The sequence below is a fragment of the Indicator indicator genome, chromosome 7, assembly GCF_027791375.1.
Source record: "Indicator indicator isolate 239-I01 chromosome 7, UM_Iind_1.1, whole genome shotgun sequence".
Lineage (NCBI taxonomy): Eukaryota > Metazoa > Chordata > Aves > Piciformes > Indicatoridae > Indicator > Indicator indicator.
Window position 1 is genome coordinate 39,643,736 of NC_072016.1, and position 117,949 is coordinate 39,761,684.

At 51.7% G+C, this 117,949-nt stretch overlaps 4 protein-coding genes across 4 annotated transcripts; 2 read left to right on the top strand and 2 right to left on the bottom strand.

Annotated features, from left to right (window-relative positions):
• Nucleotides 1–1,286: 1,286 nt before the first annotated feature.
• ASCC1 (activating signal cointegrator 1 complex subunit 1) lies at nucleotides 1,287–67,243 on the bottom strand. Its single transcript, XM_054382759.1, has 10 exons — nucleotides 67,217–67,243; nucleotides 63,660–63,775; nucleotides 60,950–61,052; nucleotides 58,848–58,945; nucleotides 54,973–55,151; nucleotides 42,983–43,119; nucleotides 41,089–41,208; nucleotides 35,962–36,086; nucleotides 30,923–31,002; nucleotides 1,287–1,860 (listed from the first exon to the last, which is right to left on the bottom strand). The coding sequence occupies exons 2-10, from the start codon at nucleotides 63,763–63,765 to the stop codon at nucleotides 1,744–1,746; spliced, it is 1,065 nt and encodes a 354-aa protein (XP_054238734.1). The 5' UTR covers nucleotides 63,766–63,775; nucleotides 67,217–67,243; the 3' UTR covers nucleotides 1,287–1,743.
• On the top strand, nucleotides 67,039–74,260 carry ANAPC16 (anaphase promoting complex subunit 16). The gene is made up of 4 exons (XM_054382760.1): nucleotides 67,039–67,094; nucleotides 68,916–69,073; nucleotides 71,676–71,750; nucleotides 73,559–74,260. The coding sequence occupies exons 1-4, from the start codon at nucleotides 67,039–67,041 to the stop codon at nucleotides 73,672–73,674; spliced, it is 405 nt and encodes a 134-aa protein (XP_054238735.1). The 3' UTR covers nucleotides 73,675–74,260.
• Nucleotides 74,261–80,443: 6,183 nt separating this feature from the next.
• Nucleotides 80,444–82,035, top strand: DDIT4 (DNA damage inducible transcript 4). Its single transcript, XM_054382288.1, has 2 exons — nucleotides 80,444–80,550; nucleotides 80,902–82,035. The coding sequence occupies exons 1-2, from the start codon at nucleotides 80,454–80,456 to the stop codon at nucleotides 81,375–81,377; spliced, it is 573 nt and encodes a 190-aa protein (XP_054238263.1). The 5' UTR covers nucleotides 80,444–80,453; the 3' UTR covers nucleotides 81,378–82,035.
• A 6,790-nt stretch (nucleotides 82,036–88,825) lies between these two features.
• On the bottom strand, nucleotides 88,826–114,888 carry DNAJB12 (DnaJ heat shock protein family (Hsp40) member B12). Its single transcript, XM_054382229.1, has 8 exons — nucleotides 114,756–114,888; nucleotides 108,119–108,293; nucleotides 106,361–106,506; nucleotides 101,034–101,219; nucleotides 97,144–97,223; nucleotides 95,055–95,164; nucleotides 90,710–90,882; nucleotides 88,826–88,965 (listed from the first exon to the last, which is right to left on the bottom strand). The coding sequence occupies exons 1-8, from the start codon at nucleotides 114,886–114,888 to the stop codon at nucleotides 88,844–88,846; spliced, it is 1,125 nt and encodes a 374-aa protein (XP_054238204.1). The 3' UTR covers nucleotides 88,826–88,843.
• Between the last annotated feature and the right edge of the window lie 3,061 nt (nucleotides 114,889–117,949).

Below are 117,949 nucleotides of genomic sequence, written 5' to 3' on the forward strand. Positions count from 1 at the left end.
CCCCTGTCTTCCAACCCTTCATCTCAGGACATCTCCACTGCTTAGGCTTGGTGATGTGACAACTCATCCTGGCTGCAGCTGTGAAGGAGTTTGCAGTCCAACCCTCCTGAAGTCAGCAGGGACATCTCTAACTGGAGCAGGTTGCTCACAGCCCCAACCTGACCTGGAATGGTCCCAGGGACCACCTCTCTGGGCAGCCTGGGCTAGGGTCTCACTACCTCTCTAGTCTCAACCTCCCTCTTTTAGTTTAAACCATCACTCCTTGTCCTGTCACAACAGGCCCTGATCAAAGTCTGTCTCCAGCTTTCTGACTGTCCCCTTTGAGCACTGGAAGGCCACAAGAGCCATGCGAGCAGCTCCCGGGGCGGTTCTTCAGGAGGCTGAGATTTGCCAAGTACCTCTTCATGTGGTAGAAAGATGACAGCAACCGGTGTGAAGTGCTCTCAGCACCTCCCTGCACTGGGCTGCCCTACTCACCCAGCAAACCCTCCTCCTCCTCTTCCACTTGGAGAGCACATAGACATGTGGCTGCGAGGAAAGGCAGACAGAAAGCCCAGTGGCTGGAACTGGGTGCAAGTGTGGGCTCCAGGGGAAAGGGCAACTGGGAAAAGCACCAGTGGATTTGATTTCCTGGCAGGCTTGAAAGCAGAGATGGTCTTGGAAATATGACTGGCAATGGATTGTTGGGGGGAAAAAAGGGAAGGCACCCTGAATCCTGCCCACCTCCCACCGCTGTGCACGCAGCCGACATGCAGCCACGCAGACAGCTCACTCTGGGAGGAGGGACCGGGATGAAAACCTCTGAAGAACGGCTGCTGGCAGAAGTGGGTGCTGCTGAGGCAGCCCCATCCCTAGCTAAGAGGCTCTGCACCTCGATGGCAGCACCATTCCACCTTCCTGAGAGCAGCCAGCATCACCTCCATTCCACGTTGCTGTTTCAAGCCAGCTGAGTGCCGTCCCCGTCCCCGTTTCAAAGCGTTGATCCCAGGGTGAGCTGAGAGCCCGCGTGGTGGCTCCTACCAAACGTGGAGATCTCCAAGATAAACCAGTTGTTTTCAGATCTCTGAAGGATTCACAATGGTATCAAAGAGTTCTGTGCTTCCTCTAATGGAGAAACCACCCACCAGGCACATGGGTTTTTTTGACACGCTCCAAAAGTGGTCACTGGAATGAGACCTCTTCCCACAACAAATATTTCCTTCTGAAGATGGCTGCGTGCTGGAGGGTTTAATTACAGGAACTATCAATGCAGCAGGAGATAAAGGCTTTGCTTTTGAAGGGAATTCATTTATTTGCAGATCTACATCACAGAGGAATGCTGCTGGAGATCCAAGCAGTGCCTGACCTCGCTATCGTTAAATCACCCTCTGGGAAGCTCTCGTGGATCTTTGCTTTTAAGAACTTCCTCCTCCTGAAATAAAGCCAAGCTTCAACACTGGTGATGCCCTCCCCCCCCCAAAAAAAAAGCCACCTGCACCAGTTCTTCTGGTTGTTTTCTTGGAAAACAAACAGGCAACAGGCAATTTGGTGACATTTTGGTTACCACCAGTGAAAGGAGGCAGAAGGGATGTGTAGGAAGAGCTGCAGGGGAATGCCACCACTCCTGGCTGCAATGTGCTGTCGAGGAGTCACAAAGCATCCCTGCTTGGGAGTTCCCAGGTTCCCATCCAAAAATCCTGTCCTGTAAACACATCTCACTGACAAGTTAAGTGCTTCTGCTTGCAGAATGGACCTGCTGTATCCTCAGGAGAAGGTCAGCTGCCCAGACGTCGCATAGTAGCCAGAGGCATCTGAGGAGAACCTCTGGGAAAGACGCACCGAGTCCAGCTGCACCTCTCCGAAGTAAAAGTTCTCAAAGAGCTGAAAAGAGAAGAGAGATCATTTTGAGTGGCACCTAGAAAAATGTAGCAGCTGCTCCACCAGTTGGCCCTGCAAAAAGCCTATCATAAAACTGCTCTTTATGTGATTTTTGCCCCTGGGAGACTGCACTTAGCCTTTAGAGTAAGCAGGGTCTGAAATCAGCACCTCACTTTATCTACAGCAGTAGCTGCTCAAACCATCCCTGCCTTGCTTTTTGACTGTGCCTCATTTGGGGGAGCACTGGAACAGGTTGCCCAGGGAAGTGGTTGAGGCCCCTTCCCTGGAGATATTCAAGGTGAGGCTCAATGAGGCCCTGGGCAGCCTGATCTAGCAGAGGATGTCTCTGCTGACTGCAGGGAGGTCCGACTGGATGACCTTTGGAAGTCACTTCCAGCCTGGACCATTCTATGATTCCATGATTCTATGAGTCCATGATTCTATGATTCTCTGATTCAGGGAGCTCGGGGAGGCTTTTCACCACCCTGGGGTGGCTCTTGAGGTGGCAAGGAGCAAGGTCTGAGGCCAGGTTGTTTCTCACTGATCCAGGCTACAGGATGTATGACTTAACAGTGGGGGCTCAGTCCTAATCCCAACAAGCAGGCTGGAGGCTCGAGGTTCTTCATCCCAGCACTGACCCTGCTTTGTTCAACAAACCTTTCTTTGTTCTGCAAAGACTTGAGTGCAAATTAATGACAGCAAGCCACCTCTGGGTCCCCCAGGGCCTGGCTCTGCTGATTAATCCAATCCATGAAGCAGACCCAAATAAAATGATGTCAGAATTTCTTCCAGAGAGGTTAGGCAGTAACGCTGGACATGTCCGAGAGCATAAAGTGCTCCTCACGTTCCATTAAGAGGCAGGAAATTGCTCCACCTGGAAGCATCAATTGTGCCTTAGGAAAAGCTTTTTGATGCTAATTTCGAAACTCTGCTTAATGAGAGCGCTGTGAGACACTGAGGGCCTGAGCGGTGACATCTCTCCACCACGGAGATCTCCAAAATGTCCACTCCATCTGTCTCCTATTGAATTCTCTATCTATCCCTGCAGGCACCGGCTCAAGACAGTCTTACACACCCCTTTCCCGCTGCCGATGGATGGATTAATGACAACACCTCCGCCTAGAGCCAATGGTGCAGCAGTTCCTCCATCCAAACCCCAAAGACCTACTTAGCATCTGAAAGGCTGCCCTTCACCTCCTCCAAAAGGCACTTGGCTCTGCCGGGCGCTGGTTTGGGCAGGGCTGCTCTTTTGTTGGTTCTCCCAAGGGTATTCTACTTTGCAAACAGCCCTTTCCCCCAGGTTTCTTTCAGGACAATTGCTGAACTCCCAAAGGTCAGGACTGGGTCCGACTTTGTTCATCATCTTCATCGCTGACCCGGATGAAGTGGAGTCCCTTCAGCCAGTTTGCTGATGATACCAAACCGGGAGGGGTGGCTGAAACACCACCAGGCTGTGCTGCCGTTCTGCAGCACCTGGCCAGGCTGGGGAATTCGGCAGAGGAGAACCTCCTGAAGTTCAACAAGGCCCAAGTGCCTGCACCTGGGGAGGAACAACCCCCAGCACCTGTACGGGTGAGGGGTGACCTGCTGGAAAGCAGCTCTGCAGAGAAGGGATCAGGGAATGCCGGTGGACAAGTTCACCATGAGCCAGCAACGTGCCCTCAGGGCCAAAGCAGCCAATGGTCTCCTTGGGTGCATTCAGAACAGTGTGGCCAGCAGGTCAAGGGAGGATCTCCTCCCACTCTATTCTGCCCTAGGAAGGCCACTTCTGGAGTACTGGGTCCAGTTCTGGGCTCCCCAGAGAGACAGGGAACTACTGGAGAGAGTCCAGCAGAGGCTGCAAGGATGCTGGAGCATCTCTGTGAGGAGGAAAGGCTGAGAGCCCTGGGGCTGTTGAGCCTGGAGAAGAGCAGCCTGAGAGGGCATCTGATCAATGCTGATCAGTACCTAAAGAGCGAGGGGCAAGAGGCTGGAGCCACACTCTTCAGTGGTGCCCAGTGACAGGACAAGGGGCAAGAGGAAACTGGAACCCAGGAGGTTCCATCAGAACAGGAGGAGAAACTTTTCTGTGAAGGTGCTGGAGCCCTGGAGCAGGCTGCCCAAAGAGGCTGTGGAGTCTCCTTCTGAGGAGAGATTCCAAACCCATCTGGCCATTGTGATCCTGGGCAAGCTGCTGTGGGTGACCTTGCTTTAGCAGGGGGTTGGATGCAGAGGTCCCTTCCACCCCCCAGGAATTTGAGATTCTCTGATTCAGGTTTCATTGTCACTCCTCCAACAAAGGAGAAATTCCTCAGGGAGTGCAATTCTCTCCCTATCTTCAGAGCAGAGCAAGTAGGGCTTCACCCAGCGAGTACCACCGAGTCATGCAGGCCACACACCAGCCACCAGGATGAATCCAGGCCCAGCTCCAGGCTGCCAGCTCACCCGGACAACTCTCCACTCAGGATTTGGCTGAGGCCAGCAATTCCTCATCAACAGATGACAGCCAGGACAGCATCTCGGAAGAGAAGGGTTATTTGTGTGTGCAGAGCCAGCTCTCAGCCACGGCTCTTTTGGTTTGAAAAGGCTGCAGCTGCACTTGGATGTGCTGCCAGCAGCCCACCTGCCAGGGACTACCTCCTCCTCTTCCCCTGACCTGACCACATGGCAGCAGGGGAGCTGACCCCCCCAAGCTGCTTCTGCCAAAAAGCATCTGGGGTAGCCCAAACGCCACCAAGACCTGCATTTCTCTGCACCAGAACATTTAAGTCACAGAGTGCCTGCCTTGGAGAGATGATAGGCAGCTCATCTGCACCTCCCTGCAGCTCACCCTGCCTTTGGGGTACCTTTAGTCCCTCAAGACCTCAGCACAAGGACTTCTTGTGCACTGGGCCTGAAATAATTAACTGCTAGAATCACAGAATCAAAGAATTGTCAGGGTTGGAAGGGACCTCAAGGATCATCCAGTTCCAATCTCCCTGCCATGGGCAGGGACACCTCACACTAGAGCAGGCTGCCCAGAGCCACGTCCAGGGATGAGGCTTCTACCAGCTCCCTGGGCAACCTGTTCCAATGTCAATCACTCAGTGCTAATCACTCAGCCTCATACTAAGCCACCACAGGAGTCAGGCAGGTCCCCATCCCAGCAAGGAGGCCCCTCCACAGCAGCCTGTGGGTGACTCCCTGCAGCCACTACACAGAGCTGTTGTAAGGGAGCATCTCAAAGCTGGAGAGGAGGAAAAGAGAGTGGAGAAATTACTAGGGCCATCCAAAGTCCATTTTATACAATTAAAGATTTATACAATTAAAGATTAATTACATTCCTGAAAGCCTGCATAGCTCATGTTAGAGGACTTAGGATAAAACGTCTCATTAATAAGAGATGGTAGTAAAAAGGGCTTGGTCTCCTCTCTTCTTTCTTCTGGCTGATCTGAGAAGGAAGGGAGATTTCCAGCTCTGCAGGGCTTGCTGCAGTGCCTGCCATCAGCATGGCCACTCACTCCAAGCCCTAATAACCCATCTGGGTCACTCATATCCACACTCCTGTCCTCCACAGAGCACTCTCCACCCAGGAAAAATGGAAATCCTCTCCATTTCTAACAGGGGAGTAGGAGGTACACCAGTAAGCAAGAGGATACTGGGATTTGAAAAGGATTTTTTCGAGGAGAAGGGAGATGAGATGAATTTATTTCTGTAGAATGAATCATAGAATCCCAGAATCAGAGAATCCCAGGTTGGAAGAGCCCTCAAGGATCATCTGGTCCAACTTTCTTTGGCAAAAGCATGGTCTGGAGGAAACATGGAGGAAAACAGAACACTGGAACGTACCAGTCCCATCAGAAGCCCTGGAAGTCAAACCCTTCCACAAAGCAGCCAAAGGAAAAGTCCTTCAAATGTTAAGGAACTGGCTGGATGGTTGCATCCAGAAGGTTAGTGCTCAATGGCTTGAAGCCCAGATGGAGAGCATTGACAGTGGTGTCCCTCAGGGGTCTGTACTGGGACCTGTGCTGTTTAATATTTGTATCAATGACACAGACAGTGGGATAGAGGCATCATCAGCAAGTGTGCAGTGGTGGCAGCACCAAGCTGAGTGGTGCTGTTGATACACCAGAGGGACAGGATGGCATCCAGAGGGACCTGGACAAGCTGGAGAGGTGGCCCAGGTGAACCTCATGAGGTTCAACAAGAACAAATGCAGAGTTCTGCACCTGGGCTGGAACAATCCTTACTATCAATACAGACTGGGGGAGGAGGTGACAGAAAGCAGCCCTGAGGAAATGGACTTAGGGGTGCTGATGGATGAGAAGCTGGACAGGAGCAGGCAGTGTGAGCTTGCAGCCCAGAAGGCAAATCACAGCCTGGGCTGCATCAAAAGCAGCACTGCCAGCAGAGCCAGAGAGGTGATTCTGCCACTTTGCTCTGCTCTGCTGAGACCTCACCTGGAGTACTGTGTGCAGGTCTGGAGCCCTCAATACAGGAAGGACATGGAGCTGATGGAGAGGGTCCAGAGGAGGGCCATGAGAATGACCAGGGAGTTGGAACACCTCTGCTACAAGGACAGGCTAAGGGAGCTGGGGGTGTTCAGCCTGGAGAAGAGGAGGCTCCAGGGATACCTAATAGCAGCCTGACAGCACCTGAAGGGGCTACAGGAAGGCTGGAGAGAGACTGTTTGCAAAGGCCTGCAGGGACAGGACAAGGGACAATGGCTTCAAACTAGAGAAGAGCAGATTTAGATTGGATGTTAGGAACAGGTTCTTCACATGAGGGTGGTGGAACACTGCAACAGGTTGCCCAGGGAGCTGTTTGGGGCCCCATCCCTGGAGATATTCAAGGTGAGGCTCGACAAGGCTGTGAGCAACCTGATCTAGTGGAGGATGTTCCTGCTGACTGGAGAAGGGGGTTGGACTTAGAAGACCTTCAGAGGTCCCTTCCAACTCAGCCTGTTCTTTGCTTTTGTGATTTCCCTACACACCACAACCTGCCTGCCACACAAAACACACTTCAAAGCAAAAATCAGTGCATGAGACCAACCCTGCCCACCAGCCCCTCTCACCTCACACAGCTTCAGGCACATTGGACCAGAAGGACCCAACAGACACTACCCAGGTCAAGGACCCTCCATGTGCGGGCTGCTAGAAGCCAAGCAAAAGCCTTGTACCAAAGCTCTTTGTATTCCCTTGGCTTTTTTAAGCCCTGCCACCTCTTGTGTGTTTCCCAGGGAGAATGCTGCTAGAACTATTGATTTCTGGTAATGTAGCTGTACTTTCTGAGAGTAAACATGCTACAAGATTTAGAGGACAACCACTGACTTTTTTTTTTTTTCCCCTTTTCCTGCTCTTGTTTCAAGCCAGCTTCTTGTCAATGCTTCTTTGCTCCCTCAGGCTTTCCATGACAGAAGCCACCCGACGCCAGGCGTGGAGATCACAGCTCAGCCACCGTACAGCTGAGATCTCCCTTGGGCAGTGGGCAAGGAGACCCCCTCACAAACATCCTCCTGCCAGACCCCCGCAACACTCAGGTCCCTGAGGACTCAGGAAGAGATTTCAGCAGGCCAAGCTTCTACTTTTGACTTTCACTTCTATTTGTCTTGGGGAGAAGCCAAGCAGAGCCAAGGAAGATATTTATATCTCCCCCCTCTCCCCAGCCACCACAGAAACGCTCTGGTTTTGGAGCAGGCCTGCAGCACAGCTGATGAAGTGATGAAGCTGCTTTTCAGCAGGTTTTTTTATTCTGGGCCAGGAAAAAAGGTAGCTGGAGGTTGTTCTGCTTCACACACAAATGCTGGTAACTCTAAGACCCACCCAGGTTGGGTTGGAAGGGACCTTAAAGATCAGCCATGAAGAAAGACTGAGGGACCTGGGGCTGATTTAGCCTTGAGAGGAGAAGGCTGAGAGAAGATCAGATCAATGTCTATCAATATCTGAGGGGTGGGTGTCAAGTGGAGGGGGCCAAACTCTTTTGGGTGGTGCACAGTAATAAGTCAAGGAACAATAGATACAAACTTGAACATAGAAGATTTCACCTCAGCATGAGGAGAAACTTCCTTTACAGTGAGGGTGATGGAGCCCTGGAACAGGCTGCCCAGAGAGGTTGTGGAGTCTCCTTCTGTGGAGACTTTTCAAGCCCCACCTGGATGCATTCCTGCATGGCCTGCCCTGGGTGATCCTGCTTTGGCAGGGGGCTTGGACTGGATGATCTCTAGAGGTCCCTTCCAACCCCTAACATTCTATGATTCTATGACTCTAATTCGAACCCCACTGCCACGGGCAGGGACATCTTCCACTAGACCAGGCTGCTCCAGACCTCATCCAACCTGGCCTTGAACACCTCCAGGGACAAGGCATCCACGACAACCTGTTCTGGTGTCCCACCACTCCTGCTCCTTCCCACGGGTGCCAAGGTCCTACCTTTGCCCACAATGTGTGCAGGGAGCATGAGGAGGCAGGGCTCAGAGATCAGGAGCAGTGAGGGGGAGGTGGCAGGAGGAGGAAGGCAATCAGTGGCCGCACAGTTACCGAAAGCTGTGTCATTTGCTTGAAGCGGGACGTGAGGCTGAGCCACAGCCCAGTCATTCTATAAATCCAAACATGCCAAAGGATTTACATCCTCACTGCCTACAGAATAAATAAAAAGGCTGGGGGGGGATTTGTGGTAGTGTTTTTGTTTGGTTTGGTTTTGGTTTTTTCCCTTTTTAAGTGTTATAAATGAAAGCGACCCTGACGGAGGTAAAGGTCAGCTTAGGAAGCCACGCTGTGCAAGAGACTAACTCCCACCAGGGGAATAGCACTTTCCAGACTAAGTGCCCTCTCTCTTCCCTGCTGCCTTCCCAAATTAAATTAGAACTGAATGAGGAAAGAGCATTGTTAACTTTTAACCCCAGAGCCAGCTACTCTAATCAAACCTGCCAGAGATGTGCCCTGCCTTTCAAACCACTGCCGCCAAAGGGGCAGGAGCTGCTCAGGGAAGACTCACACCTCCCGTGCCAAGTGGGTGCCTACAGAGCAGAGCAGCATCCTCCTGGGAATCACAGGTTCTTTTTGGTTGGAAGACACCTTTAAGATCACCAAGTACAATCAGGCAGCACTGCCAAGTCCACCACTAAACCATGTCCCTCAGCACCACATCTACACACAGCATTGAAATCCCTCCAGGGATGGGGACTCCACCGCTGCCCTGGGCAGGCTGGTCCAGGGCTTGACAACCTTTTAGGGAAGAACTTGTTCCTAATGTCCAAACTAAACCTGCCCTGGCACAACTTGAAGATGTTTCCTTTTGTCCCATCACTCATTACTGGGGAGAAGAGACCAACCCCCACCTCACTACAACATCCTTTCAGGGAGTCATAGGTCTCCCTCCTGTCTCCTCTTCTCCAAGCCAAACACCCCCAGTTCGCTCAGCTGCTCCTCACCAGACTTATTCTCCAGACCCTTCACCAACGTCGTTGTCCTTCTCTGGACATGCTCCAGCACTTCAACATCCTTCTTGTAGTGAGAGGTTCAGAACTGAGCACAGTATCACAGATTCACAGAATCCACCAGGTTGGAAGAGACCTCCAAGCTCATCCAGTCCAACATTGCGATGGCCTCATCAGCGCCCAGTCCAGGGGGACGATCCCTGCCCTAGCCCTGCTGACCACACTATTGCTGATACAAGCCAGGGAGCAGCATCCCAGCACCTGCAGAGGATATGGCAGGGACTGGAGCCTTCTCCAAAAGCCATGAATGGGATATGGATATGGAAACAAGGATAAGCCATATTTCATACATCAGCCTGCAAAGTGCTGTATGTTCATGTGTGTAACTGCTCCTCCTTCTCCCTCTCCTTTCTGAGGGGCTGGGCCCAACAACATGACAGTGCAGGCAGCCCTGTGGTAGCTTGCACAGTTTTTTCTCCAGGTGGCCAAGAAAGCCAAAGGCATCCTGGCTTGGATCAGAAAACCTGTGTCCACAGGAGCAGGGAGGGGATTGTCCCCTTGTACTCAGCTCTGGTGAGGCCACACCTTGAGTGTTGTGTCCAGTTTTGGGCATCTCAATACAAGAGAGATATGGAGGTGCTGGAACCAGTGCAGAGGAGGGCAAGGAAGCTGGGGAAGGGCCTGGAGAATAAATCTGATGAGGAATGACTGAGGGAGCTGGGGCTGGTTAATTTGGAGGCGGCTGAGGGAGACCTCATTGCTCTCTACAACTACCTGAAAGGAGGTTGTACAGAGGTTGGTGCTGGTCTCTTCTCACAGGTAATTAGTGATAGAGCAAGAGGGAATGGCCTCAAGCTATGACTGGGTAGGTTTAGACTGGACATTGGGAATGAGTTTTTCCCAGCAAGAGTGGTCAGGGACTGGAATGTGCTGCCCAGGAGGTGGTGGAGTCACCAGCCCTGGGTGTGTTTCAAGGTGGTTTGGATGTGGTGAAGAGGAGAAGGAGGAGGAAGAGGAGAAGGAGGAGGAAGAGGAGAAGGAGGAGGAAGAGGAGAAGGAGGAGGAAGAGGAGAAGGAGGAGGAAGAGGAGAAGGAGGAGGAAGAGGAGAAGGAGGAGGAAGAGGAGAAGGAGGAGGAAGAGGAGAAGGAGGAGGAAGAGGAGAAGGAGGAGGAGAGGAGGAGGAAGAGGAGAAGGAGGAGGAAGAGGAGAAGGAGGAGGAAGAGGAGAAGGAGGAGGAAGAGGAGAAGGAGGAGGAAGAGGAGAAGGAGGAGGAGAAGGAGAAGGAGGAGGAGAAGGAGAAGGAGAAGGAGAAGGAGAAGGAGAAGGAGAAGGAGAAGGAGAAGGAGAAGGAGAAGGAGAAGGAGAAGGAGAAGGAGAAGGAGAAGGAGAAGGAGAAGGAGAAGGAGAAGGAGAAGGAGAAGGAGAAGGAGAAGGAGAAGGAGAAGGAGGAAGGAGAAGGAGAAGGAGGAGGAGGAGGAGGAAGAGTAAGAGGAGGAGGGAAGGAGAAAGAAGGAGAAGGAGGAGAAGAGGGAGAAGGAGGAGAAGAGGGAGAAAAAGAGGGAGAAGGAAGAAGAGGAAGATGCAGTGTAGAAAGCAATGCAGAGGACAGTCCCTGGATGAAGCAGTTAAACATGTGTCTAAGGGATGCTGTGCTCCTGAGCGAGGGCATTTGTCAAGCAGCCATCCTCGGGGGGGAGCTCACTTCCCACAGCCAAGGACCCCCCTAGAATGAGACAGCACCTCTGTGTTCAGAGCTGGAGAGAAGAGCAATAAATCAGTGCTGCTGGCCCAGGCTAAGGCCCAGCAGCCCTGGCTGCGAAGAGCAGAAGTGCCAAAGCAAACTGCAGCTTTTAAATCACCCGTCACGGGCTCAGCAAGCATGGAGAAACATTAATGGATTTGCCTGGAGATGCTCTGGGCAGCAGGAGGACAGAATAAGTCCAGACAAGGGAAGGGAGTCAGAGGTGTTTAAAACTTCCTTCACGTAACTGTTGGCTTGTGCTCCACGCCGTCTTGGCCTGGATTTTGCTGCTACCATCAGGATTATTGATCAGTTTTTTAAAGCCTTACACCGTCTAGGGGAGCCAGCCAAAAAAAAAGGACCCATCCTGAATGCATAACCACTTCAAGCAGCACTCAGAAAGGCTGAGGGAACCACCAATGCCTCATGGTTAGAGAGCACCACCAAAGAGCAGCGTTATGGCAGGATGAAATGCACAGACACACACCCAGGGGCTGTGGGGAGCTTGCTTGGTGTCAGTTCCCACCACAGAGAGCAGTGCCTTAGGGTAGGGATCAACAGGACTCAACTGTCCCTGGCAAGCAAAGGCACAGCCTGGCAGCAGCCTGTGACCAATCAGCCTGAGAAGCCCAATGAAGACTCCTGTTTTCTGTATCTGGAATGAGCCTGGCAGTTAGTAACTTAGGAGTTCTGGAGATGAGCTTGCTGCCACTCCTGCTGTGCAGTCCATGCTGAGGATGGGCCACCAGCAATCCCCTCTCCTCTGTTTTGGTTGAAGGTGTTTATCCACCAGAAGAGCACAGGATCATAGGATGTTAGGGGTTGGAAGGGACCTCCAAAGATCATCAAGTCCAACCCCCTGCCAGAGCAGGACCACAGAATCCAGCACAGGTCACACAGGAACACATCCAGATGGGTCTGGAAAGTCTCCAGAGAAGGAGACTCCACAACTACACTGGGCAGCCTGTTCCAGTGCTCTGTGAGCCTCACAGTGAAGAAGTTCCTCCTCATGTTGAGGTGGAACCTCCTGTGCTGGAGTTTCTATCCATTGCCCCTTGTCCTATCACAGAGTGCAACTGAGCAGAGCCTGTCCTCTCCCTCTTGACACCCAGCCCTCAATTATTTATAAACATTTATTAAATCCCCTCTCAGTCTTCTCTTCTCCAGACTAAAAAGCCCCCAGATCTCTCAGCCTCTACCCACGGATCCCTTCCAGGAAGCACATGAATGGGATGAGCACCACTCTCCCTGCCTCCATGGGAGCACATGGGCAGGAAGGTCAATTCTAACTGTGACCTGTCCTGTGACAGGACAAGGGGCAAAGGATACAAATGGGAACCCAGGAAGCTCCACCTCAGCGTGAGAAAAAACTTCTTCACTGGGAGGGGTCAGGAGCACTAGAGCAGGCTGCCCAGAGAGGTGGTGGAGTCTCTTCCTCTGGAGACATTCAAGACTCATCTGGATGCATTCCTGTGTAACCTGCCCTGGGTGGTCCTGCTCTGGCAAGGGGGTTGGACTGGATGATCTCCAGAGGTCCCTTCCAGCCCGTACCATTTTGTGATTCTACAACAGGTGACCCAGTGCTGCGGCCATGCAAGACCACACCAGGAATCGGTGTGCAGCAGCAGCCAGCAGCGTGGAGAGAGCTGAGAGCAGGAGATTAAACTGAAGCTTCAGAGGAGCCTCAGGCTTTACAGCTTCATCTGCTCAGTGACAACAGTCACAGCTCACCCGGTGGCAGCTGCTACCTCTGGCGCGTCCTGACGGGGAGCAGCCCTGACTGAAGGAATGAACTGGGAGAGCCGGGAGGGACGGGAGGTTGTTCTCCGTGGGAAATCAGCATGCTATGGTGCTGTGATCCCCTGCAGGGAAGGGAAGAAGCAAACAAAATCCTTGGCACCTGCTGACAAGAAAAATTAAGCGGTGTTCCTGGAGAGATGCCTCAACACGGAGCGGTGAAACCTGTTTGTTTGCAGACTCTCTGCACCTTCCCCTGGATACTCACAGGATCACAGGGGTTGGAAGGGACCTCCAAAAATCAAGTCCAACCCCCCTTGCCAGAGCAGGACCACAGAATCCAGCACAGGTCACACAGGAACACATCCAGATGGGTCTGGAAAGGCTGCAGAGAAGGAGACTCCACAACCTCTCTGGGCAGCCTGTTCCAGTGCTCTGTGAGCCTCACAGTGAAGAAGTTCCTTCTCATGTTGAGGTGGAACCTCCTGTGCTGGAGTTCTATCCATTGCCCCTTGTCCTATCCCAGGGTGCAACTGAACAGAGCCTGGCCCCTCCCTCTTGCCACTCAGCCCTCAGATATTTGTAGACATTGATTAAATCCCCTCTCAGGCTTCTCTTCTCCAGACTGAACAGCCCCAGGGCTCTCAGCCTCTCCTCACAGGACAGTGCTTCAGTCCCTTCATCATCCTTGTAGCCCCCCGTTGGACTCTCTCCAGCAGATCCCTGTCCCTCTTGAACTAGGGAGCCCAAAACTGGACATAATACTCCAGGTGAGGTCTCACCAGGGCAGAGTAGAGGGGGAGGAGAACCTCTCTTGATCTGCTGGACTCCCTCGACCCTGGTGGGACTCGCAGCAGAGCACGACCCCAACAGCCCCAAACCCTACCTGCACTCCACAGGACAGGAGGCATCCAGACAGGACCAGATCATGCTCCAGTAAGCACCAGGCTCTTTTTCCATCTCAAAAAGGATGATACATTTGAATTAAGGCTTGTATAATGTGTCCACAGCTTGGGGTGGAAAATGCCATGGAAGAGCACAGAACAATTGCTCTTCCAAATCATCTGGCCAAGGCACAACTGTGGTACCCATGCCAGCTACAGCAGGGAAGGGACCAGCCCTACAGCAAGCTGCTCTGTTACAGAGCAGATACCAGCCATAAACAAAAGGGATGAAGAGGGGGAAAGTTACTGATGGCAGAAAACATGGATGGATCTGTAAAATAGGCTAAGAAAAGAAGTAGAAACATTGATGGAGTCTTCTTGGAGTCCAGTGAACTTCAGCAAACTCTCTCCATCAGACCTCTTCTGATTAACCTCCTTTGCTGCATGAACCACAGCCTTCAACCCTGCTTTTGGAACTCCACCTATCTGCTTACCTTACATCACTCCTGTGACTTCCCACAGAGACCTGCTGGAGCCTCTCAGGTCTGAGGAGCATCTCTGTTGTTCCTCAGCAGGCTGGATTGTGAATGCAGGTCAGCAATGGAAAACTGCTGGTAAGAGAGCAGCCAGCAGGCTGAGGGAGTATTGATTCTCCCCCTCTACTCCACTCTGCTGAGACCCCACCTGGAGTAATGTGTTCAGTTCCGGAGTCACTATTACTACAAGGATGTGGATGTGCTGGAACATGTCCAGAGAAGGGCCATGAGGATGAGCAGAGGGCTGGAGCTCCTCTCCTATGAGGACAGACTGAGAGAGTTGGGTTTGTTCAGTCTGGAGAAGAGAAGGCTCCAAGGAGACCTTCTTGTGAGCTTCCAGTATCTGAAGGGGGCTACAAGAAAGCTGGGGAGGGACTTTTGAGGGTGTCAGGGAGTGATAGGACTGGGGGGAATGGAGCAAAACTAGAAATAGGTAGATTCAGATTGGATGTGAGGAAGAAATTCTTCCCCATGATGATGGTGAGACACTGGAAGAGGTTGCCCATGGAGGTGGTGGAAGCCTCATCCCTGGAGGTTTTCGCTCAGGCTGGATGTGGCTGTGAGCAACCTGCTGTAGTGTGAGGTGTCCCTGCCCATGGCAGGGGGGTTGGGACTGGATGATCCTTGAGGTCCCTTCCAACCCTGACAATTCTATGATTCTATGATACTATGAAAAGAAGGACCTCCAGAGCCAGCCTGCCTGTGCCCCATTTCAGCAGTGCAGATTCCTGCTACGAACACCTCCCTGCTGACCACCCCAATGGCCTGCAGAGGGCTGTTACCTCCACAGAAGCTGCCCCAGCTCCCATGCTGCAGTATGTGTTGGCAGAGCTCCTTCTTCCTCATGCTGAGAAATGCATCAAAACCTTTTACATTTATGACCTAAACTCCCCCAAAACTACAACAGACAAACCCTAAACCAAATCCCCTGGTGGCTCCCAGAAGATGAGATACAACTGGGCAACATGTCAAGAGCTGTGGAGTTTGTTCAATTAATAGATTTTTTTCCCCTCTTTTTTTTTTTTTTTTTCCCTCTTCATTCTATTTTCAACATTCAAAATATGTTTTCTGGAACAGCTTGGTGCCAAAAAAGAAATATCTGATTCCTGTATTATTCACTCTGGACACCACTCTGCCAATGATTATCTGTCAGAGGTTTAATTGTGCTTGAAAGCTTGCCAGCAATAAAGCAGGAGAAGTGGAGGGAAAGCAGGTAGGCAGGCACTCATCCAGGGAGGAGGCTCTTTCCTGGCATTCCCCACCTCCTCTCCAAACCAGCCACTGCTTTTTAAAGGACCACTGGCCAGGCATCCAACACCCTCCCTCACTGCACAGGTGGTCCTCCTCATGCACCACAGTATTTGGTTTTACTAAAGGGATGATATCAAATACATTTGATCCTAAGTGGGACTTAAATGGAGCAGTGAACTCCACTGAGGACTTCTTCTCTTTCCTGTATCTTTCAGGTTGGTTGCACAAGCAGCTGAATATGAGCAAGCAGTGTGCCCAGGTGGCCAAGAAAGCCAATGGCATCCTGGCTTGGATCAGAAATGCTGTGTCCAGCAGGAGTAGGGAGGGGATTGTCCCCTTGTACTCATCTCTGGTGAGGCCACACCTCCAGTACTGTGTTCAGTTTTGGGCACCTCAATACAGGAGAGATCCTGAGGTGCTGGAACCAGTGCAGAGGAGGGCAAGGAAGCTGGGGAAAGGCCTGGAGAATAAATCTGATAAGGAATGACTGAAGGAGCTGGGGATGGTTAGCTTGAAAAAGAGCAGGCTGAGGGGAGACCTCATGGCTGTCTACAACTACCTGAAAGGAGGTGGTACAGAGGTTGATGCTGGTCTCTTCTCACAGTTGATAGAACAAGAGGGAATGGCCTCAGGCTGCAACTGGGTAGGTTTAGACTGGACATTAGGAAGAATTTTTCCACAGCAAGAGTGGTCAGGGATTGGAATGTGCTGCCCAGGGAGGTGGTGGAGTCACCAACCCTGGATGTGGATGGTTTGGATGTGGTGCCTGGGGATATGGTTTAGGGGTGACCCTTGCAGAGTAGTGTTCTGGGTTGGACTTGGTGATCCTGAGGCTCTTTTCCAACCTGCATGTTTCTGTGATTCTGTGATTTCTGTGATGTTGTGCATAGTCACTAGGCAAGGGTGAGGAAGGGCAGAGAGAGGGTGGCTGTCATCTGGGCTTTCACCCTGAGCACGTTGCCTGCACCAAGGCCTCCCAACATCGGCCACAGAGCTCACTGGGTGTATGTGGATCATCTGTTTTGTTCTGCAAGTGTGCAGCTGGCCCTGGAGTGTCTCTCCATCCCCAATATAGCATCAAGTCCTTCCACTCAGCATGAGGAACAGCTCTTCCCTTTTCCTTCGACCTCTGGCAGGTTTGAACTGGTGACAGCAGAGGCTCTTTCACCTCATCTCCCATAGGAAGAATAATGCATGCAGCCTTCAAGAGAGACATAAGCTGGCCAGAAAAGCCCCAGTGGCCTACCTTATGGAAGCACAGCTGATCTGTATCTGGAACATCTCTATGAGGAGGACAGGCTGAGTGCCCTGGGGCTGTTTAGCCTGGAGAACAGCAGCCTGAGAGGGGATCTGATCAATGCTGATCAATAGCTAAAGGATGGGGGGCAAGAGGATGGAGCTAGACTCTTTACAGTGGTGCCAAAAGACAGGACAATGGGCAGTGGGCAAAAACTGGATCCCAGGAGGTTCCATCTGAGCATCAGGAAAGAACTCTCTGCTGTGAGGGTGCTGGAGCCCTGGAGCAGGCTGCCCAGAGAGGTTGTGGAGTCTCCTTCTCTGGAGAGATCCTGCCTGGACACTGTGATCCTGGGCAAGCTGCTGTGGGTGCCCCTGCTTTAGCAGGGGGGTTGGAGTGGATGATCTCCAGAGATTCCTTGTAACCCTTAACCATGCTGGGATTCTGTGATAAACAAAACACAGCTCCTTTATCATTTGCATTCCTCTCACTACTTCTGAAGCCATTGATACCCACACACTTTGCCATGAATCACCAAGATCTGAAATTACAAATGAGCAGGCACCTTGGTTTAGCACAAGCTGAAGACAGGATGCAAGTCTGGGGTAACTCCTCTACAGCACAGGAAAAGCCCTTCCAATTAAATCACTGGTGCCATCCCTCAGAAAACAATATCATCATCATCATCATCATCTCTAGCTGGAAAAGTACCACCAGTGTAAGAGGAAGAGGCATGTAAGGGTTCAGAGAGAGAGGTCCCAGGTGGATACCTCAGGAGGGTTCTTCTCTATATTTGTGTTTTATGAAGCCACAGTAAATGCCAGGTAAATGCCAAGAAGCTTTTGGTACGTTCACAAATGCCATCTCCTGGGTACTTTGTATCCATTTCACACAGTAATCATAAAAGCAGCAAGCTGAGGAAAGGAACAAAAGAGATCATCATCATCTCCACCACCCTCTGCTTCCCCAAGGCAGGAGGGGCTCGCTGGTGGCAGATCCTGGATTACCTTCTCTGCTCACTCAAAGCAAGCAGGACCCTCATTTCCCCAGCTCCTCTGGAGCAGTGCTCCATTATCCTCCCCATTACAAGGATTTTCCTAACACCTAATCTCTTGCTGCAGTTTAAGCTCCTTGTTTATTACCCTGCATCAGAACATGGAGGGCAGAGCCTCCACTCCTGGCAAAAGCTTTTACATGCTTAAAGACTTTTTCCTTTGTGCTTGTCCTCCTCCTTTGCTTTAATAACCTCCAAACAACTCCTTCAGCCTCAGCTTGTGGACATTTTCTAACTCTCTGATTATCTTCTTGTTGCTCTCTGGCTTCTTTGCACCCATCCACAGTGCACCAAACTGGAAAAAATACTTCAGCTGGGGGTGGAGAGCCTAAGCATAACCCTCAGAGGTTTACTTTACATTTACAGAGACATTTGCCTCTTTATTTTACTTCCACAGACCACCTCTCAGCCAGCTTGTTCTCTGAAGCAATCCTCCAAAAGACAAACCCTGGTCCATGGGGCTGCTATCAGGGCAGTTCACAGGATGTTAAGGGGTTGGAAGGGATCTCAGGAGATCATCAAGTCCAATCCCCCTGCCAGAGCAGTTTCCAACCTGCACCAATCCCCATCAGTCCCTCATGGACCAGCCCTGGTTCACAGCTACCCATTTGTTTGTGCCTGGTTTCTCAAGTTCATTTGGAACTCTCTTCTCTCCCGCCTCTTCCCAGATGGCTTTCACCTGCAGACCTGAGAGGAGCATGTTTCATGCTGCCCATAACACCCTTCTGACCTGCATGGGTGGGCAAGGGTACAACCTTTCCAGCTGAGCTCTGTCAAGAGGGAAGCAGATGATCCTTCTCCAACTGCTGCCATGCAAAACCTCAGCTCTATGCAAAACCTCAGCTCTTTGCAAAACAGGAGCAAAGCCAGGGGCTGCCAGGGGGTGATGCAGCAGTGGGGAGGGTGACATTCAGCAATAGTCTAAATTAATCTGTCAGGCCTGCTTTCTTGCAAATACAACTAGTTGGGGCCAGGTGAAGGCCTTTGTTCAGATGAGATCCTCTCCCTCCAAGGGCTCTCCTCCTCCATGAGCCAATTCTAGCAGTGCTCCTGCCACTGCCAGGCTGCAAAACCTTAGCTCAGGGGTTTGGGTCCGTTCCCCCCCTGCCACAAATCCATGGAAATTCATGAGCTTCAGGGAATCAAACCCTAGTTGCTATGGTGAAAGGCAATCTGCAAACTAAGAAACAAATACAAGTGGGACATGTGGAGGTTACCAGATTTTCTTCTGCACATCTTTCAGACAGGAATGATAAAAACCCCACCCCACCCTCCAGCGTGTTCCAGGCTCTGCTAACTTCCCAGAGCCTGCTAAGTCTCAAACAGGAGGGATTTACAGTACCACTTGGTTAAGGAAATTAATAATCAGGCACTCACTGCATTTCTCCACAGAAGCCTCATCCCTGTGGCTCCCAGCACTGTCAGAGCAAAAAAGGCAGCAACAGTTTTTGAGAGCTTCAGCTTGAGACACATCTGGGAATACTATGACATGGAGCTCCCTTCATCCATGTGACCCTACTCACTGTGCTCACCAAACCAAGAGGAGGAGCCCAGCTACAGAGCCAGCAAATTAATTAGGCCAGACCCAGGAAATTATCCTGCAGAAGGGTCATGGCACCTTGGGGATGAACTGCCTGTTTTTGCTAATCAATGTGCTGGGCTGGGGAGGGGGCAAAGGGGGGTCTGCACTTCATGTGCTGGGTCTCTGTCTTCTATTAAGGCACTGCTGTAATTCAGCCCCTGCCAGCTCCACTGAGAAAGATTGTCCTCTTAACATCAAAGAGGTGATGAGGTTGTGGTGGGTCAGTGGCAGAACAGCCATCTCAGGGACATGAGGAGGTGGGATGCTCACTGGGTGGGAGGCAGAGGTATTCAACAGCATGGCCTCCAAAGGCAGAGGCAGCCCAGCACCTCCAAAATGTCAGCAATGTGCACTTACAGTCCAGAAGGCCAAGGGCATCCTGGGCTGCACCAAAAGCAGCATGACCAGCAGGTTCAGAGAGGTGATTCTGCCATTCTGCTGAGACCTCACCTGGAGTACTGCATCCAGCAGTACAAAGGAAGGACATGAACCTGATGCAGTGGGTCCAGAGGAGGGCCACAAAAATGATCAAGGAGCTTGAACACCTCTGCTGTGAGGACAGGCTGAGGAGCTGGGGTTGTGCAGCCTGGAGAAGAGAAGGCTCCAGGGAGACCTAATAGCAGCCTGCCAGTACCTGAAGGGGGTCTACAAGAGGGCTGCAGAGGGACTGTTTCCCAAGGCCTGCAGTGATAGGATGAGAGGCAATGGTTTGAAATGAGAGAAGAGCAGATTTAGATCGGATGTTAGGAACAAGTTCTGCACCATGAGGGTGCTGGAATGCTGGAACAGGTTGCCAAGGGAGGTAGTTGAGACCCCAGCCCTGGAGATATTTGAGGTCAGGCTCAACAAAGCCCTGAGCAACCTGATCTAGTGGAGGATGCATCTACTTACTGCAGGGGGGTTGGACTACATGACCTTCAGAGGTCCCTTCCAACCCAAACCATTCTATGCTTCTATGAAAATGGTTTAGCTGCTGGGCTGGAGGAGAGACTACAGTGGTACAAGCAGCCCTGCCTGGAAGGGGCAAGAGGATCCAGAAACTTTATTATCCTCTCATCAAATCCTTCCTCTTCCAGCACTTGCACTTCCTGCTAAAATTATTCAGAGGTGCTGAGCACCTCTGCAAAAACCCAGAGGCTGCTCCCCTTAATGGCAGGATCACCAAACAGATCTCTGTCACACACAGAGGGAAATTAGCACAAACCTGCTGCTCTTCCTGCACTGCCCTCTCCTCAGGGCTGCTGCATCTCAATCTCCCTCCAGACCTCCACCACTGCCTCACTGCTCTGCTTCACAGCCCAGACACTCCAACAAAGACATTTTTCCTCCGTTGTCTAGTCTGATTTTTTCAAATGCCACTTCAGATTCCTGCTTCACTGAATGCAAATAATCTGAAGATGCCTTTTTTTTTTCTTTTTTTTTTTCCTTTTCCTTCCTGCAGAATTCCATTCCTAGGGAAGCCTTTTCACAGCAGCCTCGATTTAATCTCCTCCTTTTTTTTATTTTCTCCTCCCCCCTAACCCCACCCCAAGATCATACAAACGCTGATCTCCAATCTCATCTGCTCAGCTGTCACATCTTGCCATCCCACTGCTGCTCTAATTGCACACTGCTGAGCCCCCTCGATGGATTTCAGCATCCCTCAATGATGGCAAGACCAGAACCGAAGGCAAAAATCCTCTCCTCCGCTAAGCAGTGCTTCCAGCCTTTTCCTTTCTGCTTTGGATTCTTCTGCAGAAGCCAGGCAAGGAGAGCACTGCCTGAGTTCTGACACAGGGCTGCTGCACCACAAGCTCTTCTTTGGTCTGTTCTCACCCCAGTGGATTTTTGTGGGGCATTTTTAACTGTAAACTTCCCAAGCAGCCACCTCCTGTTTAGGTCCTTGTTCCAGTTGCCAGTCCTGCTTTGGATATCACAGAACCACAGAATCATCAACCAGGTTGGAAGAGACCTCCAAGATCACCAAGTCCAACCAAACTAATCAACCAGACCATGGCACTAAGTGCCTCATCCAGACTCTTTTTAAACACCTCTAGGGCTGCTAAACCCACCCCCACCCTGGGCAGCACATTCCAATAAGCAATCTCTCTTTCTGGGAAGAACTTCTTTCTAAGATCAAGCCTAAACTTCCCCCTGGGCAGCTTGAGACTGTGTCCTCTTGTTCTGTTTCTGGTTGACTGGGAGAAGAGACCAACCCCCACCTGGCTACAACCTTGGCTGAGGGTAACAAGATGTTCTTATCCTTTCCTGAACACCAGGCAGTCTTGGTCTTATCTAATGCTGCTTCTTTGGCCTTTTGATTTCAACTCAGCTGAAAAAATGAACCTGGAAAAGACTCTGTCCCCTGAAATTCACTAACTGAAGTTGCACAGAAAAGTCCTGGCTACCAACAGCTGCAGAGCATGAGAAGCATTCCTCATACATTCATAGAAAGGCTTCAGTTGAAAGGGATCTTAAAGATAATCTAGTTCCAAGCCCCCTGCCACAGGAAGGGACACCTTCCACCAGCCCAGGTTGCTCAAGGCCTCATCCAACCTGGCTTTGAACACCTCCAGTGAGGGAGCATCCACAACCCTGGGCAACCTGTTCCAGTGTCTCACCACCCTCACTGTAAGGAATTTCTTCCTAATCTCCAGTCTAAATCTCTCCTCCTCAAGCTTCAATCCATTGCCCTTCATCCTAGCACTACAAGCCCTTGTAAAAAGTCCCTCCCCAGCTTGCTTGTAGGCTCCCTTCAGGTCCTGGAAGGCCACTATAAAGTCTCTGGAGCCTTCCCTTCCCCAGCATGAACAGTCCCAACTCTCTCAGCCTGTCCTCGTAGGGGAGGTATTCCTGCCCCCTGATCATCTTTGCAGCCTTCCTCTGGACCAGCTCCTGCAGGTCCATGTCTCTGTTGTGTTGGAGGGGCCAGAGCTGGACACAGCACTCCAAGTGAGGTCTCACCAGAGCAGAGTAGAGGGGCAGAATCACCTTCCCTTGACCTTCTGGCTGTGCTCTTTTGATGCAGCCTAGAATACCATTGGCCTTCTGGGCTGCAAGTGTGCATTGGGGTTGTTCAGCCTGGAGAAGAGGAGGCTCTGGGGAGACCTCATAGCATCCAGTACCTGAAGGGGGCCTACAAGAAGGATGGAGAGAGACTGTTCACAAAGGTCTGGGATGGCAGGACAAGGGGCAGTGGCTTCAAACTAGAGCAGATTTCAATCAGATGTTAGGAACAGGTTCTTTACCATGAGGTTAGTGGAACACTGGAACAGGTTGCCCAGGGAGGTGGTTGGGCCCCATCCCTGGAGATATTCAAAGTGAGGCTCAATAGGGCTCTGGGCAACCTGATCTAGTGGAGGATGTCCCTGCTGACTGCAGAGGGGGTGGACTGGATGACCTTTGGAGGTCATTTCCAACCCAGACCATTCTATGATTTTATGATTTTTGGCTCATATCCAGCTTCTCATCCAGCAGCACCCCCAAGTTCTTTTCTGCAGGGCTGCTCTCAATCTCATCATCCCCCAGCTTAGGAGGAGGACCTAGGTGCAGGACTTTGCACCTGGACTTGTTGAACCTCATGAGATTCTCTTCAGCCCACCTCTCCAGCTTGTCCAGGTCCCTCTGTCAACTGAAGCACTGCACTGTCCTCACACAGATGTTTGCTATGATCAGCTCTCTGCTAGCCTCAGTCTGTCAGTCAGCAAATGCACCTTCCCCCTGCTCCATGTGAAAGCAGACATGGTCCCTTCAAAAGAGAAGGAGCCTCACTGAATTACACCTTGTCCAATCTAGGAGCCCTTCCCAAGCAGTCCTGCAGCCCAGCCTTTCTGCTCCTGCTGCTGCACCGGGGCAGGGCAGCATGTGTCACGCAGCCTGGACTGATCCAGGTCCCAGCCTTCCATCCCAGCTTAAAGTCTCCCCTAATGCCCTAAGACATAAGATGTACAGCTTCCCACTGGCATCCCTCAGTAGCTGCTCCCTCAGTCTTTAATCTTGTAAGCTGTTAATGCACAGGATCTCTGCTAAGCAGCAGGGTTTGTCTTTTTCTGCACTCAAAATTTGCTTTTCCCTTCTCTGAACATGGCAGAGGCCACTCCTCAAGTCAAAAACGATTCTGCTTTTAACCCAGCCAAGGCCCAGGTGGGTCTCCTCCAGCTGCAAACCTTCCTGTCCTTCAAAAGCATCAGAGAGGAACTTTTGGCAGGCGGTCCCTTCGCTTTCCTCTGTGTTTTTGTTTATTCCCCACAGCCTTAGTTTTTAAGGGGAGATAAATAAAAGCCTGGAGGCAGCCAAGCCTCATCTCCGGAGATGCAGGCAGCTGCCTCAGCCGCCTCTGTGCCAGCGCCGTGCCGCTTGGCCAGCTGCGATGCAGGGCATGGAGCCACCACCCGGGACACAGGAGGAGGCAAGGCAGAGGGGCTGCCAAAATAAGCATCTCCCCAAGGGCCAGCTGCCTGCCCAGCCTGACCCTGAACTCACCAGGGAAGGAGTTACTGCTGTCTTTCAGCTCTGCTCTCCAGCCATGGAAGCATTAAGGTTGGAAAAGACTTCTAAGATCATTGAGTTCAACCTTCGACCCAGCACCTCCATGACCATGTCCTGAGGTGCCACATCTGGGCCCCTCAATTCAAGAGAGATGTTGAGGTACTGGAACATGTCCAGAGAAGGGTGATGAAGCTGGTGTGGGGCCTGGAGCACAGCCCTGTGAGGAGAGGCTGAGGGAGCTGGGGATGTTTAGCCTGGAGGAGAGGAGGCTCAGGGGAGACCTCATTGCTGTCTATGACTACCTGAAGGGAGGTTGTAGCCAGGTGGGGGTTGGTTTCTTGTCCCAGACAACCAGCAACAGAATGAGAGGACGCAGTCTCAAGCTCAAGAAAAGACTAGATGTGGCACTTAGTGCCATGGTCTAGCTGATTGGATAGGGCTGGGTGATAGGTTGGACTTGATGATCTTGGAGGTCTCTTCCAAGCTGGTTGATTCTATGATCTACTTGTGTTTTGAATACCTCCAGGGATGGTGACTCCACCACTCCCCTGGGCAGCTTGTTCCAACGCCTGACCACTCTTGCAGGACAGAAATTTTTCCTCATATCCCATCTAATACCCTCCTTGGTGCAGCCTGAGGCCATTTCCTCTTGTCCTTGGCAGGGGAGGTGGACTGGATGATCTCTTGAAGTCCCTTCCAGCCCCTAACATTCTGTGATTCTGTGATTCCTGTCGATAGTTACTTGGGAGAAGAGGCCAACACCAGCCTCACTCCAACCTCCTTTCAGGTAGCTTTAGAAAGCAAACATCCAAAAGATGAGACACTTTGCTCCTCACTGGAGTGAGATTTCAGTGCATGACTTGGATGTTCAAAGGAGTCCATCAGCCAGGACAAGAGCTACAAGCATGGTTAAGGGACTGGAGCAAGTTTTTAACAAGGAGAGGCTGAGACCTGGAGCTGTTTAGTCTGGAGAAGAGAAAGCTGAGAGGGGACCTTATCAATGTCTACAAGTATTTGAAGGGTGGCTGTCAGGATGGAGCCAGTCTCTTTTCAGTGATACCCAGTGACAGGATGAGGGCAATGGACAAACTCAATCACAGGAAAATCCACCTCAACATGAGAAAAAGCTTTTTTTACTGTGAGGGTGACAGAGCCCTGGAGCAGGCTGTCCAGAGAGGTCATGGAGTCTCCTTTAGCTCTAGAGATCTTCAAAACCCACCTGGATGATGCATTCCTGTGTGACCTGCCCTAAGCGCTCCTGCTTTGCAGCGGGGCTGGACTCAGTGATTCTCTGCTGCAGGCTGCTTGTTTGTATCAGACCGCAGGGAGGTCATTTCACCTTCTGGCTTGTCCCTCCATGTGTCACTTCCTCACAAGACCACACTGGCCTTGGCAGTGTAAGTCTTACAGATGAGACTTTGGCAGTGGGGTTGGGTTTGATCTGTAGAGGTCACTTGCAGCCCCTAACATCCTGTGGTCCTGTGATCTCTGGAGGTCCTTGCCAACCCCTAGCTTTCTGTGATTCTGTGACATGAAGTGGTCCATAAAGCCTGCCTGGGTCTAGACAAGCTCACAGTGCTTTTGTGGGAGACACAAACCGCTCAGCTGTGGGGTCATGAGCTCCCTTGGGCTCCAAGCACCAGCTAGGCCAGGAAGCCTTTCTCATGAATGTTCTCCAAGCCAGAAGTAACTTAAACCTCCCGAAGACAACTCATCCTACAGGATCTATTTTCTGAGGCGTGTGGGAAGGCAACCATGCCTGCACAGCCATTTATTAGTACAAACAGGAGTGGCTGTTTAACTGTGTGGAAGAGGGAGAACAAAGGATTATTAAATAAAATGGCGATTAGCTGGGCTGAGAGCAAAATACCAGCTGGAGCCTGGGCTGAGGCGGGCAGGCCGTCAGCAAAGCGTGCTGCCAGCGCAGCTGCACGCGGCACGCACCGGCTCCCACCATGGGGAGCTGCAGATTGGAGCAGCGGAGCCACAGCCATCTCCTCCTGCTCCTCATGAGGGCTCAGCTCCTGGCCCCTGCTAGGCAAAGCCTGGCAGAATCACAGAATCAACCAGGTTGGAAAAGACCTCAGAGATCATCGAGTCCAACCCATCACCTAACACCTCCTGACAACTAAACCATGGCTCCAAGTGCCACATCCAAACTTTTTTTGAACACCTCTAGGGATGGTGACTCCACCACCTCCCTGGGCAGCACACTCCACCAGCCAAGTGCTCTTTCTGGGAAGAACTTTCTCCTCACCTCAAGCCTAAACTTCCCCTGGCACAGCTTGAGACTGTGTCCTCTTGTTCTGGGACTGGTTGCCTGGGAGAAGAGACCAACCCCCACCTGGCTACAACCTCCCTTCAGGTAGTTGTAGACAGCAATGAGGTCTCCCCTGAGCCTCCTCTTCTCCAGGCTAAACACCCCCAGCTCCCTCAGCCTCTCCTCACAGGGTTGTGCTCCAGACCTCTCCCCAGCCTCATTGCCCTTCTCTGGACACATTCAAGTCTCTCAATGTCCTTCTTAAATTGAGGACCTGGACACGGGACTCAAGGTGTGGCCTAACCAGTGCTGAGCACAGGGCAGAATGACTTCCCTGCTCCTGCTGGCCACACTATTCCTGATGCAGGCCAGGATGCCATTGGCCTTCTTGGCCACCTGGGCACACTGCTGGCTCATGTTCAGCTGCTGTCAACCAGCACCCCCAGGTCCCTTTCTGCCTGGCTGCTCTCCAGCCACTCCCACCCCAGCCTGTATTGCAGCATGAGGTTGTTGTGGCCAAAGTGCAGAACCTGGCACAACGTTGCTGGGCATAGCTGCACGATGGAAACAGAAATTATGAGACTCAAGATATTTGTAGACATGTCAGTGATGCCCAATGACAGCACAAGGAGCAATAGGTGGAAGTTGAGGCATAGGAAGTTCCACGGAAACATGAGGGAAAAGTTTTTCCCTGTGAGGGTGACAGAACACTGGAACAGGCTGCCCAGGGGGGAGATATTCAAAACCTGCCTGGATGTGTTCCTGTGTGACCTGGTATAGGTGACCCTGCTCTGGCAGGGGGATTGGATTGGATGATCTCCTAACTCCTAACATTTTTGGTTGGAAAAGACCTTTGAGATGAAGCCCATGTTGCCCAGGGAGGTGGCTGGGACCCCATCCCTGGAGATATTCAAAGTGAGGTTCAACAAGGCTCTGGGCAACCTGATCTAACAGTGAGGATGCCCCTGCTGACTGCAGAGGGGGTTGGACTAGATGACCTTCAGAGGTCCCTTCCAACCCAGACCATTCTATGATTCTAAGACTGGGGAAGTGACTCCCAAATGTTAAACATGATTTAGAGATATCAGGAACAAGTTCTGCACCATGAGGTTAGTGGAACACTGGAACAGGTTGCCCAGGGAGGTAGTTGAGACCCCATCCCTAGAGATACTCAAGGTGAGGCTTAACAGGGCTCTGGACAGCCTGATCTAGTTGAGGACATCCCTGCTTACTCCAGAGGGAGTTGGACTAGATAACCTTTGGAGGTCCCTTCCAACCCAGACCATTCTGTGATTTTAGGATTGTTGGCTCGTGTGCAGCTTCCTCCAAGCACCCCCAAGTCCAGAACCATAGCCATCCCTTCCTGCTCTGATGGCTCAGGTCCTGGCCTCTGCCAGCCAAAGCCTTTGCCCTGGCAGTGCTGGGTGTAGCTGCACAATGGAAACAAAATGAATGAGACTCAATTTTCCCAACTTGATGCCCTCCTAGCAGTGGCTGTGCCTTGTTGGCTTTCCAGGTGGGAACACTGCCACCCAACACAGCTATAGGATCGTAGAATCACAGAACTGTTTTGGTTGCAAAAGACCTTTGAGAGGAAGCCCAAACACTCTCTAAGCCTGGTGCTACACCATGTCCCTCAGCACCACATCTCTGTGGCTTTTAAACACCTCCAAAGATGTGGATTCAACCACTTCCCTGGGCAGCCTGTTCCAAGGTCCAAGAACCCTTTCAGGGAAGAAGTTTCTTCTAATGTCCAACCTAAACCTCTGCTGGAGCAGCCTGAGGCCATCTCCTCTCATCCTATTGCTTGGTACTTGGAAGAAGAGACCAACATCCCCCTGGCTCCAACCTCCTTTCAGGGAGTTATGGAGAGCCAGAAGGTCTCCCCTGAACACCCCTCTTCTCCAGGCTGAACAGCCCCAGTTCCCTCAGCCACTCCTCACCAGACCTGGTCTCCAGACCCTTCCCCAGCTTCACTGCCCTTCTCTGGCCACACTCCAGCACCTCAACATCCCAAAACCCAACACAAGACATAAGGTGTGGCCTCCTGAGCTCTGAGTTTGGGGGAAAAATCCCTGCCTTGGTGCTGCTTGACACAAAATTCCTGACACAGGATGGGGTGCTGTTGACATCCCAGAGCCCCACCACTTGGAAACACGTCAAGGGGACAGCCCCCAGAAGCCAGCTGCCTAAGTGCAGCCACATTCATTAGGAGCACATCGCTTAGATCCTGTCGCAGAAGTTAATGCAGCCACTCTGCCAGAGGGCAGCCTCCCCGAGCAGCAGATAAATAATGTATCTCAGAAGGGGGCTGGGAGGGAAGTGCTGCATCCTTGCAAGGTCGTGCTAGAATGCATCAGTGGCTGGCTGAGGCTGGGCTCCTCTGGTAAGAAGCCTGGAGCTATTTATGACTCATGTAATTAATTAATGCCAATGGGCGTTCGTTCTGCTGCAGGCACGTGGGAGACCAAAGGGAAATAGGAAGGGAGCAGGTAAGGAGATGTAGTGGAGGTGGGGGGGAGGAGGATGACATTTCTTGCAGCAAGACATGCTTTGAAGTAATTACCAACAGTCCCAACAGCCAGCAGCTCTGTTGGCTACATCAGTACAGAATCACAGAACCACAGGGGCTGGAAGGGACCTCCAGAGATCATCAAATCCAACACCCCTGCCAGAGCAGGGTCAACTAGGGCAGGTCACACAGGAATGCATCCAGATGGGTCTTGAAAGTCTTCAAAGAAGGAGACTCCACAACATCTCTGGGCTGTCTGCTCCAGGGCTACATCCCCCTCACAGTAAAGAAGTTTCTCCTCATGTTGAGGTGGAACTTCCTGGGTTCCAGTTAGTGCTCATTGCCCCTCAACCTATCACAGGACACCACTGAAAAGAGCCTGGCCCCTTCTTCACACCCACCCTTCAGATGTTTACAAACATTAACAAGGGGGATTTAATAAATGTTTGTAAATATCTGAGGGCTGGGTGTCAAGAAGGAGGGGACAGGCTCTTCTCCATTGCACCCTGTGATAGGACAAGGGGTAATGGATATAAACTACAGCACAGGAGGTTCCACCTCGACATGAGGAACTTCTTCACTGTGAGGGTCAAAGAGCACTGGAACAGGGTCCCCTGAGAGGTTGTGGGGTCTCCTTCTCTGGAGACTTTCCAGACCCATCTGGATGTGTTCCTGTGTGACCTGTGCTAGATTCCACGGTCCTCCTCTGGCAGGGATGTTGGACTCGATCATCTCCGGAGGTCCCTTCCAACCCCTAACATCCTATGGTCCTGTGGAGATCTCCTCTCAGCCTGCTCTTGAAAACACACCACCTCGTCTTGCATAGAGCAGCAAGAAGAGGGAGCAGCCACCCGAGGCGCTTTGAAGCACCACCAGACCCACAGCCCCTGACCCAGCAGCGCGGTCCAGTCACCGTGTGGCCAGTAGAGGGAGCACTGCTAATGCCTTCCCAATCCAACGCGGGTTTGGATGGGGAGCATCAAGGCAGAGGGAATGTTTAATTTCACGTCTCTCAAGTCCCAGGACAAGCTCAACAGATTGAAAAGACAGGAGCGAAGGGCGAGGCGCAGCGTGGGTGTACGCCCTGACAGCTGAGGCGCTGCGGGCGCTCAGGGCTCCCACCGCACCTTCCCCGTTCCGCAGCCAGCTCTCGGGCACCGGGGAGCTAACCGAGGCTCTCCGATGACATTAAGGAGGGGACCGGCCTGTGGCTTCCCTGCTCCAGTTTGCAATGCTGCAGTCTCACACCGACCGCTCAACATGTGGCGACGCTGAGTCATGACACTGCGCTTGCACAGACCGTTTGAGGACAATGAGAGCTTAACCTAATTTTGTCCCTTTGTTTGTCCTCTGCGCAGAGAGGAGATCAATCAGTTCCACTCCCTGCCTTCACATCCCCCTGCATCCAGCGCCTCACCCAGCGCACGGCAAAACTGTAAACACAAACAGAGCTCAATCCTTCCCCTCCTCTGCTGCCCTAAAGTCCTTCTGGGCTGTCCCAGCTCCCACCCAGCCTGCGTCCTCTCTTGCATATTTTTTTTTTTTGTTGTTGCCAGAATATCTTCTGGCGGTTCCCAAACGTATTCAGGCACCATTGTCCCATCTCCCTCTTATCAGAGAGCTGCCTGCAACAAATCCCCTCACACAATGAGGATTGCAGATTTGCTAACAAGGCAGGGTTGTTTTCCATTTTTGCTTCTCTGTGCTTGTCTTTTCTCCCTGGATACTTGCAGGGGCCAAGTGCCACAGCATCAGTCTGACACTGCCATCTGGACAAGCAGCAGAGGCTGCCTGCAAGTCTCAACCCTGGAAGGCTGCAGGATGCTTCCCTTTAAGCCTTACCTACCTCTACAGCCCTGGGAATCTTTCTTTCTACTTTTTGAGCACTGCCAAAGCCCCTCAGAGCCTGGCTGGTGGGACTATCTGCTCTTTTTTAATGGAGCAAAACTACACAAATCAATAACAGAGTTTAAAAAACAAACAAACAAAAAAAGTTAAGTGAAAAGGCAGTTGGTTGGAATTTCACAAATATATGTAGAGTGAGTAGAACAAGAGCAACAAAATGCTGCTTTCTGGTGGGCTGAGAATCCGCACAAGCCTGAGTCTCCAGGGTAAAAACAGAAGCGAAGTAAACGACAACACCAACACCCACTTAGCATTTGTGCTACATGTTCCTGCTCCCAGCCTCAGCAGCTTTAGGAACGCTCCTGTTCCATGCTGTAATTCTCCCAATTATGAGAGATCTGCATTGTTTATCTTCTAAACAGCTCTCCTCCCCACCACCTCGCCACCCCTACCCCAAGAGATCTCATAAGCCTGAGACAAAAGCAGTCTTGCAGAGGTGTTTCAAGCTCTTCTGGCTCTCCAATAGGCAGAGCTGGCTGGGTTGCCCTAACTGTTTCATACTGACCTTGAGAATATTTTGGCCGTTGAATGACTCCCGTTCCTTCAAAGACGATTTCCCAGGCATTGAGTTGTTTCGTTCTTCAGCTGTCAAGAGAAAAGCCACCACCAGAATGAGCTTCAGATGGGAGAACTGTGTGTGCTGTAATTCAACCCCCCCACACTCTCTCCCTCCCCAAAGTCAGCTGCCAGCTAATAAACCATCTTTGCCCAGCTCTTGGTGCAAGAAAAATCACTTCCAACTTTGATTTTAAAGAGAACGGCGCTGAACGCGCAGGAGTTGGTGCCACTGCTGGGACCACCTGCGTCACCTGGAGGAAAGACCTACACCATAGCTACTGCTAGGGACATTCTGTACAGCTGATGGCTCACTGCCACCACATCTTGAATCATCAAATCCTGGGTTCAGTTTTGGGCCCCACAGTACAAGAAGGTCTGGAGGCCCTCAATACAGGAAGGACATGGACCTGATGGAGTGGGTCCCAGAGGAGAGCCATGAAAATGATCAGGGGGTTGCAGCAGCTCTGCTATGAGGATAGGCTGAGGGAGCTCAGGGTGCTCAGCCTGGAGAAGAGAAGGCTCCAGGGACACCTAATAGCAGCCTTCCAGTACCTGAAGGGAGCTACAAGAAGGATGGAAAGAGACTGTTTACAAAGGCCTGCAGCGATAGGAGGAGGGGCAATGGCTTCAAACTAGAGAAGAGCAGAGAAGAGCAGATTTAGATTGATGTTAGGAACAGGTTCTTTACTATGAGGGTGGTGGAACACTGCAACAGGTTGCCCAGGGAGGTGGTTGAGGCCCCATCCCTGGAGGTGATGGAGGTGGAGGATATTCAAGGTGAGGCTCGACAAGGCTCTGGGCGACGTGATCTAGTTGAGGATGTCCCTGCTGACTGTAGAAAATGACTTTTGGAGGTCCCTTCCAAACCAAACCATTCTATGATTTTGTGATTCTATGACATTTAGCTGTTGGAATGTGTCCAAAGAAGGGCAAGAGAGCTGGTGAAGGGTCTGGAGAACAGATCTGGTGAGGAGCAGCCAAGGGATCTGGGGTTGTTTAGCCTGGAAAAAAGGAAGCTGAGAGGAGACCTCGTTGCTCTCTACAACTACCCGAAAGCAGGCTGGAGCCAGGTGGGGGACAGTCTCTTCCCCCCAGTAGCAAGTGACAGGAAAAGAGGAAATGGCTTCAAGCTGTGCCAGGGGAGGTTTAGGGTGGACATTAGGAACAATTTCTTTGCTGCAAGAGTGGTCAGGGACAGGCTGCCCAGGGAGGTGGTGGAGTCACCATCCCTGGAGGTGCTCGAGTAACATGTAGCCATGGCACTGTGAGACGTGGTTTAATGGCCATGGTGGTGTTGGGTTGATGGTTGGACTTGGTGATCGTAGAGGTCTTTTCTAACCTTAATGATTCTATGATCTGCTTCTGCTTGACTGATTTGAATCCCACGTCCTGCCAGGGTGGGAGTCAGCAGTGTGAGCGCTTGCACAGCCTGGAAGAGCACCAAATAGCAGACGGAGCAGAGGAGCCCGGTGCCGGGAGTGATCCAGACAGCACCTATCCCATATCCCAACCTCTGCTGCCTGCTCAGGGAAGCACAGGCATGTGGTGTGTCTGCTTCTGCAGGGTGGGCAGGCAGCCACACACAGACATTAAGAATAGCAGCCCAGGCCTGCAGCCAAATGCCTACATCTCAGATCCGTTTCCCTGGAGCATGCCTGGATTTTTACATAATCCTCTTCTTTCCACAGGACCTCTGCCTCATTCAGTGAACATATTCAATATTCCTTTTTCATCCCCAGCATGGACTATGAAGTTTCACTCACACCTAGCAAGCTATTCAAATCCTGTCCTGAATACAAAGTGATTTCTATGGCTACCTGGGTAATGCTCTCACCATTGTGTCTGCATGGCTCACATGCCTCATGGGGCTGGTCAGAATAGAGACTCATCACGCCAGGGGCAGCTGCCTCTGTGCCTCCCCAAACAGAGACACAGCAGCACTTTGGCCTCAATTTTGTAACAGAATTGTAGAATTGTTGTGGTAGGAAGAGGCCTTTAAGATCATCCAGTCCAACCACGAACCCAGCACTGCCAGCTCACCACTAAACCATCTACAAGGTTCTGAAATCCCTCCAGGGATGGGGACTCCAACCTAAACCTCCCCTGGTGCAACTTGAGGCTCCTTTCCCTTGTCCTATCACTTGATACTACGGAGAAGAGACTGATCCCCACATCACTCCAAACTCCTTTCAGGTAGTTGTAGAGAACCAGGTCTCCCCTCAGCCTTATTTTTTCCAAACTAAACAATCCCAGGTCCCTCAGCCACTCCTCACAAGACTTGTGTTCTAGAACCTTCACCAGCTTCACTGCCCTTCTCTGGACATGCTCCAGCACGTCAATGTTCTTCTTGTAGTGAGGAGCTCAAAACTGAACCCAGGATTCAGGTCCTGGCCTCACCAGTGCTAAGTACAGGGCAACAATCACTGCCCTACTCCTGCTGGCCACGCCATTGCTGATCCAGGCCAGGGTGCTGTTGGCCTTCTGGGCTACCTGGGCACACTGCTGGCTCATGTTCAGCCAGCTGTTGACCAACACCCCCAGGTCCTTTTCCACCAGGCAGCTTTCCAGCCACTTTCCCCTGAGCCTGAAGCACTGCAGGTGGTCATTTTCACCAATCTTCACGGCTGAGGTCCATCTTTTCATGGTTTCTACTACCTTAGCATGATTATCTGACTTGAGCAGCAGTCATCCCCAAAGCTTGCTGCTGGGTGCACAGAAAACCACAGCATAAACTATCTGCTGTCACCACTGTCTGCACAGAGACTTGGAGAGACCACAACCAGCAACCACAGAATCACAGAAACATTCAGGTTGGAAAAGAGCCTCAGGATCACCAAATCCAACCGAGAACCCTACTCTACGAGACAAGGCTCACCCCTAAACCACAGCCCCAAGCACCACATCCAAACCACCTTGAAACACATCCAGGCTTGGGGACTCCACCACCTCCCTGGGCAGCACATTCCAATGCCTGACCCATCTTGCTGGGAAAAAAATTGTTCCTAATGTCCAGTCTAAATCTACCCAGTCACAGCTTGAGGCCATTCCCTCTTGTTCTGTCACCTGTGAGAAGAGACCAGCACCAACCTTTCTATGAGGTCCTTTCAGGTAGTTGTAGAGAGCAATGAAATCTCCCCTCAGCCTCCTCTGTTTCATACTGTAGAGCTTCCCTACCCTGGTGGAGATCAACACTCCCACCCAACTTGGTGTCACCTGCAAACTTACTGCTGACACACTCTATGTCTTCATCAAGGTCATCAATAAAGATGTTAAACAGAAGTGGTCCCAACACTGAGCCCTGAGGAACACTCCACACAACCTATCAGCACTGAGCAGAGGTCACCAGGCTGGAGTCAGCTGTGAGAAGCTTTAGTGCAGGGCTGCTCAGGCTTGCAAACTACAACGTGCCAGAGCCCTTGCGTGTGTGCACATGGAGAACCACAAAGAATAACAGAATCAACCAGGTTGGAAGAGACCTCCAAGATCATCAAATCCAACCAATCACCAAACCCTAACTGATGGACCAGACCATGGCACTAAGTGCCTCATCCAGGCTCTTAAACACCTCCAGGGATGCTGGCCCCACCTCCTCTCTGAGCAATCTCTCTTTCTGGGAAGAACTTCTTTCTAAGATCAAGCCTGAACTTCCCCCTGCACAACTTGAGACTGTGTCCTCTTGTTCTGTTGCTGGTTGCCTGGGAGAAGAGACCAACTCCCAGGCTCTAATGTCCTGCTCCTGCCTCAGTGCAAGGCTGCTTAATAAAGACATGCAATAAGAACAACGCAGAGATCTTCTGGCAGAGACAGCAGGCACTGTGCACTCAGTAAGAGCTCAGCCTCATGACTGTCTGAATCTGCTCTCATAGAACTGCAGAATGCTCTGGGTTGGAAGGAACCCCTAAAGGTTACCCCCCCCATCCCCTGCAGTAAGCAGGGACATCCCCAAATAGATCAGGTTGCTCAGAGCCCCATCAAGTATGACCTTCAATCTCTCAAGGGCTTTCTTCACCTCCCTGGGCAACCTGTTCCAGTACTTCACCACCTTCATAGCAAAGAACTTCTTCCTAATGTCCAGTCTAAATCTGTCCTTCTCTAGTTTAAATCCACTGCCCCTTATCTGACTGCTACATGCCCTCGTGAAATAATTTAACAAGGAAGGGCTGGAATCCTGTTCCTAAACCAAGGGGCAATCTTGTCCAAAGAGAACCAAGTTTTCATCTTGTTTCAAGGGCAGCACAGCACATTGAGCTGTGAATGAGTTTCAGTTCAACATTGTAGGCTCCCATCAGGTAATCCCTGGAGCTTTCTATTCTCAGGGCTATTCAGCATGGAGAAGAGAAGGCTCTAGGGAGACCTTAGAGCAGCCTTTCAGGACCTAAAGGGAGCCTACAAGAAAGCTGGGGAGGAACTTTTTACAAGGGCTTGTAGTGATAGGATGAGGGGGAATGGCTTTGAGTTGGAAGAGGGCAAATTCAGACTGGATATTAGGGAAAAAAATCTTTATAGTGAGGGTGGTGAAACACAGGAACAAGTTGCCCTGGATGCTCCCTTCCTGGAGGTATTTCAGACCGGGTTGGATGAGGCCTTCAGTATCTGGTCTAATGGAAGGTGTTCCTGCCCACGGCAGGGGGGTTGGAACTGGATGGTCTCTAAGGTCCCTTCCAACCCAAACCATTCTGTGATTCTGTGATTTGGTTTCATGTTGGACGCCACGTGGCACCTGAACACATTTCTCTCCGGCCCAGATCACAACTAGGCAAGAATGTTTCTGAAGCTATGAAAAAGAACCTCAGAAAAGATCCAAACAGTGCTCAAAGCACATCTCCAGCTCTGCTGACTGCTTTGTCTTTTTCTTCTGGGCTTTATTTAGTGACAGACACACTCCCCCTCCCAGCCTTGCAAGGCCAATGTAAAAGCCACAAAAGCATTTCCTGATCAGCAGGACTACTTGGAATGCATTCATCAGTAAGGCTGAGGGATACACACCATTTGGATCCTTCCTGAAGAGAGTGTTCATGACTGTAGCATGCAGTTTCACCCTGTCCCACTCTTTAAGCATCAGGCCAGAGGCTATGAATCTTTCCACCAGCTGGTCAGCGATCAACTGCAACCTGGGAAGGCAAAAAAAAGGAAAGAAGAGAGCAGTGCAAACCAAGGAGAAACCTCTGCAGCGTCAGCATTTTCAGCCAGGGAGGGCAGCATGTGTGAAATGAAGTCTCTGCACACACACACAGAGGGAAAGGGAGCTGGTGATGGAAAGCAAACAGAGCCATCAGGATTCGCCTCTAAGGCGGAAAAGTTCTGCCTGCTTCGCAAAGCTTCCTCGGTGATCACTTCCTGCTGCAAATGCTCCATGGAGAGGGGCAAATATAGCACTGCAGAGAGCTTGTTCACACTGACAGATGTTATTGAGGCTCACAGGATTCATCTTTCCACTGCCAGCAAGCACAATGTGACTCTCCTTACAAATGCTGAAACCTGCTCTGCTCAGGGACTGCGCTGGGCTGGAGCTCAGACCCTCTCTGTCCCGAACAAGCAACCCAGTCGCTGGGCTTAGTTACTGGGAGAGCCCAGAACGTGGTGGTAGAGGACATAAACCCAGACAGCACATCCTGGGGAATGCTCCAGCTCTGCAGCTCCTGAGAAGCAGGCTCAAAGGAGTTACTGCCACCTTCCTGTCTGGCCTCAGTCAGGGATGAAAGCAGCCATGACTGCCAGGGTCTGTGGGCAGACCTGTCCTAGGATCAGCAGGAGGAGGAGGAAGCAGGTGATCAGAGCAATGCACTGACATCCCCTGTGTCTAAAGAGCTGAAGCAACTTCCAGGCTGCTGCTCTCCCCTACAACATTTCTGCAGTGCCCCAGCCTTACCAAGGCTGTGCTAGAACCAGAGATTCCCACCCCAAAAACATGGCAAGAGAGTCTACACAGAAGAATTTGGGGCTCCTCTCACTGCATCCAAGGGATCAGACAGCTTTCTGCTCCACCAGGTCCCACCTCTTTGGCTTCTCAGCTGCAGCTGGAGAGGCAGAGCATGCATGTCCCCTCTGAGGCTGGCCCCCCAGACACCAGCTCCTACCCCACTGCCACTTCTGTGCTGCCCCTCAAGGGCTGCTGGCCCTGCTGTGAGGGGTTCAGGCCTCTCAAAGCACCAATCCTCACAGATTTCTACCCCTTCCTGGCCATACCTCAGCGACTGTTAACATTGGCAATGACAAAGATTAAACGCAGATCATTAAGGACAACGCTAAAACAAATTAAGGGAGAAGAGCTGCAGTGAAAATGGTGCTTTATTACCTTATAAAGTTAATCAAGGAACTAAAACAAATTAGAAGGAATTATAATCGAAATGATTTGCCACGTGGGAGGCATCAGAGCATGATCCCTCTCTCAGGCTGAGCCACTCGGTGTGCAGCAGGGCTTGCCAACCCCCAGCTCTGTCTGCAGTTATGCAAGCTAGGTCAGGGTAAATCAAATCTCCTGCATTACAGCTTTAAGCTGATCAAGATCAGCCAAAGATCAGGAAGGAACTCCACCCCTCAGCCATGCCAGGAACTACAGAGAGCGAGCAAGAGGTCTTGCATGAGACAGGAAGGCACACACCTCACTCCACCACCAGCTGCAGCAGTCTGATCCAGCACAGCAACCCACGTGGCTCCGGCTCTCAGCCTTGCAGCTGAGAAACTCTGCTTTCTACCTGCCTTCCCCATCTCCCCAAGCAAAGCACAGCAGGTTTTAGCAGGCAAGAGGTGCATGGAGCTGCTCAGCATCAGCCCATCCAGCAGATCAGAAAACAGAGCACAGTTTTCTGGAGGGATCACCATCTGTTCCCTCTTTATAATCACCTGGAATCGCCAAGGAAGCAAAAGCTTTCACTGCTCTCCAGCAACACAAACCCACCTTCTTTCCCCTCTGCAAAGCTCAATGGTTTCTGGATGCTTGCTAACAGTTAAGGAGCTATAATAGAGGAGAAGTGAGCCCATGCCAACCTCATGAGGTTCAACAAGACCAAGTGCAAGGTCGTGCAGCTGGGTCGGGGCACTGATATAGGCTGGGCAGGGACTGGCTTGAAAGCAGCCCTGAAGAAAAGGACTTGGGGGTGCTGATGGATGAGAAGCTCAACAAGAGCCGGCAGTGAGCACTTGCAGCGCAGAAAGCCAACCAGAGCCTGGGCTGCAGCAAGAGAAGTGTGGCCAGCAGGGTGAGGGAGGTGATTCTGCCCCTCTACACTGCTCTGGTGAGACCCCACCTGGAGTACTGTGTCCAGTTCTAGGAGCCCCTAGTACAGGAAGGATCTGGAGGTGCTGGAAGGTGTCCAGAGAAGGGCCACGAGGGTGACCAGAGGGCTGGAGATCCTCTACTATGGAGACAGACTGAGAGAGTTGGGGCTGTTCAGTCCTGGAGAAGAGAAGGCTCTGAGGAGACCTTCTTGTGGCCTTCCAGTATCTAAAGAGGGCTACAAGAAGGCTGGGGAGGGACGTTTTAGGGTGTCAGGGAGTGATAGGCTGGGGGGAATGGATGCAAGCTAGAGGAGGGGAGATTTAGATTAGATGCTAGGAAGAAATTCTTCCCCATGAGGGTGGTGAGACACTGGAAGAGGTTGCCCAGGGAGGTGGTGGAAGCCTCATCCCTGGAGGTTTTTGCAGCCAGGCTGGATGTGGCTGTGAGCAACCTGCTGTAGTGTGAGGTGTCCCTGCCCGTGGCAGGGGGGTTGGAACTGGATGATCCTTGAGGTCCCTTCCAACCCTGACAATTCTGTGATTCTGTGAAGTGCCAGATGAATTCATTTGCAGGTGAGGGCAGGACCAGCCTAGGCCAAGAATAAAAGCTTGCAATCATTTGGCCCTCTCTGAGCACACCACTAAGCAAAAAAGGTGTTGAGAAAGAGCAGTCTGGCAACCTCCAGGTGCCATGAAAAGCACCAGATCTGGGTTTGGTCACAACCTCAACTGGCAGAGGAGATATCAGCCCTTTCTCAGGGGGGTGAGTGGGAGTTGTTTTTTCTAGGCAAGGTGGATTTGAAGACCTCCTTTCTCTCTCCTGCCAAAACCAGCTCTGCCACCCCTAAAGCACATCAGCACTATGGCTAAGCAGGCTCTCAGCAGAAGGGATAGAGCTGGCATCTGAAGCAGCTTGCAATGCTAGTACCAACAATTCAAGCTGTCTCCAGGCACAGGCAGACATCCCTGGCTTGCTTTAGGCCCTGCTTATGCTCTGCAGAATTCCTCCCCCAGCTTCTCAGGTCTCAGACTTATTTTCAGGTGCCAGCAAACTCTCAAGCACTTCACCTCAGAGATGATCAGAGCTCAGTGACTCAAGAGAAGAGAGGTCCACACCTCCGCTCTCAGAGGTGACACTTTGGGGGTGCTTTCCAGAACAAATCCAGTTCAGGGCATGTGGGTCATCCAGTGTCTGCCTGTCTCACCTTCCTGAGCATTCCTGCCTTGTTTCTCCCTGCACTTCTCTTCTGTCTCCTGGCTGATCTCTGGCTTGGCCTGGTTCTCCACTCACCCTGTTTGTTCTGCCTTACCTCTTTCAGACTTCAAAGTGGAAGAGCCAAGAAGAGGAAAATATTTCAATTCCTACTGCCTCCCAGCAACTCTTACATTTCCATTTCCCCACCCATTTCCTTATCCCACTTCCGATCTCTCGCTTCAACAGAGCCTCCAAAGTGTGGTTCCAAGCAGGAGCTTCCCCCTTGGCTCCCCAGCCCTTGGGGGAAGGAGATGCCAGAGCACGTCCTCTCCTCCCTGAGCCAGTCCCTGCTTGCAGCCTCCCTCCCCCAGCTGCACAGCTCCATGCTCCCCTGCTAGCTCCTGCTGTCCTCTAGGAACAGACACAAAAGGGCAGCCCTGCCAGGAAAAGCTGAGACTAAGGCTCAGGGAGGGAAGGCTCAAGCTGCTTTTGGCTACTCCCCTACCACTTCTGCACCCATCTCACAACCAGCAGCACACAGTACAACAGCTCTCACGTTCCCCCAGTCTTCCCAGTAAGGCACTATGAGAAAGGATGGCGCTCACTGGTGACTTGTCCAAAGCAGGATGGAAGGAGGTTGTCCAGAGGCTGTTTGTAGAGCTCAAGCCCCCAGCCAGAGTGCAGAACAGCACAAACACACAAACACAGGCACTGACACCAGCCAGGCTTGGAGAACTCACACCAGCAGCTCAGAAGACAGACATCTATTTCACACCCAGCCTGCTCCAGGCTGCTGACAGACACAAACCCCAACTCTATAACCAAGTCATGCTTTTCTAAGGACCTTCTGGTCTTAACTGGGTTTTAAGAATAATTACGTGCTGCAGAATATGCCAGGCTGTCCAGATTAATCTGGGCTGCAGGTTGGGAACTAGACAGCAGAGGCCAAGCTGTTCTGCCTTCTCAGTCATCTCAGGAGCATCTCCTTGGCCATCTTATCACCTCGTCAGCCACGACACCATTATTCAATCTGACAAACTGCTACAGAGACAAATGACATCTTTCAGCTGCACCACCAGTGACTGATTTAAAGAGCAAACACATCACTGCCTTAACCGGTTTAGGAAGCAGGAATGACTTCATCTTCCCCTGACTGCTGGCCCAAGGACTGCTGAGCAGTACCCACCAGCTTCAGAGGGCTTCTTGGGCACACTGATGTGGCACATCAAGGAGGAATGAAAGAAAGGAGCATGAGCAATGAAGCTGGGGAGGGGTCTGGAGCACAAGACCTATGAGACAAGGCTGAGGGAGCTGGGGTTGGTTAGCCTGGAGAAGAGAAGGCTCAGGGGAGACCTTATTGCTGCCTACAACTACCTGAAGGGTAGCCAGGTGGGGGTTGGTCTCTTCTGCCAGGCAACCAGCACCAGAACAAGAGGACACAGTCTCAAGTTGTGCAGGGGGAAGTAGGCTTGATCTTAGAAAGAAGTTCTTCCCAGAAAGAGAGATTGCCCATGGGAATGGGCTGCCCAGGGAGGGGGAAGGGTCAATGTCCCTGGAGGTGTTTAAGAGCAGCCTGGATGAGGCACTTAGTGCCATGGTCTGGTTGATTAGTTAGGGTTGGGTGATAGGTTGGACTTGATGATCTTGGAGGTGTCTTCCAACCTGGTTGATTCTGTGATTCTATGATATGGGGAACTCACCTGTCTGAGCCATCCTTCATGCGGACTTTGGCATACAGGACATCAATCATGGCAGGGTCATCGTTCATGTACTCCACTCCTGCTACCTCCACAGTCAGGGGCTTGCCTCCAGCAATTTGGCTAAAATGCAAAACAGGGAATCATACATCAGTGTGGGTTGGGAGGGACCTTTAAAGGGCATCTTGTCCAACCCCCCTGCAGTCAGCAGGGACTTCTGCAACCAGAGAAGGTTGCTCTGAGCCCCAGACAAGCTGAGGAGTGCCACAGAACATCACACCTGCTTTTGACAGGCATGATACCCCCAATGCACCAGAGTATTTGGTTTTACTAAAGGAATGATATACAATACTTTTTTTTTTTTTTGCTATAGTTAAACTCAAATTTGATCTTCAGTGGGACTTAAATGGAGCAGTGATCTTTAAGGCCCCTTCCAACCCTGATAATTCTGTGATTGCTGAGTCCAACCACTCTCTAAGTCTGGTGCTAAACCATGTCCCTCAGCACCACATCTCTGTGGCTTTTAAACACTTTCAGGGATGGAGATTCAATCACCTCCCTGGGCAGCCTGTGGCAGCGTTTTGAGAATTCTTTCAGAGAAGATGTTTCTCCTAACGTTCAGTCTAAACCTCCCCTGGTGCAACTTGAGGCCATGTTCTCTTGCCCTCTCTCTCGTTATTCCAGTGCTTGAGAACCCTTTCAGTGAAGAATTTTCTTCTAATATCCAATCTAAACCTCCCCCGGTGCAACTTGAGGCCATTTCTCTTGCCCTATTTTTTCTTACTTGGGAGAACAGACTGACCCCCACCTGACTCCAACTTCCTTTCAGGGGGTTGTAGAGGCCAGAAGGTCTCCCCTCAGCCTCCTTTTCTCCAGGCTGAACAAGCCCAGGTCCCTCAGCCGCTCCTCACCAGACCTGTTCTCCAGACCTAAAGGTTACATCCAGGTGTTGGTTTCCCTTCCACTAAAGGAAACGGACAGTAAAGGTTTTCTCCACCTCAGTTCAACCAGCTTTGGAGGCAGCTGGCACCTACCAAACACTGCTGGCAGAGCCTTCAAGTCCTGGAAACACACTTGCAGTGAACAGCTGAACAAGTGGAACCATTACTTTAAAGGCAGAGGTAGGGATTTGGGCTGTGCATCAATTCCCACAGATATCAGCTGGTGCAGCGTGGCTAATTTGTCATGCACCAAGGCAACAAATAAATAAATAAGGCTGGAGGATCCCTGTGCAACAGGCTTTGCAGAAATAAATAAACCAATCCCTCAGGCCATCTCCAATTTCTAAGCTGAGCAGACATAAGCTAATTACAGTGTCATTCACCCACAGTGATGGTGAAAGCCCTAACATCTGCAGCTCGGTGTTAACAGGCAGCCAGAAAGCCCTGCTCCTGGAGCAGCACTGAAGGTTTCAGAGTGATTACTTGCACAGCCCCTGCTGGCTTCCCTGCACACAGCTCCCCACGTCAAGAAATGCATGTCAAGGACACCTCAGCAGCTGCTGTGAGGTGGGAGGGAAGCAGCATGCCAGAGCCCACTGCAGGCAACGCAATGCCTGAAGGTAACAGGAGCTCATCCCTCCCTCTGCAGCGGGCAAGGGACAGAGGCAAACATTGCCCACCCAAAACCAACAGGGAGGCAGGTGAGGAAAAGAAACGAGCAGAGCAGGTTTGCAGGAAGCGCTGAGGGCTGGAGCTGAGCTGCAAGATGCTGCTAGACTCTTGGGGACCGCTCACTGATTCCTGCTGCTGCCACTTGAAAGGTTTCAGCCTTTTTCTAGCACTGAGACAGACTGCTGAGCTGCTTTTCTCTCTGCTGTCCCTCGTCAAAGACTGCTTGCTGCTTTCCCTCCACACAAGTCCTTGGTGATGACATCCCCTCTTTTCCCCTCACTTACTCCACAAAGTCCTCTTTGCATTGCTGCAGGAGGTCACAGGCTTTCTGGATCTCTCGTTCGTTCAGCAGTACCAGCGTCCCGAGGGTCAGGTGAAGCTTCACAGGGTTCTGGAACAGGCTGCTGCTGACCCCAGGATCCTGCAAACAAGTCAATCGGTCACCTGTGGGTGCCTTATCTCACAAACACACACAACCCTCCCTCCATCAGAGGGCTAAATGCAACAGAGGACAGGTACCAAGCCACTGATATCAAAGCTGGTCAATAGAGCCAAGTCCAGCTGGAGAGCTGTAACTAGTGGAGACCCCCAGGGACCAGTGCTAGGTCCAGTCCTGTTCAACATCTTCATCAATGACATTGATGAGGGGACAGACAGACACAGTCTGCTCAGCAAGTTTGCTGATGATTCCAAACTGGGAGGCTTGGCTGAGACACCTGAAGGCTGTGAGGCCATTCAGTGAGACTTGGACAGACTGAGAGCTGGGCAGAGAGGAACCAAATGAGGTTCAACAAGGAGAAGTGCAGAGTCCTGCATCTGGGGAGGGAAAATAAACTGCACCAGCACAGCTTGGGAGGTGACCTGCTGGGGAGCAGCCTCATGGATACAGACCTGGGAGTGCTGGTGGATAACAAGTTCTGCATGGAAAGCAATGTGCCCTGGTGGCCAAGAAGGCCAATGGGAGCCTGGGGTGCATTCAGAGGAGTGTGTCCAGCAGATCCAGGGAGGTTCTCCTCCCCCTCTACTCTGCCCTGGTGAGGCCCCACCTGGAATATTGCATCCAGTTTTGGGCTCCCCAGTTCAAGAGGGATAGGGATCTACTCAAGAGAATCCAAAGGAGGGCTACCAGGATGATTAAGGGACTGAAGCACTGTCCTGTGAGGAGAGGCTGAGAGACCTGGGGCTGTTTAGTCTGGAGAAGACAGAGAAGAGGTCTAATAAATGTCTATAAGTATCTGAGGGCTGGGGGTCAAGAAGGAGGGGACAGCCTCTGCTCAGTTGCACCCTGTGACAGGACAAGGGGCAATGAATATCAACATGAGGAGGAACTTCTGCGCTGTGAGGCTCACAGAGCACTGGAACAGGCTGCCCAGAGAGATTGTGGAGTCTTCATCTCTGCAGACTTTCCAGACCCATCTGGATGTGTTCCTGTGTGACCTGCACTAGATTCTATGGTCCTGCTCTGGCAGGGGGGTTGGACTCGATGATCTCCAGGGGTCCCTTCCAACCCCTAACATCCTGTGATCCTGTGAAGGCTTTTATCTCTGCATCACTGGTGGGGTTGGTGGTGACTCCAAGTTGAAAGCAGGAACAAGGTTTCCCAGGCTGTGAGTAAGCATGGTGCAGCCCCACCACCACCACACACACATTCCCCACCTATCTGTTCATCCAAGCTACTGAGCAGCAGCCTGGAAGCTCATTAAGACAGGCTCTAGCTCAGGACCCAGGAACAGCAGCTCTCCCTTGCACAGGATTTGGAGAGGAGACTTCCAGAGCTGTCAAAGTGACAGCTGCCATCAGCAGTGAACTCAGCACCAGGCAGCAGAGATTTAAAACTTGACTTAAGTCCATTTTTTTTTTTTTTTTGCTCAATAAAGCTGGAACCAGCTGTAGTGACAAGCTCTAAATGGTCTCTAAATCCTGTCTAAATACAGGCTGCACCTCACAACACAAGCACAGCTAATACCAGCCCTGATAATTACATTTCTCTTCTTCCCATGTGCCCTATAGTTTGCCAAGATGAATTAAGTTTAAATTCCCTTTATAAGAAGGCCAACGTGATGTTGCTGGGGAAGAACCGTTCCCAGGTGGAGCAGTGGTTACATTCAGCTTTAAAGACAAGTAAAAAAAAGGCTCTTTTGTTCTAGGCCATTTATAAAAATACCTTGAGGATGGTTAACACACCCATAATAAAACAATTATTTCCATTTAGTGGCCATTTCCCATCAGGGCATTAAATAACCTCCACTTTTAACTGCAGAAGAAGCCAACGCCGCCAAAGCCTTTCTCAGGCTGCAAACTGAGAACAACAGCTTTGAAGTTCAGAGCTGTGCTTCAGAGTTTGAAACCAACCCTGTCAGATGTCTAAATGCTGCAGGACCCCAGCCTGTCAGAGTTGAATGCCCCACATCCCAGCATTTTTCATCCATACTCTTCTCTACAGCAGTGATTATGGGCTGGACTGAAGACGAGCAAGTCAGCAACACAGAGGTTGAAGGTTTCCTGCAGCAGCTTCAGGCTGGCAAAGCACTGTGGTCCTCAGAAGAAAGAGAGCAGGTACATACCTTCCACTGCTGCTAATTACTTTATTGCTGACTGAATCAGAAAATGGTTTGGGTTGGAAGGGACCTCCAAAGGTTATCTAGTCCAACACCTCTGCAGTCAGCAGGGACATCCTCCTCTAGATCAGGTTGCTCACAGCCTTGTCGAGCCTCACCTTGAGTAGCTCCAGCACCATCATGGTAATGAACTTGTTCCTAGCATCCAATCTAAATCTTCTCTTCTCTAATTTCATACCACTGCCCCTCATCATGTCACTGCAGGCCTTTGTAAACGGTCCCTCTGCAGCCTTCTTGTAGCCCCCCTCAGGTACTGGAAGGCTGCTACTAGTTCTCCCTGAAGCCTTCTCTTCTCCAGCTGAGCAACCCCAGCTCCCTCAGCCTGTCCTCGCAGGAGAGGTGCTCTAGGCTCCTGATCATTCTCATGGCCCTCCTTTGGATCTGATCCATCAGGTCCCCAAGTTGTACCATGCTGGTAGTGGCAAAGCAGGCTGCAAACCTCAGCAGCATGCAGCAGCCTGAAACAAGCAGAGACTAAGTGCATCAGGCACATCAAGCAGGAGCAGCGCAAAGAGGGATGGCTCCAGCTCACCTCTCCCCACCTTCCCCTCTCTGTGGTGATAATCTTGTGGCTTTGTTTCATTCACCCTGCTGTTAGCATGCATGACAGGACATGCCTTCTCTCTGTCAGCCTTTTTCCTCCCAACACTATCTGTAGCCAGAGAATACTTGGCCCACCACAAAACAACAGCTTGGGTAACAGGAACTGGGAGAAAGTTCGACTTGTCCTTGCCGCGGACAACCAGCTGATGTTACTCCCACAGATGATGTACAGTGAGGAGACAGTAGTTCACAGGTCAGAAAGCAAAACCCTCCCCTTGTTTTCTGCCTCAGTACAACTCGTACTGTAAGCACCAACCTGCCCCAAAAGCAGCATTTTCCCCTGAGCTTCCCAGCACCTGAGCATGTGCTGACAGCTGACAAAGTGATGGCACACCCCCTCCGCCAGCCACGCTGCCGCTCCTGGGGAGATTAGCAGGGAAGAGCAGCACACAGTGAGCAGGCCAAGACCTAGATAATCCTCCTAGTTTGCTACCTACTAATTCAGACAGCTCCTAAAAAGCCTTGCTTATACCTCTATGCTTCAACAGGCCAGCAGACCCCACTTCTCCCAGGCATAAAGCAGATGCTCTATCAGAGGTAAGGCAATGCTTCGGTGGGCATCTTAGCAGCCCATCGCGGCTGGATGCTGCTTGTTGAGATGCCAAAAAGCCTTGAACCTACTTGTTCTAATCCAAGATTATGATATGAGATCAGTCACCCCTGAGTCACCTCATGAGAAGTCACCCTGTCCAGTGCCATCAGTCATCTGCCACCTGACCAGCAGGGCCACACGACACCAATGCACAGCCAAGGGAAAAATCACATCCTCCTCCAGGGAGCAAGAGCCCAAGAGACATGATCATAGAATCACAGAATTGTTGGGTTCAGACTTTCTCACCCAGAGATCATCACCTCAAAGATCATCTTGTTCTGACTCCCTTGCCATGGGCATGGACACCTTCCACTAGCCCAGGCTGCTCAAGGCCTCATCCAACCTGGCCTTAACACCTTCAGGGAGGAGGCATCCACAACCTCCCTGGGCAACCTGTTCCAGTGTCCTGCCAACACTGTGATTTTGGGGCTTTATGGCTGCCTTCCAAATCCCTAAGCAATCCTCTCAAGGTAAGCTATAACCATAAAGGCAGGAATGAAGAGTGAGATTCACCATCAGAGCTGGGCATTCAGCATAAGAGATGCTCTTCAAGGGCCCTTCAGCAACAAGCTCCTCTTCCACTGGTTTCCTCCCTCATGCAGTGGGAAATGGGCACTCCTCAGAGCAGCACACATCACAGGGGTTTGTGGCAAGCAGGGGCTTCCAGCCCTAAGGAAAGCAGAGCACCAGATGAGGGGATAGGTGAGGTGTCACAACAGGGAATCCTAGGACTCCACAGGGGAACTCTGGGAGCAGCACATTTGCAGGAATGCACTGGGAGATACAAACACATAAAACCAGACCCTGTCATCTCTCTGAAGATTCAACCTTGGCTTCTTAAGGCTGTCCTGAGAGGCAGAAAGAATATCCCCTTTACACACCATCCACATGTGACCACTGCCCATCTCAGTTTGTGTCTCTCCCTGACATGGTCAAAAAAAATCCAACTCATTTCCACTCAGCCTTGAAAAAAAAATTTTTTTTTTCTTCCCTCCTGCTACTTCAACTTCTACCTTTGCTCTTCTCCTTTAGAAGGAGCAAAGAAAAGAGTCTTCACCTCTCTTTGCATAGCCCAAGCACATTGTTCCTTCAAATCTAAGGCCGTGCAGTAGGGCAACCAGAGACCACAAAATACTTCAGGCCTTCTACATGATCAGTCTCCTCAGATCTTCCTTGCTGGCTGCATCTTCTCTATTAATAGCTTCACAGAGTGGTTTGGGTTGAAAGAGACCTCCAAAGCTCATCTAGTCCAACACCACTGCAGTGAGCTGGGACATCCTCTGCTAGATCAGGCTGCTCAGAGTCTTCTTGAGCCTGACCTTGAGTACCTCCAGGGATGGGGCCTCAACTACAACCCTGGGCAACCTGTTGCAGTGTTCCACCACCCTCATGGTGCAGAACTTCTTCCTAACATCCAATCTAAATCTCCTCTTCTCTAATTTCAAGCCATTCAACCTATCACTGCAGGTCTTTGTAAACAGTCCCTCTGCAGCCTTCTTGTAGCCCCCTTCAGGTACTGGAAGGCTGCTATTAGGTCTCCCTGGAGCCTTCTCTTCTCCAGCTGAACAACTCCACCCTGTCCTCATAGCAGAGCTGCCTGCTGTTTGCTCTTTAGCTTTATGGTTTGGGTTTTTTTTTCTTACTAACAGGATACTGTGTCCCAGCAATATGCCCTCTCCCACCCTGATCCACAGACAAAGGAGCAAGGCAGAAAAGCAGCAGCTCCTCAGAAGTGACTGAAGAGCTGCAGGCTGGGAGAACCCCTCCCACTTTCTGTCCCTTCCATTCTGAGACAGAATGCCTTATTAGCAATGTCTGATATTTACAGGTCACCACATATTCCAGCAATCACATTTCTTTTCCCTGCTACATCTTCAGCCTGTTAAGTGTTTGCACAGCTCTGAGAGCCCCAACTGTGTTTTTTTCATGGCAGTGTTCCTGCAAAGTCTCTTCCACCTGCACACTCCTCAGACAGATGCTTTCAGTCCTCCTCACTCTGACACATGACAGTGAGAGGAGACTTGCAAGGTCATCCAGACCCTCCCACTGCACCACATCAGTAATGAGCCTGTCCAGGTGAGTCACCTCCCCATATTTATCTTAAATTAGCCTCAAAATAGCCTCCCCCTCAGCCCTGCTTCACTGTCTGGCAGCCCTGACCATACCCCAGCATGAACGACACCTGAAGCGTTCCACATTTCACCACAAGGTTCACCTTAGAGAAGGTCTTAAAGACACAGACAGAAAAGAAAAAAAAGATAAAGTTAAAAAGCATTCACCACACATAACTCTCTGCTATAAAATATAAATGAATGGTTGTCATGGTAACTGCTTCAGAGAGAAACAGAGTCCCTCACAAATGCTCAATGGCCAGAAGAAATCCTCTCTCACACACAGACACCCAGTCCTTTCACTTCCTCACTGTTATTATCAAGCAAAACTTGGCTTTTCACCTAATTCTGCCACATTTTGCACCAGCAAATCCCACCAGGAAGAGAAGCCTGGCTGCTCCTGGCACTGAAACCTGCTCAGGTTTCTCCTGGCATCCTGAGAATCCCCCTGGCTTTGGACAAACCTGTGAGATCCCTTATTGCTCCATGAGGCACAGTTTGCCCTGACTGTTTTTCATCACTGATGAGCTTTCCAGCAGACCCTGCTGCGAGATGAAGTGGGATCAGAGTGGCATTAGTGGCTGGGGGAGTGACTGAGAGACACACGGAGCTGCACTGGGCTCCTGCAGCTGACAGGCTGAGATGTGCCCAGACATCCTTTGCTTCAGCCCTGAAGAAAAGGCCTTAGGGGTGCTGGGGGATGAGAAGCTCAACATGAGCCAGCAGTGAGCACTTGCAGCCCACAAAGCCAACCAGAGCCTGGGCTGCAGCAAGAGAAGTGTGGCCAGCAGGGCCAGGGAGGTGATTCTCCCCCTATGCTACACTCTGGTGAGACCCCACCTGGAGTACAGTGTCCAGTTCTGGAGCCCCTATTACAAGAAGGATCTGGAGGTGCTGGAAGGTGTCCAGAGAAGGGCCATGAGGATGAGCAGAGGGCTGGAGCTGCTCTGCTATGGAGACAGACTGAGAGTTGGGGCTGTTCAGTCTGGAGAAGAGAAGGCTCCCAGGAGACCTTCTTGTGGCCTTCCAGTATCTGAAGGGGGTTACAAGAAATCTGGTCAGGGACTTTTGAGGGTGTCAGGGAGTGATAGGACTGGGGGGAATGGAGCAACACTAGAAGTGGGGAGGTTCAGATTAGATGTTAGGAAGAAGTTCTTCACCACGAGGGTGGTGAGACACTGAAGAGGTTGCCCAGGGAGGTGGTGGAAGCCTCATCCCTGGAAGTGTTTAAGGCCAGGCTGGATGTGGCTCTGAGCAACCTGCTGTGGTGTGAGGTGTCCCTGCCCATGGCAGGGGAGTTGGAACTAAATGATCCTTGGGGTCCCTTCCAACCCTAACAATTCTATGATTCTATGATCCTTCTGCTAGTAACAGGAGAAGGAAGGTAAGAAAAATAAAGCACCAGAAATGCAGAGAAGGATAGGGTCATTTAGGCTGGAAAAGACCTTTAAGATCATTGAGTCCAATCATCAACCCAGCACTACCAGGCCACCAGCAAACCATGTCCCTTAGAACCAGGTTTTCAGCCCCTCTAGGGATGATGAGTCAACCATCTCCCCAAACAGATTGTTACAGGGCTTGAGAATCCTCCCTTTCAGGGCAGAAATTATTCCTAATATCCAACCTAAACTTCCCCTGGTGCACCTTGAAGCGCTTTCCTCTCACTCTGACACTTGCTACTTGGGAGACCAACCCCTACCTCACTACAACTCCCTTTCAGAGAGTTGTAGAGGGCCAGAAGGTCTTGCCTCAGCCTCTTTTTCTCCAGGCCAAACACCCCCAGTTCCCTCAGCTGCTCCTCACCAGCCCTGTTCTCCAGACCCTTCACCAGCTCTGTTGCTGTTCTCTGGACCTGCTTCAGCACCTCAATGTCCTTCTTGTAGTGAGGGGCCCAAAACTGAACCTACTATCCAAGGTGCAGTCAAAGGTCATATTCCTAGGTCATATGGAGAACAGGAGGTTGAGGGAAGACCTCATTGCTGTCTACACCTCCCTGAAAGGAGGTTGGTGTGAGGTGGGGGTCAGTCTCTTCTCCCTAGTATCAGGGGATAGAACGAGGGGAAATGGCCTGAAATTGTGCCAGGGATGGTTTAGGTTGGGGATTAGGAAAATTTTATTTCCTGCAAGAGTGGCCAGGGATTAGGACAGGCTGCCCAGGGAGGTGGTGGAGTCACCATCCTTGGAGGTGTTCAAGGAATGTGTGGACATGACACCGTGGGCCATAGTTTAATGGCCATGGTGGTGTTGGGTTGATGGTTAGACTCAATGATCTTGTAGCTCTTTTCCAACCCAAACAATTCCATGATTCTCTGTTCCTAGGCTATACATCTGCAACCCCCCAGATACCTGCTACTGACCGAATTCCACATTTCAAACTAAGAATGGAAGCTCTAGAGCTGAGGTAAGCAGCAGCAAGAACACTTCAGGTCCTCTCGAGAGGCATGAGGCACCAAGCAGCTCAAACATGATCCTGCAGCTTCCAGGCCAGGGCACCCTGCATCCACACATCATGGACAGCAGGACCTGCAGCCTTCTGCTTGCACCCATATTCACAGAATCACAGAATCACAGAATGGTCTGGGTTGGAAGGGACCTCCAGAGATCACCCGGTCCAACCCCCTCTGCAGTCATCAGGAGCATCCTCAACTAGATCAGGTTGCCCCTAGCCTTGTTGAGCCTTACTTTGAATATCTCCAGGATATTGATGTGTCCTGCTGTAGGGCAGCTTCAGCTGCCACCATTTTGGGGGTTTCCTGAAAGCACCTTGATGACTGGGCAGCAGCAAAAGGCACATCTTAAGTGCCACACTCTCTCAGAGACATTGCTGGTTATCAGGAGGATCCACACCTGGGTGTTTGTTCTGAGCACAGCTCAAACCTGAGGTTACTGCAAGCCAGAAATAGCTTTTAGGCTGAAATGTGTCCCCACCTGCACACCCATGCTGCAGGATCCCTGAGCATGAAGCAGAGCCTTACAGGACTTAGTGCTGCCCAGACACAGAACAAAAACTGCAGGAGAGACAAAGGCAGGCAAGAGGAGGAAATAGTAATGTGAAGAGCCTGGTCAGCACTGGGTCTCAGCACTCCTCTGACTGAGCTCAAGTTTCTGCAGCTTTCTAGGACAAGGAGCATGTGAAGGGTTGCAGAAGTCTCCAGGCAGCTCCTTCTGAATGTGACTGACAACACTGGGGAAGGCACCAAAATAAAGCTATGAACATCCCACTCAGGGATGCAGACTGATACTCAAGAGTGAGCAAGAGACAAACAATGTGACAGAGACAGATCAGGAGGGGTCTGAAGAGCAAGCAAGATCACCAGCTGAGGCCAGTGGAGGGCTGCAGAGATGCCACCAAACCAGCAGGCAGGAAAGATGAGTGCTCTGCAAGGGGAACAGTTAGTCCTGCATGATGCCAGTGTGTGGAAGGATTAAGGACACTGGATGAGAACACAAATGACAGCACTAGCTGCAGAGGTGAATAAAAGAGGCCACATCTTAGAGATGTGACACTGAAAAGCTTTGCCTGACACCAAGGCAGCCTGGAAGCCAGATGTACAGCATGACACTGAGGTTCCTGCCCTGTGCAGGCAAGGTCTGGGTTTGCTGTCCACAGGGAGGGACAAGATAGATCCACAGGACCTGCTGGAAGACAGGTAGAGGGAGGAGGAGGATCAAGCAGAGTCCAGGATGCCAAGGACTCAAGCAGAGCAGGGCCAGATCTTAAGGGAGATCAAGTGAAAGGTCTGTAACAGCCATAAGCCCAGGTGGAAGGGGATAAAGGGCATGAGAAACAGCAGACCAAAAGCAGTGGTCAGTCCAGGGCCAGCAGGATGAACAGCCACTGACAGAGCTCTGTGCTGAGGTCAGCAGCCCCTTGAGGAGCTATTTCTCTCCCTGTGACTTTGGTGTGTCCCCACACAAGGACTGGAACAGGAAACCAACAGAGGGAGCCAGGCTACCACTGATGCCAGCCTGAGGTCCAGCACTCTGTCCAACCAAGCTTTCTCAGGCTGTTTCCATCTCCCTGCCTTCAAGGCTTCCCTTTAATAAAGGCAGAGGCTGCTGGCTAATGGGGATAAGTGACAGAGCCAGTGACGTCCTCCTAGCCTGAGGAGAGGGTACTGCACTGATTGCTGATCCCTGGCCCTGTTGGCCACTCTCAGTTGTATTTAACACCTTTAACACCAGGTGGAAACCTGAGTGATAAAAGGCTCCTTAGATGGGCAGAGAAGAGGGATTCCAATTAGAACTGCCAGGAAAGACAAGACTGCAAAGCCAGCTCCCTTCTGCTCTTGGAGATGAGACAACTGACATGCAAGTGACCAGGAGAACTCCAGCAAGAACTCAGTGTCTTCACAGATAGCAAATAATTCACACCCACAGCGTGAAGACACAGGGAAGGAAACTACTTCAGCTCTGCTCTTGGCAGGAGTCTATTTTCCCCCTCAAAAGGCACAAGCATAAGTGATGGACATGAAGGTAAGAGTGTCAGCCTACAAAGCCCTGCTGTGTGTGTGCAATCTGACCTGCAGCAGCCACAAAAAAGGAACTCTTCTCTCTTGCCTAGGGATGTCCTGCCAGCAGACTGAGGGGATGTGGTAAGTTAACAACACCGTTCCCTCTCCTCAGCCTGGCCCTGTGCATTGCCACACCGCTTCTGGCAAAGCAGAAGCACTCCAAACTAAAGCAGGCAATACACAGCTTCCTCTTCAGGCTGCTCCTCACTTCCCTCTCACTTCCCTGTGCCTGCTCCCTGCTGCTCTCAAGGCAAGATCTGAAGGCAGGTAGAAGGCAGTGTCAGCACAAAGTCTCATGAGGAAGGAGGGATGAGATTCGATCTGCAGGCTGGTATGTGCTGCCAAGTCATCCCTCACTTAGCTGCAGTAATGACATCCCATCTTCCTTCCCTGTCAGCAACCAAAAGGAAAGTGACATAGAAGCAGCAGCAAACTTATGAAGTCCTATCTGGCTTCACTGCTGGGTAGAAATCATCTAAAACATAGCAAAAGCATTGCATTATTTAGTGGCTTTCCTATTAAAACCAAAAAATCCCCATCTCTCTTTTGAATCTTAGATTTCTTCCTACCTAGGAAAGCCTCTAAGGAGAAAAACAAAAATGCTTTACTAACAACTTCTAAGCCATTCCACTTTACAGAAGATTTCACAACAGAACTCCACAAATTGACAATGGATCCACCAACTTCAAGAAAAGGGCTGTTAAAAATGCACTCCTAGGGAAGAGAGTTAAATCACAGAATCATAGAACTGTCAGGGTTGGAAGGGACCTCAAGGATCATCCAGTTCCAACCCCCCTGCCACGGGCAGGGACACCTCACACTACAGCAGGTTGCTCACAGCCACATTCAGCCTGGCTGCAAACACCTCCAGGGATGAGGCTTCCACCACCTCCGTAGGCAACCTGTGCCAGTGTCTCACCACCCTCATGGGGAAGAACTTCTTCCTAACATTTGATCTAAATCTCCCCTCCTCTAGCTTGCACCCATTCCCCCCAGTCCTATCACTCCCTGACACCCTCAAAAGTCCCTCCCCAGTTTTCCTGTAGCCCACTTCAGATACTGGAAGGCCACAAGAAGGTCTCCTCAGAGCCTTCTCTTCTCCAGACTGAACAGCCCCAACTCTTTCAGTCTGTCCTCATAGGAGAGGTGCTCCAGCCCTCTGATCATCCTCATGGCCCTTCTCTGGACACCTTCCAGCACCTCCAGATCCTTCTTGTAATAGGGGTTCCAGAAATGGACACAGTTCTGGACACCTCTTTCAAGGTCCCTTTCAGTACCTAACATTCTGTGAGTCTGCTCACCAGGTAGGGTCTGGTGAGCAGTGAACACCAAAAAGCTACCTCGAAGTCCTTCAGAGATGAACACCAAAAAGCTACCTCGAAGTCCTTCAAGGTGAACACCACGAAAATCACAGAATCAACCAGGTTGGAGAAGACCTCAGAGATCATCAAGTCCAAGCTACTACCTAATACCTAACACCTCCTGACAACTAAACCATGGCTCCAAGTGACACAGCCAAGCTTTTTTTGGGATGGTGACTCCACCACCCCCCTGGGCAGCACATTCCAGTGGCCAGTTACTCTTTCTGGGAAGAACTTTCTCCTCACCTCAAGCCTAAACTTCCCCCTGCACAGCTTGAGACTGTGTCCTCTTGTTCTGCTGCTGGTTGCCTGGGAGAAGAGACCAACCCCCACCTGGCTACAGCTTCCTTTCAGGTAGTTGTAGACAGCAATAAGGTCTCCCAAAAAGCTACCTCAAAGCCCTTGACAGTGAACACCAAAAAGCTACCTCAACGGCACTCCACTGAAGGGTTTTGATTCTCCTGTGGATCCTTACCTGCGAGCATTTCCCCAGCACCTCCTCCTTGAACTGCAGGAACCTCTCCTGGATGTGGGGCTGGTTGAGAGCAAAGGACAGGAAGTGTGTGAAGGGCTGTTTCTTACGGAAGCTGTCCAGGAGGACATCAATCCTTGTCCGGGCGGAGACCACACCGCTGCGCTGCTGCCCTGTGATCACTGCAAGGCAAACAGAGCAATGCCTCCCTGCTCTGCATGGAGCTCCAGAGAGACTGCTGACACCCAGGGCTCATCCTCAGTGAACAGGCCTTGTCTCTGTTACATCTGCTGGCTTAATAGACCAGGTGGTGATTTGACATCCTGTGCACTTTAAATACTGGAGGGGACTGTGAGGGTGAGAACGTTTCACCCGGGAGATGGCAGGAGGGAATTGGCAAAACCTGCCCAGCAGCTCCTCTCGACTGTCAGCCCTGGGCTCTCTGAAGAAATGTTGGGCATTAAACCCCCCAACCATCCACAGAGAAACAGAGTCATAGAGAATGGTTGGGGTTGAAAGGGACCTCAAAGATCATAGAATTGTCAGGGCTGGAAAGGACCTCAAGGATCATCCAGTCCCAGTTCCAATCCTCCTGCCATGGACAGGGACACCTCACACTACAGCAGGTTGCTCACAGCCACATCCAGCCTGGCTGCAAAAACCTCCAGGGATGAGGCTTCCACCACCTCCCTAGGCACCTGTGCCAGTGTCTCACCACCCTCATGGGGAAGAATTTCTTCCTAACATCCAATCTGACTCTACCCATATCTAGTTTTGCTCCCTGGCACCCTCAAAAGTCCCTCCCCAGCTTTCTTGTAGCCCCCTTCAGATACTGGAAGGCCAGAAGAAGGTCTCCTGGGAGCCTTCTCCTCTCCAGACTGAACAATCCCAACTCTCTCAGTCTGTCTCTATAGGAGAGGAGCTCCAGCCCTCTGCTCATCCTCATGGTCCATCTAGTTCCAACCCCACTGCCACAGGCAGGGATACCTCCTGCTAGATCAGATTGCTTCCATCCAATCTGGCATTGAACATTTCCAAGGTTGGAGCCCCGACAACTTCTCTGGGCAACCTATTTCAGTGCCTCACCATCCTCATGGGGAAGAATTTCCTACTAATGTCTAATCACGATCCAGCTTCTTCCAGTTTGAAGCCATTCTCTCTCGTCCTGTCACTCCATGCCTTTGTCACTCCAAAGGCCCTCTCCAGCTCTCCTGTAGCCCACTTCAAATACTGGAAGACTGCTCTAAGGTCTTCCTGAAGCCTTCTCTTCTCCAGGCTGAACAACCCTAACTCTCCCAGCCTGTCTGCACAGGAGGGGTACTCCAGCCCCCTGATCATCTTTGTGGCTCTCCCTAACAGTTCCATGTCCTTCTTGTGTTGGAGACTGCAGAGCTGGACATAGCACTGAAGGTGGGGTCTCAGGAGAATGGAGCAAAGAGGGAGAACCCCCTCTGGCAGCGAGTCTCCTGCCAGACTCCCTGCTTGACAGAAAATGCTTGACATGGCTGCACTTTCCTCTGTAGAGACAGGATGATGCCATCCAAAGTATCCCTCTGCTCTCAAGAATGTCAGCTCTGGGTGCCTAAAAAACAATAACCAGGAGTCCACCATCTCAGCAGCCCTTCAGAGCATTATTTCAAGTCTTCAGAAAGGCAGTCACAGTAAAAAAAAAGAAAATAAAGGCTATCAAAGATCAAGATGGCCTACATCATTTGTGCATGCACTTCAAGGCACCAAACAGAGAACACTTCAGCTTGAAAGGAAAGAACTGCTAGGAGCAAGCTTCCTATTGTTACATGTTTTCAGCATCTCTCAATCTTCCTAACAGTCCTTCACACTTCTCAGGGAGAAGTCAAGATCCACTTCTTGAGAAGTGCTGCCACGTTCTTGTGCAGCACCACGGCTTGATCCCCCTCAGCACTTAGATTGGTGAGGAATAACTTCACACCATGCTAATTATCACCCTGGCCTGTGCAAGGAGCCCTCCAGATATCTGGTAAGACCTCAGCTGGAGTACCGCATCCAGCTCTGCAGCCCTCAACACAGGAAGGACATGGAGCTGATGGAGTGGGTCCAGACAAGGGCCATGAAAATGATGAAAGGGTTGGAACACCTCTGCTATGAGGGCAGGCTGAGGGAGCTGAGGTTGTTCAGCCTGGAGATGAGAAGGCTCTGGGGAGACCTAATAGCAACCTGCCAGTACCTGAAGGGGGCTATAAGAAGATTGCAGAGGGACTTTACAAAGGCCTGCAGTGGTAGGACAAGGGGCAGTGGTTAGAAATTAGAGAAGAGAAAATTTAGATGGGATGTTAGGAACAAGCTCTGCACCTTGAGAGTGAGGGAACAAAGCCACAGGTTACCCAGGGAGGTAGTTGAGGCCCTATCCCTAGAGGTATTCAAGGTGAGGCTTGACAGGGCTCTGAGCAACCTGATTTAGTGGAGCATGTTCCTGCTCTGACTGCAGGGGGGCTGGACTAGGTGACCTTTGGAGGTCCCTTCCAACACAAACCATTCCATGATTCTATGATCCACTGAGGCAGAAACCTTCCTGGGCTTAGCCCTCCAGAGCAATGCCTCCTCTCTTTGTAAGTCACTAGAAGTGATGAGAAGGAACACACAGTACAAGGAAGCCTGCTTGCACTCTCAGGATCAAGTGACAACACCAGAAAGGCAGCAACATCATCAAAATGCTTCTCCAAGCAGATGCTGAAGCTGATTTCAGCATAAATATTCATCAAGGTTACTTTTTTTCTGGATGTGTATTACAGTTTCTTATTAATGGAAATGGTATTCTTTTCAAAACCAGAAGAAAACAACTCAAAATCCAACACATTCAATCCCAAAGTTCTCAAGACATTCATCTAGGCCCAGAACTGACTTCAGAGAGACTATTCATAAACTCCAAATAGATTTTTTTCATAGAATCATAGAACTGTCAGGGCTGGGAAGGGACCTCAAGGCTCATCCAGTTCCAACCTTCCTGCCATGGGCAGGGACACCTCACACTGCAGCAGGTTGCTCACAGCCACATGCAGCCTGGCTGCAAAAACCTCCAGGGATGAGGCTTTCACCACCTCCATGGGGCAACCTCTTCCAGTGTCTCACCACCCTCATGGGGAAGAATTTCTTCCTAACATCCAATCTGAATCTCCCCATTTCTAGTTTTGCTCCATGGCCCCCAGTCCTATCACTCCCTGACACCCTCCAAAGTCCCTCCCCAGCTTTCTTGGAGCCCCCTGCAGATACTGGAAGGCCACAAGAAGGTCTCCTTGGAGCCTTCTCTTCTCCAGACTGAACAACCCCAACTCTCTCAGTCTGTCTCCATGGCAGAGCAGCTCCAGCCCTCTGCTCATCCTTGTGGCCCTTCTCTGGACACCTTCCAGCACCTCCAGATCCTTCTTGTACTAGGAACTCCAGAACTGGACACAGTACTCCAGGTGTGGTCTCAGCAGAGTGGAGCAGAGGGGGAGAATCACCTCCCTCACTCTGCTGGCCACACTTCTCTTGCTGCAGCCCAGGCTCTGGTTGGCTTTGTGGGCTGCAAGTGCTCACTGCTGGCTCATGGTGAGCTTCTCCTCCACCAGCACCCCAAGTCCTTTTCTTCAGGGCTGCTCTCAAGCCAGTCCCTGCCCAGCCTATGCCAGTGCTTAGGATTCCCCTGAGCCAAAAAACCCTTACCCTGCTTTATAAGGATTTATAGACAAAAAGCTAAACTCAGGAGAACAGTCAAATGACTTTTCCCAGGGCCATAAAGAGAGTCAGTGCCATGTCAGAGGCAGGAATGAAAAGAAGACACCTCCTGTACCCTCTTCCCAATCAAACTGTGTCTGTGCAAGAGATGGTAAGACAGCTTCCTTTTTGTGCATCTTCTAACTCACCAATTGCTCCTTCTACTCCAGGCTTGGGAATGCTGATGGAAGTTCTAGTCTCTGTTTCCAGTCTCTTCTTGGTTTCCCCTTTTTTCCCAATGATGTACCTGGAGGAATAGAAGTATGAGACAGTCACTTACACAGTGTCACTGGATCACTCTCCATTAAGTGTGTCCAGCCAGCAGATTAACCACACCACAGACAAACCAGAGTATGAGGTGGCCCTGGGCAGCTGTGTTACACAGAATCAAAGAAGGGCAAAGCTTGGAAGGGACCTCTGGAGATCATCCAGTCCAACCCCCCTGAATCTGCCAAGGCAGATTCACCTAAAGAGGGTCACACAGGAACATGTCCAGGTAGGATTTGAAAATCTCCAGAGATGGAGACTTCACCACCTCTCTGGGCAGCCTCTTCCAGTGCCCTATTACGCTTAAATCCAAGAAGTGTCTCCTCATGTTTAGATGGAATTTCCTATGTTCAAGTTTGTGCCCACTGCCCCTTGTCCTGTCCCTGGGCACCACTGACAAAAGACTGCTCCCATCCTCCTCACACCCACCCTTGAAGCATTTAATAGCATTGATGAGATCCCCCTCAGTCTGCTCTTTTCCAGGCTAAAAAGCCCCAGTTCTCTCAGTCTTTCCTCATCAGAGAGATGTTCCACACCCCTCACCATCTTTATAGCCCTTTGCTGTCCCCTCTCCAGCAAGTCCCTGTCCTTCTTGAGCCAGGGAGCCCAGAACTGGACACAATATTCCAGCTGTGGCCTCACCAGGGCAGAGTAGAGGGCAAGAAGAACACCCCTGAGCTCCTTGCCACACTCTTTGTGATGCACCCCAGGATATCTTTGGCCTTCTTGGCCACAAGGTCCTCCCAGACTGGGTTTCTCTGTGCTATAGGGATGCACACAATCAGCTCCATGGGCTGGACACTCATCCCAAGCACAGAGGCTACCCCACAGGACTCCACATCTGACCATCCCAGGACCATGGGATGATGTTGAGCTGTGGCTCACACCTAGCTTAAGCTAAAAGAAGTCATTTGGTTCATGGCAGCTGTGCCCAGCACACCCTGCCACAGCTTTTACATCAGCTGCAGGAGAACTAAGGGCTTTTTTTCCCCCTTGCTTTTTTTTGCTTTGCTCAAGGTAGTCATTTGCCAGTGTCCAAATACACAACAGAGCACTTTTCCTCCTCTGCATCTCAGCAAAGCTATTCAACCAATAAAGCTGTCAAAAAATAACTAGAAAAAGCTTTGAACACCACAGGCTTCCAAATAAACACCAGATTTGAGTCAACAGTCAATTCCAGTCGTGTGTGCTTTCTCTCAAAGCTTTCACCAACTCCCCCTGCCAGGCTGCTCGCCCCAGTTCTTTCTCCCACCCTCCCTGATGTTTTTATGTTCAAGGGAAGAGATGCTCAAAACCTCTCCTGCCAGCAAGAAAGCACCACCTGCTGTCCCTGACACAGGGAAGGCTAGGAGTCAAGTGAGGCGCAACAGTGAGGCTGTGAGAATTTTCCCTTCCCCAATGTTAAACTCCACATCCACAAAACACAGTAAGTTTCAGAGATCTCACCTTTGCCCTGACCTCAAAACAAATACTCTGTGCTCCAAACAAACATTCTGAGCTCAGCCACCACTTCTTCCTCAGCCAGCAGCAAGTCACAGCATCACAGAATTGTCAGGGTTGAAAGGGATCATCCAGTTCCAACCCCCCTGCCATGGGCAGGGACACCTCACACTACAGCAGGCTGCAAAAACCTCCAGCCTGGCTGCAAAAACCTCCAGGGATGAGGCTTCCACCACCTCCCTGGACAACCTGTGCCAGTGTCTCACCACCCTCATGAGGAAGAACTTCTTCCTAACATCTAATCTAAATCTCCCCTCCTCTAGCTTGGATCCATTCCCCCCAGTCCTAGCACTCCCTGACACCCTAGAAAGTCCCTCCCCAGCTTTCTTGTATACTTTCTTCAGATACTGGAAGGCCACAAGAAGGTCTCCTTGCAGCCTTCTCTTCTGCAAACTGAACAACCCCAACTCTTTCAGCCTGGCCTCACAGGAGAGGTGCTGCAGCCCTCTGATCATCCTCAAATAAACCAGAGACACAGACTCACTTGTATAAGGGGCTGGGAACCTCCACTCTGCACTGGAAGCCTTTCTCAGTCTCTTCCACCACAAAGGCATCACAGGGTTCATCTGAGCAGTCACCTGGGCCTACTAGAAGGAAAAAAACAAACAAACAAACAAACAGACCTTGTACAACCTCTGTAAAGTTTGGCAGAGCTTTATGTAGGACACATCTCACAGTCACCTTCTCCCAAGGTTAAAGAGAGGAAGGAAGAGACTCATCTCCATTGTGGCTAACTGCTTTTTATTTCACCTGACTACCAGCTCTGGGAAACATAATGACTGCTTCTAAATCCATCGAGCTGGGAGGCAGAGGAAAGCTGTAGTTACAGCCCAGGTTTGCTCTCAGTTGGAAGCTGTGCAACTACCCAGTGGGAATGGTCTCTTCTCCTGGCAGGGTGGAAGCCACCAGCCCATTCAGAAACCTGAGCAGGAAATTAATGTCACAGAAGAATATAAATAAAAGGTGAGGATGGGTTCAGAAAAAAAAAAAAAAAAACAAAAAAACAACCAACCAACCAAAACAAAACAAAACAAAAAAAACCAGAGAAATTCTTCTACCTTCAGGACGGAGGAAGAGAATCAAATTTCCTCCATGTGCCATTCAGCTGGGGCTGTTTGGACCAAACATGACTTCTAGAAAGAGGTCAGGATTTTTGCCTCCTCTCCAACACATCCAGGGATCACAGAATCAGAGAATGTTAGGGGTTGGAAGGGACCTCCAGAGATCATCCAGTCCAACTCCCCTGCCAGAGCAGGATCACCCAGGGCAGGTCACACAGGAATGCATCCAGGTGGGCTTGGAAAGTCTCCAGAGAAGGAGACTCCACAACCTCTCTGGGCTGCCTCTTCCAGTCCTCCAGCAGCCTCACAGGAAAGAAGTTTCACCTCATGTTGAGGTCAAACTTTCTGTGTTCCAGCTTGCATCCATTGTTCCTTGTCCTATCACTGGGCACCACCAAAGAGAGCCTGGCACCTTCATCCTGACACCCACCCCTCAGATATTGACAAACATGGATCAGATCCCCTTTCAGGCTTCTCTTCTCCAGACTAAACAGCCCCAGGGCTCTCAGTCTTTCTTCACAGGAGATGGTCAGGTTTCCCAGTCACACTCATAGCTCTCTGTTGGACTCTCTCCAGCAGGTCTCTGTCTCTCCTGAACTGGGAGCCCTAAACTAGACACAATATTCCAGGTGTGGTCTCAGCAGGGCAGAGTAGAGGGGGAGAAGAACCTCCTTAGCCCTGCTGGCCACACTTTCTTTGATGCACCCCAGAATGCCATCAGCCCTCTTGGCCACAAGAGCACATTGCTGTCCCATGCAGAACTTGCTGTCCACCAGGACTCCAAGGTTGTTTTCCACAGAGCTTCTTTCCAGCAGGACATCCCCTAGTCTGTACTAGTGCCTGGTTTTGCTCCTCCCCAGATGCAGGACTCTACACTTGTCCCTTTCAAACTTCATGAGGTTCCACTTCACCCAGCTCTCCAGCCTGGCCAGATCTCCTTGGATGGCAGCACAGCCTGATGGGGTCTCAGCCACCCCTGCAGTTTCATATCATCAGTGAACTTGCTGAGGGTGCACTCACTCAGTCCTCATCAAGGTCATTGATGAAGATACTGAACAAAACTGGACCCAGTGCTGATCCCTGGGGAACACCACTGGCCATAGGCCTCCAGCTGGACTCTGTGCCAATGATCACAACTCTCTGAACTCTGTTGTTGATCCAGTTTCCAATCCACCACATGGTCCAACCACCTAACCCACTTCTCTTGAGTTTAGCTAGGAGGATGTTATGGGAGATGTTATCAAAAGCCTTGCTGAAGCTAGTGATGAATTTGGATGGCAAGCAGCTTTGTTCAATCCACTGAAAAGCAAGGTAGGGGGAGATACAGGAGACAACAGTGACAACCCTTTCCATTTGAGAAGAAACAGCTGAACTTTTCTGTGCTCAGGACAACTCATAAAGAACTACAACAAACATGCAGCCAGAAAAAGAAAGGAAAATATATCAGAACAGGAAGAATTTTGCAACACCTTCCAAAAGCTACATTGCAAGAAGCCAGTTCTTCAAGGGACAAACACTGCAAGGACAGAGGATCTTCAGTGAGCAGCTTCCACTCCTGCAAATAATCGAGCTGCTGAAAAGGAAAGCACTTTAGGTTGGACATTAGAAGAAACTTCTTCCCTGAGAGGATTCTGAAACCCTGGAACAGGCTCCCCAAGGAGGTGTTTGAATCCCCATCCCTGGGGGTGTTTCAAAGAGGCAGAGATGTGGTGCTGAGGGACATGGGTTAGCAGCAGACTGGGTAGAGTTAGGGAACAGTTGGACTTGATGATCTTGAAGGTCTTTTCCAGGCAAAATGATTCTGTGATTCAGTAACCTGGGGAGAGCAGATCCATGGAGTTATTTATTTTTTTCCCTCTCTTTACTGGAGATCTTTCACAGCCAGCAAAGAAAGCTGGCAGCCAGCAGCACAGTCACCCAAACCCACATGAGGTCACCAGGATTACATCCCCTCTTCGCTCAGCAGAATCATCGGGGACCAGCACAAAGCATTTTTCTCATCCCTGAACACCTCACTCTACCGCACAGGCAGGTCCCTGAGTGCACAAAGACATCAGAGAAGACACCCAGAGCTCCCTAGGCACCCAGTGTTAATGCTTTCACCCTGCCAGCACCACAGTCACCACTCTTCACCTGCACAGAAGTCCTCCTCCTCTTGCTGGTAGGTCTGCTCTTGAATGGCATTTTTCCTGTACACCCTCTCCCCGATCCTTATCAGGGTGGGCCGCAGGACGTCCATCCTGCTCCTCCTGAGGCAAAAAACAGAGACAACTTTGCCAGCTGATGCCAAGGAAAGGTAAAGGTTGCTGTTTCCTGATGGATAATTTGTAAGAGGCACCAGGGGAGCTCAGAGGGGCTCAGCAGTAAAGAGGGAAGTCTGTACCTCCAGAAGAGCACTGACTCCTTCTATGCACGCATGTGAGAGACTTCAGAGCTTTTCAAACTTTACCTCACTGATCTCACTCTAGGGCAATGAAGCTGTGTGGGGATTAGAGAGCAGGTCTTATGAGGGAGCTGGGATTGTTTAGCCTGAAGAAGAGGAGGCTGAGAAAAAACCTTCTTGCTCTCCACAGCTACCTGAAAGGAGGTTGGAGTGAGGCCAGTGGTGGCCTCCTCTCCCAAGTAACTAATGACAGGACAAGAGGAAATGGCCTCAAGCTGCACCAGAAGAGGTTTAGTTTGGATATCACGAAGAATTTCTTGACCAAAAAAGTGGTCAGGCATTGGAACAGGCTGCCCAGGGAGGTGGTGGAGTCACCACCCCTGGAGGTGTTTAAAGACCAAGTAGATGTGGCACTTTGGGACATGGTCTAGTGGTCATGGAAGTGCTGGATAGAAGGTTGGACCTGATGATCCTGGAGGTCTTTCCCAACCTTAATGATTCTATGATTCTTTTCTATGATTCTATGAACTTACAAGTATGCTCTTTGTCAGCTCAAAAAGTAGAATCAAGGGAAAAATGAGAAAGTTAAGCAATCTAAGATACCCAACAGGGTACATCAGGGTTTTTGCCCCTTCAAGGAGGTCAGCAACTGATCTCTGCTCTCCCTAAAACTCACAGGTTTTAGCTAACACTCACTGTGGCCTCCATCAACATCCAGCTTCAGCACCATTTAGGTTTCTCAGTGGTTTTACCTCACTGTTGTTCCATAGCTGCAGCCCAAGGAGACCCCAGCCTCTTGCAAGAATTCCCCTTCAACACTGACCTCTTCCAAAATACTCCTCCACCAGTTTCTCAAAAGCCTAAAGAACTTTTCAAACACAGTTCCCTGGATCTGCTCAGGAGGTGGCTGGGGAAGGGAAACCAAGGGCTCAGTGCTGGCTGCTGTAAGGAGTTATACCTCCTGCCCTCCACCCCACAGCACTGTGGTATAGATTCACAGATTCTCAGATTACATTGGATTGAAAGGGACCCTCAAAGGTCATCTTGTCCAACCCCCTGTAGTCAGCAGGGAAATCTCCAACTAGATCAGGATGCCCAGCACCACATCAAGTCTGACCTTGAATGTCTCCAGGGACAGGGCATCAACCACATCTCTCAGCAGCCTGTTCCAGTATTTCACCACTCTCATTGTGAAGAACTTCCTCCTGATGTCCAACCTAAATCTGCCCTGCTCCAGCCTTCTCTTCTCCAGGCTGAACAGTCACAGCTCTCCCAGCCTGGCTTCATAGGAGAGGTTCTCCAGCCCTCTGATCATCTTGGTGGCCCTCCCCTGGACCCACCACAGCAGATCCATGTGTCTCTGGTGTTGGAGGCCCAGAGCTGGACACAGTACTCCAGGTAAGGTCTCATCAGAGCAGAGTAGATTGGCAGAATCACCTCTCTCAATCTGAGAGGTGTACACATAAAACTCTTGCACTATCCTGCATGATTCCAGACACCAGGTATGAGATCAGAAACATGGGGCACTGAGATAAACTTCTTATGGTGGAGAACATTCAATGGTGCACTGGTAGTCATCTGTCAGAGACTTCAAAACTCCAATATCTGAAATCACTGCATTCACTGAAATTGTTAACATGGAATATCTTGGTTTTCCTTGGGTTGACAACAGAAACTTCTGTTCTTCAGATGACAAAGCCTCCACTAAAAAAAAAAAAAAAAAATCCCCCTTTGACAAAAGGTTGACCTGCCTGCTACAGCAGAACCTGACAAGAAAAAAGGACAATCTTGCCTTTGAAAACGCACTTATCCTAAACTGGATTTATTACTTTGAGTGATGTGAGGGTCAGGAGGTTAAAGCCCCACCTTCTGAAATGACTCACAACCATGTGAACCTACATTTAAGTAAAAAGACTTTCCTGCAATTCAAGGGAAGAATTGCAGATGAGAAGCATGCAGAGAAGAAGATAGAACAAGCCATGAGAAGCTACGTTGTTGCTGACAGGTTATTTTGTTTCTGCTCAGACTTGATTTTTCTTTTTTAAGTTGCAGAGCTGGTGGCAACTTAATACAGGAATTTTAAAGAAAACTCACTGTCAATGTCTGATGGGGGTCTTGGCTCCACACGCATGCAGGAAGAGTGATGCTGCCATGGTGGGAGAGGGGAGACACAAAGCAGCTGAAGGTGCAACCAGAGTGCAGGATTAGTGATGTATGAATTCAGGAGGTTCAGTGAGGCCAAGTGCAAGGTCCTGTACCTGGGTCAGGGCAAACCCTGCTATCAGCATAGGCTGGGGGATGAAGGGCTGGAGAGCAGCCCTGTGGATGAAGGGCTTGGGGATGCTGGTGGGGGAAAGCTGGAGATGAGCTGGCACTGTGTGCTCCCAGCCCAGAGCCAGCCTGTCCTGGGCTGATCCCCAGCAGTGTGGGCAGCAGGGGGAGGAAGAGGATTTTGCCCCTCTGCTGAGACCCCACCTGCAGTGGTAAGTCAAGCTCTAGAGTCCTCAGCATAGGAAAGACATAGAAATGATTCAAGGGCTGGAAGCCCTCTGCTGTGAGGCCAGGCTGAGGGAGTTGAGGTTGCTCAGCCTGAAGAAGGCTCTGGAGAGCCTTTCTGGTGGCCTTTCAATACTTAAAGGGGCTGATCAGAAAGCTAGGAACAGACTTAGCAGGGCCTGTTGTGACAGGACAAGGGGTGATGGTTTTCAACTAAAAGAGGGAGATTTAGACCAGAGAGAAGAAATGTTTTACACTGAGGGAGGTGAGACCCCCGGCCCAAGGTGCCCAGAGAGGCGGTGCCTCATCCCTGGAACCATTCCAAGTCGGGTTGACTGGGGTTGTGAGCAACCTCCAGATGTCCCTGCTGAGCGCAGGGGGGTTGGACTAGGTAACCTTTAAAGGCCCCTTCCAGCCCGAAGCACTCTGTGACTGGGCCCGGCTCCGGGGCAGGCAGCCCGCAGCGCCCAGGCTGGGCGGCGTTCCCGCCCGCACAGCCCCCGCGGCCAGCTGACGCCGCAGCCGTTGCCAAGGGTTACGGCCCCGCCCCCCCCCCCCCCCCCCCCCCCACCCTCTCCTCGCCGGAAGTCGGAATGGGCCTCGCGAAACTCGCGCACCTCCCCCTCCCCCAGTATGCACCGCGAGCGCGATCACGCGCGCCGCCTGCGCCAAGCCGTCCGGACGCCCAGGTGAGGCTCGGAGGGACCGGCGTAGCCCAGGAACGGGAGAGGAGCGGCCCGGGAGGAGAAGGGCGCTGGACTGAAGGGGAGCGGGGCAGGATGGAGAGGCTGGCGCCGGGGCATTCACTCACCGAGAAGCAGCTCGCTACGGAAGCCGGGGAGCGGCCGCTGCGGGCGGAGGCGGGGTGTTGTGTGCACAGGGGCGGGGAGCCCCGCGCAGGCGCAGTGGCTCCGCAGAGGCTGCTGCCCCCTTGAGGAGGAGTGTGGACCCCGCGCGCCGTACCGGTCAGCGCCGCCCGCAGCCCCTTGGCTGCCCCCTCACAAGATGGCCGGCGCCGCTGGCCTGGGGCGGGGGTGGTTCGAGTGTTGGCCAGCCTTGCGCTCTCCTTCCTCTGTCTGTGCCTCAGCCTATCTCAAATAAAAATCCTGCGGCTATATCTAAGCACCCGCCCATTTTGCGAGCCCCGGTCGGCATCATTTGAGCGCAAACCAGTGTCTCGCTTCCCTCACGAGCAGGGCCTGCCTGGGTATGTTGAGGAAGGCGTTGCTGGACATACCAAACTTGTATTAAAAGTTTGTTTTATCCGGCTTCCCGCGAGCTGCCGGGCTGCTTTGTATTACAGTAAGTGAAACAACCTTAGGCTTACCTATGAACAAATTGTGATAGCCTTTTAAAGGCACGTTTCCTCCATTAAATCCCTGAGTGCTATCCAAACTGTCTGCATCACTTAAGGAGTCTGTGGAGGTGCATTAAGCGGGAAGGATAATAGAGATGCAAAAACTAAATTTTTTACTGGCCCAGGTTGCCCAGAGTTGGTGGTTGCTTCACCCCTGGAAACGCTCCAGATCAGGCTGGACAGGGCTTGGAGCAACATGATCTAGTTGAAGATGTCCTTGCTCACTACAAGGGGATTGGACTAGATGACCTTTAAGGTCCCTCCCAACCCAAACCATGCTATGCTATAAATGTATTAAATGGGCAGGATAATTGGAAAGTGCTTAAAAGGAGCTTGGAGGAGTAGCAAGTGCTGTCACTTAAAACTGCCAGTGACATTTTTACTGTCAGAGATGTGTGTGACAAATCATAAGTACTCCATCGTGACAAACATAGCAGCAGATACCCCTTAAAACAAGGCTGAGAAAAGGGTATGCAAGAGGGGACCAGGCTTCTGCTGTTCACCTGCTGCTGGTTTAGGTGACATTTGGTGTGCTAAAAGCAAAAGTACAGCCGGAGTGATGCAGAGAAAGCAGTTGCTGCAAATGAGGTGTGGCGGCATGGCTTCATGCAGGATGTGGTGCTGGAACTGGCAGTCCTGCAGGCTTCCAGGTTTTATGAGGCAGCAGGTTTTCTCTTGGTGTTTGTGCTCCTGGAAACATGGCAAAAAAAGAGGGGGGGGGGGGGGGGGGGGGGCGAAGGTCTTTTATGACCCTGGGGAGCAGGAAAAACGCCAGGCAGCTGAACGCCAGTGAATCGAGGCCAGCATTTATGCAGGCTCCCAGCATCCCGCTGAATTCCCAGGCCCCTTTGTCTGAAGGGTCAGAGCTTGGGTTACCTTCAGTTTCTGGATGCCACCACCTGGCATAACAGCTCACTGCAGCCATCCCTGCAGTGGGCAAGGGCAGCAGGCAGCCTCTTCCATGCACGCAGGGCAGCCTGGAGCTGCCAGCCCTTGGAGGCTGCAGACCACAGAGCGGAGGCGGCGGCCCAGAGCTGCGCTCTTGCTTGCTTCATCTGCCATCAGATCCGTGTGCGGTCGCTGGCTTTGAGCCCTGGGAAACTCCGAGACGCCCTTCCTAACTCTGCTTTTTCCTCCCTTTTTGTTCTCCCAGGCTGGGAGGAGGTGAAATGGCAGCCTCTTCCTCATCCTCTTCAGCTGGTGGAGTCAGCGGCAGCTCCGTAACTGGATCGGGGTTCAGCGTTTCGGACCTGGCACCGCCCCGAAAAGCTCTTTTCACTTACCCCAAAGGAGCTGGGGAGATGCTGGAAGGTGATTGCTCCTGCCCTTTTCCTTCCCTGCTCCTCCTGGTGTTGATGAGCTTGGCACCCCACTGCCCTTTCAGATTGTAGCTGGCACAAGCTGGAGGGAGGAAGGAAGCACCAGGGCTTGGGTAGGTCTAGAGGTCTCTCCCAGCAGTTGTTCATAAGGAAGTGATTTTTCTGGCAGTCACCTGTTTTTTAGCTCCATGACACCGCTTCAGACGAGGAAGTGATCCACCTGAAAGGGAACATGACAGTGTTAATTGCTCATTGTTAGCTAATCCTTTGAAGTCGGGCAGGAATTAATATAAAGATAGCTGAGACAAGAGTATTTTTCTTGGCAAAGCATGTTCTGGGGTTGGTTTTGACTGGACCAGTACAGGAGGCAGCTTGTATCCCTGCTGGCCAGGAAACGGAGGGCCTGCATTTGCCTTCAACCCAAGTTAAAACATCGCCCCAGCAGTCTGTGAGAGGATAAATCATGATTAGGCCTTTCTTATAATCCTCCAAGGCTGATCCTGTTCTCTTTTTGGACTCACTCCTCTCTCCAGGGCCACCCATAGAGAGTCGGGGCTCTAACCTTGTGTTTGGGTGCTCAAGACCTGCCACCCACTTCCTCAGGGTTGCCTGAAAGAGGACCCAGGCACTGTGTGTCCCTGCCCCTGCTCTGGGTGAGAGAGGAAGGGCGGCTCCTCTGATGACAGGGTTAAGCCATGGTTGCTCTGTCTGTCTTGCTTCCCTTGAACTTCCTGTGTCACCAAGCTGCACGTCTGTCTATGTGAGCTTGAAGTTCAGTGAGGTGGCCAGGACCAAGGCTCAGGTGGCTCTGCAGCTCAGAAGTGACACAGCAGCACAGGGCAACTGGGAACTGCTGGCTACGTCGTTTACTGAGTGTTTTTATTACACATTAGAGCCCATATGCCAGACTATTGAAGCAATTATGACTAAAGGCTTGCTCATAGAACTTAACGAGCCCTCAAAACAAATTAAAATAATGAAGCACTTGGTGTTACCAAATAGACAGGCAGCTGCTCCTCAGCAGGACAGCAGTCAGGCTGGGGAGTTGCAGGAGATTGAAGGGAATGCCTGCAAACAGCACAGGGCAGCACCAGCACAGTGTTGCAGCAGCTTGTGAGAGGATGTTCCAAGCACAGCAGAGCTCTGACTCTTCCCTGGGGTTCAGCTTTGGATTAGATTTTCCAGGGTCAGGGCTCTCGTTCTACTCTTAAGCCTTTGAAATGGTGTTTCTCCTTGGTTTTATGGCATGGAGCTTTCAATTGCTTGTGCTTTGGGGTTGACCTTTTTTTACCAGTACACAGCAGTTTGCCTGCCCTGGGTGGAAGCAACAGTGAAACATTTTCCCTCTCACAGGAAGCTTTAGGTTAGCTTTATCGCTTTTGAGATAAAAAATGATACACTCGTTCTTTTGTCAGGCAGCTACTGGGGAGGGGGGCAGCTCCATACCAATTTTCTCTTCAAAAAACCCCACTAAGTGACTGATTTTTGTTGTTACTTCAATATCTGACTTGGGTTTTTTTTTGTTTGTTTCTTTTTTTCAGAAAGAAGTAGTATAACCTATGCCAGCACTTGGCACACAATTCCCTGTGTATTCTAGATTGATTTCTGAGGCTCTGACACAGATGGCAGGATAGAATCATAGAGTCACACAATCATAGAATGGTCTGGGTTGGAAGAGATCTCCAAAGGTCATGTAGTCCAAACCCCCTGCAGTCAGCAGGGACATCCTCCACTAGATCAGGCTGCCCAGAGCCCTGTCGAGCCTGACCTTGAATATCTCCAGGGACAGGGCCCCAGTCACCTCCCTGGGCAACCTGTTCCCATGTTCCACCACTCTCATGGTAAAAAACCTGCTCCTAATATCCAATCTAAATCTGCTCTTCTCGAGATTGAGAGAAGGCTCTCATCCTCATCCTGTCACTGCAGGCCTTTGTAAACAGTCTCTCTCCATCCTTCCTGTAGCCCCCTTCAGGTATCATAAGGCTGCTATTAGGTCTCCCTGGAGCCTTCTCCTCTCCAGACTGAACACCCCCAGCTCCCTCAGCCTGTCCTCATAGCAGAGGTGCTTCAAGCCCCTCGATCATTTTCGTGGCCCTCCTCTAGACCTGCTCCATCAGGTCTGTGTCCTTCCTATATTGAGGGCTTCAGACCTGGACGCAGTACTCCAAGTGAGGTCTCACCAGAGCAAAGTATTTGAAGTCCTTTATGTGGGGTTCTGCTCTACACCTGTGGGAAATCATAAAGCATTATAAGGACACAAGCGTCTGAGCCCCGAGGGAGTCAGAGACTGCCATAATATTACCCAGCCTCTCCTTAGCTTACCTTCTATTTAAAATAGACTAAAATGGCTTGACAGAGGGGATGCAACAGAAGCTCCGCTGGGTTGTCTCCCAGGGAGCCAGCCAAAGCCCCCATGGGCAGGATTACAGAGCAGGGTGACAGGAGCCAGAAACCGTCATGCAGCACTTTGGGCACAGGGGGAGTGTGGGAATGGGGCAAGTGGGGAAACCCCACACCTCAGACAAGAATAGAAGGTCGGCGGTGCTCAGCCTTAGAACTCTCAGACTAAAGCACCTCCCTTTTGCTGCTTACAGATGGCTCCGAAAGATTCCTGTGTGAATCCGTCTTCAGCTATCAGGTTGCGTCTACATTAAAGCAAGTGAAGCACGGTAAGCGCCCAAGCGCCGCCTGTCCACGGCAGGAAGAGGGGCAGGGGAGCATGGAGAAAGAGCTGCTGGGGTGCTGGGTGCCAACCACAAGAAAGCAGAGTGGCCCTTTTTAAGTTGGCGAATGAACGCCAAGTCAGGCCATCGCCAGGGCCTTTTGCAAGCCCTATGCAAAGCGCTGGGAACCCACAGAGCCTGGGTGGGAACAGGCTGTGCCTTTCAGAAGCTTGTTGTGCCGCACTGCCTTCACCAGAGGTGAGGCCAGAAGAGGAGGTTATGGGCAGGAAACGCCCACGCTCTGATCTCTTGGCCCAGCGCTGACTGTCTCTCTGGCCTGGGGCAAAGAGGCATTTGATTCCACCTTTGTTTCTCTGCTGAGCCCTTGTGACACCAGCAGGGTCAAGCGAGGTTTTCCAGAGGTGGACATGCAGGTGCCTGGCGTGGCGTGATGGGGCTGACTCCACTCCCTACCTCCCCAAGAATGAGCCTTAAGTCTTGTTTGAACTCCAGCTTCCCTCCTGGGGCCTTTGCCTGCCACCCTGGTGCCTGGAACCAAACCATGGGCTTGACTGCATGGCAGCTTTCGCTCTCAGGAGCTCAGCACCTCTGCTGCCTGAGGGTCACGTCCATTCTGCTCCCTGCCTCTTGTCAGCAAGAATGGCTACTTCCACGTGTTGTGTCAGACCAGAGGGGTTTCCTGTCCTCCAGCAAGGGCTGTCAGGATGAGGTCTGGGGGCGTGCAGCAGCTCACAAAGCCATGATCCTGTGTTTCTTAACTAAAAAGCAAGGCCAGACTCTAGAGCTATTGTTCCCACAGCTCTGGTGCTACAATGGCTGTAGCTACTGGGAGCTGCCACGCAGCCTGGCACTCTGATAAGCACCATAATTGAGACTGGTTTGTGGAGCACCCACCAGTTACCTCCCTGTAAGAAGGGTTTTAAAAGAAAAACAAAACCAAAAAAGATTGAGGTCATCATTTTTTGGCTTGTTTGTTTGACAGTTCCCAAAAGCAGTCGCTTGCAGGAGTGAGAACCGTCCCTCTTAAAAGCAGGCTCTGCTGCAGTCAGCAGAAGTCACTCACACTTTATGTTCCATTCTTGCTGGTGAGTTGGCTCATACTGGGCTGTTTTTCCAGAAGGCTGTTGTTACATCTCCAGAAGAGCCAAGAGAAGGGCTGTTCCCATCTTTCTGCCACTGCAGCTCATTGCCCTGGAAATGGAGCCTTGTGTGCCCAACACACGACCAGCTCTAAATAGAGCTGAGAGGAACAAGTTATCTCAGGGATTCCTGGAGACGCAGCTCACATCTCTGCAGGGACCTCTGTGTCATGAGCATTGCTCTGGTTGCGGAGCTGCCATCACCCAGGTTCTCCTCAAAGGACCTTCATTAATGTGAGGAGTTTCTTGCACTGTACCCAGCTCTACCGTGGGCTGACCAAGCTCTCTCTGAACTTCTCTGTTCTTTTGCACTATAAATATTTATGCTAAAGAAATGAGCTTCATCCTGTTTGCACCCCCACGCGCTAATGGGTCTCGTGTTTCCCTGTTGGGACTTGAATTCAGATGGCACGGGCAGGGATGGGTAAATACATATTTAGGCTGAGGCTGAAAAGCCTGTCCCTGCTCTCTGCTGCGATCTGGTGAGGTCTCACCATTTGCACAGGGCGGTCGTGTCAAGTGGGTTTGTATTCAGATGGGCTCTGTGGGTTTTGTTGTGCCCTGCTCCCCGCTGACAGCTGGGAATTTGCCTCTAATTGAAGGGTTTAATTGCCCTGGCGTTGCAAACCACACTTACCTTTGAACTTCCCACAGATCAACAAGTCGCACGGATGGAAAAACTAGCTGGGCTGGTGGAAGAGCTGGAGGCAGATGAGTGGAGGTACAAGCCAATAGAGCAGCTCCTGGGATTCACTCCCTCCTCAGGCTGAATGTGGCTGGATGGCTGCTGTCGGGGAGCAGAAGAAAAACATTCTCTGGCCTGGCTTCAAAACACACCCCCGCTTATCAGGATGCTGACAGCTGCAGCGGCACGACTGGGCTTTGGGTTAACTTGGGAGTGGGGATCCCCAATAAAGCTGCCAGGAAATGCAGACGATGGGATTCTTTAGGCCCCTGCCACAGTGCAGGCTGGCAGGGCTCCATTTCTGTAACTTAGGAGATAGCTTGGAGACTCACCGGAGGAGGGAAGATGTACAGTGTGGTGGTGGGGAAAAGCCACCTGGTAAGTCTCTCGGCCTGTCCTGGGTGATTGGTGCAATGGGAAGCCCATGTCGTTGCCTCTCAAGCTAGACCTCTGTAGAGCAGAGGTGCAACACCCTGCCAGAAATGCTCTTCAGCTCTGGCTGCTATTTTGGGGGTGAACAGGATGAGAACTGTCCTCTGGGTCAGTTGAGAGGGGGCATGTGGGGGCTTTCCTAGTGGCACCTTTCGTATCATGGGAGTTGTTCTCTCTCCACTGCCATTTCTGTTGTCCCTGCACAGCAAGTGCTGGTAGGACACTGCTCTCTTTTTTTTTTTTTTCCCTCTTCTTTGTTATGTATTAGCTTGCTCTGTGATAATAAAATAATTCTTCCTTTGAAACCGTTTGTCCTTTCAGAGCTTGGTGCGGGTCTGATGAAAGAAACAATCAGCTGTTGGGTAGGTAACAGGAGGATTAACGAAGCTCAGAGGCAGCCTGAACTTCAGTTCAATTTAAAAATCCCTCTGAGAGGAACCAAACCTCACATGCTTTAGGCTCAGAAGTGGATTGATTCAAATCGGGTTTTAATCCTGGTTTTAACTCCACCAGCAGAAAACCCTCATTTAAACCCATCCATTTTTAATCGTCTCAGGTTTCGTTTGCACTTCACTCCTGTTCCTAGGAGGGACTAAATTTCCATTTTTCTGCCATAATCATTTCAGTGTGTTAATTTTCCATTGATTAGAGCCTTAACACCAGGGTTTTGCTAGCCAGCAGGGAGAAAGGCTCTGCACAGTACGTCTAACTTCATGTTCCAGATGCCTGTTTCCTCTATTTTCAACATCTTTACGAGATGAGTTTATGTTCACTCGCTATTTCAGTCCAGCCACATCTGGATTGAAAGACATTTCAATCCATCCCTGTTTTAGTTCTATCACCAGCAGTTTGTGTGAGCTGAAGCTCATGGATTAATTCTATTAGAGTCAGCTTTTTGTCCTTCAGAGCCACCCACCACCCAAAAGCCAGCCCCCATCTGCAGAGGCAGCCCCGGAGATTCACTCTGTGGTTTCTGATACCACGCAGGGATGGACGTTCACACGTTCAGCTACGGCTCAGCCGAGACGTGTCCCACGCCACCTCCCCTGTGCACGGCCCGGAAAGCCTCCTCCCTGCCCCTGGCGAGACGCCAGCCCCTGCTCTGCGGGGCCTCCTCCTCAGCCGGTATCACTTGAAACAACAGCATTCCCTGCTAAAACTCCATTACTGTGTAAAGAGGGGAGTGTTGCAATTGTCAGCTTGTTGGTTTGGTTTGTATCATCTCTCTTTAATCCTGCTCGCTCCTAACTTAAGGCCAAACTCACCACAAATACCAAGACGGTGTGGGGAGGCTTGGGGAGTGAGTTCCTTACAGAGTCCCACCCCCCTCGCCGACCCTACGTGCTGCAGCCGGCATAACCAGCTCCAGAAAGTGCTTTTCCTTTTAGCTGCTCGTCCTGAAACTTTTCCACTCTGCCAGCCCTCCAGGGACACCGGGGGCTCTGCCCACAGGATGCAGTGCCCAAGCCTTGCCAAGATCTCACTACGTGCCCAAGGGTCCCAAACACAGGGCTGAGAGTCGCCTTGGGCAGGCCCCCTTCCCCCCTCACTCCCGTTCCTTGTTTTCTGGATGGAGCAGGAGTAGGGAACGTCCCGGCTCTGTGCTGTACATGGCTTGTTTGTATGTGTGCCCAGCCTCGAAATAACCACATGTGCGAGAGCCATGGGGAGGAAGTGAAAAGTTCACCATGTACAGTACTACAAATGCAAAAACATGTTGTTGGCCCTTCCCTCCTTCTCAGTAAACACTTTATGAAAGGCAGTGAAAACCAGAGGGATCACTGCATGGCAAAACAAAAATACCCCTGCATCCCCTGTGCCAAATGCAGGCTCCCTCACCACCTCCCCCCCACCCCCAGTTGCCCTATTCCTGCTTCCTGGGGCAAAGCCAGCAGTAACTATTCCCCCGGGGGGGGGAGGGTTGTCTGCTCCCCACCTCGGGTGTCTGCAGCATCTTGGGGGCTATTTGGAAGCCACAGCTGGGAGTGGAGCAGCAGGGGGGGAGGTAGACGTCAGCTGCGAGCAAAAGTTGATGAAGGGAGGGGAGGGAACATGAAGAAAGAAAAAAAAAAAAAAAAGCAGCAGCTGAACAAAGAGCCCTGTTCAGGGCTGCTGGTTGGTTTTCCTGTGGGTGCTCGGAGCAGAACGTTGTGTACCGGTGCACAAGCCCCGCTCGCACCTCCCCTCCTCGGCCTGGGCGCTGGGGACGGTGCCAAGGCACGCGCTCGCCATGTTGCCCGGCCAAAACACTCGCCCGGGGACAGCCTCGCCCCCACCTTGGCGAGGGAGGGGAGGGCAGCACCCACACCCAACGACGTTTCCTTGCTACGGGGCGAAAGCGTCCAAGGGGAGGTGAATTTTGCAGCCCCTACCCTGCAAACGCCACAGTGGCGCTCGGCGTTTTGGCTGCCAACAATCATCCACCATCCTCCTCCTCGGATGCACATTCCCGACTCAGCAGCAGGGCTAGGGAGGTTCTTCTCCCCCTCTACTCTGCCCTGGTGAGACGCATCTGGAATACTGTGTCCAGTTTTGGGCTCCCCAGTTCGAGAGACAGAGACCTGCTAGATAGAATCCAAGGAAGAGCCACAAGCATGATTAGGGGACTTGAGCATTTCCCCTGTGAAGAGAGACTGAGAGCCCTGGGGCTGTTTAGTCTGGAGAAGAGAAGGCTGAGAGGGGATCTGATCAATGTCTATCAATAGCTGAGGGGTGGGGGTCAAATGGAGGGGGCCAGGATCTTTTGGGTGGTGCACATTAATAAGACAAGAAACAACAGGTTCAAACTTGAACACAGAAGGCTTCACCTCAACATGAGGAGAAACTTCTTTACAGTGAGGGTGACAGAGCACTGAAACAGGCAGCCCAGAGAGGTTGTGGAGTCTCCTTCTCTGGACCCTTTCCAAACCCACCTGGATGCATTCCTGTGCAGACTGCCCTAAGTCCTGCTGCTCTGGCAGGGGGGTTGGACCTGATGATCTCTTGAGGTCTCTTCCAACCTGTAATGTATTGTGGTGCTGTGACTCTCTTCCCAACTCCTTGTGGGCAACCTGCCTGCAGCTGCTTGTCCCGGGGGTGAGAGATGGGCCTGGAAGGTTTGGCTGCAGGGGAGACCTGCCCAGCTGGCAGCAGGCCTGGGCTTGCCACAGGGACCCACCCAGCCCACGGCCTTCAGCTCGCCTCTTAGAGCTGGCCACAGACTCGGAGGATGCAGTGGGTCACCAATGTGCCCATCACCCCATGCCACCTTTACCCAGGGTAAAAGGACACACACCTGCAGCTTCACCCCAAACCCGGCAGCTTCCCCCTAACTCAGCCCCTTTGTTGCACTCCCCCTGTGAGTGCTTGGCACAGAGGGTCACACCAGAGTGCCTCTGTGCTAATGCTGGCTGACCATCCTGTGCCAAGCTAACACAAACATCTACCTAAAAGTGCATTTTTCAGGCCACCGAGCTGCTGGGAACCAAGGCAAAGAAGGGGACTACACCGTGGGCAGTGGCAGCCACCCCATGGGGCAGGATTCTGACTCCTGTCATACGTGGGGGACGCTTTGCATTGACTATGCTCAGGCACTCACGAAGTCCCCTGCAGATATCCTCCCTTCCTCCTCCTCCTCCCCAGCCCCCTCCCTCTTGCAAGCCCTGCAAAACCGCTGAGCTCAGCACATCCCAGGCAGGGGCCCAGCCAGGACCCTCCCCAACCAGCCGGCCCCTCTTAACGCTCCAGCTTAACCCTTTGCAAAGCCGGCCAGGCTGGAAATCAAAGTCATCCAGCTCATGTGGGATGGGGATGGGGAAGGGGGGTGGGGGTAGGGGGTGGGATGTCCAATAAGGCACAGTCAGCTGGGAACAAGCCACCTAGAAAGTTTCATGCATCATCCTGAAGCCCCTTCTGCTCTCCCCAGAAAGGACAGCAGGTCATGGTGGGGAAAGATGTGCTGCTCAGCCACAAAAATCACACTGGTCCTATGCCAACAGCAGGGGAAGCACAGAGATTTACTAACACTGGACTTAAAACTTTGCTTTCTAGCCCCTTTCTAGAAGCTCTGCTGCAGAAGAGCAGCCCTGGCCCCAGTCTCTTTTGGGAAGGAGAAGGAGCTGCAGGCCCTGTGATACCAGCAGGTACATGAGCACACTGCATCAGTTCAGGATTGCTGTGTTTCAGAGATCAGAAGTGACATTTCACTTTAAAACTCACTGTCACACCAGGCTGCTCACTCCCCTGCCTACCCCACAATGTTATGGCAAAGAAAGAAAAATATTTATGCTCAGCTTCAGAATCCCAGGTTATTTTCAGCAAGGCGCCTTTCCCTGTGGTCCTTTGCCTCTTTTTCTGGTTGTTTGCCATTTCCCCCCCCCTGTTTTGACCCCAAAGCCCAGCAGTTCCTCATCTATTTTCAGCCTCACCCAATGAACATCTGTACCAATGACTTGGTGGCTGCGGGGAGGGAAAAAAAAAACCACCAACAACAAACCAGGAGTTAGATTTTGTTAAAAACAAGATCCCAAGCACCATCTGACCATTTCTGAGCATGTGTGTGCACATTTTGCTGTCTTGCACAGTGAGTGTGCAAGTCTCCCTGTGTATTTTTAACAGCCAGCATTGGGGGTTGTTCATTTTTGTCCCCAAAAGCAGGGCAGTAGCCCCATGTGCTCCCAGGCACAAGCCAGGGCTTATTCCCAGCTCCTCACACGTCCTGCTGCAGCCTGGGATGCTACCTGCTCCGCTACCTTGTCCCTCTGCTCACAAAATGGTGATGGATTCAAGCCTTGCTTCTCCTTTCACCCCTATCAAGCAATTTCCCCACTGCTACAGCTGCTGGTAGGGTGCCTGGACCCTCTCCACCTGTTATCCCACAGCTCTCGGGTGGGAGAATTGGTCCTCATCCCCACCACTGTGGAGGTCACAGGTGGTGGGCACACTGCCGGGGGTCTGTCCCTCCTTGGTCACGTTTGCTGCTGGCTGTGTTTCTGGCCAGGCTGTTATCAATCTCTGCTTAGGAAGGACAGTACCCAAGATAGCTCACGGAGTGAGCACGCTCAGCTTCCCCGATAAAGCCGGCAGCGGGGCAGGACAAACAAAGCCCTTTATCGGCAATTAATAGGCCTTCAGCTCTCCGCAGGGTCTGCCTTTGCAAAGGTCACGTACACAGGGGCCTGCGAGGCAGGGACATGCTTCCAGAGCATAGGACCACTGGAGGAGGCAGATGGGGGTCACCCCAGCCTGGCACTGAACAAAGTCCCTTATCTCAGCCTGGTCACGCCTTGCTCTCACCCCCTCAGCACCCTCCTGTTTTTAATGCTTTCCACACCAACAGCTCTCACTGTCACAAGAAACCCAAGCTAACGCCAGCTAATGGGAAGCTGGCACCTCAGTCACCTGCAGCACCCCTGGCCTCAGGCTCTTGGTTTGGTTTGCAACCAGAAGCAGGGCAGCAGCATGCCCACAGCCCACATCTGGGCTGCCTCTACCACCGGCAGCAGGATCAAGCCCTGCTGGTGCTCACCACTGAAACATCACCTGGAAGATAAGAGTGATGAGTAGCCACATTAAAAACATCACCTATGGAAACTCGCACAGCCCCTTACCTGCTGTCTTGTTTTGTGCCAGCTAGATCCTGCTGCTCAACCCAGAGAAGGGTCAAGAAACCGTGGAGACAATGCACCAACAGGCCTTGGCATGTGTCTACCTCGCCACTGCTGTTCCCAGCAGAACACGACTTGAGGTCAAGTGGCAAGGCCTGGGCTGGGGCCCTGAAGGTGCCCTGTGATGAGGCCTAGGCTGGGCCCTGAGCCAGGGTAAGACCCAGACCCAAGGAGGTATCTCAGGGTGGCCAGGGCTGAGGCTCAGGTCCTGAGCTGGGGTGTGGGGATGAAGCCCAGGCCCCCAAAGGGTATCTGGGTGGAATGAGGCTAAGGCCCTGGGAGGGTGCATGGTGGGGATGAAGCCCATGCCTTGAGGGGGTACCTGGTGGGAGTAAAGCCCAAGCCATAAAGTGGATAAAGCTCAGGCCCTGAAGGGTATATGTGAGCTGGGGGGGGTAACGCCCAAGCCCTGGGGGGTACATGGGAGCATAAAGCCCATGCCCTGAGCGGGTGGCAGGCAGGTGGGGACGCTCGACGGGCACTGTCGGGAGCCGCAGGCAGATTGCACCGGCCTGGCCCGGCCCTCCTGATGCAACCCCCAGCGCCGTTTGCAGGGCCCGGGCCGGGTCCGGATCGCGGCCGAGCCGAGCCGAGCCGAGCCGAGCCGAGCCGATCAGGGGCAAGGGGCGGTGCCTCCCGCTGTCACCGGGCAGGAGAGACGCCGCGGACGTGCCCCGCGCTCCCATTGGCGGGCGCGGGCTGGAGGGGCGGGGCCTCCCGCACGGGCTCTGTATAAGGCAGCCGGGGACGGCTGTCTGGGGAGAGTGGAACGGACAGGGTACAGAGGATGCCTGGGATGTGGGAGCGGCTGGCGGGCAACGAGCGGGGCCGCCTGGAGACCTCCGACTGCGAGTCGCTGGGCAGCGCCTCCGGCTCGGAGGGAGGTGAGTGGAGGTCCCCGAGAAGCCGGGGGAGTGCCCTTGTCGGGGATTCCTGAAGGATCCGGGGTCCCTCTGAGGGATGGTAGGGGGCTTGAAGGGCCTGGGGGGGTTCCTCTGAGGCATCTGCGAGGGGCTTGGAAGTGGCTGAGGGTTCTGGGGTTCCTTTGAGAAGCGCTGGGAGGTGACTGAGGGTTTCTGAGGGACATGGGAGGCTCTTGAACGCCAGGAGGTCCCTGTGCCATGCTTCTGTGTCCCAGTTACCTCCAATCAAACCCGCTACATGAGGGTGGCCTGTCCACTCAGCCCACCCCTCCCTGCGACCCGCAGCTGACCTGCCTCCTGTCCCTTCCACAGATGGTGAATATGCTGAAGAGCTCTCTCTGCCGGACCTGGACCTGCTGCACGACCCCGAGGATGAGTTGCTGTGTGCCAACCTGATGGATCTGGTCCAGACCACGCTGGGCAGAGCCCCACTGGGTGCCAAGCGCTGCTCCCGGCTCCTCATGCCGGCCCAGCTCCTGGCACAGGTGAGAACAGAGCTGCTGCGCCTGGCCTGCAGCGAGCCCTGTGGGCTGCGCGGGGCCCTCCTCGACCTCTGCGTGGAGCACGGCAAGGCCTGTCACGACGTCGGGCACATCGCTGTGGACCCCGGCGTGGTGCCCACCTTCCAGCTCACCCTGGTGCTCCGGCTGGACTCCCGCCTCTGGCCCAAGATCCAGGGACTGTTCACCTCCGGGCCGGCTTTCACGCCGCTGAAGCTGAGCACGGGCTTCAGGGTCATTAAGAAGAAGCTGTACAGCTCGGAGCAGCTGCTGATAGAAGAGTGCTGACGGCCGTGCCGGGGAAGAAGCGACTTACCCAAGTGCTTTGGAGGAGCCGGCTCCCGGCAGCCACTGTAGTTTAGGCTAGGCTGGAGTTAGGGCTGTAGGTGGAAGTAGTTTGGACAGGTGAAGGTCCCACAGGGGTGCCTGTCTTTGTCGGGGGTGTCCCTGATGTGGAGTGGACCGGGACTGAGGCAGAGGTCTCTTCACACTGTCGATGATTGAGGTGACCGAGCTCCCGGCAGCAGGGCTGCTGGGGGGGCAGATGGTCTCCTGTTGGCTGATTAATAATGATTGGGGTTTTTTTGTAGTAACGAGGATTGTAATCAATGGGGCTTCGGGGAGGGGCTGTGTGTGGGAGTGAGCAGCGGCTGGGCTGGAGGCTGGATCAAAGACAAGCCCCCACCGCTGGCAGCTCTGCGTGGGCTGCCGGGGGAGGGTGGAGGAGGTGCCCGAAGTCTGCTGCGTCTTTGATCCCGAGAGGGGAGAGCGGTGGCAGAGGGGCGTGCGAGGTGACGCAGGGACGGAGGGCAGGACCCCTCGCCGCGGGTGCTTCATTGGTTACAGTTTACACTCATCCACTTGATGTTCAAGTGCAAGACTTCCTATGCAATCGTTGCGGGCTGGGGTGGGTTTTTTTTACTTTTCTAATAAAACTTGTCTTAATTGATAACCTGCTGCCTCCTCCTTTCATCACTGCGGGCTGGAAAAGGATGATGCAACTGCTCCCTGCTGGCATCCTTGGGAAGCCCTTTCTCTGGCAGGGCAGCCCCTGCGGTGGGAGCTGGAGGTTTGGGAAATGGGGGCTGGAATCCCACTCTGCCCTGCTCCTAATTGCAGGCCACGGGGATGTGACTCAGGGGGAGCTGAGTCAGGGCCCCGAGCCAGCCAGGTGCCTGCTTGTGCCAGGGGAGGAGCACCCTGGAACCACAGTGCTTTGGGCAGAAAACCAGGAGAATCAGCTAAAACAGTGAAGGAGAAAGATGGGGAGGGTCACACCTGCCAAGGGAGCACTCCCCAGCTCTACAAATGCTTTGCCAAAATGAGACCAATTACTCAAGCCTGCAATTAAAGGCTCTTGGAGAAAAGGCTTTCACTACAGGGCAATTAAGTTGCTTGGCAAGCTAAGAGCCCATAGAAGGTGTGGGGGGATAAAACCAGCCTGACAGAAAAACCCCAAACCATTTCCATTGAAACACCAGTTTGTTCTGGTTGGTTTTCTTGCCCTCTCTGGACAGATAGTGAGTTACCGAAGGAAAATTTTTCTCTCCAAAAGTTTTCTACCATAGGAAAACACCCAAATATTCCACAGCTGGAGCCTTTCAAGCCAGGGCTGCTTACCCCTGTAAATACCACCTAGAAGCAAGCAGAGCAACAAGCAGTGCCCAGCAGGCACAGTTGGAACACACCTTTACAACCCCACATGGTGCAAACTGAGGACTTGAGGTGCTTCTCAAAGGCTCATGTGTTGGAGCATCACCCCCATCACATGATGGACATCCCCTGCACCAGGATCAGACCATTGCCCTCTGGTCTTGTCCAGGAGCAAAACCCCACCATCAGGGACATGGATCTGCACGAGAGAGACCAATGGAGAGCTACCAGAATGATTAAGGGAATGGAGCATGTGCCCTAGGAGAAGAGGCTGAAAGACCTGGAGCTGTTCAGTCTGGAGAGGAGAAGACTGAGAGGGGATCTAATAAATGTATATAAAAGGGAGGGGACAGGCTCTGCTCAGTTGCACCCTGGGATAGGACAAGGGGCAATGGATAGAACTCCAGCACAGGAGGTTCCACCTCAACATGAGGAGGAACTTCTTCACTGTGAGGCTCACAGAGCACTGGAACAGGCTGCCCAGAGAGGTTGTGGAGTCTCCTTCTCTGGAGACTTTCCAAACCCATCTGGATGCATTCCTGTGTGACCTGTGCTGGATTCTATGGTCCTGCTCTGGTGGGGAGGTTGGACTTGATGATTTTCAGATGTCCCTTCCAACCCCTAACATCCTGTGATCCACTCAGCCCAGGAGTTACCAAGGGGGATGAAAAGGAAACCTCCAGCCCCAGAGGTCTTTTCGTGAAGCTGGCAGAGGAGCAGCAGGTTCTGGCACCACTGGCACAGGAGGGTCCCGGTGAGTGCTCCTCAGCTGCAGGGAGAGATTTACAGCCCAGTGACGGCAGCGACAGCTCCGGCCCTGCCATCACCCCCTGCGGAGGCATCTTCTGTCTCCAAGCTATATTTACAGCACCATAAATATCCACCTTTGTGTGCATCCAGCCCCCAGGCAGGCGGAGGGGATCGCCCCATGTCTTGCTGTGCTGCCAGCAGCAGCACCAGCGCTGGCCCCACTTCGTCCCCTGCCAGCCTTTCTGGGGGGGCAAGCCAGGGGATCTGCACCATGCTACTTAAATTATCAATACCAGGAATAATCAAAGCTTTGCAGAAGACACCAAGCAAGCAACACCAAACAAACAAATCCCACCAAACCCTCCATGAGGGTCCCTGTGGCCCCTGTGACACCGCTTGGTTGCAGTCCCAGCCATGAGTGCTAGCAGGTGAAGTTTTGCTTCTATTCATAGCAAAATGGCATTTGGGTGACAAATTTGGGGGGATATCAAGGTCCCTGGGGTTTGACAGCTCCCTGGAAGGCGCCAGAGGTTTCTAGCAAAGCTGTATTTAGCCTCTCCTGGGGCAGGGCTGAGGGGAGGCAGAGGGATATTTTGGGCCCTCGGGGAGGCAGTGATGGAGCTATTTGTGGCAGCAGCAGCAGCATTGATCTGGGGCTCCTAGGTGCTGTTGTGGTGGTGAGGAAAAGGAGATTTTTTTTTTTTTTTTTTGTGAAGGGGGTAGCTATCAGCAGCAATAAGGCAAACGAAGTAATGCTAAATCCCTTCTGTTTTGCTGCCACAAATGATGGTGGAGAGAAGCAGGGTCCCCCCCTTACACTCCTTACCTGTTGGAGAATGCCCATGGTACAGTTTCCTTCCCTTGCTGCCTCCCTTCCTCTGGCTGCTGCCCCAATTAGAAGCTCCACTTAACAAGCTGCTGGGTGGGGAAGGAGCTAATGGGCAGCTCAAGCCACCTGCACCTTTGGTGAGCGGGCAGGGACCAGCACACCACAATGCAAAGCGTGTCCCAGTCCTCCAGGCTTGGAAAGACCCAAAAGGCAGCAAAACTACCTTAAAACCTGGGGTGCACCTGAATGAAGAAGTAAAAACCCAAAAGGTGGCACTGGGCAGGGGTTTGCCCCGCATTGGTCTCTGCTGGACTGTGCCAGCTGGTACATGAGAGTTGGGCAGGGCTGACTCACTGCTGCTGGGAACAGGGCACAGAGGGGAAATGGAAGTGCCATGACCCCTGGCCTCAGAGAGTGAGAAAAAAGGGAAAAGAGAGAAAAAAAGTCCCCACAACCTCCAGCCCTTTAGTGCATGGGGTTGGGGAGGAGGAGAGAAGAACCAGGAGGGTCAAATCTGCCCTAGCTGCTGTGGGAAAAGCCTTTTCTTCCCCCATAGTGGGGGGGACTTGTGTTTAAAAAAAAAAAGACAAATAAAAAAGGCCCATTTGGGAGCATGGACCCCAAGTCTGACTCTGGAAGCAGGAGGCCTCCCTTGCTTTGGGCCAGCAGCTGGGGATTTCTGAGCCACTGCCACTGCCAAGTGCATCTAAGCTGTGAGTCTGTGTGAGTTTCTGCCCAGGACAGACAGGCTGAGCCTTACTGTCCTCCCCAGACAGGGACCCATCCACAGGGCACCTTAAAATGCTGGGATGATGCCAGTGGGATGAGAATAAAGCATCTCCGCCAAAAGGTCTCAGTTGGAGGATGCAGAGAATCCAGCTAACAGTAGTGCTTGGATGGAAGGGGAGGCTACATCCTGCTGGGAGCATTCCCAGTGGAACCAGTTTGAAGCAAAGACATCTTGCTGAGCAGTCGAGGTCACCTGACTGGGACCCACGGCTAACTCTGAGGCACCACCTCCCCTCCATCTCCTCTCTCTCCTTCCTTCTCCCACACTGGGGATCGCCCTGCAGCCTCTCACCATGCAGGAGCTCGACAGGGTGGCCAAGACACCAAATTTCCTTCACACACAGCACCTGTGTGGATACCAGGAGGGAGGTGGCATGAGGGAGCTGTACAACCAGAGCTGGCTGTGGCCAGGATCTGTGGGACACCACCAGAGCCAGAGCCTGTCATGTTATAAACATTTATTTATAGATGTACAACTGTATAATTCTAAATGGAGAGATCCAGCCCCTGTCAGCATCCCTCAGGATCGATGCCTCTTTGTTCCTTATTAGCCATGGGCAGCTATGGGGAAAAGAATCAGGAGATTTTGGTGGGCAGGCTCTGGGCTTTTGTGCAGCACACTCAGCACCTTCTGTGAGCCTGATTTTCACTTAGCCCCTTCCCCATGCCTGTGCCTCTCTGAAGAGTGACTTCCACATGTTATAATTCCACCCAATTCCTTCCAAAAGTGGAGGAATTGCTTAAAAAAAAAAAAAAAGGAAAACAAAACCCCCCAACCCCTTAGAATCAGGTGTGAGTGGTGCTGGCTGTGGGATAAGGCTTGCAAGTCACCAGGAGGGCTGATATTCTGCTAAACAAAGAAATAGCTGAAAACAGAGCACTTGGGATTCCTGACCACCAAGAAATGAAACCACCTCAACCCTCAGCTCTCTTCCAGCCCTGGCCACCCCACTTGGGAGTCACTGCGTTTTGGAGTCATTCCCCCAAGCGTGTTGGCAGAGGGTTCTCACTGGAAATGGCTTTAGACAAAAACATGAGCTGCAGAGTACCCCCCAAAAATGAAAATCAATCCAGTTTATTCCAGGTAGCTCTGCCAGTGCCAGCTTTGCTTTGAAGCGTCCTCCTGTCACCCAGCGAGAGACGCGCTGCAGAGCTCAGGTGGGCTCCAAGGATAGCTCAAGCTGCACCCTCCCCTCTCCCCCAGCAGAACTTCTTTCAACATAAGCAGCAGGAAGCTCCTTTTCTCAGGGATTTGCAGGATTTTATAGGTCTCCTCTAGGAAACGTCAGGGACAGGGTTGTCAAGGCCACGGCCATGCCGCAAACAGGAGCACCGGGTGGGTGAGGAACCTCAAGGGTGGGTGAGACAAACCCCCAGCGAAGGGAGAGGGTGGGTGGAAAGCCCTCTGTGCAGAACGAGCGCTGGTTTGATTACAAGGCAAAATTAAGCAGGCTCTGCAAAAAAAATATAATGAAGTTCCCTGCACAAATCAACACAACGCTGAGCAAAAGCCATCCAGGACAATCCTTCCCCCTCACCCAGCGCGACACCGGGGCTCAGCTGACTGCCAACACTGCAAAACCCCCGCCACAGAGCTGGCCAGCTTCCCCCTCCCTGCCCCCAGCACCCCTCCATGTCTCTGTCACCTCCTACAGGTGTAGAATTTCTTTTATTAAAGCCCCCAGGGGCTGTCACCGACACATCCCACACCGCTGCCCTCTGGAAAGCAAAGATACAGCAACTGCCAAGTGAGGCTGGGCTCAGGTGCTGGGCAGAGCGAGAACACCTTGCTGGGAAGAGCACTCCTCTCCCCACCCCCACTCCCCTCTTTACCAAGCTGGGCAGAAAACAAAATAATTTAATCATCCAACCCCTGCATAGTTTAAAAGTACAACATATATACAGCTATAAATTAATTCTAAATAGATTATATTTTCTTTTTAAAGTTGTGTCAGCAAATCGTCCAATTTCTCTCTCTCTCCCCATCGGCAGTGACCAAGCGCAGTTGGCCAAGGGTCTCCCCTCTGCCTCGGGGCTTCTGCAGTTAGTTTAGTGTTATGTTTCCCACTCTTTGTGGGTGGTGGGATCCCAGGAGCAAGGAGGCTGTTGGGAAAATGAAGGAGGAAGATTGGGCAGCAGCCTGATTTCCCATCCTACTCGCTGCCCAAGACGCAGGTTGGACAGCAGAGCCAGGCAGAGAAAAGGGAGAGGTCAGTTTGTGCGTCGCTTAATTTCTCCAATTCCTTTGTTGGTTTTTTTTTTTTTCTTTTTCTCATATTTAAGATAAAAGGTTTGATTCTTGGAAATGTCAAGTCTCTTGTCACCTCAGCTCAGCACGCTTCACCAAAAAGTCTTCAGGCATTTCAAAGGTCTGGGGACAAAAGCGGGAGGGAGCGGTGTCAGTTCTCCGGACAATCGCATGTCACTGGACTTCCCCCTTCCTTCCCCTCCCCACCTCACAGGCAGAGCTTTTGCAAGTCACAGGGTTTTCAATCCCTCTTTCCAGCCCCTGGCTGCAGCAGGGAGGGAATTAAAGCAAAGCAGGTAATTACAGCAGCCTGCCTGCCAAAGAGGTGCACTCATCAAAAAAAAAAACCAAACCAGAGCAGGCCTGTCAAGATAAGAAGGGTTCCCAAACCAGGATACAACACCCCCCTGCCACACTCCAAAAAAAAAAATGCCAATGCTTGAAAGGCCAAACTTTCCTTTTGCCAAGGAAACTAAAAGGACAACTCCCCTGCTGAACCTCCTTCCTTGTGTCTACAAATCAGCCACTAGATGTTTGATGGCCCCAGGAGGTCCATGCAAGCCTAAATGGTGTCCCTAGCAACTCAGCCAGGGGCGTGCTTCACCTCTGGTTTATTTCCTACAGAAACCCTGTTTTCACATCTTTTTGTGGGAGGAGGGACCTGTAATGTTTCATGGCCAGCCCAGCAGCATCTGGTAGGTGACAATTAAGTAGAAATTAAGCAGAGAAAAAAACAGCTCCAAACTCTGCACCAACTTTTTGTCATTATTTCTGTGCAGCTGTCCTGTGACCCAGCGCACCCTGAGCTGTGGGGCTCGCCTTAATTCAAGCTCTCCAACTCCTCCTGTGCCTTCCAGACTGCCCCTCAGCTGTCTTGATTCCCAGTTTAAGGCAGGAAGTCACTTCTCCAACCTGCTGTGAACTCTGGCCATTTGCTTTGTTCTCCTTGAGTGTCCATGGGAAGGCAGCAGGGGGAGGGGGCAAGGAACATCTGTTTATAAGGAGTCCATTCCCTGTCATCAGAGTGCCAGGGAAAAAACAGCTTTGTCAGTAAACCAGACAATAAAGCAACCAAAAAAAAAAAAAAAGGTTCATTAAAACCTGGCAGCTGGCTGCTAGAGCTGGGAAAAACCTTCCAACCAGCTGCTGGATTAACAAGACCTCAGCTGAGTGTGACCCCAACACACCCAGGGTTTTTGATCCGTTCCTAAAGTCCCACCCCAGGCAGTGCCGGAGAAAAGAGGGAGCGTGGGGAGAGCCCAGGCTGCCGAGGTGCAAACCAAACACAGCCAGCATCCCGATTCAGGAGCACAGAGGCTGGATGGAAGGGGCTGCTTCCCCCCCAGGGGGTGTCTGCATCCAGAGGAGACTCGTGAAGGTCTGTGTCTCAAAGAGAGAGATGTGAGGGCATGGGAAGCACCACGGTGGTGCCACGGGAAGCGTCACCAGGCGTACTTAGCGCTCTGCTGTGCGGGCCGGCGACAACTATCCGTGCAGAGAGGCTTGGACGTCTGAGAGCCTGCTGCAGCTGGGGGTGCCCATCTTCTGTGCCCGCTGGTACAGGTCCGAGTCTCCGAAGTAGCGTGCCCGGTACAACAAACCTTCCTCTGCAAAGGGAATCACACAGTCACAGAATGCCAGGGGCTGGAAGGGAGATCACCCAGTCCAACCCCCCTGCCAGAGCAGGGTCACCTAGAGCAGGTCACACAGGAACACAGCCAGGTGGGTCTTGAATGTCTCCAGAGAGGGAGACTCCACAACCCCCCTGGGCAGCCTGTTCCAGTGTTCTGTCACCCTCACAGGGAAAACACTTTTCCTCATGTTCATATGGAATTTCCTGTGCCTCAGCTTCCACCACTGCCCCTTGTGCTGTCATTGGGCATCACCCAGCAGAGCCTGGCTCCAGCCTCTGGGCGCTCACCCTGCACATATTTATGAACATGAAGGAGGTCACCTCTCAGGCTCCTCCCAGCTACAGATCCCCAGCTCCCTCAGTCTCTCCTCATAAGGAAGATGTTCATATCCTTTAATCATCTTTGTGGCTCTTCCAAGGAGTTCCCTGAGGTCCTTCTTGGACTTAGGACCCCAGAACTGGACACAATATTCCAGATGCAGCCTCAACAGGGCAGAGTAGAGGGGGAGGAGAATCTCCTTCGACCTACTGACCACAGCCCTTCTAATACAGACCAGACTGCCTTTGGCCTTCTTGACGACAAGAGCACTTTGCTGGCTCATGGTCAACCTCCCATCCACCAGGAGCCTTAGGTCCTTTTCCCCTTCACTGCTCTCCAGCAGGTCAGTCCCCAACCTCTACTGCTCCATGGGGTTGTTCTTTCCCAGAGAAGCCAGGGTCATGGCCCTCAGCTGGAAGGAGAGCCACACCCCAGGCCACGGTCCACCATGGGCTCTACTGGCAAAGCCAGGCACCTCAGCTCCTTGCAGATGAAGCACAGGATGAGGCTGAGGAAATGCCCTGTGCCCTTTAGGACAGGATGGGTGTAGCATCTGCTGACAGCTCACCCAGCCCAGGGAAAGCCTAATGGGACCTGCCTCTAGTCTGAGCAGGCACATGAGGCAGCCTACACAGAGGTTAACCGAGCAGCACAGGCAAGAAGAAAAGCAGAGGCTCAGAGCTGGGTGCATTGGCCTCATTTGGTACCACTCAAGGCTCTGACAGCCCCTGCTGCATACCAGGAGCTCAAATCCTCCCCTAGCCACTGCTCGCAGAGCTGTGATCAGCACCTGCTCAGAACAGGAGGGCAGAGAGGTCAGGTCAGCCCCGCGACTTGGCAAAAGAGTTTGCTGACCTCACCAGACTGCTGCCTGGCTAAGTGGCCAGGTCATCTCTCAGGCTGCCTGACTGGGCAGCCATCCCTCCCGAGCCTGCATGCCTTCAGCAGCACCACCACAGCCTTGTGAGCAGGGATGAAGGGCAGTACAGGCAGGCAGCAGGCTTTCAGACACGCTCCTCGGATGACTAAAGTGTTACACAGAGCTGTGGGGGCCTCCTGCAAAATCAGACAGCTGCAGCCTTCCCCCCACCTCTCCCTTGGAAATCAGAGATACCCTACTGACCAGGCAGGGGAACCTCCAGGGCACAACTCCTGCCTGACCAGTTCTACAGCAGCATTCAAAACCAAACCAAACCAAACCAAAAAGCTCAGGTATGGAGATTTGTCACCAAGTCACAGAGAGGGGAAAAGACCCCCACAAACCCCAACGACAGAGGAAACGTTCTCACAGCACCTTAAAGTGTAACTCTAGCAGAACTCAGCCCCCAGTGAGAGACCTTCCTGAAGCCAAACTCCCACAGCAGCCGAGCCCCTTGGCTCCTGAGCCCACACTACTCACTCTGCTGCTTCTCTTTCCAGCAGTTATTTCGAAGGTTCGCAATGTAGTCGTCCTCCACGCTCCTCTCCACGTTCTTCAGGTTCGTGCCTGTGTACTCCTCTGTGAAGCTCTCCGACACGTAGTAGGGGACTTTCAAGTGCTCTGTCACTCTCCTGTGTATGTGACCCACAGACCTGGATCAGGGAGAAGAGGCAGAGCGGTGTAGGACAAGCTTCAAGGGCAGAGCATAAAGCTCCCAGCTGTCATTCGTTGTTGCAGTTTGAAGAGGAAACTTGAGCCTAGTCCCTGACTGCAAAGACTGAAAGTAAAATAAATTACCATTGGATATAAAGGAAAGTAATAAGGTCTGTGTAATTCATTGGCTTGCTAATGGGCATACAGAGAAGAGGCATAAACAATTCTCTCTCTCTTTTCTTCTCCTGTTGCTTCTGCTTGCAACTTCGCTCTCTTCCGAGGCCTCCCCAGGGGTATCTCTGTTTTGACTACAGTGTGAGGTAACAGGAAGGAGGAAGGGAGTGGGGTAGGAGGTGAAGGGGTCCCCTGGATCCTTCCAGGCGGATCTGAGGAGCTTCTGCATTGTTGATAAATTGTTAATATATTGTACCTATATTGTATATTTTCACAGAATCACAGAATTGTCAGGGTTGGAAGGGACATCAAGGATCAGCCAGTTCCAACCCCCTGCCACTGGCAGGGACACCTCACACTAGAGCAGGTTGCTCAGAGTCACATCCAGCCTGGCTGCAAAAACCTCCAGGCATGAGGCTTCCACCACCTCCCTGGGTAACCTGTTCCAGTGTCTCACCACCCTCATGGGGAAGAACTTTTTCCTAACATCCAATCTGCATCTACCCATTTCTAGTTTTGCTCCATTCCCCCCAGTCTTATCACTCCCTGACACCCTCAAAACAGCCTACTTGTAGTCCCCCTCAGATACTGGAAGTCCACAATTAGGTCTCTTCAGAGCCTTCTCTTCTCCAGACTGAACAGCCCAAACTCACTCAGGCTGTCTCCATGGCAGAGCAGCTCCAGCCCTCCGCTCATCTTCATGGCCCTTCTCTGGACACCTTCCAGCACCTCCAGATCTTTCTTGTAACAGGGGCTCCAGAACTGGACACAGTACTCCAAGGGGGTCTTAGGAGAATGGGATCACATGGGAATATTCAAGTCCTGCAAAGCTGATTGCATTTCATGTTTCTGGATTTTACTTGCTTGTAAATAGAGCTTCATTTGCTTCCATCCCAAACTGAGCTAGTCTGGTGATGTTATTTTGGGGGCCAGTTTCTCCAAATTAGTTGGGGGGTAATTTCAACCCACAACAGCAAACTGCTGAAGACAGACATCGCTCCTATGCATCCAGACGGGAAGGTTTGGGAAGGAGAGGCTTTTCTGGGGGAATAGAAATGCCAGCACAGGCAGAGGAAACCTGCCAGGCCTGTAGCTTAGGTGGGCAGAGCTCTGAACGTAGACATAACTCTGAGGCAGATTGCCCAGGGCCCAAACCCACTTAAAATAAAGTGCTCATTAAGAGTTTTCAGCGCTAATTAAATCTCCCTGCAATTTCCTCGCTGACGACACCATCGTCTCTTTCCGGCGCGGAGCCCCGAGGATGCTTGCAAAGCTTGAAGGCCGACGCTCAGGGGGTGTGGGTAGCCAGGGAAGGGCAGAGCAGGGGCTGGCTCTCAGCCTCCCCAGGTCAGTTGAACCCAGCCCCCTCTGCCAAGACCTATCTGCTCACCCCACAACGTCAGCTTCCTCTACCACATCACACGCAGCAACCAGCGCCGCCGCTGCAGGAACAAAGTCAGCCCCGCTCCGCGCTCCAGCCTGCACCGACTCGTGCAGAAAGCACTTTCTAGAAGGAAAACTCTTCTTACTCCTGGGGATCTGCATTTCAGACAGAGCTCCAGCAAACCTAGAGATACCGACTGGGGCGTGTTTGCAAGCTGGAGCACAGGGCCTGTGCCCAAACCCTGCTGGATTCATTGGGAATGGCTCCATCTGGAGATGTGCCCAAAGTTTTCCCATAATAAATACCAGCTGGCTGCTGCATTAGAAGCAAGCCTGATTCTTAAGCCAGGTACAAACATGAGCTTATCTGGCTCGCCCTTCGCTCTGTTATCAGCGTTACAGGAGAGATTCAAACACTCCTGCATGGTTCAGCAGGATTCAGCTACTCAGGGACCAGTGGTGGGGAACCAGATAGGTTGAAGATGACCTAAAGCCTCTCCCAGACAAAGGCAGTGCCTGCTGGCAGAGACAGCAGGAAGAAGCTCAGCTCGCTATTTCACCTGTCAAGACAGAGCCCTAAGCTCTCCCAAAGCTCATATTCCTCTTCTGTATAAAGGTGAGCCATGAAGGCTCCAAAGCATGCTCTCCAGGGAGGGGTATTTAAAGCTCACAGAGCTCCAGCAGTCTGCTGGACTGTAAAGCACGAAAATAAGGGCAGGACCTGGTGCAAGCAAGCTTCCACTTCAAGTGAGACATGCAATTATGTCAGGCACATTGGATGAGGTGTTACTGTAGAGCAAGGTGGCACAATCAAGCACATAGCCAGATAGGTCTTCCAGCAGAAAGTGAGGTTTTGAAGCAGATTAAACAAAGGCAACAGAACCACAAATGGTTCTTTAGGACTCTGCCTCTCTCAGTGACAGCTTCACTCTGAAGAAGTGGCTTCAAAATCTGTGTGCCACTGAAACCTCCCCAGGTTCAGAAGCTTCTTGCCTCCTGTGAGCTCCATCTCTCTGCTGAACACCAGCCAAGCACAGTATTTCCTTTCACATCAGGCAGCTGGAGGGGCTTGGCTGCCTGTGCGAGCGAGCGAGCAGCACCGCCTGCCGGCATCCTGCGCCTTTGGCTCCCGACCTCATCTCATCCAAGCTGCCTCAGTCATTCAGCAGAGATGACAGAGGGCTGCATCAGCTCACTTGCCACACTTAATCACAGAATCATAGAATTGTTAGGGTTGGAAGGGACCTCGAGGATCATCCAGTTCCAACCCCCCTGCCATGGGCAGGGACACCTCACACCACGTCAGGTTGCTCAGAGCCACATCCAGCCTCCACCTCCCTGGGCAACCTGTGCCAGTGTCTCACCACCCTCATGGGGAAGAACTTCCTCCTAACATCCAATCTGAATCTGCCCATTTCTAGTTCTGCTTCAAATCCTAACTTGGAAATCAGTTTGCTTGCAGCTCCCTGAGCATGCAGAGAGAGACACAGCACAGGGAACAGGGAACCAAGCAGCAGAAAAACACCTGGGGCTCAGGGCTGACTTTCGTCTGACAGCAGATAAGGCTGGAAGCAAATGCCTACCCAGTTAAAATGAAAGTCTCCTCCACTGAACATCTTCTCACCCCCTAAACTGCCTCTTCATCAGTAGAAAACAAACATACTGGTAAACACAGACAATGCTTAATTTTCTAGTCCTAATATCAACTGCAGAGTCTCAACACTCTTTAGCTTCTCAGAACAGCCCTTAAGTGTGCCCTCTTCACAACCACTCCATCTTCCCAAGCACTAATGTCACAGCCTCTACCCTACACCCAACAGCCAAGCTGGGTTTTAGAGTGTCTGAGGTCAAACGTTGTCCCCTGTGAAACTGGGCAGGGCCCATTGGCTGTAACCAAGTCTTTAAACACACACAAGGAACTTCCACTGAAAAAAAAAAACCAGCAAGGTTTTGTCGAGGGTGATGCAAGCAGGCAGAAATCAAGCCTGGTTACCCATGCTTTGTTGGCACTGCAGAGTGAGTAACAGCAGAGTCATTCCATTTGTCAGCCAAGGGAGCAGAGCTGGGCATTTCCAAAGGGTCTGAACTCAAACACTTTCACTTTCACATTGTAAATGTCTGGCCACAGCTACTTACTTTATGGCAAGCTTAGAGTTCAAAGTAGGGGATTTCTCTGGGAGTGTCTTTTACTCTTTTATTCCTTCTTTTCTTCCTTTGCTGCACTGTACTAGGCATAAACTGAGGCTTTCAAGAAGAAGAAATCAATTCTGTGTATGGGATCTCAATGCTGGGCTACAGTCCCTCAATGTCATTTGGTCTGTCCCTTTCTAGGACAGACATACAACCAGCTGTGGGTATGGGCTGCAGAAGGTCCCTGTCACAGAACATCCTCCCTCCAAGCTTCCCCACATCTTCCATCTCAAGATCTGCAGTGCAGCAGGAGGCTTTCACTGATGGGCAGGGCATTTGGCAGCAAGAGCAAAGTGTAATGAGATAAGGCACAGACAGGAAGAGGAAAAGCAGAGAGCCTAGATCCCTACCCCATCACCCACCCTGCCCCCCAGAAGCAAATCCCCACCCCAGCCAGGTAAGCATTAGAGTAACGAATACTAACGGCCTCTGGCTCAAACTGTAGGGTGGGCTGGAGACCATCATCTGGCTGAGAGCAGACACAATGATCAGGATGAGGATAGGCATCAGCTGGACAAACAAGCCAAGGCCACCCTGAGGGAACAGAAACACACAGTGGAGCATCACCCATAAACTTAGAATCATAAAATCACAGAACTGTTGAGGTTGGAAGAGACCTTTGAGATCATCAAGTCCAACCACTCAGCCAGAGCTCACAATCCCACCACTGCTGCTAAGCCTCTGCCACCAAGCCACGTCCCTCAGCACCACAGCCATGTGTCTTTTAAATACCTCCAGGGATGGGGCTCCACCACCTCCCTGGGCAGCCTGTTCCAATGCCTGACAAGCCTTCCTGTGAAGGAATTTTTCCTAATATCCAACCTTCTACCCAGGATCCTGTAGCACTGCCCTCTCTCCTTCCCACCCCTCCACAGCCCCAATTCTCCAGCTTTTCAAAGGCATTTGGTTTAGGAGGCATCTCAAAATAACTGAGGGGAGCCTAGTAGCCCACAGATCCCTTCCAGAATGGGCAGCATGACTCTGAAGGTCCAAATTCACTTCTGGATGTGACAACAGACTTAGCAGAGGAATCTTATGAGTGGATGTCAAAAGTCTCATGCCCATACTTTGTTCTTCTAGAGCCATATGGGGTGATCCTGCTTGTGCCAGTGAGCAGAACTGGTTTTATGGAAAACCTCCCTTCTTCAGTGTCAGCTCAAAGTAATTCCCCCTCTGCCACACCTCCTGAGCTCCCTCTCCAGTTCCAGCAGAGTACACTCTCCCCTTTAAGCTTGAGAAAAATATATTCAGGAAGTTCTTGTTGCCTGTTTGGCTATTTTTTAAAGCAAAACCATCCCCAGAGAACAGGAATCTTCAATATTTAACTGAAATAGTAAGTCCCTCATTCTCTTTTCCCTACATCTGAGGGCGTTGGAGTGCTGAAGATAGGTACTCTGATGGGAAAACATAAAAATAGCACATGATATAAATTGCTCTCCTTGGTTAATTGAGCATCACAGATTAGAAATACCCCATCTTCAGTACTGGAACAAAGGGGAGGATGAGTTCAGGTTGGGAGGATCCAGGGAGTATCCATGTGGTCTGAAAAGTGGATTTACTTTTTGAAATTATAGAATCATAAAATGGTTTGGTTTGGAAGGGACCTCTGAAGGTCATCTAGTCCAACCCCTGCTGCAGTCAGCAGGGACATCCTCCACTAGATCAGGTTGCTCACAGCCTTGTTGAGCCTGACCTTGAATATCTCCAGGGAAGGAGCCTCAACTACCTCCCTGGGCAACATGTTCCAGTGTTCCACCACCCTCCTGGTGCAGAACTTCTTCCTAACATCCAATGTAGACCTGCTCTTCTCTAATTTCAAACCATTGCCCCTCGTCCTGTCACTGCAGGCCTTTGCAAACAGTCCCTCTGCAGCCTTCTTGCAGCTCCCTTCATGTCCTGGAAGGCTGCTGTTAGGTCTCTCTGGAGCCTCCTCTTCTCCAACCTGCACAACCCCAGCTCCCTCAGCCTGTCCTCGTACCAGAGGTGCTCCAGCACCCCCTGATCATTTTCATGGCCCTACTCTGGACCTGCTCCATCAAGTCCACGTCCTTCCTGTGTTATAAAATGCCTTCCTTGGTTAATTGAGCATCACAGATTAGAAACTCTGGAATAAAAGGGAGGATGAGTTCAGGTTGGGAGGAGGGACTATCCATTGGGTTGCAAAGCAGATTTACCTTTTGAAATCTCAGAATTAGATCAGAGAGGAGATGTTTATTCTGTGCTAACAACAGGCAACACCTCACTGGTGCCATCTCATTTCAAGGCAGCACTGTTTCAAGACACACAATGGGACAACAGCTAAGAGAGCCCTGGGAGAACAACCACCAGTAAATGAATCCACAGCTTCAGGTAAGCGGCAAAGGCAGCAGCTCCTTTCCCATGACTCCAGCTCTCTGTTCAGGGGGTGGATACCTGCAGGGCTGTTTCACAAGGCAGCCCCACCAACGAGCTCACAATTCCATGTGTTGGAAAAACCTTTAGACTCTCAGACCCCTGACCTGTTCCCCACTTACATCACCCTGATGCTCTCGCCTGTCCTGCCGCTGATGGTAGGTGTACCGCATCCTGCCGTTGCTGTAGACGTGAACATTACCTGCAGACAAAAGAGGACTGTTAGGCAGAACTCAGGGAACATCAGACAGAAATCACAGAATCACAGAAACATTCAGGTTGGAAAAGACCCTCAGGATCACCAAGTCCAACCCAGAACCCAGACCTACAAGGTTCACCCCTAAACCATATCCCCGAGCACCACATCCAAACCACCTTTAAACACATCCGGGGTTGGTGACTCCACCACCTCCCTGGGCAGCACATTCCAGTGCCTGACAGCTCTTTCTGGGAAAAATTTATTTCTAATGTCCAGTCTAAACCTACCCAGACAGTTCTGGCTGGCCAGGAAGGAACCACAAAAGGTGACCATCTTCCATGTCAGCCTCCACCAATAAAAGCATAACAAAAAAACCCACTAAACTGTGTGCTAATAAAGAGCAAAATCAGCAGTTTTAACTTTGAATGCTGGCAGCAAGGGCTCCACCTGTGGTTTGGTTCAGGCCACACAGCAAAAATATAAGGATAATAGAATCATTAAGGTTAAAAAAGACCTCCAAGATCATCAAGTCCAACCTTCTACCCAACACCTCCACAATCACTAGACCATGTCCCAGAGCGCCACATCTACTTGTGTTTGAACACCTCCAGGGGTGGTGACTCCACTACCTCCTGGGCAGCCTGTTCCAATGCCTGACCACTCTTGCAATGAAGAAATCCTTCCTAATACCCAATCTAAACCTCCTCTGGCAGAGCCTGAGGCCATTTCCTCTTGTCCTGTGTTAGTTACTCAGGAGAAGATGCCAACGCTGGCCTTGCTCCAACCTTCTTCCAGGTAGCCCACAGAGAGCAAGAAAGTCTTCTCTCAGCCTCCTCTTTTCAGGCTAAACAATCCCAGCTCCCTCAGCCTCTCCTCACCAGACCTGAATCCCTCAGAGAACTGTACCCACTCCAGCACCTCAGTTTCTTTCTTATTCTGCCATACCTCAGCTGGACACAGTACTGGAGGTGCAGCCTCACTAGTGCTGAGTACAGGGCTGCCACCACTTCCCTACTCCTGCTGGCTGTAGAGACTCTAAGGGCCTCCATGCTGTGCTCACACTTAGACCAGCCCTGCCTTTCCCACTGCTCTCAGCTCAGCCTACTTCCCACAGCCAGAAGCATGCCAGCCAGCTCACAGCTGAAAGCAGGACAGCACATCTGCCTGGCAGGGCTGCTTCCAGGCTGGCTGGAGCTGGGATGTCTGAGGGAAATGGTGATTTGACAGAATTGGGCTGTTCCTGAGACCTCTGCATCTGTCCCACTGCATGGTCAGCAGGCCAGATGGCTGGAGCCCCTGACTCAAGCCACTCCATCACGTTGTCCTCACAGACATGGCTGTAGCTACAGGGTGAAGCTAAATTGGGGCTCCAGAGGAGGCTGCTAGAAGAATTCACACCAAACAATTCTATTCATTCTACCACATTTACACATGAGCTGCAGTGGTCACAGCTGAAAAAGGAACATTCCAAAGATCTACTGAGCAGGTATGTCTGAAGGCAAACCCGTGGTGGACACAAGGATCATATGAAAATTCAGTCTGGAAGTGACCTCAGGTGCTCCAACCTCCTGCTCAAAGCAGGTTCAGCTATGTAGACAGAATATCTTCTACAAGGCCTCCTTGCTTCTAATTGAATTTACTTGAGATTAAAACCAACGACAGCAAGAAAAAAAATGGGTAGTTTTCCCACCTAAAAACAGTTGTTAAATGTTTTAAACATCAAAACTACAGCTGAGAAAGGGAAAGTCATCCTGAATTCTCTTGGGACAGTGAGGAAAGGAAGGAAAAAAAGAGTCTAGGCTAAACCAGCAACCTGCTGGTTTTACTGGAGTAGCTTTACCTCTCCGACAGGCAGAATGTGAATGCTGCAGAAAGCCTCAAGATGCCTCTGCAAGTATAGTTAGTGTGTTGATTCTTATGCACCAGACAGGAAAGAGCTACCAGAGTAAATCTTCTCAACTGAAACAACAATACTTATTTTTTCCAAGTTGACAAGGGTCAAATAACCACTGCCAGCCAAATGTGAGCAGAGTAAATAGAAGGGAGTCTTCTACACCTGTATTCTTTCAATCAGAACTGAGCAAGTGAAGGAACAGCCACTTGGGTTCCTTTCTGCTGCCCAAATTTCAAACAGGAGACAGATTCTTCAACCTAAGAGGTTTCAAACATGCTATAGAAAGAACATTCTCATCTCTTTTTTTTTTTTAAATGGAACACAGTGGCAAGAAGGAAGTGGGCAATGATCTCAGAGAAACTGCTTCAGCTGCATGACAGAGTAGATACAGATCAAGAACAAGGCCCAGGCATGACCACAGTTTGTTCTGATGAGAAGATTTAACTTCTGAACCCACCAGGCAGAAAAGCCTTCTTCAAAATAGGATTACTTTTACAACTAGCCTTGAAACAAGTCCTTCTTTGCTCTGACATTCATCCCAACCTAACAACAGCTGATGCTGGCAATATGCAAACAAATAACTCAATTTGGGAAGAAGTCCAGCTCTGATGGCATTATCTGCTGGATGCTGAGTTCTCCAAGCACCCCTCTGACTAATTTAGAAAGCCCTAAGTGTTTGGGTTGTGTGTGAAGGAGAATTCTCATTAAACACAGTAATCCTTGCACTACTGCAATGCTGCTCTGTCAGAAGGATTTATAGAATCACAGAATCGGTTTGGTTGGAAAAGTCCTTTAAGATCACAGAATCATAGAATGGTCCAGGCCAGAAGGGACCTCCAAAGGTCAACCAGTCTGACCTCCCTGCCGTCAGCAGGGACATTCCCAACTAGATCAGGTTGCCCAGGGCCTCGTTGAGCCTCACCTTGAATATCTCCAGGGATGGGGCCTCAACCACCTCCCTGGGCAACCTGTTCCAGTGTTCCACCACCCTCATAGGAAAGAACTTCTTCCTGATATCCAATCTAAATCTGCTCTTCTCTAGTTTGAGGCCATTGTCCCTTGTCCTGTCCCTGCAGGCCTTTGTCAGCAGTCTCTCCCCATCCTTCCTGTAGCCCCCTTCAGGTACTGGCAGGCTGCTATTAGGTCTCCCCAGAGCCTCCTCTTCTCCAGGCTGAACACCCCCAGCTCCCTCAGCCTGTCCTTGTAACAGAGCCGCTCCAAGCCCCTGATCATTTTTGTGGCCCTCCTCAAGATCTTCTCAATCAGCTCCATGTCTTTCCTATATTGAGGGCTCCAGACCTGCACACAGTACTCCAGGTGAGGTCTCCCCAGAGCAGAGCAAAGTGGCAGAATCTCCTCTCTGGCTCTGCTGGCAGTGCTGCTTTTGATGCAGCCCAGGATGTGATTTGCTTTCTGGGCTGCAAGCTCACACTGCAGATCATCCAGTCCAACCATTCTCTAACTCTACCAAGTCTGGTGCTAAACCATGTCCCTGAGGACTGCATCTTTGCCTCTTTTTAATACCTTCAGGGATGGGAATTCAACCACCTCCCTGGGCAGCTTGTTCCAATGTCTGAGAACCCTTTCAGTTAGGAAGTCTCTTCTAATGTCCAACCGAAACCTCCCTTGGTGCAACTTAGAATCACAGAACCATAGAATCAGTCAGGGTTGGAAGGGACCACAAGGATCATCTAGTTCCAACCCCCTGCCACGGGCAGGGACACCTCACTCTAGAGGTGGCAACTTGAGGCTGTTCCCTCTTGCCCCGTCACTTGTTCCTTGGAAGAAGAGGCCAACACCCACCTGGCTCCAACTTCCCTTCAGGGAGCTGAGGAGAGTGAGGTCTCCCTCCCTCAGCCTCCACTCCTCCAGACCCAGACTGGGTCCTTATGCAAGCCATTAAAGTCGAAGGTGCTTACTAGAAGGAAAACCACCACCAAAAAACATGTTGAAGAGGTCCTCCGGTGAGATGTCCGCCTCAAAGCCGCGGTGGAAATCCGAGTGGCTGTGTCCATGCCGCGCAGGGTTGAGTTTCTCATCCCCAAACTGGTCATACTGCTTCCTCTTCTCCGGGTTGCTCAACACCGCGTACGCGTTACCGATGGCTGCAAGGTCCACAAGAAGGAAGCAATTAGCTTCTGCCTTCTGCAGAGAACACGCAGGTAGCCCTGCAGACTGCCAGCACTTGCCTTGCTGGTGACACAAACAAGGTTCTCAGCTATCCACCTCTTCCAGCAGGCTACCTGCTGTGCTTCTCTGGCAAACAGGGACAGAAGGAAACCACACTCAGTGAAAAAGGCCTTCCTTGATTCGAATGAAGTTATGACACAGAATGATTTGGGTGGGAAGGGACTTCCAAAGGTCACTAAGTCTAAATCCCCTACAGTCAGCAGGGACATCCTCCACTAGATCAGGTTGCTCAGAGTCTTGTTGAGCCTGACCTTGAGTATCTCCAGGGATGGAGCCACAACTACATCCCTGGGCAATCTGTTGCAGTGTTCCAGCACCCTCATAGTGCAGAACTTCTTCCTAACATCCAATCTAAATCTCCTCTTCTCTAATTTCAAACCATTGCCCCTTGTCCTATCACTGCAGGCCTTTGTAAACAGTCCCTCTGCAGCCTTCTTGTAGGCCCCGTTCAAGTACTGGAAAGCCACTAGTAGGTCTCCCTGGAGCCTTCTCTTTTCCAGGCTGAACATACACAGCTGTTCCCCAGAGAAACCCTCTCAGATGAACAAAACTCTGAACTGGGAAGGAAATACAGGTAGTAGAGCAGCTGCCTGTTGCACTTGATTCAATACTGTTACTCCTTTTGAACAACTAATTCTTAAATCATAGAATTGTTCCAGTTGGAAAAGACTTTTAAAAACCACTGAGTCCAACAAATCCTTCAGCTGTAAGCAACTGTGTATGAAACCAGGATTGTAGGAGACAAGTTTAAGGCCAAAGTGGCAGTGAGGGAATTCAATATCATAGCCTAAAACCTGAGCTGCAAAGAATTTAAACACTGAGCACTGAGAGTAAGACTAGATGACTTTCAAACCTCCCGTAACAGCTGGTAAGGAAATGCTGGCTGGAAGTTGTGTCTGTCAGCTATGGATCTCAGGATTTCCAGAAGTAAGATGCATAATTACAAGGGCTGTTAACCAGTGACAGTGGAAATGTACTGGGACTAAACCCCCAGTGGTTCCCCAGGCCACTCTCCAACCTCAGACATTTGTGGCTTTCTAGCAGGAAGTCTACCTGCCACCCTCCTATTTCTGTACTTGTCTCTCTGCACGTTCCAGTTTATCACATCCCTCTGTACCAACCATCCCCAGAGCTTCCCTGTGTGACTGCAGAGCTTCTCTGCTCCCTGTATCATGAGGAGCCAATGCTGCTGGTGGCAGTGGTGGCCTGGAGTCTGAGGCAGGAGCAGGAGTGGTAGACAAGGGAGATACATGGCCCTGTGGAGGAGAGGAACTCCAAGATTCAACATTTCCCCCATGGTCAGATGGAGGTGCATGGTTTCTTCTTGGACTAGAGATGTGAAGAGTGGGGGATGTAATGCCACAGAATCACAGAATGGTTTGGGCTGGAAGGGACCTCCAAGATCACAGAATCAGAATCAACCAGGTTGGAAAAGACCTCAGAGATCATCAAGTCCAACCTATCACCCAGCACCTCCTGACAACTAAACCATGGCTCCAAGTGCCACATCCAAGCTTTTCTTGAACACCTCCAGGGATGGTGACTCCCCCACCTCCCCAGGCAGCACATTCCAATGGCCAATTACTCTTTCTGGGAAGAACTTTCTCCTCACCTCAAGCCTAAACTTCCCCCTGTGCAGCTTGAGACTGTGCCCTCTTGTTCTGGGGCTGCTTGCCTGGGAGAAGAGACCAACCCCCACCTGGCTACAACCTCCCTTCAGGTAGTTGTAGACAGCAATGAGGTCTCCCCTGAGCCTCCTCTTCTCCAGGCTAAAACCCCCAGCTCCCTCAGCCTCTCCTCACAGGGCTGTGCTCCAGACTCCTCCCCAGCCTCGTTGCCCTTCTCTGGACACATTCAAGTATCTCAATGTCCTTCTTAAATTGAGGAGCCCAGAACTGGACACAGGACTCAAGGTGTGGTCTAACCAGTGCTGAGCACAGGGCAGAATGACTTCCCTGATCCTGCTGGCCACACTATTCCTGATACAGGCCAGGAAATCATGTAGTTCCAAGACCCCTGCCATGGGCAGGGACACCTTCCACTAGCCCAGGTTGCTCAAGGCCTCATCCAACTTGGTCCTGACCACCTCCAGAGAAGGGCCACCCACAACCTCCCTGGGCAACCTGTTCCAGTGTCTCACCACCCCGGAAAAGGTTGTCAACATGCTCATTCTCCTTCTTGGTTCTAGTTAGTGCACACAGAGCAAACACTTCTCCAAGCAGGCAAGGAAGCTGGATGACAAGGAGTGTCCCTCAGCACGTTAGCTTGTTCTTTCAAACTGTGTGGTTAAGCAATGAAAAGGGAGCTGCTCAGGGCTGTCTGACTGCCTGCTGACAAAGCCCAAGAAACACCTCACTCCAAATCAGGAGTTCAGCCCAGAGTAAACCAGGCTCAACTCTTTTCCTAATGTCAGCCAAAGGTAGTGAGGCAAATCTAATTCATTCATAGAATGGTTTAGGTTGGAAGGGCCCTTAAAGATCAGATAGTTCCAAACCCCCTGCCATGGGCAGGGACACCTCCCACTAGCGCAGGTTGCTCAAGGCCTCATCCAACCTGGCCTTGAACACCTCCAGAGAGAGGACATCCACCACCTCCCTGGGCAACCTGTTCCAGTGTCTCATCTGCCACAAGCCAGACTGCAGCCAGCTGCACCTGTAGACTGAGACAAGGTATCAGGACAGCCAACACTTTATCAGCTGTCCCTGGGAAGATGAATGCCAAGACTTTGGCTGATACATCATCGTTAAGAAAAAACTTAACTCAAATCCCCCTAGCAGTGCATGTTTCCCCCTTCCCCCTCTGGAACCAAGCAGATGGACCTCAGGGAGCCCTGCAGAGGAGGAGCTCCCCCCCTCAGCTTGGGGGCAGGAGGAGAAGGCAAGGCCTGGAGGAGAGATAACGTGAGAGCAGATAGCTGTGCAGCGGAGGATAAAGGGCACCTTGCTTAACGCACGACTTCTGGCACGTACCCCTTGTCAAAGCCCTTGGCAAACATCAGGACTTCAGATTAGAGGTGAGGAAACCTGCCTTTGGTGAGGACTGGAGGCTGAACTACTGAGCAGAGGCTTTCTGCAGTGTAGACAGACATCTACAGATGCTTGCTCTTTCATCTGACCCCACACTAAACCAGGCTCCCCCTGAGCAGCTGGGGGCAGCTGGTTATCTGCTCACTGCAACACACTTACTGCTTGTGGATTTAAGTCTGAAAAGACTTGAACAAACCTTAGCATGAGACTTTTACTGCTGAATGTCTACTAGAAGCTTACCCAAATACTCTTATCAATATCCTTGCCCCTGGTCAGCCTTGCTCCCTGCTCCATCAGAAGTCTTACGCATCTAACAGAATCACAGAATGCCAGGGGCTGGAAAGGACCTCGAAAGATCATCCAGTCCAACCCCCCCTGCCAGAGCAGGGTCACCTGCTGCTCACTCCCATGATGGCCAGAACCACACCATCAAACCATTTAAATTTTTATCAAGCCATTGAAATTAAACATTTAACCAGCTTTAAGACCACAAAACCAGTGCTGTACAACTGGCACCCACAAGTTCTGTGTTATGCTCAACCATAATAACCAAACTTCCACAGCTTGCAAAGGAAAATTGCACAGAATCCCAGCATGGTAAGGGCTGAAAGGGACCTCTGGAGATCATCCAGTCCAACTCCCTTGCTAAAGCAGGGCCACGCACAGCAGGGTGACCAGAAGCACAATGTCCAGGTGGGTTTGGAATCTCTCCAGAGGAGGAGACTCCACAACCTCTCTGGGCAGCCTGCTCCAGGGCTCCAGCACCTTCACAGCAAAGAATTTTCTCTTCTGGTTCAGGTGGAACCTCCTGGGTTTCAGTTTGTGCCTGTTGCCCCTTGTCCTGACACTGGCCACCACTGCAAAGAGCCTGGCCCCATCCTCTTTCCCCCACTCTTTAGCTATTGATCAGCATTGATCAGATGCCCTCTCAGGCTGCTCTTCTCCAGGCGAAACAGCCCCAGGGCTCTCAGCCTTTCCTCTTCACAAAGATGCTCCAGGCCCCTCAGCATCTTTGTAGCCTCCACTGGACCCTCTCCTGTATTTTCCTGTCTCTCTTGAACTGGGGAGCCCAGAACTGGACTCAATACTCCAGATGTGGTCTCACTAGGGCAGATTAGAGGGAAAGAGAACCCCCCCATGACCTGCTGGCCACACTCTAGTTCCAAGCATTATGTTCCAAGCAGCAGCATTTCTCTTGCAAAATTACTCCAGTTTTAAGGTATCTTATTCCCCAGGAAACACCCCTGCTGCATTTGTACAGAGGGCCAGAGAATTGGGCTGTCTACAGCAGAAATCAATCTCCTGGCTACCATTTTTGAGTTCTGGCTGGGCTCAGTTGTACAGCTGGTGCAGTTCTGCACTTGAAATCTTCACCTAAGGTCTCTCTCCACCAATTCCAACAGCTTACTTTTGCAATGGTCAAGTGCTGAGCCCTTGCTTGGCAACCTGAAGACTGCCTGAAATGCTCAGTGAGTGGAAGAGTCTGAGTACCACTTCTGAAGAAGTTTCCTGCCATGGGGCCTACCCAGCAATGTTTCCCTCGAGGGATTCATTAACCCAATGGCTGCCTCTGGTGCTGCACATCTTACTGGGTCTCTATTGGATTTGTCAGTAGACAGGGGTGCACCCCAGCACCTGTGCTGGATGGCTTCAGGACATGGAGCTTCTCCCTGCTAGGTGAATGCTCCTGAATTGAAAAAAAAAAAAAGGATGGTTAACATCCCAAGGGAACTTCCTCCTGAGCAGCATGGTGGGAGGCTGAACTGACACACAGGAAGGGCTACTAGGAGAAAGGGAAGGAAGGCTGCTTCCCCTTGCCCACCTGGCAGAGCTGAACCCTACCTGTGTTTATTATTTTAAGCTTCCACTTTGTGCATGACACAACAAGCTCAGAAGAGGTTCAACTTTACAAAGAGCTTTTTTTCACCCTACATGACTCATGAGGTTGTTTTTAAGAGCCACTGCCAGGCCAACTCAGCTCCATCACCTGACAGCTGTGGGCAAATCACCAGGCTGCAATTGTTCTTTACCTTTAAACGCCTCTGTAGCCCCTGGTGCGTGGTTCTTATCTGGGTGAAACTTTAGCGCGAGTTTCCGGTAAGCCTTTTTCAGGTCCTCATCAGAAGCTTCTCTGTTTACTCCCAGAATTTCATAGTAATCTTTGCATTGCTTTACCCTGCCAGGAGAGAGAGAGGTGACAACACCAGACAGTTCAGTTCCAGCCGTGAGAACCAACCACTCTGTGTTGAGCAAGTGAGCTGTGAGACATCTGGCACGTCGCAGCTTGGCTCGGTGCTGCTCAGTGACCTCTGCTTTACCTGGCTCAAAGGCCTCTGTGGGTGACCCAATTGTGGTCCCAGCCTGGTTCCTGCTGTGCCAGCACTACCAGCACACAAACACCCTGACAGAACCAGTTGAGCCAGTGGAGGTAGAAGGGCCAGGAAATGATACCACCCACAGAGGAACGTGGTGGAGCTTCAGATTCATCAGGCTCATGTTTTGGAGGATCTTTGGGAGGGACTGCAAAGGGCAGGCCGGGATCTGGAGGCTAGCTGGGCTTCTATTCCCCCCTGTCTCCTCAGATTTAGTTAGTTCACAGCCCTAAAAACAACATCAGCTGAATTCTAGAGGAAGAAAGAAGGAGCTGCCCAGGCCTGTGCACACAGCCCAGCTCATCCTGGGTACACTCACAGCCCAGCAATGGTTTCTCCTCCTCACATGACCTGGCTGAGGCAGCAGGCTGGGTTTGTGGAGGAATGGATGATGTAACAAGGCCCATCAGCCAGAGCAGCTCTTGCACAGCTCCAGATGGTGCCCACAACCTTACACAAAGTTTACCAAGTGACTGTGCTACAGTTTCAGTCCTTCAAATTCCAGTGTTTCAAAATGGTAGAAAGCAATAAAAACCACCTTGAATCAGGGCTTCGGAAACAGGTGGCTGAAGAAACATATCCTGAGGCTGGCCAGCAGGAGCTGCAGAAGGATATCTAACAAAGTAAAGTATCCTGCACTTAGACTTAGAATCATAGAATTGTCAGGGACCTCAAGGATCAATCAGTTCCAACCCCCCTGCCACGGGCAGGGACACCTCACATTAGATCAGGTTGCTCAGAGTCCCATCCAGCCTGGCCTTCAAAACCTTCAGGGATGAGGCTTCTACCACCTCCCTGGGCAACCTGTTCCAGTATCTCACCACTCTCATGGTGAGGAACCTCTTCCTAACATTCAATATGAACCTACCCACTTCTAGTTTTGCTCTTTTCTCCCTAGTCCTATCACCACTTGACACCCTAAAAAGTCCCTCACCAGGTTTCTTGTAGGCTCCCTTCTGCTATGTAGGGCTCTAAGAGAGACCACAAGCAGAATATCCTGAGGAGAGAGGAAGAAGGCTATGCCCTGTCACTTGCTACCAGACCACATCTTAGAGCAGGAGGACTGCTGATGGGAACTGAGGAGCACAGGGAATTTTCCACAGCATTGCTGAATAGTGCTAAACCAAACACTAACATGCAGCCTGTGAGGTGAATGCATCCAGAATATCTGGATCTCAGCCAAGGAGAGGCCTGCATGCCTACAGCTCTAGCCCTTGTTGCATGCCTCTGGGGGAAAATCTCATCCCTTGCTGCCTCCCAGCACTGCTGGAACTATAAATCCTCCCAGGTATGCTTTTAACACCCAGCCAGCTACAAATCACTCACTGTGCTTCAAACCTTTAGAAGCCTGTAAAAACCAGACCAGTGCCATGTGATAAAACACTGGGTTGGAGCCATGGAGAGCTGTGCACAAACCTCCTCACTGCATCCACCTGGTCCTGAGTGTAGCCCTTGGGGGCCTCCCCACCAGCCTCTCCGTTGGCCGAGGGGAAGTCTCCGCTCATCTTCTTGAACTGAGGGTTTGTGGACTCCTTGGACTGGGAGTGGCCATTGGCTGACTGCTCGCTCTTGTTGAGGGATTCAAGCAGAACTGAAATCAGAAAAAGATGGAAAGAGAAGTTAAGAGACTGCCAAGCTCCATCTGCTCCTCCAACTGTCCCATGAAGGCACCCCAGCCCATCTCTGCCATGGCACTAAGATCCCCCACCCTTTGTCAGACAAGCCCTCACCTTTTCACCCAAGGAACCCAGAAGTTCCTGTTGCATCTTGCCCAGGTATGAGGGCTACTGCTCAGGATACTGCCTAACCTCCACAGCCTCAATCTGCAGCAGGGGAGGTTTAGGTTGGGCATTAAGAGAAATGTCTTCCCTGAAAGCGCTGCCAAGCCCCGGACCAGGCTGCCCAGGGGAGTGGTGGAGTCACCATCCCTGGAAGGATTTAAAAGCCATGGAGATGTGGTGTTGCTGGACATAGTTCAGGGTGGACTTGGCTGTGCTGGGTTAACAGTTGAACTTTGTAATCTTAAAGGCCTCTTCCAACCACAATGACTCTATGGTTCTCTAAGATTCCACCAAACCCCCAGCCCATCTAGCTGGACAGCTACAGCAGATCACCGAAGCTGCACATCTCTGTCCTCTCTTTTTTTAGTGTGTATGTCCATGTCTCTCCTTAAGGGCAAAGCACTTCCACACTTGTTCTCTAGCACATTCTCAAGCATATTCCTCCTCTTTATCTGCTGCCTTTGAGAGTCTTCTGTGCTGGGTAAATTCTGTGACAATGCCCTATCTTTAGCGAGCCTAGAAAAGCACACCGTGGGCTGCCAGTCACAAGGGGACACTCCCCTTTCCGGGACAGGGAGTAGCAGAGCTGAGAGATGGCAGCACGCAGGACCTCAACCACATGAGGCAGAAGGGAGCTTTGTTCTCCTGTGCTGTCTCACCTCCCTATCCCATGCCTGTAGAAGCAGCTGTGAAAACCATTTCCTCTCTCAGTTAAGGAGTATCAATGGCATTAATTCAGTTTTCCTCAAGCAGGGTGTGCACGTCTGCTGGGTGAACTGCTGTGGACTATCATCTCCTCCTCACAAGGCTCAGATGCTGTCCTGCACCCAAGAGGGGACCAGCATTCAGGCCTGGCCTAACTGCACAGGTGATGGCACTGTGAAACCAAGTGAAACTTTTCTAAGCATCTTTCCATCACTTGTTCAAGGCCAGGTTGGATGGGATTTTGAGCAACCAGGTCTAGTGGTCACAGAATCACAGAATGCCAGGGGCTGGAAGGGACCCTGAAAGCTCATCCAGTCCAACCCTCCCTGCCAGAGCAGGGTCACCTAGAGCAGATCACACAGAACACATCCAGGTAGGTTTTGAATATCTCCAGAGAGGGAGACTCCACAACCCCCCTGGGCAGCCTGTTCCAGTGTTCTGTCACCCTCACAGCAAAGAAATGTTTCTTCATGTTCACATGGAACTTCCTCTGCCTCAACTTCCACCTATTGCCCCTTGTGCTGTTATTGGGCATCACCCAGCAGAGCCTGGCTCCAGCCTCTGGGCACTCACCCTACACATCTCTATAAACATGAATGAGGTCACCTCTCAGGCTCCTCCTCTCCAAGCTAAAGAGCCCTCAGCCCCCTCAGTCTCTCCTCTTAAGGAAGATGTTCCACTCTGTGGCAGTTTAGGCTGGGTGCCCCCTGCCACTGCTGCATGAGGTGCACCTCTGGTGTCCTGGGTGCCCACCCATAGGGGTGGACACAGGAAACAACGTATTTCTACCCATAAGTCCTGCACCCTATAAGGCCATCTGCAAAGTCATTCTCTTCCTCTTTCTTCCCTCTCTGCTCCCACGGGAGATGTCCTCTCTTATCGGGTAATGCCGGGGGAGTATCCTCAAGGCCTCTTAGGCCTGTCTAGGCCTAATGCCAGGAGGAGAATGGAGGGGGGGGCAGTCTCAGACCTGGCCAGCCTGAGACTTGCCTAGCAGCGGGAGGGGGAAGAAAGAGCCCTGGGGGGTTTGGGTTTACCCTCAGGTGGGAAGAAGGGAAGGATTGGGAAGCTTTTGGGAATTCTGTGAGGGGTTCTGTACGCTTTGGGATACTCTTTGTCACTATGCTTTGTGGTTTGTAGTTCTCTGTAGCTTCACCAATTGCTTTTCCATTTAAACTTTCCATCACTCTCCAATCCGTTTGTGTGAGTCTCATTCTTTTGTCCCTTTTGGGGCAAGAGACGATCTGTCTGGCCCCAAACCAGCACACACTCCCTTAATGATCTTTGTGGCTCTGTGTTGGACTCTCTCAAGCAGTTCCCTGAGGTCCTTCTTGAACTGAGGGGGCCCAGAACTGGACACAATATTCCAGATGCAGTCTCTGCTCATAGACTCACAGAATGGTTTGTGTTGGAAGGGACCTTCAAGACCATTTAGTTCCACCCTGCCTTCCATGGGCAGGGACACCTCCCACTAGCCCAGCTTGCTCAAGGCCTCATCCAGCCTTGCCCTGAACACCTCCAAGGGGGGGGCATCCACAACCTTTCTCGACAACCCATTCCAGTGTCTCACAATCATTGCTCACTGCAGGACTAGATGATTTTTAAGGTCCCTTCCAACTTCAAGCATTCTGTGATTCTATCACTTCCCTTTCAGCTGGACAGCAACATCTTTTTAAACTATTTTTGTCCTTTTTTTTTAACCCAGTATCAGACCAATCTCTTCACACCTGTAGTTTCTATCTTGCACAGCCTCATGCAAGACGTAACCCAATTAAAACCAGATAGCCTTATTGACAAAGGCACCAGTAACTTGACGAGCTTGCAGTCCTTTATCCAGAGCCTAGAACCACGGAGGACACTTCATCTCCCCCTGCAGATTGCACACTACAGACCTTGCACTATGCGGGGGGGTGTGTTGCATTCTTTATGCAAGCACAAACAAGGCTTGCAGGCCAAGAGACCAGCCAAGATATCCTATCTGTCCCACAGAGATTGGAGGGGCAAAAAAGAAAACCTCTTGGTAATCCAACAGCCAACACAGGCAATAGTTGTGGGGTGAGGGAGAAAAATGACAAGGGGATAATGAGCCTTGGGTGAGATTTTGAGTTTGGGGGCTTCATGGATTTTGGCTTTCAGAAAAAAAAAAATCCTTTTCTCACTCATATTTACATCACTAAAGAATTATAGTCTTTGCTTTTCCTCCTTCCAAAGCTGGAACACACCTCCAGACACTTTTAAACCTCATCTCACAAGGCTGTCCCTCTTCCCACCCCCCCCTCCTGCTGGTTTGGGCTCAGCTCCCTACAGCTTGTCATGAGGTTTTCAGCAAAAAGGTTCCTCAAACCAACCACAGAAGTCCACATATGGCCACAGCTCCTATGTGTTTTGCTCCACAGCTCCTACCCAAAGCCACATTGATCCTCCATGCAGTCACAGCACAGTGCAAATTCATAAGCTACTGAAACAGAGACTGCTGAATTAGTTTCCAGTTTTGCCAGCTCAGCTCCCCACCAGGCATGTGCTCTGGGTGCCTCTTCCTCCCTTATTAGCCAACAATTGTTCAACTTCTGTGCATTTTTCCGAAGCTCCCGCTTAAAGGCAGCCAATGGGACTCTGGCTGTAGCAGCATGCCCAGCTGTGTTTACACAGGGGAAGGTTTTTGCTGAAATCCCCTTGCAAAACCCTTTGCTGAACCCTGTGACGACACCTGTAGGACCCAGCCAGGGTCAGGGTGTGAAGCTGTGCAAGGTCCACGCTGTGGGTGGTTGCCAAACCTGATGTCACTCATGAGGAAGAGATTTCCCAGGGGTACACACTGACTACACAAAGACTCAGTGACCACTGTGCAGCTGTGGGATTTTCAGCAGCATTTCCCAACTACAGACCCAAAGTGCAAGGGTGAGCAGCTGACAGGACACCCTGGATGGCAGCTCAGACATGAAACTTGTACCAGCAGCTTTGCTGGGTCTGGCCACAAGCAGCACATTGCTCACTTCCACTCACCTGCCCTGCTGCCCCCCCTTGCCTCTGCTTTCCTCCCTGAGCTCCCGTTCTCTGACAGCACATCTCCGTGGAGAAGGACCTGAAGGCCAATGGGGTCCTGGGGTGCATTAAAGAGGAGTGTGTGCAGCAGATCGAAGGAGGTTCTCCTCCCCCTCTACTCTGCCCTGGTGAGACCTCACCTGGAATATTGCATCCAGCTTTGGGCTCTCCAGTTCAAGAGGGACAGGGATCTGCTGGAGAGAGTCCAATGGAGGGCTACAAGGATGTTTGGGGGACTGGAGATCTGCCTTATAAGGAGAGGCTGAGAGCCCTGGGGCTGTTTAGTCTGGAGAACACTAAACATCTGATCAATGTTTATAAATATCTGTGGGATGGATGTTAAGAGTCAAGAGAGAGGGGCCAGGCTCTGCTCAGTCGCACCCTGGGATAGGACAAGGGGCAATGGATAGAAACTCCAGCACAGGAGGTTCCACCTCAACATGAGGAGGAACTTCCTCACTGTGAGGGTGACAGAGCACTGGAACAGGCTGCCCAGAGAAGCTATGGAGTCTCTTTCTCTGGAGACTTTCAAGCCCCATCTGGATGCATTCCTGTGCTAGAGTCCTGCTCTGGCAGGGGGGCTGGACTCGATGATCTTTGAAGGTCCCTTCCAACCACTAACATCCTGTGATCTTCTGTGATCCCCCAGGCCACAGCATTAGGACCAAATGGGATGCTTTACATCACAAAGTGGTGCTTGCTGTCACTCTTCTGGTGTGTGCCCTAGCAGAGCTCCTCAGGAGAGTAACCCTTGTCAAGGGTGGACTTCTCTGTCTCCTATGTCACACTTCTTCCTCCAAAAGTCACTTTTCCCACGCAGTACTTTAGCAAAAGTAGAAACTCTGAACAGGAAGGAAAACCTCCACCACAGACAGGCTGATATGTGGTGTTTGAGGAAAGGGAAAGAGGCCTCCTACAATGAAAGAGAGGATTACAGGAAGCCTTGAGCTCTCCACAGGATGGAGAGGGTCGGGCAAGCTGCAAACCACAGCCAAAGGATCAAAACTCAGATAAAGGTCTGTCAAAGGGGGGACAAAAAAAAAGGGAAAAAAATTCATCTACAGCTCTTTGTATCAATTTCTGTAGGGTGAGAACACACAGAAAGGTATTTGGCTGATTCTATCAACCACTTGCCAGCTGCTTTTTTATAACATAGAATCATTAACATTGGAAAAAGACTTCTAAGACCATCAAGTCCAATCTTCTACCCAACACCTCATTGACCACTAGACCATGTCAGAGACTGCCACATCTACTTGTGTTGTTTTGCGATATGTTAATCATCTACGCCATAAAGCTTCCAGGAAGCAAGATCATTCCCCCAAATCCATAAAACTGGTATAAGATCTTCCAAGAAGGAAGAATTTTTAAATGTGTGCTGGTATGAACTGCAGTAGGTGTGCTGTGGCAATCAGTGGGAGTGCATTACATGAGGAGCCAACACCTGCAGAGTGGAATAGCCAGGGGAAACCAGCACATGCTGGAGTGTGTTGGCTCAAGTAAGTCTGCCTGCCTGCAAGCTGTGTGAAACTGCTGCCTGGCGGGCTGAGCTGCTGAAGTCATGCCCTGGCCCAAGGTGCCGGCACCTCTGTGGGAGGGACCCAGCTGCAGGACAGCCCAAATGCTAAGAGAGGAGGAGAGAGAAGGAAAAGATTAAGTGGGACAGGCAGAGGGAAAGATAGGTGTCCAGAGAGGTTGTGGAGTCTCCTCTGGAGACTTCCAAGACCTGTCTGGATGTCCTGTGTGACCTGCCCCAGGTGATCCTGCTCTGGCAGGGGGGGTTGGACTGGATGATCTCCAGAGGTCCCTTTCAACCCCTAAGATTCTGTGATTCTATGATGGGGGAGATGCAGAGGGAAGAGACAGGTGAGAGACAAGAGACGGGCGAGAGGCAGAGGGAGGAGATGGGCGAGAGGCAGAGGGAGGAGATGGGCGAGAGGCAGAGGGAAGAGGAGGGGGACAGGCAGAGGGAAGAGGAGGGGGACAGGCAGAGGAGATTAAGCAGCCCCACAGAGCACTTCGGCCTTGCCAAGCTCCCCTTCTCCCCACTCGGCCTCAACCTCGCAGCGATGCTGCCAGGGGCAGCCGCTGCCCGATGGCGGGTCAGGGGCAGGAAAGCAGTGACGATGTCGAGAGGCAGCGAACCCCTCGCCCTCCCCTGCGCACACCGCCCCTCTGCCTCCTCACGTCCCCACGCCCGCCCTGCTTAACGCACATGGCCACAACTCGGTGCGAGCAGACACGGGCCGGCGGTAAGCTGTTCCAACCGGCGCCAGGCAGCGGTCCCGTCCCCACGGGCACCCCGAGGGCGGGCCCCAGAGCGGGGCAGCCCCTGGTGGCGGCGGGGCCGTGCCCCGTCCCCCGCGGACTCCAGTACCCGGCAGACCCCGCGGCGCGCAGGCCGCAGGCGCGGCGCGGGTCAGAGGTCAGGCAGCGGCGGCAGCGCAGGCCCAGGCCCCCCCCCTTCCTCCCCCGGCTTTCCCGCTCCGGGCCCGTCCCTCTCACCCCCCCCGCCCGGTGCTCACCGCGGACTCGTGGCGAGGGGTACAAGCGCTGCGCCTTCTCCAGGAAGCGGCGAGCCTTGTCGGGCTGGTTGGCCTTAGCGGCGGCCAGCGCAATACCGATGCACCGCTCCGCCTCGTCCCTGTTCGACTCCATGGCGGCGGCGGCGGCGGCCGGGAGGGCGGGGAGCGGTGGGGGGGAACGGAGGGGAGGGGCGGGGCGGCGCGCGGCCTGATGGCGTCACGGGAGGGCCGCCCGCGGCCTGGGGCGGGGCGGGAGCGCTCGGGGTGAGCGGCCGTGGGCTCGACGCCTGCGGGAGGAGACGGCAAACCGGCCGGGGCTGGCGCCGCCGCGCCACGGGCAGGGACACTCTGCATTGGAGCAGGGGGCTCAGAGCTCCAAACGGCCCGAGCCGGAGTGGTTCCAGGGATGAGGCAACTGCCACCTCTCTGGGCAACCTGGGCCAGCTCTCACCACTCTCAGTGTCAAACATTTCTCCTTTCTCTCCAGTCTGAATTTCTCAGCTTCAAACCGTCCCCCCTTGTCCTGTCACAACAGGCCCTGCTCAAAAGGCTGTCCCCAGCTTTCTGATCGACGCTTAAGCACTAAAAGGACACAAGATCATCTCCCCAGAGCTGCCTCTTCGGGCTGAAGAACTAACGTGCCTGTAGGTGCCCAGCTCTTGCCTTGTTTCCCTGTTTAGGAACGAGGGTCATGCTTCCCTTTTGTAGGCTGGGGGAACTTCACCAGAGTGCCACAACTTCTCAAACACCAGGGAGAGTGGCTGAGCAAGGCTGAGAATGGACATGAGGAAAAACTGTGGAGAGAGGGGTCAAGCATTGGAATGTGCTGCCCAGGGAGGGGGTGGAATCACCAACCCTGGATTTGTTTAAAGGTTTGGATGTGGTGCTTGGGGCTATGGTTTAGAGGTGAACGTTGTAGAGTAGGGTTCTGGGTTGGATGTGGTGATCCCGAGAGTCTTTTCCAACCTGAATGTTTCTGTGACCCCACTGGATCCCCTGGAATTGTGCATCTTCAGGTGTGCTCTGTGGTCTCAAGCTTCCTCTACAGTGGGCAGTTCCTCATTCTCCCAGTCCCTGCCTTTGCCTCCTGTCACTTGAGCAGTGTGGCTTTAGCAGTGGCCAGTGAAGACTGAGGCAAAAAAGTCATGGAGTACCTCAGCCTCCTCCATGCAGACTTGGTAGGTGGGTAACAGTTGGACTCGATGATCTTAAAGATCTTTTCCAACCAAAACAATTATTTTATGTCCTGCATAACCAGGTCCCCCATTTCCTTTTGGAGAGGACCCACTCTTTCCCTGGTCTTCATCACCAGCATACCTAGAGAAGCTTTTCTTTGATGTCCCTGGACAGATTTTATTCTGTCAGGGCTTTAGCTTTCCCAACCTGACCTTGGGCGGGGTAGTCAATTTCTCTGTATCTTTCCCAGGCTACCTGTCCTTACTTCTACCCTCTGTAGGCTTCATTTTGCTTTTTCAGGAGCGACTCCAGTTTTTGCCTATTTTTCCAGGATGCATAATTCTGAGCTCAAAGGAGGTGATCCTTGAATATTAACCAGCTTTCTTGGGCCCCCCTTGTCTCCAGGGCTTTATCCCCTGGGTATTTTACCAAACAGATCTTTGGAAAGGCCAATGTCTACTCTCCTGAAGGCCTGGAGAGTGAGCTGCCTGTGCACCCTCCTTGCTGCCCTGAGGATCTTGATCTCAGCCATGTCATAGCCACTGCAGCCAAGGCTGCCTTTGAGCTTCACATTCACCATCAGCCCCTCCTGGTCAGTGAGACCAAGGTCCAGCATAGCAGGTCTCCAGGTTGGCTCCTCTATCATTTGAAGAAGGAATTTATCTTCAATGCATTCCAGGAACCTCCTGGATTTCTTTTGCCCTGCTGTTTTGCACAGCACATCATAGTGGCTGAAGTCTCCCGTGAGGACCAGGGCTTGTGAACCTGAGGCTGTTCCAATCTGTCTATAGATGGCCTCATGCACTCAAGTATTCCTGGTCAGCTAGCCTGAAGGAGATCCCCACTGATCCTGCCCTCCATTTAATCCTGACCCATACACTCTTGGTGGCTTCTCATCCATCCCCAGGCGGAGCTCCATGCTCTCCAGATGGTTATTAACACAGAGGGTGCCACCTGCTCCTCAATTTTCCATACCTGTCCTTCCTAAGGAGCCTGTATCCTTTCATCCCAACATGCCAGGAGCCATCCCACTGTGATGTCCATGAGATGGCAGCCCTGCAGCTGTGCTAGTCCCTGCAAACAGAGGCTCTTACAATGGAAAAAGCCACAGTGGGAACACACAGCACAGATTTAGGTGATGGCTGAAAGCACTGTGTCAGCATGGGGACGTTGAAGAGGCTCTGATTTGGAAGCTTTAGGGTTTCTTTCCCTTCCCATCACTTCCTTGACACCATAAATCCCCCAAATTTAGGGTTGCCCACATAAGGGAGGCAACAAGGTGACCCCGGGATAGGAGGGTAAAACCTCCTCAGGAGTTTTTAAAGAGAAGACACTCTCTCCTTTTAAGGTCTCCTGCTTTTTAAGCAGCTCCTTGCACCTGGGCCCTTGCCTGGAAAGGGCTGAAGAGAAGAGATGCTGGCCCAAGAGCTGCAGCAGTGAGGGATGAAGCTGTGCTCTGAGGGAGCTGTGCCCTGTAACAGGATTCCTGTTCCAAAAGAGAGAATTTCAAGACAGGTGACGTTTCCTTGGAGGCTCCACAGCTGTACCTCAAGATCCTCACTGCTTGATGTGGTGTGTGTGACAGCACAGAGAACAACACCTGAACAGAGCATGCTGCTGGCAGGCAAACTGCAGGAGGGGAGGGAGGATGACAGTAGATGGATTGATCCACAACAGCAGGATCAGTATGTGGCCATATTCATTCCAGTGGTACCCAGGGACAGGACAAGGGGCAGCAGGCACAAACTGGGACCCAGGAGGTTCCATCTGAACAGGAGGAGAAACTTCTTCAGTGGGAGGGTGCTGGAGCCCTGGAGCAGGCTGCCCCAGAGAGGTTGTGGAGTCTCCTCCTCTGGAGAGATTTCCAACAGCAGCCTGCTGTGAGTGACTATGCTTTAGCAGGGGGACTGGATGATCTCCAGAGGTCCCTTCCAACCCCTACCACTCTATGATTCCATAACATTCTAATATGAATGTATCCCAGAAGTATTTTATCCCCTCAAAGAAAGCCTGGAGCT

Bases quoted from the DNA above. Each gene is read 5' to 3' on its own strand.
- ASCC1 (XM_054382759.1), bottom strand. From the start codon at position 63,765: ATGGACGTCCTGCGGCCCACCCTGATAAGGATCGGGGAGAGGGTGTAC. The intron at 55,152-58,847 runs GTGAGTTAGAAG...TTTGCCTTGCAG, and splicing joins TGGAGTAGAAGGAGCAATTG to TGATCACAGGGCAGCAGCGC. The intron at 43,120-54,972 runs GTAAGGATCCAC...ACTTGTTTGCAG, and splicing joins TGCTGGGGAAATGCTCGCAG to GATCCTGGGGTCAGCAGCAG.
- ANAPC16 (XM_054382760.1), top strand. From the start codon at position 67,039: ATGCACCGCGAGCGCGATCACGCGCGCCGCCTGCGCCAAGCCGTCCGG. The intron at 67,095-68,915 runs GTGAGGCTCGGA...TTGTTCTCCCAG, and splicing joins CAAGCCGTCCGGACGCCCAG to GCTGGGAGGAGGTGAAATGG. The intron at 71,751-73,558 runs GTAAGCGCCCAA...AACTTCCCACAG, and splicing joins ATTAAAGCAAGTGAAGCACG to ATCAACAAGTCGCACGGATG.
- DDIT4 (XM_054382288.1), top strand. From the start codon at position 80,454: ATGCCTGGGATGTGGGAGCGGCTGGCGGGCAACGAGCGGGGCCGCCTG. The intron at 80,551-80,901 runs GTGAGTGGAGGT...TCCCTTCCACAG, and splicing joins CGCCTCCGGCTCGGAGGGAG to ATGGTGAATATGCTGAAGAG.
- DNAJB12 (XM_054382229.1), bottom strand. From the start codon at position 114,888: ATGGAGTCGAACAGGGACGAGGCGGAGCGGTGCATCGGTATTGCGCTG. The intron at 106,507-108,118 runs GTTTGTGCACAG...CTCTCCTGGCAG, and splicing joins CAGGTGGATGCAGTGAGGAG to GGTAAAGCAATGCAAAGATT. The intron at 97,224-101,033 runs GTAAGCACCTTC...TTTTGTCTGCAG, and splicing joins TGGTGGTGGTTTTCCTTCTA to GTAATGTTCACGTCTACAGC.